This window comes from Pelodiscus sinensis, unplaced genomic scaffold (assembly GCF_049634645.1).
Source record: "Pelodiscus sinensis isolate JC-2024 unplaced genomic scaffold, ASM4963464v1 ctg81, whole genome shotgun sequence".
NCBI lineage: Eukaryota > Metazoa > Chordata > Testudines > Trionychidae > Pelodiscus > Pelodiscus sinensis.
The window spans coordinates 357215-477453 of NW_027465987.1; the positions used below are offsets into that span (position 1 = coordinate 357215).

The window sequence follows — 120239 nt, forward strand, 5'->3', positions numbered from 1 at the left end:
ATTCAAACTAACGGAGCACTAGTGTAGCGCCTATGAAAGTTAGTTCGAACTAACGGACGTTAGTTCGAACTAACTTTGTAGTGTAGACATACCCAGAACTATTCCTGTAGTGAGGATGTCCACCTCCCACGCCAGCCAGCTGCAGTATCTAATGCTGTCTGTAACTGTGTGGAAATAGCTTATAATCAGATGTGAGTTACCTAATATGTCTTTATTGCTAACTTTTATATAATACCAGCGCTCTGTGCTTACTGAGTAACAGATACAGAACTCTCCCCAAAGACTTGGGCTGTGTCTAGACTGGCAAGTTTTTCCGGAAAATCAGCCGCTTTTCCAGGAAAAACTTGCCAGCTGTCTACACTGGCCGCTTGAATTTCCGGAAAAGCACTGATGATCTCATGTAAGATCATCAGTGATTTTCCGGAAATACTGTGCTGCTCCCGTTCGGGCAAAAGTCTTTTCCCGAAAGACTTTTGCGCAAAAGGGCCAGTGTAGACAGCAGAGATTTGTTTTCCACAAAAAAGCCCCGATCGCGAAAATGGCTATCGGGGCTTTTTTTGCGGAAAAGCGCGTCTAGATTGGCCACGGATGCTTTTCCGCAAAAAGTGCTTTTCCAGAAAAGCGTCCTGCGAATCTAGACACGCTTTTCCGAAAATGCTTTTAACAGAAAACTTTTCCGTTAAAAGCATTTTCAGAAAATCATGCCAATCTAGACGTAGCCTTGCAGTCCAGAGGCTGAATGGGAACAGTTTAGGCTTCTCAGAACTGTTTGTATGAAAGGTGCAGTGCTACATTACGCTGCTGATAGATGTGACATTCCTGTAACTGGATGTGACACAGCTGCACACTGGAACCACAAGTCAAGAAAAGTCTGTGTTACTGATACAGGCTGAACCTCTCTAGAATGGCACCATCTAGTCCAGCAAGATCCATGGCCTGGTATGATTTCAATTAGCCAGATAGCCACTTATCATGGGTGTGGCCAAATTTCCCATGGCCCCATAACGTTTGTAAAAAGCCACCAGTCCTGGCTCTCGGTGTTCTGTTATTTAACTCTAATTTACTCCACACATCTTCTAAAACCCCAAAAAGCAGTGGAAGTGTTAGTAACGCTGCTGGACAATACAGACCTCCCATGGTTCGGCAAATCCTCTAGTTCGGCACAGTCAGGTCCTGAGGGTGCCGGACTAGAAAGTTTCAACCTGAATAATGCCAAAAGGTGGGCACGACCCTTTGCAACAGGTAGGTACATCCACAGAGGAGGTTTCTATGCTGAGGAGTTTATGATCTTAGGCAACTGCAGCTCCTATTCATGTAAGTCCAAAAATAGAGACAACGGAAATGATAAAAGATATCATTGAAAGGGGCATCTGATAATGCTGCTGAGAAAAGTTTGTGAGGGGAGGGTTTATTGCTTTTTTACTGATAGATGATGAAATTTTTAAAAATATCTACATTTCCTGCTTGCTTTACATATTAAATCTTATTTCCGTGTCTTTGCTGGAAGACTCCAGCTCTAAAATGAAGAGACTGGGGAGTAAATGTCTTATGCATGTGGGCATATCCCGCAAGACTATAAGAGAAGTAACAAAATATTTTAAACAATTTCAATGAAGAAATCAAGTCTCATCCCCTTGTATTATTCAGGCATCAGTTCCTTGTGAAGTCATAGTCCCTAATGATGCCAGAATCTTCTAGGTCCGGATAATCTGGGTAGACAAGATCTTAATTTCTAATGTAAAAAAAACAATCAGAGATCATAATTAAGGTAACTAAATACGTGGAAGGTCTTCTTTATGCATCAGAGGAACAATATAATGTCCAGGCTACCTTAAAGCAATGATTTGAAAGCAAAGGGATCAATATAAATAGGTACAGGAACACAAAGAGGAGGAGGATAAAAAGTGAGTGACTGGGCATACCATAAAGTGAGACATAAAAGGGAAAGGAGTTGAGAAGCAGGGAAGCATCAGCATGCTATACAGCACTGAACAGAAGAACTGGGAGGAAACCTGTGTAAAGATTGAGAAAAAAGGAAATGACAGAGTGGTGGGCAAGGAAGATTACTTTCACTGCAGCATTCTAACAAAAAAACCTGGAGAGGAACAAGGAGAGAAGCAGAGCTCCTAGGAGAGGAGGTTACAGCTGTCAGAGATAGGTCCCAAATTCCCTATCGGGGTTTTAGCAGTAGGAACAAGAGAGACATGTTCCCTTAGACAGAAGCTGCTGGCATTGTATTTAGCAAGAACTTGGCTGTGGGCATTGGTGCAAAGGAAAAGGGCATTAGAGGTGGCTCAGACTACAAACCCCGATGAGACAGGGTGTAGAGTTATTGACAAAAAAAGGGCAGGAGGCTTTTGGAAGAAAAACCAGAAGATCATCTATGGCCATGCTGAGTATGATTTGATAAAACTGTGTGTGAGCTACCAAAAGAGCCATCGGAGGGTCTGTCTGCACTGCAACACTATGTCAGGACACCGGAGTATCCCAAAATAGCTATCCTGCATCTTCACAGCTAGCCTGTTATTTCGGGCTCACTATTCTGAGGTCCCTGTAAATCTCATTCTATGAGCAGCAAGGGACATTCTGGAATAGCGCTTTATTTTAAATTTGATGAAATAAGCTATTTCGAAATAGCATCAAAATAAGATACGCAATTTGTGTAGCTCAAATTGCGTATCTTATTTCAAGTTACGCTGCAGTGTAGATGCACCCTGAAGGACTGGCAGAATTCATAAGATCAGAAGGGAGAGGATGAGTATGAAGAAGGATATTTTTGAATCATCCGTGTAGAAGTGTTAGCTAAACCACAGACGTTAGGGAGAGATTGCCTAGGGAGGAACTTTAGAGACAGAGAAGAGAACTATAGTGACCAAAGGGAGCCAAGAGGAATGTCAGGCTATGTCTACACAGCAGTGTTATTTAAGAATAACTGCTGTTATTCCGAAATAACAAAAAGTGCATCCACACTAAAAGCCTTTATTTCAAAATAATGTTGAGCTGGAGGACTTCTTACTCTGACTCATGGCAAGCCTCTTTTCATGAGGAGTAAGAGAAGTTGAGGGAAGCGTATTCCTGCTTTGACTTCCCACTGCGTAGACAGCACCAAAAGTGGAATTAAGCTATTTTGACTTAAGCCACGCAATTGAAGTAGCTGAAGTTGTGCAGCTTAATTCAACTGTAGCCCTGCTGTGCAGACATGCCCTCAGAGAAGAGAGGAATAAAGAGATTCACAAGAGACATCAAAGGTGTAGTCAGTGAGGTACTGTTGGAGGAACTGACAACAAGCCAGGAGTAGTCAGGCAGGGTTCATGTATCAACCTATCATGGGATCCCGCATTACAAGAGCTAGAAGGGGGGGGAACGCCGTAAAGCCAGCATGACGCTGGTAAATTCAAGCTGGCTGCATCCCCATGATTGGCCAGGATCTCAACTTTATCTCGACTCCTACCAACTCGTTCTCAGATTTTAAGCCTTTAAATGTAAATCTAAGCACATCAACCATCCGCCACCCAAAGAAACCAATCACGGAATTTGGCAGGCATCCACTTCTATTAGACCGGGCTCTGGAGAGGGTCATGTTTGTAGCAAATAAAACAGTGTCCGTTTATAAACTCAATTTGATAAACACAATAGCAAAGACTGGATACTTGGACTGGGTAGTTACCCCCTCCCTTTGCACAAGATAGCAAGGCAGTCAGCCCAGTCTAAATGTTGGAAAGATAAACAGAAGAGAAGCCTGCATAAATTGTCACTGTTACCACAAAAGGAAAACTACACAGTAGAATGTAGCAGTGTGAACTACACTGGCTGAGTATGGGACACTGCTGGAAAATGAGACAAGTGTTACCAATTATAAAGATTTCTCTCTACTACAGAGGCTAAAACTCAGCCTAAGTCCTGACCACTTCTGTTATTTCATGAATAAATCAGCATAAGTCCCTGAGCTCCACTTCCCTTCCCCACTGGCACAGGAGATGCAAGTTGTATCCCATGATGGTGGGGATTTCTGTACCAGAAGGGAAAAGTCAGCCCCAAAGAGGACACTGCTGCCTTCTCCCAGGATGTCTCTGACAGACGAGAGCAGCTTTAAACTTTAGAGCCTTATGAAAACCACCAGTTAGGGCTGCCCTGGAGATCCACTGAATCGTGCTCCATCAGGAGCCAGGGCCGTGCAGCAACTGGGCTGTACCAACTAATGCATCAGGACAATCTGTGCCACCTGTAAACACCACCTCACCCCTCCCCATTTGGGCTTTCAGGCACCAGGAATCCAGAGCCTAGGTACCAATGATGGCCACAGGGAGTGACTGGAACCCTCTCTCCTTACATGTAGACGAAAGAATCGGCACTGGGGCCTTGGTACTAGACACGAGGGGAAAGAACAAATGTATCCTAATTATATTATTTAATGACACACCCCTGCTCTTGCCCCAGTTGGAACAGTCACTGGGCAGCCCACCAATGGGGCAGGGCAAAGGGTGAGTCATAAGAACCCCCGGGGTTCTTGGCTGCTTCCACTGGCCCCAGCCCCACCCCTTCCACCCTTCCTTCACTCTGTGTGTGTGTGCACGCGCGTGCGAGAGAGAGAGAACTGGGAGGCAATAATCATAGGCACGGAAAGGGAACTGGCGGTGTAGGGGTGGGTGTTGCAGCCCCCCCGCACTCCTGGCCCAGTGCTTGAGGTCCCAGCTGCCAGCCCTGCATGCCTGGGGCTTTTCTCCGGGCCTCACTTCTGGGGGAAGATGAGATGGGGCAAGGGGCCTGGATCAGAACTGAAAACGGTCATAATGCATCAAACCAAAGGTCCTTCCAGTCCAGTGTCCTGTCAGCCGACAGTGGCCAAGGCCAGGGGCCCCAGAGGGAATGAACAGAACAAGGAATCAAGTGATCCCTCCGTGGCCCATTCCCAGCATCTGGTAAACAGAGACTAGAGCCACCATCCCTGCCTAAAACCCATAGACAGGGCTATCCTGAGCCCCGCCCCAGCCAGCCCCTTTCATATCAGTGAGCTACTCCAGCCTATTGCCACCTTTGCTGATGCCTCAGAGCCATCTGCCCCAGTGTTTCTCAACCTGTGGCCCACAGGCTGCATGCATCCCAGCTCTGAGGTGTGCTAAAGGCCATGGGTCTGGGTCCCAACTCAGCACACAGAAGGGTCTGGGCTGCTGACTGCTGCCTGGCCGCACAGGACAGGCTCAGGCTCCAGGGTCACAGTGGAGTCTGGAGTCAAGGGCTCTGCCACCTGGCCCCACTCTGTGGAGAGGTCTCCGGATGGCGGGCATTGAGCCTAAGGGTTTGTTAGGGGAGGCTGGAGGGAGGCCACGCTGGTTCTCAACCTGCAGCCCCAGTAATACTGTGCAGGCTGCATATGCAGGCCACAATGGCAAGTAAGTTGAGGTCCACTGGTCTACCTTAAAAAGCCGCCTACTGTGATGAATGCATCAAACATGCTCCACAAACATAGAGGTCCTCAGTAGGCCTCATGCTGACACCTAGTGGCCAGGTAGAACAATGCCAAAAAGGAAATACTTTCAAGTAGGAATAAGGGATCTTCCGGAAAAGGGCTTATTTTCCGCAAGATCCCGTCTAGACTGGCGCTTTTCTCCGGCAAAACCCCGAGCCGGAAAAAAGCGGCAGCCATGTTCATGCAAATTCCGCGGGGGATATTTAAATCCCCCGCGGAATTTGCTATTGCGAAGTGTCTCATTAGCATCCCTTTTACGGAAAAGGGTGCCAGTGTAGACACACCCCTGGAGTTTTCTGAAGTACAAAGCAGGTTAGGCATCTATCTGCCTCTTCAGGCACCCAAATTCCTCGGTACATCTGGGTCTAGATCTAAAAATCAAAACTCCAAGATATCCATTCGGAGGTAGTAGCAGAGCTGGAGAAGTCTTGCTCAAATGGCAAGTAGTGATGGGAAAGCAGGCAAAAGCACTTATGAAGAGAGATGTGAGGGAGGAGAAAAACCATTAGCTTCTGTTCCCACTGACATGAGGTAGACATGAGATAATTGGCCAAATGGTGTAATAGATAATTAAAGCTCCCTACTTTCCTCCAAGAAGAACTGGAAGCTTTCGGCTCTGCAGGGCGTTGCTGGAGAAGTTGCAGATTAAGTCAGGACCTAAGGCAGTGACAAAGGCTTCAGGTAGGTAGAAATGATGCAGATATGCAATATCAACACTTTGATTTCAACATAACTATATACATTATTAATTCCCTTCTGCATCACTGAGAACTGACTGTCCATTTACAAACAACAACAGGAAATCTAAAATGGGTTTCCCTGTGAATTGTGAAGACTTCTCTTAAGAGAAGAGACTCAAATTAAGGCAGAGTAAAGCCTCAGGAAACAATCCTGCATTGGCTGACCTGATTCCAGATGTGCATTTACAAAAGGGTCTGATGAACACTACTTCACCCAAATTTGAAAGAACTAGGCACATTCTACAGTGTCCCCCCACCATTGATTTCTTGCGGACTGGAATTTATTATACTTTTTGCTGCATTGCAGCTTTTAAAAACAAACAACAAAATGTATTCAGCCATGTGATTTTAGGCAACACCTGTTCCACTATAGCACTGTTTCTCAAAGTGGTCCACAAAACCGCACTGAGAAACCTGTGAACTGGCCACACTGGCCAAGACCACAGAGCGTTGCTGCTCCCATTGGCTCTGTTTCACCATGTGCTGACAAGGGGAGCACCGCGGCTGGTCCTGGCTCCAGACTCAGCAGGTGGGGCAGCTGGTCATGTGTGTTTCTGGGCAAAGGGGGGGCAGTGTGGCAGGACATGATGAAAGCACAGGATTGGGGTTGGAGGCACAGCTGGGAGGAAAGTGCAGGGGTTGGGATGAAGGAGGCATTGTGCAGAAGTTAGGGGCAAAGGAGGCACAACGCAGGGTTAGTGGTAAAGGTTGCACAGGATGGGGGAGTAGGGCTTGGGGAGCCTATGGATGCAGAAACCGTGGGAGCAAGGCTGGGTGGGAGTGAGACTAGGTGCCAAGCTGGGTGTTTTTCAGGATGGATGGGTGCAGGGTTATGCACCTTGTTAATTAACCCTTGTTTTAGCATTTTTTCTTACATCACAATATATATATTATAAACTTAAAAACAACCAATGGTCTGGCAGCACTTTATAGACTAACCAGACACACAGATGGGATCCTGAGCTTCTGTGGGCACAGCCCCCTTCTTCCGATGACTGGAGATCCCGATCCCGTCTACATGTTTGGTTAGGCTATGAAGTGCTGCCAGACCATTGGTCGGTTTTTAAGTTTATCCTGTACAGACTAACTCGGCTCCCCCCCTGAAGCTTCCGAATACATATTGTGCAATATACAGCGATACATATCCGAACAACAATCGGTACATAAAACAAAACTCCCTCCCCTCACTGACGGAAACTCTTAGAGGGATCACTGATCATGTCCCCTCTCAGATTTCTCTTTTCTGATTAAAAAACCCAATTCTTTTAATCTTCCCGCATAGATCATGGTTTCTAGACCTTTAATAATTTTTCTGGCTTTTCTCTGGAGCTGAAGTGCTAGAGTTGAGTGTTTGTACTTGGTTTTGGGTGGCCAGGATAGGTTGGGTGTTCTGCTGTTGTACGGCCCGCCACGCTGCACGGCAGACACTGTTACAACCAACCTCCCATTAAATGCATTACAGCTGGTCCCCGACTTACGAACGCACGATCCGTGCTTACAAACAGCACAGCCACATTTAAATGAATGGGGTTCGACTTACGAACACATCAAGTTAGGACCAAGTTTCTGGCACGTAACTCGTTCATAAGTCGGGGACTGGCTGTAGATGACCTACGCTGATATACACAGAGGGGCTACGTCTAGACTGGCAGGATTTTCCACAAATGCTTTTAACAGAACAGTTTTCCGTTAAAAGCATTAGCGGAAAAGCGCGTCTAGATTGGCAGGACGCTTTCACACAAAAGCCCTTTTTGCGGAAAAGCGTCCGTGCCAATCTAGACGCGCTTTTGCGCAAAAAAAGCCCCGATCGCCATTTTCGCGATCAGGGTTTTGCGCAAAACAAATCTGAGCTGTCTATACTGGCCTCTTGCGCAAAAGGACTTTTGCCCAAACGGGAGCAGCATAATATTTCCACAAGAAGCACTGATTTCAGACAGTAGGAAGTCAGTGTTCTTACAGAAATTCAAGCGGCCAGTGTAGACAGCTGGCAAGTTTTCCCGCAAAAGCAGCTGCTTTTGCAGAAAAACTTGCCAGTCTAGACACAGCCAGGGAGTGCGTCTCTGTTTATTCTCATGGACCTCTCAGCAGCTTTTGATACCATTGACCATGTATCCTTCTGGAGGGCCTGGTGGAGTTGGGTATCAGAGGCATCATTTTGCAGTGGTTCTGGTCTTACCTGTCGGGATACTTTCAGAAGGTGGAACTAGGGGGCTGCTGCTCAACCCCATGATAATTGTGCTACAGGGACCCACAAGGTCCCATCTTGTCCCCTGTGCTATTTAACATTACACAAAACTGCCGGGAGAGGTCATAAGGAGATTTGGAGGACAGTGCCATCAACATGCAGATGACACCCAACTATTTCTCTGTCACATGGGATCTGCATGTGGCAGCGACTGATATGAACCGGTGTCTGGAGGCGCTGATGGACCGGATGAGGTCGAATCAGCTAAAGCTGAATCCAGATAAGACCAAGGTCCTGTGGATCAGGAAGCCATCTGACGGGGAATGTGGTGTGTTACCTGTTCTGGACAGGGTTACACTCCCCCTGAAGGAACAAGTGCACAGCTTGGGAATCATCCTGGACACTTCTCTAGCATTTGAGAACCGGATTTCCTCAGTGACCAGAACTGCTTTTGTAAAGCATGCACCCTTCCCAAATAAGAAAGACCTAGCCACAGTGACATATGCTCGTCACATCCCATCCAAACTACTGCAATACGCTCTACAGGGGACTGCCTTTGAAGAGTTTTTGGAAGCTTCAGCTGGTCCAGAATGCGGCTGCTCAAGTTTTTACTAAGACTCGCTATACAGAGCGCATTGTGCCAGTATTCTGGCAACTGAGCTGGCTTCCGGTAGGTTTCCAAGCACAATTCAAGGTCCTGCTTATGGACTTATAAAGCTCTCAAAGGTTTGGGACCAAGGTACTTGAAGGACCGTCTCCTCTCATACAAGCCTGCCCGGGGAGGCTCTGCTCCGTGTTCCTCCACATATGGCAGTAAGGCTGATATCTATGTGGAGCAGGGCCTTCTCAGGTTTTACTCCCAGGCTATGGGAACTCCCTCCACCCCGGGCCATTCACCTGGCACCTACTCTGGCATTGTTTTGGGATCAGACTAAAGCCACCCTTTTTACCCGTGCTTCTAATGGTGCTTGAGTTTGTGTGTGCGCGCCCCACCTCTTGGTGTGTCTTAGTAAGTTTTATGCCCCCTCTTGGGGTGACAGTCAGACAGACAGACAGCCCGTATAGATAGACAGATATTGACAGGGTTTGGTCAGAGGGATACAAGAGTGCTAGAAGGAATGTATGAGAGCCTTAGACTAAGCAGGTCTCTGTTCCCTGGGAAACTGGCAGCAGTTGGCCTAGAACCAGCAGGAACTTTTGAGAAGCAGTCTAGACAATCAGGCCAATTAGAACACCAGGAGCTAATTAGGAGCCTTCCAGAGCAAAGGGAGTTAGGCTAATTAGACTACCAGGGGCCAATCAAGAAGGGCTCCTCTTCTGTTAGTTAGGTGGCACACAAGGAGGAAGTAAGGAAGGAGCCAAAGTGCTGAGAGTGAGAGGAGTTTGGGTGAGAGCTGCAAGGCAGGAAGAGAGTGCTGGAGGAGCAGACACCAGAGGAAAAGTACTGAGAGGGATCACTTGGGGGGAACGGCCAGGGAAGTAGTTGCCAAACAGGGAGTAAAACAAACCCCATCTGTTGCCGCTGTCTTAGGGACCCTGGGCCGGAATCCGGATCCCCACAACCCTCCCCACACCACTACAGAGTCTGTCCCTGGATAGGGAGACCAGGACTATAGAGGGGTTTCACCCCCATACTATGGACTAGCCTGTGAACCCTGCCTCTAGTAAATAGAAAAAGGCCGTGTGGTGGGACACAGTGAGTCTCGAAGGCTGACCACTGCCCGCCAGAAGTAGGGTAAAAATATTTTTAAATCAATAAAATAAACGTGCGCAGAGCAGAGTGGAAGAATGGCTTCTCCAGTCTTGTTTCCAACACTCCTGTTCATGCATCCCAGAATGAGGTTTGCTTTTTTGGCAATTGTGTCACACTATTCATCATCTGTAACTTGTGCTCCACTATGACTTTTCTGCAGGACTCCTTTCTAGGCAGTCACTTCCCATTCTCTGTGTGTGAAACCGATTGTTGCTTCCTACGTGCAGCACTCTGCATTTGTGCTTATTGAATTTCATCCTATTTCCCTCAGACCATTTCTCCAGTTTGTCCAGATAGTTCTGAATTAGAATCCTATCCTCAAAGGACTTGCAACCCCTCTCAGCTTGGTATCGCACTCCTTGTAAACGCACTCGCTGTCAGGTGTCGTCAGCCTTTTAGAAGCGGCGTGCCGAGATCTGACTTATTCACTCCTATGTATGGGTCTGCATGCCATTGATACTTTTTAGTCAAGAACAGTCCGACTTACATTTTAGCAGCTTCACTAAAATAAAGAAAGATGCTAATCTCACCATTTCGTGTGACCCTCGGTCTTGCTTTCCCTTGCTGGGTTCTCCGATCTCGGGCCCGTAATTTGATACTTTAAGCAGCACACAAACCTCTGTCTCCAGCGCCACTCCACCATGGATGATGGCTGAAGGAACAGCAGCCTGATCCCCTGCCGCAGCAGCAGCCACCACCACAGCAGTTCCCTTGCAAGCCCTTACCACACTGCAGCTCCCGGTCCAGCCTTCCCAGCTGTGCTGGGCGGTGGTCCTGGAGGCACCCACTGTTGTGGCCACACAGATCCCGGGCCAGCCCTGGAGGCGCCTCTGCATCTCAGCCCCAGCGGTGCCTCCTCCCACCACAACTGGGTGCAGAGTAAGGCTCCAGCAGCAGCGTGGGCATGGGAGGGGCTGAGCTCCTGCCACATGCCGCTCAAAATCAGCTCACATGCCACCTCCGGCACACATGCCATAGATTGCTGAGCCCTGCTCTATGCCATTATCTCAATCACTGATGAAGATAATGAACAGAACCAGTCCCAAAACAGACCCCTGTGGAATCCTATCCCTTCCAGCATGACCGTGAGCCATAGACAGCTACTCTCCGGGAATGGTTCTCCAACCAGTTATGCACCCACCTTAGCATAGCCCTGCCTAGGTTGCATTTCCCTATTTTATTTATAAGATGTTCATGTAAGACATTATCAAATGCTTTACTAGAGTCTAGGTATACCACATCCACACTGACCATTACTGATCACCTTAGTATCTTCCAGATGTCTGCAAAGAGACGCCTTAATGATTTGTTCCGTCATCTTTTCTGGTACAGAAGTTAAGCTGACTGGTCTGTAATTCCCTGGGTTGTTCTTATTTCCCTTTTTATAGATGGGCAATATATTGGCCTTTTCCAGTCTTCTGAAATCTCTCCCATCTTCCACATCTTTTCAAAAATAATAGCTAGTGGATCAGGTATCTTCTCAATCCACTTCCTGAGTGCTCTAGGATGCATTTCATCAGGCCCTGGTGACTTGAAGACATCTAACTTGTCTAGAAAAGAACAAGTTTAAAAAAAATACTTATTTTTAAAGTTCTGAACCTACCTCTTTCTCTAGCATTCAGTGTGCTAAATGTCCAATCACCACCAATATTCTTGGTGAAACCCAAAACAAAGAAATCATTAATGTCTCTTTGAAAAACTGCTAACTGTCTTCTACTGTCTTTCCTCTTAGACTTCCCTCCCATGGGAGCTACCTACTAAGTCCCTGAACTTGCTAAAATCTGCCTTCTTGAAATCCATTGTCTTTATTTTGATTTTCTCCCTCCTACCATTCCTTAGGATCATGACTGCTATCGTATCACGGTCACTGTCACCCCAGCTGCCTTCCACTTTCCAATTCTCAACCAGTTTTTCCCTATTTGTTAAAATCAAATCTACAATAGCCTCCCTCCACTAGGTTTCTCCACCTTCTAAAATAAAAAACTGTTTGCAATATATTCCAAGAACTTGTTGGATGATTTGTGCCTTGAAACGTTATTTTCCCAGCTGATGTCTGGATAGCTGAAACCCCCCATCACCAAGAAATCCTGTGCTTTGGGTGATGCTTTTATAAACAACTAAGGGCTTCATCCATCTCTCCTTCTGGGATGAGCAGTCTAATACATCCCCTAACATGACATTACCCTTTTTTTAAACCCCTTTTAGCTTTACCCAGAGACTGTCACAAGTCTGACTCCTACGTCCATCTCAACCTCAGTCCAAATGTATACATTCTAACACACAGGCAACAACTACTTCCTTTTCTCCCTGAGCAAACTCTACCCTTCTAAACCAATAATCCAATCACATGTATTGACTAATTATTGACTTCCATTATTGACTAATTGTGTACTCAAAAACTGAATCGACTTCACAATTAGTCGATAAAAGGAAGACTCAGTCCTGTCTCATCCAGGTCCAAGAGCTGTCCCTGCTGAAGTGCTGCAGTATAAATGTATTAAGAGCCAGCCCAGCTCTTACTACATTTAAAATGCAGAACCGCAGCAGACTTGCTCCATCCCGGCTCACGCCAGGTCCAGGACCTACCCCCACTGTGGCTCTGCATTTACTTTAGAATAGAGGTGGGTGTAATAGCCTCTAAAAACGTTACCTTCCAGAACATGTGAAGTAGAGAACGGGCACTACAGGCTTAAAGAGTAGTCCCATTAACCTATAGATAAAATGAAATTAAGGTCCCATTGCAGGACAGGTTGTCTTAAATGAGGATGTAGCCTGTACAAGCCCCTCAGGAAATGACTTACTCTCTGAGCTGCGAATGTCGAGAGCCCAGGTGAAAGGCTGAGATTGCTGCCAAGTGGACCTTTCATTGACGCTACCGCTAGGCCCTGTTGTTTCAAGTGAAGAAGGGAGTCACCGGAACAGATGCTTGCAGAGGCTGTATATCTTCTGGCAGAGACCAGATGGAAAATCTCTTTCTTGGTGAGACATGTCGCCCACTTGGTGGTGCCTAAAACCTCTGCAGAGCAAGCAAGTTCCAAACAATTCAAACATGGAGCATCCAGGCCATGAAGTGAAGAGACAGTAGGTTGGGATGCTGAAATTGCCCATGGTCCTGGATGAGCAAGTCTGGGATCATAGGCAGATGCATGTCCACTGACAGGTTCGGTAACTTCTCCTGATGGATCTTAAGCAGGACTGTGTGGCTGAGTGGAAATGGAGGAAACACATACAGCAGGCCAGCATTTCAAAGAATGAGGAAAGGGTCTGTTAGAGAGCCCAGGCCAAGATTGAGGAAGGAACAAAAGATTTAGAACATAAGCGACGAGGAGTCCTGTGGCACCTTATAGACTAACTGAAGTGTAGGAGCATAAGCTTTCGTGGGCAAAGACCCCCTTCGTCAGATGCATGTAGTGGAAATTTCCAGAGGCAGGAATAAATATGCAGGCCACCATCAGGCTGGAGATGACGAGGTGGATCCAATGAGGGAGGATGAGGCCCACTTCTAGCAGCTGATCTGGAGGTTTTTTTGCTGCAGGATGGCTACTTTTAGATCTGCAACTGTGTGTCCAGGAAGATTGAAGTGTTTCTCCTACAGGTTTTTGTATGTTGCCATTCCTAATATCAGATTTGTGTCCATTGATTCTTTTACGTAGGGACTGTCCTGTTTGGCCGATGTATATAGCAGTGGGGCATTGTTGGCACATGATGGCATATATTACATTGGTGGATGTGCAGGAGAATGTACCAGTGACAGTATGGCTGATCTGGTTAGGTCCTGTGATGGTGTTGCTGGTGTATATATGTGGGCAGAGTTGGCACCGAGGTTTGTTGCAAGGATTGGTTCCTGAGTTCGAGTTATTATGGTGCGGTGTGTAGTTGCTGGTGAGAATATGCTTCAGGTTGGCGGGTTGTCTGTGGGCAAGGACGGGCCTACCTCCCAAGGCCTGTGAAAGCGAGGGATCATTGTCCTGGATGGGTTGAAGATCACTAATGATGCGTTGGAGAGGTTTTAGCTGGGGACTGTAGGTGATGGCCAGTGGTGTTCTGTTGGTTTCTTTCTTGGGCTTGTCCCGTAGCAGGAGGCTTCTGGGTACACGCCTGGCTCTGTCAATCTGTCTCCTCACTTCCTCGTGTGGGTATCGCAGTTTACAGAATGCTTGTTGAAGATATTGTAGGTGTAGGTCTCTGTCTGAGGGGTTGGAGCATATGCAGTTGTACCTCAGTGCTTGGCTGTAAACAATGGATCGTGTGGTGTGTCCGGGATGGAAACTGGAGGCATGCAGGTAAGTATAGCGGTTGATAGGTTTTCAGTATAGGGTGGTATTGATATGACCGTCACTTATTTGTATCGTGGTGTCCAGGAAATGGACCTCCCGTGTAGATTGGTCCATGCTGAGGTTGATGGTGGGGTGGAAGCTGTTGAAATCATGGTGAAATTCTTCCAGAGTCTCCTTCCCATGGGTCCAGATGATGAAGATGTCATCGATGTAGCGTAGGTAGAGAAGGGGTGTAAGTGGACGAGAGCTGAGGAAGCGTTGTTCCAGGTCAGCCATAAAAATGTTGGCGTATTGTGGGGCCATGCGGGTGCCCATAGCAGTGCCACTGGTCTGGAGGTATATGTTGTCACCAAATCTGAAATAGTTGTGTGTGAGGATAAATTCACAGAGTTCAGCCACCAGTTGTGCTGTGGCATCATCAGGAATACTGTTCCTGACAGCTTGTACTCCATCTGCACGTGGGATGTTTGTGTAGAGAGCCTCTACATCCATGGTGGCTAGTTTCAAAGAGGCTATGCATCCATGGTGGCTAGTTTCAAAGAGAAACTGCTGAGCTACAGTTCATCTTTAAGTTTGACACAATCAACTCTGGATTAAACAAAGACTGTGAATGGCTCGCTAACTACAAAAGCAGCTTCTGCTCTCTTGGAATTCACACCTCCAGATCAGCTGCTAGAAGTGGGCCTCATCCTCCTTGATTGGATCCACCTCGTCATCTCCAGCCTGATCGTGGCCTGCATATTTATTCCTGCCTCTGGAAATTTCCACTACATGCATCTGACGAAGTGGGTCTTTGCCCACGAAAGCTTATGCTCCTACACTTCAGTTAGTCTCTAAGGTGCCACAGGACTCCTTGTCGCTTTTGCAGATTCAGACTAACACGGCTACCCCTCTGATACTTAGAACATAAGAACGACCATATTGGGTCAGACCAAAGGCCCATCCGGCCCTGTATCCTGTCTGCCGACAGCGGCCAATACCAGATGCCCCAGAGGGAGCGAACAGAACAGGGAATCCTCAAGTGATCCCTCTTCTGTCATCCATTTCCAACCTCTGACAAACAGAGGCCAGGGACACCAGCCCTGCCCATCCTGGCTAACGGCCATTGATAGACCTAACCTCCATGAATTTATCTAGTTTTTTTGAACCCTGTTAAATTCCAAGTCTTCACAAAATTCTCTGGGGCAAGGAGCTCTACAGGTTGACAATGCGCTGTGTGAAGAAAAGATTCCTTTTGTTTGTTTTAAACCGGATACCTATTAACTTCATTGGGTGACCCCTAGTTCTTATGATATGGGTACAAGTAAATAACATTTCCTTATTCACTTTCTCCACACCTGTCACAATTTTATAGACCTCTATCCTATCTACCCTTAGTCTCCTCTTTTCTGTGCTGAAAAGTCTCAGTCTTTCTAATCTCTCTACCTATGGGACCCATTCCAAACTGCTAATCATTTTTGTTGCCCTTCTCTGAACCTTTTCCAATGCCAAGGTATCTTTTTTGAGGTCAGGCGACCACATCTGCATGCCATATGCAAGATGTGGGCATACCATGGCTTTATATAGAGGCAATAAGATATTTGTTTTATTTTCTCTCTCTTTTTAAATTAATTCCAAATATTCTGTTTGCTTTTTTGACTCCTGGTGCACATTGACTGGATGTTTTCAGAGAACTATCCACAATGACTCCAAGATCTCTCGAGTAGAAGCGGCGAGGAGTCCTGTGGCACCTTATAGACTAACTGAAGTGTTGGAGCATAAGCTTTCGTGGGCAAAGACCCACTTCGTCAGATGCATGACCTCTTGCAAGATGTCTTGAGTAATTATAGCTAAATTAGTCATCAATTTATATGTATAGTTGGGATTTTGCCAATGTGCATTACTTTACATTTATCAACACTGAATTTCATTCACCATTTTGTTGCCTACCAATCACTTAGTTTTGTGAGATCTTTTTGAAGATCTCAACAGTCTGCTTTGGTCTATTATGAGCAGTTTAGTATCATCTGCAAATTTTGCCACCTCACTGTTTACCCCTTTCACCAGATCAAATATTAACATATTAACAGCTGCCTTTTCCTAATAACTGGAGTTTCCTCCTCCAGAGAGGTAACCTCAGTGCGGGAGGATACCACATCATCTGGAAGGAGGTTGCCAACTCTGCTGCAGGTGAATGTTTTCCTTCCCTGAGCCTTTCACCCTGCTTAACAGCACAGGGGGTCTGTGCTGTCTGACTGGAGGTGTGACAGTTCCAGTCTCGAAAAGCCTCATCTACGTACCTCTCTGCCTCCCTTAGCTCCTCCATTTCAGCCACTCAGGCCTCCAAAGCCCGTACGCGATCTCTGAGGGCCAGGAGCTCCTTGCATTGAATGCACACATACACGACCTGTCCATGGGGCAGGCAATCATACATGCTACATTAGGTGCAATAAACAGGATAGCCCCCCCTCAGCTGCTGGGCTTCTGCCTGCACTCTCTCCTACAGATAGATCGATAGGGTTATTTAAATCTGATAGTTTGGGCTTTAGTTTAGTTTAAAAGTTTTAAAGAATGCCAAGTGTAGCTCACCCCCTTCCAATTCCCTCACAAAACCCCCTGGTAACTGCCGGTTAGCAAAGCTCCCTGGTCACTTACTAGCAGGCTTTATATAGCTCTGGCCTTCCTGATAGCTCCACTCCCAGGTTAAGGCTTGACCAGTGAACAGAGGGTTCTAGATTTCAAATCCTTGTTAAGAAGCTCACAGCTAACTACCGGCCTCAGCACATGGGCCTCCAAACACCTCAGCACATGGATCTCCAAACAAACACACACAAGCTCAGCAGACAGTATCTTTCAGGCAACCAGCAAGTAACCCCCAAACACAAACACTACAGACAGGCAAAATACAGGACTATGTAGCACTTTAAAGACTAACAAGATGGTTTATTAGACGATGAGCTTTCGTGGGCCAGACCCACTTCCTCAGGTCGAATAGTGGAAGAAAATTGTCACAACCATATATACCAAAGGATACAATTAAAAAAATGAACACATATGAAAAGGACAAATCAAAGTTCAGAACAGAAGGGGGATGGGGGGGGGGGGGAAGAAGAGGTTTGTAAAATGTGGTGTTGGAGAGTTGTCGCCACATTTTACAAACTTCTCTCCTCTGATCCCACCTCGGAATACCAAAAGAAACTACACTGTCTCCTTAAAAGCCTCCCTACAGCTACTCGGGAACAAATCCACACAGAAACACCTTCTGACCCCCGACCAGGATTGTTCTATCTGCTTCCCAAGATCCATAAACTGGACACCCCGGACGTCCCATCATCTCTGGTATTGGCACGCTCACTACTGGTTTATCCAGCTAAGTAGACTCTTCTCAAACCCTACGCAACCAACACCCCCAGCTATCTCCGAGACACTACTGACTTCCTAAGGAAACTACAAAACATCGATAACCTCCCCAATAACACCATCCTTGCCACCATGGATGTAGAAGCTCTATACACCAACATCCCACATGAAGACGGATTACAAGCAATTAGAAACACTATCCCAGAGGACACCACTGCCAACCTGATAGCAGACCTATGTAACTTTGTTCTCACCCACAATTATTTCCAGTTTGAGAACAACTTATACCTCCAGATCAGCAGCACAGCCATGGGTACACGCATGGCCCCACAGTATGCTAATATCTTTATGGCTGACCTAGAACAACACTTCCTCAACTCCCTTCCCCTTTTACCCCTTCTCTATTTACGCTACATAGATGACATCTTTACGATCTGGACGCATGGCCAAGAGACACTGGAGACATTCCACAGAGATTTCAACAACCTACACCCCACCATCAATCTCAGCCTGGACCATTCTACACAAAAGATCCATTTCCTGGACACCACAGTACAAATCAGCAATGGAAAATTAGACACCACCCTCTACAGCAAACCCACTGACTCATACAGTTACCTACATGCTTCCAGCTCCCATCCAGCACACACCATACGATCCATCATCTATAGCCAAGCCCTTCGATACAACTGCATCTGCTCTAATCCCACTGACAGAGACCAGAAACTTCAGGATCTCTACCAAGCATTTATAAACCTCAACTACCCACCTGGAGAAATAAAAAAGCAAATTGAAAGAGCCAGACGAATACCTAGAAACCATCTACTTCAAGACAGACCCAAGAAAACCAACAATAGAACACCACTTGTCATCACCTACAGCCCCCAACTTAAACCTGTCCAACACATTATCAATGAACTACAGCCTATACTGGAACAGGACACTAAACTCCAAGAGGCTCTGGGAGACAGACCCATAGACAGCCACCTAACCTCAAAATGATTCTTACCAAGAACCACAGGACATACCACACTAATACCAACCCTGGTACCTTCCCTTGCAACAAACCCCGTTGCCAGCTTTGTCCACATATTCACTCTGCTGACACCATTATGGGACCTAACCAAGTGAGTTATAAGATCAAGAATACATATTCCTGCGCATCCAGAAATATAATCTATGCTATCATATTCCGAAAGTGTCCGTCTGCTGTGTACATTGGACAAACGTCTCAGACACTTCGCCAAAGGATCAATGCCCACAAAACAGATATCAGACAAGATCACAAAGAGAAAACAGTTTCTTGCCATTTCAACCAGAAAGGACATTGTCCTAACGACTTGATTACCTGCATCCTGCTTCAAAAGCCTTTTAAGACTGCACTTGAAAGAGAATCCTCTGAACTGTTATTCATGCTTAAATTCGACACTTTACACTTCGGTCTGAATAAAGAATCTAATTACCTTACCCATTACAAAGATAGCTTCCCTAATTATCACCTCTAATATCATTAGCTCACAAACATTTACCTTCCCCCCTTCTGTTCTGAAATTTGATTTGTCCTTTTCATGTGTGTTCATTTTTTTAATTGTATCCTTTGGTATATATGATTGTGACTATTTTCTTCCACTATTTGAACTGAGAAAGTGGGTCTGGCCCACGAAAGCTCATCACCTAATAAACCATTTTGTCAGTCTTTAAAGTGCTACACAGTCCTGTACTTTGTTTCAGCTACACCAGACTAACACGGCTACATTTCTATCACTTCTTTACAAACAGGCATGTACCCCAAGGGTCCCGTGATCGCTCCTCCTCCACCTAGAGAACTACCCTGCTCACAAAGCTCACCTCTGGATAACGAAGTAACCATGTCAGGGTGGAGACCACACATGGCAGCAGGAGCAGCTGAGCCTATCTGCTAACTCATTCCGAGCACCGGGCAGATCTATGAGGCATCCAGTTGTATTTCGGGTGAATGCAGAACTTCCACACTTGAATCACTTCCTGACACAGGGGAGAAGAGTGAGCACCACCCAGTTTATGTAGAACATTGCTGTGGTCTAGTCTGTTCCTACCGAAATTCACCTGCCCTGAAGATGAGTGTGGATTGTCTTGCCTGCTAGTTGCGCTGCTCGTAATTCTCTGATGTTGATATGCAAGGAGACCTCTATCGGGGACCAAAACCCTTGGATCCTAAGTTCATTGAGGTAGGCTGCCCAACCCAGTGCAAAGCATCTTCTACACCCACGCACTCTTCATAGCTCAGTAATGGTTCCTTTCCCTTACACTCCGCTCCCCGTGAAAGCAGCGGTGACAGCTAGATGTTAGCACAGCTGTAAGGTTTACAAAGACAAATGTCGCACATGTTTCTGAGTTTTTATGTTCTGTTAACCCACACAAATCACTCTGGCCTTAATCTTTTGGTTCCATGGGAATGCCTTGCTTAGAGGCAGGAAAGCAACCCAACATACAGAAACGTCAGGCTTCCTCATTGTCAAAGTAGTTCCTCAGAGCCTCCGTGACATTGATGGCCACTCTACACACTCCTTTGAGCAGCCAGACACTCATGCTGTCCAAGTGTGCGCCGAAACGCTGCACCTAAGTGCTCCATCCATGGGCAAAAATGTCACCCTTACTCTCTCAGAAATTATGCAAGCAACAGCACACAGCCACCACCTTGGGGAAACCATCCTCCATAGGGACACCTCCATGCCCCTTTCAATCTGCCAGCTCCTCACTGGTGTTCAGGTGCCCCATGTAAGCCTTCATGAGGTGTAAGAGGTACGCTGCATCACCTAGGGTGACTATGGGCATTTCCACATCCCCTACTGTAATTTTCTGGTCTGGAAGGAAAGTGCCAGCATCCAACTCTGCAGGACACCGTTTCTGAACATGCGTGCATCATGCACCTTTCCAGGCCCCCCCCCCCCCACATGTCTGTGAAACACCCACAAGCACCTAAACACCATGGAGAAGTAACTCTGCTGAGCAAGGTGGGGGGGGACACTATAATGGGGATGTGTCCCCCAACTACTGCCCCACCACAGTTAGGAAAGCCCTTTTCAGCAAACCCAGCCTGTCACTATGTCATCCACATGTCTCAGTCACAGTCCTGCCCATCAAAAGGCAACGTATTGCTCCACACACTTGCAGAAGCGCTGTCCACTCCAAACTGATTGCCAGCTGAACAGTAGCAATCTGCGTGGCCAGCTTCCCCAAAGCAATGGCCACACGCTTCTCTACTGAGAGAGCACTTCTCATTTGGGTGCCCTTTGGATGCAGATCAGGGGCCAGCGCATTACAAAGTTCCTGGAAGGCTGCTTTACGCATCTGAAAGTTCTGTAGCCACTGCTCTTGAGCCTACACCTGTAAGACACTGCGATCCCACCGCTCAGTGCTGGTCTCCCTAGCCCCAAAGCAATAATTCACTGTGCATCTCTGGCCTGCTATAGCCCAAAGATATAACAATTCATCATCGTCTGAATCAATCTTAATCAGAACCAGAATCTAACGAGTCATTGTCATCCGCTAGTAGAGCCATAAGTAGGTATGCTGCAATGCATGTCTTCTGCACACCGCTCACGATAAGGGCCAGAAGTCTGGGATCCAGGCTCTCAACACAGATGTTCGAGTTGGTGAGAAAGTAAGCGGGAGACCTAGGGACGCCGGAGAACAAAGAAGATGGCTGACAAGACATTTTTCACTGTCCCAACATGCCTAGCACTATCTTGTGCTTGCCCACAGAACTTATCAAGTAAAGGTGGGCACAGCACTGTGGGAAGCATACCCACAAGGCTTTACTTTTTCTGTCGAAGAGGAAGCTTCAGATGTGGTCATGGAGTTGTCAACAGCGGGTACCAGAAAAACCAGGTTGGCGAGTTTTCCATCTTGGCAATTTTTGCCTGTCAAAAGCACTTTCATCACCAAAACTTGCAAGTGTAGAAGTAGCCTAATGCATATAGGTCATGAGCTTTTGCGGGCAAAACCTACTTCATCAGATGATGGCGTGGAAATTACAAAATCCAAAGTACATTTAACAGCAAAAGCAGTTACCTGTCAATTGCAGGACCATTGTTAATAACGCTAATTGCGTCCAGCCGCATGTCCCCCATTCATAGCTTTTGATTTGTAAATGCAAATTCCAAAGGCAGGAGAAATTGCTTTTCCAGCGCACTAGCCAGGTAATATAAATTTAATACTATCAGCTTGGCTGAATAAAGATAAGTGAATTCCAGTTCTTTTCACATTGCAGTGCTGAACTCTTTCAGAATGTTTCTCTCTCTGATACTGTAGTTTTTTACTGGGACTCGCAGGTACTTGCACACTCCATGCTGATGCTCATCTGCAACCCTAGGCATTCCTGTTCAGATGGGCTGCCGAGGTGTGTTGCATGGTTCGAGGTCTGCTCGCCATGCTGGCCACACAGGAAATGAGATTCAGATTTTCCCAGGGCTTTTTCTGTTCACCTGGAGAGCAGGAGAGTTAAAAGTTGTGGCCAGACCAGTCATCACAGGGCACTGGGGGACACCTCCTGGAGGCAACTTTCACAGCACTGCATCTGCACTGCCATGAAGTCGCCCATGCAAGGTCGAATTTAGCACTACACTTTGTGAAAAGCAGGAGTACCAAAATAGATTTTCACAGCCCTTAAAGTCTACAGAATGGGCTTGGTGGTGTGAACTCATTGTTCAGAAATTCATCCTAACACGATTTAGTTCCACCTAAACTCCAAGCATAGACAGACATGAGAAATAATTTTTCCACTTTACTCTGCACTAACTAAGCCTCAGAGGTAGTATTGTATCCAGTTCTGGGCACATTTCAGGAAAGATGAGGAAAAAAATCAGAGAAGGTCCAGAGAAGAGCAACATTTTTATTACTCACCTCTCGAGCGTCTCTAGAAAACATGACCTATTGAAAGAATTGGGTTTGGTTAGCCTGGAAAAGAGAAGACAGAGAGGACATAGCAGCTTTCAAGTACATAAAAGGAGAAGAAAGCAAAATTAGGGTTAGAGTTAAGATAAGAAGTAATGGGGTTAAATTGCAGCTAAGTTGGACGTTAGAAACAGCTTGGTAACTGTCAAGGCAGTTCAATTGCCTAGGGAGCATATGGAATCCCTACCAGAGGTTTTAAAGAGCATGACAGACAACTTCCTGTCAGGCCATGAATGTAGGGATGGGGCAGAGGGTTGCAGCGCAGGAGGGGCTCAGAGCAGGTGCGTTGGGATGAGGAAGGGGTTCATTGTGCAGGCTCCTGGCCAACATTACAACAGATCTAAGGCAGGTACCACCCCCTTCCCTTGCCCATGTGCTGCTCCGGGAAGTGGCACTGCCCTCACCTGCATGCACTGCCCCACAGCATCCACTGGCTGCAGTTCCCCATTCTCTGCCCAGGGCCTTCCCTCTGCCCCCCTCCCCTGCCCAGTGGCTTCAGGGAGCAGCCAGGGCCATGGCAGACAGGGAGCCTGCTTAGCCCCACTGCGCTGCCAGACTGGTAATCCTGAAGGCCTAATTAAAAGCCCTGATGAGCCGAATGAGGCCCACAGGCCTTAGCGTGCCCACCCTGGTCCAGATCATTCTTAGTTCTGCAATAAGCATAGAGGACTGAACTAGATGACTTCTCGAGGTCTCTTCCAGTCCTACGAGTGTCACCATGGATGTGAAGATGAGAGAGATGCACATAAATCCAACACTGAGGAAACAACTACTACATTCAGCTGTTCTCACTGAGGAACTGAGAGGAGCTGTTATTCAGCATGGGAAAGGGAGCAGGTTCCAGCTGTTTGTTCAGCCAAGGCTTGTGACGCTGACAGGGACATTTCGAGCGATCACTCCGAGGCAGCCGTGTGGAGTGTCACCAATCCTCAGCAATACAGCAAATCCCCGCTTCTCTGCTGGGTAAGAGAAAAGCCTACTTCTGAGTCTGCAGAAAGCTCCCATGCCCAGGCATGAAGGGGGCTTTCCCCCATGTGGCAGCTGTCCCAGACAGTGCCGCCTTTCACAGAGTATTGCTACAGACCGTCCTGTACGAGACACAACAGGTTTTGCTCAGCCAGTGGCAGTCCTCTGAGCCTGGCCGCCAGATCTTAGCAGCTCTTCAGAGGCCCCTGAAAGTTCCTGTAAGCAGTTTCATCCCAAGGAGGATACAGGGCCAGGCACCAAAAGATGACTGAGCTCTTCTTAAGTGTCCGTGTCTTTATTGGGTGGATCTGCTCTTGGAAGAGTCTTCACACACCCCAGGCTGTCCTGAAGAGCTCAGGAGCCTCCCAGAGGAGGAGGCGCAGTTTACTAAATGTCTATTGCTGGCATGGCAAATAATCCCCACCCATGAATGGTGGATGCACAGGGCAGAGAACAGGTTACAGGTACCTCAGCTGACTTTTCATTCCCTTTGACTTTGCCTCCCCCCCGCTTAGAGATCCCAGGCCCTTCCCCAGTGCTACGGGATCACAATTCCTCCTCTTACTCCATACTGGTGCCTGTCTAATGGCCTCCAGTCCCTAAGAACGAAGAACAAATCAAACAGCTGCTTGCCTAGATTATCTCCTCCTCTTGCCTAGCAGTAGGCTCTGTATATAGGCTCTGTAGGCTCTTGCTGCATTTACCTCGCCTTGCACGCTACCAAGGCTGGGTCCAGAAAACTCACCATGCATCCAACTGCAGCCAGACTCTGAAGGGCTACAGGAGCTTCAACACTGTGGCTGCTAGATCCTAGTGTAACGCAGACGCTCCTGTCCTGCCTCCGACCCCAGTCTCTGCCCTGGCCTGAGGTGGGTTCTCTGCAGGGAGGGGAGTTTATGCTGGAAGGTGGAGCTACACAGGAGTCAACAACATTCCCATTTAAGCCCTGTTAAATGTTGTCTCTTGTTCTCAGCCCAACACAGATCTAGCCCAACATTCCCCAAGTCCAGTAAGCTGAACCAGCTGCTTCTGAGGAAGGCAAAACCATCCCAGCTAAGCACTGATTTCTCACTGTACCTTTATGCCATGCCCACCCCTCTGGTATCAGGGAGCCTCAGCTATCAAGAAGAGAGACCATCAGCCTGGGATTTTAAGAGGCAGATGATGCTTCTCCCAAGCGCAGCGCTATGCCCACAGGGCCAGGGAACCCTTTCCCTGTACCCACACTGGAAGGGAGCAAGTTCCCCTATTCCTTTCCCATGATTCCAAGGGAAGCGAGGGCACCACACCCTACATTCTCAGGCTGGCAGGAGAAACTGTACTCTCCATGGGTCCATGAAGGTAGCAAAACCCTCCCCCTTCCGCAGAACAAAGCCATGACACGAACCCAGTGTCATTTTATTGCTCTTTCTGCCCAGTAAGGCACCCTAGAGCCAAGCCAGAGGTGGCAAGGCATGTTCGCAATATCAAGATGCAACTTCTCATTGTCCCAGGAAACACAGTGCTGCAACTGCCAAAGACGACATGCAAGTCAAACTTGGAATTGGCAAAGTTCTTCCAGGCTGGAAAAGCTCCTCCCTCGAATGCCAACACCATCACTTTCCCTGTGGTCAGGAAACGACCATACGCACCGAGACCCTGCCGCACCACATGGGGGCACAGAAGCATTAAAGTTCACTCTGTGTGAAGTCCTTAATTTTGTCCATGTTGTGATCTACTGCATCAGTGAGAAACTGAACCCAGCCTTCCTCCGATAGGGGGCACACGTGGCTTGCCCTGTAGAAAGGGGGGAGACATTAGAACAACTTTGCAGTGCTGTAAAACTAGGCACCTCCAGACAACAGTGTGCCAATCTCCACAGGTTCAGGTCATGAATTGCTAGACTACCACAGGGTTACAAAGGCAAGGTCTCGGCAGCCTCCCAGTGCCCTTGTCTGGGAGGGAGCTGTGTACACTCCCTGCCCACCCTCACCAAGGACTGGTGGGACAACAGCGACATGCACACCCATCCTTTGCCTCACCAGTCTGCCAGGGAACATTCTTTGTTCTGTGCTGGTCTGCATGTGCGGTGTGGGGAGAGTGTAGGGGAGACAATCTTCTCTGCCCTCACCCACGTCCACGCCTCACTCAGGCTAGGTCTCCGGCAGAGCGGACGCTAACAAAGCGCTCATTAGCATGTCACACTGGCATTTGCATATTGTCTGCCAATGCTTTTTGCGCAAAAACAAGCAGGGTTGACGGGTCCTTTTTGTTCCAAAAAGACCCCTTTTGCATAAGATCCTCATGTTTCTACCCCCAGCCCCCGTCCCTAGCCCAAAACCCCACCCTGCTCACTCCATTCCCCCAATCCCCAGGTGCCATCCCCAACATACACTCATTTTCCCAGGGTTTGGGAAGAGGGAGGGAGTGTGTGCAGGGTGCAGGAAGGAATCTGGGCGCTGGGACAGGGGGTTGAGGTGTCAAAGGGATGATGAGTGCCGGCTCTGGGAAGGGGGTCAGGACCGGGGCCTGAGGAGTAAGAGGGGATATGGGGGGTGCTGTCTCTAGGAGGGGGTCAGGGCTGGGGCAGGTACCTGGGACACAGGAGGGAGCTGAGGGTGCACAGCAGGGGTTCGTGCGCTGGCTCCAAGAGGCAGTCAGGGTTGGGACAGGAGGTGCTGTCTCTAGGAGGGAGTGAGGGCTGGGACACAGGAGGGGGTGCGAGGTGGTGGTTCTGGGATGGAGCTCAAGGCTAGGGGGGTGCTGGCTCTGGAAGGTGGGGCCAGGGCTGGGGCTGAGGAGGGGATATGGGGTGCTGGCTCCAAGAGGGGACAGGGGAGTGGTCTCTCACGTGGTGGCACTTCCATGGATAGGTCCAGGTCAGTGGTGCATCGAGGCTGAAGCAGGCTCCCTGCCTGCCCCAGCCCCACACCACTCCCAGAAGGGGCCGACGCACCTGTTGCCCTGGGTGCACATGGCTGTGTGCGGCCCCTCTCGGGAACCTCCCTGTCAGCTCCCATTGGCCACAGTTCCCTGCTGCCAGCCAATGGCAGTTGTGGGAGGTGATGCTTGCAGGCAGGAGCAGCACACCAAGACTCCTGTTCCCCCACTCCACATACACGCACACAGGGGGAAGAGGGGCCACACTGGCCGCTCCCAAGAACAGGGCTGACAGGTGGGGCCAGAGCAAGTAGGAAGCCCTCTGAGTGCAGAGTGATCGACAGACACTCCTCAGGATCGACCAGTTATCGTTCTTGATCAGCTGGCGATCAACTCGACTAGATGATCACAATGGCCCCTTCTGGCCCTCCACTCAATGGAGCTCCCATATCACCCCTCCCCACAACTGTCAGGCCCTTTGCTGCCAAGAGGGGAACCCCAAAGGTACACGTTTGCTCTCCACAAGCCTCTGGGGAGCCCAGGCTGAGTCACCTCTGGCAGCGCTCCTCCATAGTGTCCAGACAGAGGGCAGCTCTGGGTAGGGAAAATGCCCCCCCTCGAACGAGCTCTTAAAGTCCCACAGGCCATACTCACTTTGTGATTTCTAGGACCTTCTTCAGCACAGAGGCCAGTTTGGCAGCCTAGAGGGAAGCAAAAGGGAAAACATTGGAGCTGATGTGGCAAGTGCAGCCCCAGTGGTGTTGTGGGAAACTGAGGACACAGGCAGGAATCCACTATCTTCGGAGGCACCCTATCGTAACTGGGGAGTGGACGATGGGAGGAGACACCTTGTACCAAGCATGGGAGGTGACCCTGAAAGCTCTGTGCTGCCAGCGTCAGGTCTCTGTGCCCTGGGCTCCAGCAGCCCCCAAACACCTCTGGGTCACACAGCTGTGACAAGATAGCGGTGCCAGCACAGGTCACACACCCTCTCCTTCCTGGTGGGCTTACGACCCTGGGCAAGAAGGAACAGCAGAGACAAGCTTGCTCAGACCCAACAGAACACACGCAGTCTCTGTGCCCAATAACTACCTGTCCCGAGAGATGCTAGCTCCCACTTCTATTTCCTCTGCTGCCAGCAGGAGCCAGGCTGACGCCCCCTGCTTGAGAGCTGGAGAGTGGCACATACTTACGTTGAGTCGCACAGCCAGCTGGGTCACGGGCGGATACATGCTCAGCGCCAGCTCATCAATGCTAAGGAAGAACACAGAGGTTTCTGTATGAGCAAGGCAGCCTAGCAGTCAGCCCAGCCAGTGGACAGGCAAAGGCGATCATGTTAACTGTGCGACTGAGTCAGGATATACGAACGCAGCAGGAAACCAGCAGCAGCTGTATCTAACAGGTATAGTCGCACATCTGTCCCACTCCTCGGTGACTGCAAATCCCCCATCACAGCTACCCTGGGCCTGTCAATGCCCCTCTCCTACAGGCTCTCCCACAGCACCACTCGCACAAGGGCCCTACCCCTATCATGAGTGCGGGGGGAAAACCCCTGCAAATGCAGTTCCACAGGAGCACAGACAGCATGGAGGGGGCAAGGGACAGACTCACCTGGGGCTGATCTCATTGGTAATGTCTGCAAGATCATCTAGCTGAGCCACCTGTTCCGAGGTGTCTGCTTTGCCATGAACCTTCACTGCACCCAAGAGCTTCTTCAGGCAGGCTTTGGAGGCCTTCATGAGCCCCATGCAGGGGCCAAGTAGCTTCCGGTCAGCCTCAGACCAATAAGTATCCCTGTTGCCCCGAGAGCCCAGTTCCTCATCCTCCAGGATGTCACCAAAGGGGTCCTGATCTTCCCCCTGAGCCTTAAACACAGGTTTGGAAATCAAGAGCCCACCACCTATTCCCACAGCGCCCATGAGGCAAACAGTACCTGAAGCCAGCTTACATACTTTGCCATGTTGCCCTAGAATGTCTTCAGGGCAGATGGAGTTGACACGAGATCTTTTCTGCTTAGGAAACTGGCTTAAAAAAATCAATTCCTCAGGCACATCCAAAGCACTGATGAGCAAGTGCCTCGCAGGCACCCCTTCTCCAACCCCACACCAGCAAACTAAGCTGTGCTAAGACAACACAAGGCCCAGGCATCGCACAAGTCACATACTAGATAGTGGAACTAGATTGAGGTTTCAACACTCAACAAGGTCCATGCACTCAACAAGCCCACATGGAGACTGGGAGATGGGTCAGAAACGGGAGGGAGCATGGGCTATAACAGAGGTAAAGGAGGGACAAAATCAAATCAATAACTTAGTTGTCTGTATAGAAATGCAGGAAGTACGGGGTATACACAGAAAGACCTTAAGTGCTAGTAAATAAATACCATTATGACGTAGTTGGGATCAAAGAGACTTGGTGGGATAACATGATTGGAACATTGGCATAGAAGGATAGGAAAGGAGAAAGGGAGGCGGTGTTGCCTTATATATCAACAGTGTATACACTGGGACTGAGATGGAGATGAATGTAGGACACACTCTAGTTGACAGTCTCTGGTTTAGCTTAAAAGGGGTAAAAAAAACCCAAGGGTGATGTCATGATAGGAGTCCACTACAGACCACCTACCCAGGCAAAGAGGTAGATGAGGCTTTTGTTAAACTGTGCACAATTTGGCGGTGATGGGGGACTTCAACTATCCAGACATCTCTTGGGAAACTAACAGCAGGGCACAGATTATCCAACAAGTTCTTGGACTGCATTGGAGAAATTTTTGATTTCAGAAGGTTCAGAAAGCTCCTGGGGGAAGCTGTTCTACATGTGATTTTAACAAATAGGGAAGAACAGATTGAGAATTTGAAAGTGGAAGGGAGCTTAGGTGAAAGTGACCATGAAATCAGAGAATGGTAGAAGGGAGAACAGCAAAATGGAGACAGTAGATTTCAGCAGATTTTAGTAACCTCAGAGAGCTGGTGGGTAAGGTCCCATGGGAAACAAGTCTGAAAGGAAAAACAATTCAAGACAGTTGGCAATTTTTTTAAAGGGACATCATTAAGGGCCCAAGAGCAAGCAAACACAGGAAAGGCAGAAAGTATGGCAAGAGACCGCCTTGGCTTAATCTGAAGATTTTACAACTCCTTTTTATTTTTAGATAAAAAGTGAAAATTAGGTCAAAGTATAAAGAATGAATGTAAGCAAATAATGAAAGTATGTAGGGGGCAAAATTAGAAAGACGAAGACACAAAATGAGTTCAATCAAGCTAGGGACATAAAGGGTAATAAGAAAATAGTCTACAAAAATATTAGAAGAGGAAGACCAAGGTCAGGGTAGGCCCATTGCTCAATCAAGAGGGAATAAATATGGAAATGACAGAGGTGCTTAACAATAAATATGGAAATGACAGAGGTGCTTAACGACTTCCTTGTTTTGGTTTTCACCAAGGTTGGTGATGACTGGATGCCTAATATAGTGAATGCTAGTAGAAACGAGGTAGAAATTATAATAGGAAAAGACGAAGTTAAAAATTAGTTAGAGAAGTTACATGTCTTCTCATCACAAGGGCCTGATGAAATGCATCCTAGAATATTCAAGGAAATGATAGAGGAGGTACCTGAGCCATTAGCCCTCATCTTTGAAAAGTCACGGAACTCAGGAGAGATTCAAGAAGACTGGGAAAGGTATAACACATGATACAGCGCCCACCTCTAATAAAGGAAATAAGAACAACTCTGGCAACTACAGATCAGTCAGCTTAACTTCTGTGCTAGGGAAGAGAATGGAGCAAATAATTAAGGAATTCCTCTACAAACATCATGGATTTGTAAAGAACAAATAATAACAAGCTGAGATGGGTTGCCAACAGTGTTCCCTTGAAGATGCACATCTGCACGGCCACTCACAAAAAATTCTAAGCCTGCCCACCTCCTTCACATAGCTGTGCAACAGCACTCACATTGCTGCTAGATATAGAAGGTAGGTGGCATGGCTGCTCCCACAGCTGGGGCCGCATTGCAGCCACAGTCAGGGCTTGGGGCCACGGACTAGCGGGCAGCTGCTGCCATGGGTTGAGGCAGCGGCTGCATGGCTGGTGGGCAGCTGGGCCAGGGCTGTGTGGCTCAAACACTGGGGTGGAGGTAGGAGGGTAGAAAAGACGACTAAGATAATGTGAGAGCAAAATCAACATTTCTTCAGTCTTGAGTGGGACTGATTCTGCTCTCACGCAACTGTAAATCAGCAATAGTGAGAAAACAGGTATGTGAATAAATGTTTACACTTCTTTTAAAAAAAAGAACAGATGAACACAAAATAACCTTTTGGGAAGCTGTTTTACTACAGCTCTAGTTTTGGAGCTTACTCTGTTTGTAAATTTATATTCTTATGCATTAGAAATGGAATCAGTGTTTTGAACAGCCCTTGAAGACTAAAATGTAGTGTTTTTACAGCTGTTGGTGGTATGCTTAATGTACTTGATATTAGACTTCATTCTTCCATACTTGTACTCAAATTAATCTTTAAAAATAGAAAGAAAGATATTTGCGGTAGTAATCAGCAGCACTGGAATATGGAAAATCTAAACATTCTTCAATATTGCACAAAGCAAAGGTTCATGTAAAATAAACACATCTCTGTGTTACTCATAGCTTTAAAAGGAGTGTTGGGTGAGGGTTAAAGTTGTCTCATTTTGAACCAGAAACGAGAAGCTGCTGGTTGTGCTAATAGTAACAATAAAGAACAGGTCACAGCAATGCTGTGCAACTCTTCCTTTGTATTCTTCCTTGAAACATTCTTCATCTGAAATTATTAGTTGCTTGGAGCTCTCTGTGAAACTACTGACAGTAACAGTTTTACTACTAAATGCAACTAAAACTGTTGTCAGATGCACTCTTCATTTCCCAGTACTGACTGGAACAAACATTATTTACCAGCTTAGCATAAGCTTCCTGTGATTTTGCCATAAATTACATGTGTCATTAATAGTACCCATTTCTGGTTACTCTTCCCAATACAGTGCAGAAGACACATTCCACTTTCCTCTATAGCTATAGTAAGTAAAAGAAATCCTGTATTATGATAGTATAAAACTATGGTATGCCCACATCTTGAATACTGTGTACAGATGTGGTCTCCTCACCTCAAAAAAGATATTTTGGCCTTGGAAAAGGTTCAGAAAAGGGCAACTAAAATGATTAGGGGTTTGGAACGGGTCCCATATGAGAGGTTAAAGCGACTGGGACTTTTCAGTTTAGAAAAGAGGAGACTGAGGGGGGATATGATAGAGGTCTATAAAATCATGAGTGGTGTGGAGAGGGCCGATAAAGAAAAGTTATTTATTAGTTCCCTAAATAGAAGAACTAGAGGACACCAAATGAAATTAATGGGTAGCAGGTTTAAAACGAATAAAAGAAAGTTCTTCTTCACACAGCGTGTAGTCAGCCTGTGGAACTCCTTGCCAGAGGAGGCTGTGAAGGCTAGGACTATAATAGAGTTTACAGAGAAGCTGGATAAATTCAATGAGGTTAGGTCCATAAAAGGCTATTAGCCAGGGGATAAAATGGTGTCTTTGGCCTCTGTCTGTCAGAGGCTGGAGAGGGATGGCAGGAGACTAATCGCTTGATCATGGTGTTTGGTCCACCCTCTCTGGGGTACCTGGTGCTGGCCACTGTCGGTAGACAGGACACTGGGCTAGAAGGACCTTTGGTCTGACCCAGTACGGCCGTTCTTATGTTATAATTGAGACTCTGCATGTTCCTGTGGAAGACCCAATGAATTAACTCGAGATGCACACTGATAATAAATAGTTCTCCTTAGCTGGTGATTTACCTGGCTAGGATACTGTAATAGTGTCTTCAACTATTACACTGAAGACATTTGTCTAAATATCAAGCATGAACTGGCCCAATGATGGCTCAGGTACATGGGATTATTATCTGCAATTTTCAGGCTGCTGCAGCTGAGTTGTCTGTCAGCAGGCCTGGCACGTCTACATTGGCCACTGAATGACAAAGCCTAAGTCCTTCAGAGGTGTTACCCCTCACCTCCCAAGACAAAACTTTTACGGTGGCAAGTACCAATGTGATTAGTATCTGCTCTCCTGATGACACTGTGAATGTCACTCATTTGGGAGTGGCATTATTTTGTCAGCAAGAACTGATAAACAGCAGCTGCACTGCCTGACTTTTAGTGGCATGCATGTGTTGCCACCAATCCCAGGAGCTAGTGCCCTGCCAGGCCGTTTGGGGGGGTGGGGAGGAGCAGTTTCCGGGGGGGACTCAGTGATTCTAACGGGCCTGGGGCTATGAGGGAAGACAAATAACTGGGCTTGTTTAGTTTAGGAGAGAGAAGACTGAGAGGGGACATGATAGTGGTTTTCAAGTATCTAAAAGGGTGTCTCAGGAAGGAGAAAGAAAAATTATTTTCCTTGGTCTCTGAGGATAGGACAAGAAGCAATGGGCTTAAATTGTAGCAAGGGGGGTTGAGGTTGGACATTAGGAAGAACTTCCTACCGGTCAGGGTGGTTAAACACTGGGATAAGTTGCCTAGGGAGGTTGTGGAATCTCCATCACAGGAGATATTTAAGAGCACATTAGACAGACATTTATCAGGGCTGATCTAGACAGTGCTTGGTCCTTCCATGAGGGCAGGGGACTGAATTTGATGACTTTGAGGTCCCTTTCAGTCCTAGTACTCTATGAATCTATGACAATCTGGATAATGTCACAGATTTACTGGCTCTGTGCTATGCCCCCATCTTTTAAACAGTCCCTGGTGGGTACTCCTTCCTCGTGCCAGACCCTCAGGGAGTCCTTCCTGTCCACAAGGATAGGCCACAGAGCCTCAATACTTTATGCTCCCAGCCTCAATACCTTGGAACTTTGGGCTCCAGCACTCTAAAGACCCACTTCATCAGATGCATGTAGAGGAAATTTCCAGAGGCAGGTATAAATAGAATCAGGCTAGAGATAAGGAGGTAAATTTAATCAGGGAGGATGAGGCCCACTTCTAGCAGCTGATCTGGAGGTGTGAACACCAACAGAGGAGAAACTGCTTTTGTAATTGGCTAGCCATTCACAGTCTTTGTTTAATCCTGAGCTGATGGTGTCAAATTTGCACATGAACTGCAGCTCAGAAGTTTCTCTCTGAAGTCTGGTCCTGAAGTTTTTTTGCTGCAGGATGGCTACCTTTAAATCTGCTAGTGTGTGTTCAGGGAGATTGAGGTGTTCTCCTACAGGTTTTTGTATATTACCATTCCGAATATTCAGAAATCTGTGCATTAGACCAGTATTTGCAGGAACTCCTAGCAGCCTTTTCAAAGGAGTTTTTACTCAACTGAAGCACAGCACCAGGAAATCCTTAGATTACACAGACAAGCAGAAGTGAAGACCTTGTCCATACTGGATGTAGACCTCTCTAGGAACCACCTTGTTTTCCTTTCTCTCTCTCTGAGACTCGCAAGTGAGAGCTCCTGTATCCCTCCCAAGCCAACTCTTATCCTAATCTCGTCACCTCTGTCTGCAGAACCACACTCAGGCTGCTGGAAAGGTTGCCCATCAATGGGTGTCAAGTCCGCAGCCTTTGGGGTTCCGATTTTCTTCCAGATCCTCCACTGATATGGGTCTTTAACAAGCCAGCCATACCGTTCTAGACACTTAGGTGACACGTATATCCACTTTGCTCTAAGAGCATTCTAACCCTTTGTCATGCGCTATATAATGATCAACAATCAATTGCAATGACTATCAGTTGTAAAATAGCAACACTCCCATAGTAGGAATCCACGTCTCGGTTTCATTATGTCACTGCAGGAAATTCCCTAGCAATGGGTTCCATCCCCAGCCAAAATAAAGGGACCTCCTCACCTGCTCCATCTCTTCCAGTGCATCCCTGACCACACCCAGATAGATGGTCATGGCTGATAAGACTGCTGCCTGGTTATCTGCACACAGAGGTCAGAGAGAGAAGCACAAAAGGAGACTGTACAGCCCTCACAGATCTTACCCACCACACTCCTCTAGGCTCCCCCGGGCTGCATCAGTCCCCTTCAGAGAACTGCCAGGTCACCACACTGGTAACCCCACCTGGCTCCTCAGCATGGAAGGGTACCATTTCTGCTGCAGAAGCCATGTTCCAAGAGAGTAGCTGCGGCACTCCCTGTCAGGAGGGGTAAGTGCTGTCAAGCCCACATCCCCAACTCCGGTTGAGAGTGCAGGACTCTGCTGCCCTTGTATCTATGTCACTCACCTCGAGGCAGGTGGGAAATCTGTTCACATGCCTCCCATACGCTGCCAGTGGATATTAGCTGCTCCTGAGACAAACTGAAAAAGAAGAGAGAGAGTCCCTCAGGGTGCTGGGAACTGTAAACACTGACAGGGGGATATGTAGATTGCACAAGTTACACAGCAACACAAACATTCTTCCCACCATCTTCACAACACTCCGACCTCTCCCAGGCCTCCCCTTCCTGCCCATGCAGAACTACATTCAGCTCTCGGTGCCCAGTCGGTTACTGGTTGGGGATGAGAGCATGTGTATGGGGCTTTCGGTTTTTTCCCCAGCTTATTTAACCTTGTGGCATTTCATGGGAGCCCTGATGGATCAGTATTACCTCGACAGCTGAGTACTGAGAATCACGTCCGTAAGTTGAATCATTCCTTCCACTACCCTGGCAGTGGCATCTCGCACCATCTTCCGCAGAGTAATACCTAGATGTGATTGAGCAAGGAATGATGTAGCCTGATACTATCACAGTGAAACACAGTCCCCCTCCCCCATTTCAAACACAGACAAAGTCCAACAGGCATCTGCTCTTCCCCTCTCAACTCCCTAACCCCACACATCTGTGCCTTCTGTACAAAGCGTGCCTACCCTGAGCAGATGTGCCTCCGAAATGAATCTTTTGTTCACCTATCCTCACTCTCCTGTAGCACCTTCACACGAGGATCTCAACACACTTGATAAACGTGAATTAAGATTCACTGCTCCCTACCTTAGCCCCGTTTATAGATGGAGAGAGAGAGAGAGACAGACACAAGACTGACTTACTCAAAACCACACTGCAAGTCTGTAAGAGAGCTGAGAATGGGAGTGTCCTTGCCTCTGGCTCTACCTATTGAAACTTGGCCCTAAGGAATGTCAAATTTCCTTTCTGAAGGGAAGAAGAATTGGCACAAACTTGCTCTCACTGCCTCACCTTGGTCCTTGGGAAGCCAGTAATATGCAGTGGCAGCTGCTAAGACAGCATTCTGGATTCCTTCACTCAGTTTCTGACAGTCCTGAAAACAGTGAACAAAAAGGATCAGGAATGAGAGAGGTGCAACTGCAAACCTATTAACATCCCCCAGCTCCAGCTAAAGGCAGATCACTGTCTTATACTCTGTTGCTCTCAGGTGGAGATTCTGCTAGTGGATGCAGGAGAGTCAAAAAGGCTGCTGTCAACAATGGGAGAAGGTGAAGGACCATAGTCCAACACACTTAGAATTGTTTGAAATGTAATAACAGAGTAAGCCCCAGTCTGGAGCTCAGCTGCCTGATGCCACACCATACTCTAGTGCTGCATCCGACAAAATGGTTTTTACCCACAGTTTTATGCCCAAGTAAATCTGTTGAGTCTTGTGGCACCTTAAAAATTCTCGTTGTTTTGCCCATACTCTGGGCATCAGAGAGCCTTCTCCCCACCCCAAGACTCTCTCATTTTGGTGGTATCAGGTTGGCAGGGAGGAACTCATACTACTGCCCTGAACTACGTGGCTCTTTTCCCATAAAAACCTGGGTTGAAACCTTCAACGGCCAATGAACAGCTCTGACAACTCCCTATGCACCCAGGCTGGGAGGTCACATGCCATCCTGAAGAAGAGTGAAAGGGTGGGATTACATCCCACAAACATCAGTGAGAAGAACCATTTGTTTTACTTCTAACCCAAACTTTGCTCCAGTTCAGGGGAACGAGCCACACAAAGGGACCGCTACATGGGAGAAACCTTGAGATCTTCCTTGATGCAGGGCATGTAACCCACCTCTGAAGAAGGCAACGGAGGCCTTGAGAATGCCAGACTCAACTTCGTAGCTTCCTGGGATGTTGCTTTGAACGTCTGGCCTAAGAAACAATTTAATGTAGTCAGGCCATTAGGCAAGGTTTCAGGCAAATCGAGAGATACCAGGACAGACAGTCATGCAGCTCCTTTTCCTCCATCTGTCCCACCTGCTAGATAAAGCCTCCATCTGTTCCCAGTTCACAAACTCAGTTTAAGGAAAGGGAAGCAATTCAGAGGAGCACAAGCTGCTGATCTGAACAGATACAGGCCCAGTGAGCCCAACCCCCTGGCTCCAATGTGACCAGCTGCTTGACAGGGAAGGGCAAGAAACTCTGTAATATTTGTAAACAAAGTTATGAAATTAAAGAATTAAAGTAAAGAAAATTATATATTTGCTAGTAAGAAAACAAGCTACTCAGAAAAAAACCCTACAGACTGAAAATAATAAGCTACAAGACTAGAATGTTTTATATTTATATATATATATATATAGAGAGAGAGAGAGAGAGAGAGAGAGAGTTCAAAAACAGTTAATAGAATAAAAACTGCAATATGATGACAAAAATGCCTTAGAAGAAACAAGCATAAACCTCCCCACTGTTCTGTTGGTAAGCAAGGAGGGAAGGAGGAAACAAGAAAGGAAAATCATGGAGGAAGGAATGCATCAATGTTAAACTGCTTCAGCAAATTAGCTGAAGGCTATGAAGCAGAGGTGGGGAACCTAAGGCTCAGAGGCCGGATCTGCCCCCCAAGGCTTGGGGCTTCTCCCAACATTGGGGAGCCACCTGAAGCTGTCTTCTCCCTCTCAGCAGGGCTGGAGCACCAGCATCAACTTCCCACTGCAGGGGAGAGCCCCAAGCCTCGTGGACAGGAGTCAAGCAAGTCAAGCCCGGATCCAACCCATGGGTTGTGCCTGGTGGGGGGAGGAAGTAGCCCCTGCACTCTCCTTCTGCCCAGACCTCCCATGCGTACTTCGTTCCTGCACCCTACCTCCCATCTAGCCCTCCCACCCTGACTCTTCTCCTGCACCCACTCTCCTACCAGCCCCCACACTTCAAGCCTGCTTCCCAGCAGCCCCCCCGCCCCTCCCCACCCTCCGACCACACACTTGTTTTTTGTGGGTAAGTGGCCCTTGACCCAAAAAAGGGTCCCCACCCCGATAGAGAGAGAGCTATGAATCTGAAGGTTCTTTACCAGATCTGATCCAATAATGCTGAGGAAAACCAGGTTAAGAGGACTATCCTCTAATCTAGCCTGTCTCTGAGTTAATCCATCCTAAATGTATGGATATGTGTTGCTGTATTGGATGTCACAAACTACTTATTATTTAGGCTTTTCTAATATATTTAAAACAATTGTGTAGATACCATTTGGCCTTCAGACTTAATAAAGTAATATTTGGTTAACGTCTGATGATGCCCTGTAATATTAATATTCATAAATACCAACAATTTAAAAAAGTCTCTTCAGTTTTAAATATAATGCCTTTTATGATCAAACATCCCTAATTCACCTTCTCACACCCATCTGTTGCTTGGAATACGTTTATCATGTTTGCCCCTCCCCCCATCATTTATCTCCAAAACTAAACAGTCCTAGTACTTGAATTCTCTTCAAATAGCGCACTCTCTATGGGCCAGTCTTGCCTCCCGTCTCTGAACTCCCTCTGTTGCTCCTATACTCTTTAGCGACAGGGTGCCTAGCACAGACACGGTGCTGCTGCTGCTGAGGGGGCACCACTATGTTCAGTGTCCTATTTGCTATGCCGTCCCATGCATCAGAACGCTCTGCCCAGTGAGACATGGCGTACAAAGCTATGCTTCGCTGTCCAAAACAAGGTGCACGTCTTTTTCCTGGCTAACCGCAGTTCATTTGAAACCTGATTTATTGTTCTTACAAGATGCATAACCTTGCCTATCACTAACTTTGTCTTGTTACCATACTACAGATCACTCAGCGTTACCCATTCACTTACCTTAGTTAGATCCCTATGAAGTCCCTCAAAGACTTCTCTGATTTTGCCTCATCTATAAAATTTGCCACTTCACTGGTCATTTCTATTTTCAGATCATTAACAAAAAGAAAGCACCTACCACTCTCAGTATAAAGACCCACAGGGCACTCTTTGCTCAAGACATGCCATATGGTAAACTGGTCATTTATTGCTCCTCTCCTTGGTCTCTTAGCTAGTGTTCAATCCATGACAGCACTTTCCCTCTCGCTTCATGAATTTTGGCAAAAGGTTTTCAAAGATGTAACTGATTCTCATTATTTTTCTGTATGGAAATTGTTCCATGTTTTTTAATTATAGTTTCAGCCTCTTAACCAAATTCTGAAATAAGGCTCACTGATCTGCAACTCACAGGATCACCATAGCACCTCTTAAAAAGGGATACAATTTTTATTGGTTTTAGTAATAGTTCAGCTACATCCAGGTAAATTTGTTCTCAGCTCTTGGATGTATGATGCTTTGTAATATGTTGCTTTTTAATTTAGCTACTTAGTCCAGCACCTCCTGCTTTGGGTTGATTTAGTTGGGATTGGTCCTGCTTTGGGCACGGGGCTGGACTTGATGACCTCCTGAGGTCTCTTCCAGCTCTATGATCATCCTCTGACAGGTTCATATCCATTAACTGAAAAAGCAATGAAGTGGCTTCCCCAATTACGGGACTGAATTTAGCAAACCCCAAAAGCACTGCCATAAATTCAACTTGTAAATTTCTCCAAGAGTGAACATCTTAAGACCCCCATGATGTTTTTTAATTGTGCAATCCGATACTGAGGGCAGGGCTCGTAAAACCTTTGGAAGCTGTTCTGAGGGAAATCGTTTGCGCTTGCGGACCAAGTGCCAGCACAACATGAGGTCCCCGGTGCGGTCCCTGGCGGACCAGCAGAAGCTCCTGGGCGGTTTCTTTTCCACATTGATCCCTTTAGCGCACCGCTCTTCAGCTGGGCTCCTCCACTGCAGCCCGGGGCCCGTGGGCTGGGAGTCCTGGGCCCGCCCGCCACACCAGGCCCTTACCCAGCGTGTCCCAGAAGCGCTGCTGCTCGAAGGCCTCACTGCTCTCCCGCGACTCCCCATCTGCAAAGACACCAGCGCGGCGCTCAGAAAGGGCCGCCTCCCCGCCCGCCCCCCGGGCCACCGCCGCCTCCCCCGGATCCCCCCCCGCCCGCCCCCCGGGGCACCTCCGCCTCCCCCGGATCCCCTCCGCCCGCCCGCCCCCTGGGGCACCGCCGCCTCCCCCGGATCCCCTCCGCCCGCCCGCCCCCCGGGGCACCGCCGCCTCCCCCGGATCCCCTCCGCCCGCCCGCCCCCCGGGGCACCGCCGCCTCCCCCGGATCCCCTCCGCCCGCCCGCCCCCCGGGGCACCGCCGCCTCCCCCGGATCCCCTCCGCCCGCCCGCCCCCCGGGGCACCGCCGCCTCCCCCGGATCCCCTCCGCCCGCCCCCCCCCGGCACCGCCGCCTCCCCCGGATCCACCCCCGCCCGCCCCCCCCCGGCACCGCCGCCTCCCCCGGATCCCCCCCGCCCGCCCCCCCGGGCACCGCCGCCTCCCCCGGATCCCCCCCCGCCCGCCCCCCCGGCACCGCCGCCTCCCCCGGATCCCCCTCCCGCCCGCCCCCCGGGGCACCGCCGCCTCCCCCGGATCCCCCCCGCCCGCCCCCCGGGGCACCGCCGCCTCCCCCGGATCCCCCCCCGCCCGCCCCCCCGGCACCGCCGCCTCCCCCGGATCCCCCCCCGCCCGCCCCCCCGGCACCGCCGCCTCCCCCGGATCCCCCCCCGCCCGCCCCCCGGGGCACCGCCGCCTCCCCCGGATCCCCCCCCGCCCGCCCCCCGGGGCACCGCCGCCTCCCCCGGATCCCCCCCGCCCGCCCCCCGGGGCACCGCCGCCTCCCCCGGATCCCCCCCGCCCGCCCCCCGGGGCACCGCCGCCTCCCCCGGATCCCCCCCCGCCCGCCCCCCGGGGCACCGCCGCCTCCCCCGGATCCCCCCCGCCCGCCCCCCCGGCACCGCCGCCTCCCCCGGATCCCCCCCCTCCCGCCCCCCGGGGCACCGCCACCTCCCCCGGATCCCCCTCCCGCCCGCCCCCCCGGCACCGCCGCCTCCCCCGGATCCCCCTCCCGCCCGCCCCCCCGGCACCGCCGCCTCCCCCGGATCCCCCCCGCCCGCCCCCCCGGCACCGCCGCCTCCCCCGGATCTCCCCCCGCCCGCCCCCCGGGGCACCGCCGCCTCCCCCGGATCCCCCACCGCCCGCCCCCCCGGCACCGCCGCCTCCCCCGGATCTCCCCCCGCCCGCCCCCCGGGGCACCGCCGCCTCCCCCAGATCCCCCCCCGCCCGCCCCCCCGGCACCGCCGCCTCCCCCGGATCAACGTCCCCCGCCCCCCCGCCCCGCCCCGCGGCCGCACCTCGGAGCCGGGCCAGGGCCGCGCGCAGCACCTCGCCGAGCTGCCTCAGCGGCTCCAGCGCCCGCGCGAGCTCCGCACCCCCCGGCTCCATCCGCTCAGCCCCAAGGTCTCTGCGCTTTCTGCGCACGCACACGGGGCGTGGGGACCGTCAGCAAAACACGGCCGAGCAATGAGCCGGGCGCCGCTCAAAGGGGCTCGAGTCCGGACTCCAGCGTCAGAGCACCAGGACTACTTCCGGCCTCGCCGGAAGTCTACTCAGTGAGACCCCACCCCGAGCTACTTCCGGCCGAGGCCGGACCCCATTCAGTGAGGCACCAGGGTCACTTCTGGTCGCGCCCTGCCCCGTCTTCAGACCCCTCCTGCCCCCAAGCTACTTCCGGCCCCGCCCGGGCCTCTCCTAGTCAGACGCCGGAGCTATTTTGGGGCACCCGGCCTTGGCCACTGTGGCAGACAGGATGCTGGTCTAGGTCCCTGAGACCCCCCCCAGCTACTTCCGGCTGCGCCCTGCCCCCACCGAGTGAGTCACTAGAATAACTTCCGGCACTTGAGGCACCAGGGTTACTGACCCTAACCCATCCCTGAGACCCCCCCCCCCAGCTACTTCCGGCTGCGCCCTGCCCCCACCGAGTGAGTCACTAGAATAACTTCCGGCACTTGAGGCACCAGGGTTACTGACCCTAACCCATCCCTGAGCCCCCCCCCAGCTACTTCCGGCTGCGCCCTGCCCCCACCGAGTGAGTCACTAGAATAACTTCCGGCACTTGAGGCACCAGGGTTACTGACCCTAGCCCATCCCTGAGCCCCCCCCCCCCCAGCTACTTCCGGCCAATTCCCAGCCCTCAGTGAGACTCCACAGCTGCTTCCAGCAGCGCCCGGATCCGATTCAACGGGTCACCTGAGCTACTTGCAGCCGAACCGGACCTCGCTTAGTGGGGCACCAGAACTTCTTCCGGTCACGCGCTCCCCCGTCACTGAAACCCCACAGCTACTTCCGGTCGTGCCCGAGCCCTTCCTTGGGGCACCAGAGCGACTTCCGGCCGCGCCAATAGTGGGCCGGTGGGGAGGAGCGGACCTGTAGCGGGGTGTCCCGGTCTCTCCGGGGGGGGGCGAGGCTGCTCCCAGGAAATATTGCATTTAAATGACTATGAATAAAATTTATTGAGCTATAAAAGATTGAGGGTTAAACACTCAGTGCAATGAGCAATAGCCAGAGCTACTGCAGGGGCTGATGCCACCGACTGGTGCCAGCCAGCCCTGGAACTACATTAGGCCCCGCGCATGCTTCAGGCTAAAGCAGATGAATTTGTTACATCTATTTCATTCAGTTGCTTGATTCGACATATAAAGTGCGAGTAGGAAATAGGACTAGTTCTAGCAACAAACACAGCAAGTGTTAATCACAAGAAATCCAATTTGTCAAACAGAGCCAGTGAGCACCCGCTGGCTACTCCACGTGCTATGCAGCTTGGCAGTGGGGAAGAAAGAGCATTCATGGGGTTAAAAGGTGTACTACTGAGCCAAATGTAGCTCTTCTATATCATCCTGCGGAGTTCCTCAAAGTTGAGCATGTTATTTGCAGTTTCTGACCAGGCCGCATGAGTTGCCCCATCCATTTCAGGAGCTAAACGGTTGCTGTGTTCCAGAGTGTGGTTTGCACCTCCAATAACTTCCTTACACTCTGGGCACTTGCTCTTCTCCATTGCCCCACCACAATCACCAATCACGTAAATGTGGCCATTGGGGCACTTGAACCAGTGACCTCGTGGATAACCCAAGGCACTAACAATCTGCACTCGCTCCTCCTCCGAGATTCCCAACCCAGACTCTGGAAGAGCTGTCTTTAGTTCTTCCATTTTCCTCTTCACCACCTTTTCATCCTCTTGGGTGAACTTCTTTGTTCCCTCTAGGATCTGCCGCAGAGCACCAATTTCTCTCGAGATAGAAGTATTCATCTTTGCAGTTGCTGTTTTGCATCTGGCCAGGAGACTCACAAGATACGTAAGCCTCTGAATCTCACTCTGAAGGTCAACGAGCTCCTGGCCCGTGAAGCTTAGTCGGGGCTTGTCCAACCACTCCTGAATTTCAGCCAGTCGCATCCTCAGTCTTTCCTTCTCATTCACATCAACCTTGTTCAGGGAGCTTGTCAGCTCCCCCAAGCGCCCATAGAAGCCAATCAGGTTCTCAAGGAGTCCAATACTCTTTGTGGAGAGATCAGGGTGTATCAACTTCTCTTCCAACAGAAGGTATTTAGTGGGCAGATTCCTTCGCAGAACAGCCTTCCCTTCCAGCACATCCTGTAGTCTGTGCCTGCTAGTTTCAATTTCACTTACAGGGCCTTGGATTCTCTCCTTCACTCTCTCTATTTCCTCCAGCCGCCTTTTTACTATGGTGCCATACCTCAGGTTCTTCCTAATGGCTGTCTGACAGCTGGGGCAGACCTTCAGCTTGATGACAGTTTCATCTTCATCATCCATGTAATGGTCAAGGCCTTGGGCCTCAAAGATGTGGCCACAGTCCTCCAGCTCCACAAAGCGAGCATCTGTCTCATCTTCATAGCCAAAAAAGATCTGGGTGATTTCATCATGGTGACAAACACGGCACTTTTTTGGGCAAGGTTCCCCACACAACCCAATGCATGGATGACCACAGTGCAGTAGCTTGGTGCATGGTTCATCGCAACGGGGCCTGTTGCACGGTTCAGAGCAAAGCTTGGTACACTGATAGTGCTGACAGCGCCACTCACATGGCTCCATACATGGGATGCACATCTTTCCACATTTCTTTTTGCAACGACTGTGGATACAGTGGTTCTGACAGGTTTGCTGGCACGGAGGGCATTCTCTGGTGCAAGGCTGCTGACATTGGTGGGAGCAGATCAGGATGCGCTTACAAGGGCTCTGACAGTGCTCATGAAATCGCCCTTCAAAGCAGGTATAGCAGGAACCCGGGCATGCATGGCCACAAGCCAGTGAGACAGAGCATTTGGTTTTGCATTTCACAGGCATCCCATGTTTCATCTCCTCTGTGATCCAGCACTTCACCTCCTGGTCGTGGCCACATTTCAGTGTGACCTTAACCATTTCGAGACACTGCACACTGCATTCCTGCCCACAGGACATGCTGCATTTGTGCCCACATTTCAGATATTTCTGACAAGGCTCTTGACAGCAAAACTTGTTCACAGGAGTGGAACAAGGGACCATCTGCTGGTGGCCACACTTTGGGATCGTTTTCTGCACTTCCACTATGCATTGTCCACAGTTCTCAAAGCACAACTGGGGGCAACGATGGCCATCTCCGCAGAGCACCTTTTGACAGGGCTTCATGCACTGAAACTCTTTGTGCTCTAAGTCATAGGGGTGACATGCTCGAGTGCAGACATGTCCACAACTCAGCCTGAATTCACAGGGGCGACTACAGCCCCCTTCAGGAACTCTGCAGAAGTCTGCTCCCTTGCACACCAGTGTCCTAGTGTCAGGATGGTTCTGACAGCACAGCATGAGTGAGCGACCAATATGACCCTTCTCCCGCAAGATGTGAATGATCTTGCTCCACAGAGGCACCTTGGCAAGCATTCTCATATTCCCAACACAGTAGAGCCCTTTCTTAGCTCTGGATAATGCTACGCAGATCCGGTTTGAAATCTGCAGGAACCCAGCTCTCTCTTCCTTGTTACTGCGCACAAGTGACAGCAAGATAATGTCATTCTCCTCACCTTGATACTTATCCACCACATGAACCTTTACACCTGCAAAGATCTTGGCAGGCATGAGTTTGCGCAGACAGAAGAGCTGCCCAGTGTAGGTGGTGAGGATGGTGATTTGAGAGGGCAAGTAATCCTGGCACAAGAAGTATTTGCACAACTCCACCACAAACTGGGCCTCATGTGGATTCTGGTGGCTTTTCCCTTCCTGAATCTCCTGTTCCAGGAAGTCATGCTCCACAAAGAAAAGGTTCGATAAGACCCCCTGAAAAGATAAGTGGGGGAAACGTTACCAAAAAAAAAACATTCTAATTTGCCAACTCTGCAAGCCCCTTTCATGCCTTTCATGATCCACTTAGCAGTTCTCTGTAAATTACTTGGATTCATGGTGAGGAACCCTGGTGATTGTACACTTAAGGCAAATATCCGTCAGTCAGACCCTTCATAACATACCTAGTAAGGGAGAGTTTGGGAGCTTGTTGGCCCGTGTTCCACTGATAAATCACTGACTATTCCAGAAATCCAGAAGCATGCAGAGGATTTGATTTCTTATATTTTAATTAGAGACCCATGCCTACCTTTTATTCTTTAGGTTACCCAAAGGAGTTCCCAGGCTACAAATGAGCAATCACAGCTCATTCATTCACACTAGTCAGTTTAAGGGCAGGTGGAAGAAATGGGTGATGACAGAGCCATGCACAGCGTTTATTTACTAGATACCTACTAGCCAGGATGAAAAACACTTGCAGTATCCCACATGCATAAGACCCTTTTTCATTTTTCTCTAACACGTACATGCAGTACTTGTGGGCCACATAATGCGGGGTTCTGTGTATGACTCAGAGTTTGTTGTGTCCAAGTAAGCGTATATTAACTTTGAGAGGTCTGAATTCCCTTGTCTCATCACACTGTTTTGTTTGATCTTACCTTCCTCCCTCTCTGACAGCTTCCATGGTGCTTGGTCTCTCCAACACAGAGTTTCTCCTCTCCTCTCTAGTAAGGGCTAGTAATGTCAGGGTCCCTGCTGATCCCTGGCTCCCGCCTCCAATGCTTTTTCCAGTGCTAAGAAATCTTTTTGAGATGAGGTGATCACATCTGTACTCAGTATTCAAGATGTGGGCAAACCCACATGGATTTATGAAGAGGCAATAAAATATTCTCTATCCCTGTTTTAATGATTCTTAACATTCTGTTTGCTTTCTTGACTATTGCTGCACATTGAGTGGATGTTTCCAGAGAATTATTCACAATGATTCCAAGATCTCTCTCGAGTGACAATAGCTAATTTAGTCCCCATCATTTTGTACGTACAGTTGGGATGTTTCCCTGCGTGCAGTAATTTAAATTTATCAATATTAAAATTCATTTGCCATTTTCTTGCCCAGTCACCTAGTTTTATTAGAGCCTTGTGAAGCTCTTCACAGTCTGCTTTGGTCTTAACTATCTTGAGCAGTTTAGCATCATCTGCAAATTTTGCCACTTCGCTGTTTATTCCTTTCTCCAGATGATTTATAAATAAAATGAACAGGACTGGTCCCGGTACGGACCCCTGCGGGACACCACTAGTTACCCCTCTCCATTCTGAAAATTTACCATTTATTCCTACCCTTTGTTTCCTGTCTTTTAGCCAGTTATCAGTCCATGAGAGGACTTTCCCTCTTATCCCATGACAACTTACTTTACTTAAGAACCCTCGGTGAGTGAACTCATCAAAGGCTTTCTAGAAATCTAAGGACACTATATCCACTGGATCCCCATTGTCCACATGCGTGTTGACCCCTTCAAAGAACTCTAGTGTATTAGTGAGGCATGATTTTCCCTTTATATGTCTGACATGTCTATTCTCTTCTTTAGTTTCAATTCATTTGTCCTGTACTGATGTAATATTTACCAGTCTGTAATTGCCAGGATCACCTCTAGAGCCCTTTTTAAATATTGGTGTCACGTTGGCTATCTTCTAGTCATTTGGTACAGAAGAGTGATAGAAATGTAGCCGTGTTAGTTTTGCTTTTGGTACAGAAGATGATTTAAAGGACAGATTACAAACCAGTTAATGTTTCCATAAATTCATATTTGAGTTCTTTCAGAACTCTTAGGTGAATGCCATCTGGTCCTGGTGACTTGTTACTCTTCAGTTTATCAATTTGTTCCAAAACCTCCTCTAATGACACCTCAGTCTGGGACAATACCTCAGATTTGATTCCTAAAAAAAGTGGCTCAGTTTTGGGAATCTCATTACATCTCCCTAACATCCTCAGCCATGAAGACTGATACAAAGAATTCATTAAGTTTCTCCAGAATGACCTTATCTTCCTAGAGTACTCCTTTAGCATCTCGATCATCCAATTTAATAGGTAGCAGGTTTAAAACAAACAAAAGGATGTTTTTCTTCATGCAGTGCACAGTCAACCTGTGAAACTCTGTGCCAGAGGACGTCGTGACAAGGAGGACTTTAAAAGGATTAAAAAAAGAACTAGATAAATTCATGGAGCTTAGGTCCATCAATACTTCTTAGCCAAAATGGGTAGGAATGGAGTCTCCAGCCTCTGTTTGTCAGAGGCTGGAAATGGATGATTCCTTGATGATTACCTGTTTCTGTTCACTCCCTCTAGGGCATCTGGCATTGGCCACTGTCAGAAGACAGGATATTGGCCTAGGTGGACCTTTGGTCTGATCTAGTATGGCTGTTCTTATGTTCTTAATGGCTCCACTAGTTGTTTGGCAGGATTCCTGCTTCTGATGTACTTTTAAAAAGTTTTGCTTTACTCTGAGTTTTTGGCTAGCTGTTCTTCAAACTCCTTTTTGGCTTTTTTTTATTGTATTTTACACTTTAATCTGACAGAGTTTATGCTCCTTTCTATTTTCCTCACTAGGACTTAACTTTCACTTTTTAAACAACACCTTTTTATCTCTCGCTACTTCTTTTACTTAGTCGTTAAGCCACGGTGGCACTTTTTTGGTTTTCTTACTGTGTTTTTTAATTTGGGGGATACATTTAATGTGAATCTCTATCATAGTGTCTTTGAAAAGTTTCCATGCAGCTTGCAGGGATTTTACTTTTGGCACTGTACCATTTAATTTCTGTTTAACTAAATTTCTCATTTTTTAAATTAAATACCATAGTGTTGGGCTGCTGTGGTGTTTTTATCACCACAGGCATATTACATTTTATTATATTATAGTCACTATTTCCAAGCGGTCCAGCTATATTCATCTCTTGGACCAGATCCTTTGCTCCACTTAGGACTAAATCAAGAATTGCCTCTCCTCCTGTAGGTTCCAGAGCCAACTGCTTCAAGAAGCAGTCATTTAAGGTGTCAAAAAAACTGTGTCTCTGCATCCCATGCTGAGGTGATGGGTACCCAGTGAATATAGGGCAGTGGTCTCCAACCTTTTTACACCCAAGATCACTTTTTAAATGTCAGGACAAGCCAAGATCTACCCCATCCTTTTCCCAAGACCCCACCCCCTTCCTCGAAGCCCCGCCCCCTCTGTTCTCCTCCTTTCTATCACCTGCTATCCCCAGCCCTTATACATTCTCAGGGTACAGCTACACTGCCACTTTTTTTTTTAATCCTTCTGTCAGAAGAGGTTTTTCCAACATTTAGCCAAATGTCAAAAAAAAAAAAAACTTATTTCGGAAGCCCTCCAGGGGTTGCAAAAAGAGAGGTTGATACAGGAGGTGCGGGCTCTGGGGTAGGAATGAGGGATTTCGGCGTGGGAAGGGGTGAGAGGTGTACGCTCTGGAAGGGAATTTGGATGCAGGAAGATGTGGAGAAAGGGATGCTGGCTCAGGGAGGGAGGGAGCTCCAGGCTGGGGAGTGTTAGGGTCAGGTGGAAGATTGGGGTGCTGAGCAAGCCACAGGCTTGTGGATATGAGGGTGCAGGAGTTTGGATTCGGGTGCTTGAGGGGCTCAGGGCAGGGAGGTTGGGAGTTTGATGGGCACAGAGATTTGTGGTGTGTGGATGGTGTAGGAGTGTTGTGGCAGAAGACTGAGGACGCCTTCTCTCTGGGTTAGGCTAAAAGAGGTTAAAAACAAGGGTGATGTTATGCTAGGAGTCTACTACAGGCCACCTACCCAGGTGGAAGAAGTGGATGAGGCTTTTTTTAAACAACTAACAAAATCATCCAAAGCCCAAGATTTGGTGGTGATGGGGGACTTCAACTATCCAGATATATGGTGGGAAAATAACACAGCAAGGCACAGACTATCAAATAAGTTCTTGGACTGCATTGGAGACAACTTTTTATTTCAGAAGGTTGAAAAAGCTACCAGGGGGAAGCTGTTCTATATTTGATCCTAACAAATAGGGAGGAACTGGTTGAGAATTTGAAAGTGGAAGGCAGCTTGGGTGAAAGTGATCATGAAATCATAGAGTTCACAATTCTAAGGAAGGATAGAAGGGAGAACAGCAAAATAGAGTCAATGGATTTCAGGAAAGCGGATTTTGGTAAGCTCAGAGAGCTGATAGGTAAGGTCCCATGGGAATCAAGACTGAGGGGAGTTGGCAGTTTTTCAAAGGGACATTGTTAAGGGCCCAAAAGCAAGCTATTCCGCTGTGTCGGAATGATAGAAAATACGGCAAAAGACCACCTTGGCTTAACTACGAGATCTTGCATGATCTAAAAATAAAAAAGGAGTCCTATAAAAAATGGAAAGGAGGACAAATTACAAAGGATGAATATAGGCAAACAACACAGGAATGCAGGGGCAAGATTAGAAAGGCGAAGGCATAAAATGAGCTCAAACTAGCTATGGGAATAAAGGGAAACAAGAAGACTTTTTATAAATACATTAGAAACAAGAGGAAGACCAAGGACAGGGTAGGTCCACTAGTCAGTGAGGAGGGAGAAACAGTAACAGGAAACTTGGAAATGGCAGAGATGCTTAATGACTTCTTTGTTTTGGTCTTCACTGAGAAGTCTGAAGGAATGCCTAAACATAGTGAATGCTAGTGGGAAGGGGGGAGGTTTAGAAGATAAAATAAAAAAATAAGTTAAAAATCACCTTAAAAAGTTAGATGCCTGCAAGTCACCAGGGCCTGATGAAATGCATCCTAGAATACTCAAGGAGCTGATACAGGAGGTATCTGAGCCTCTAGCTATCATCTTTGGAAAATCATGGGAGACAGGAGAGATTCCAGAAGACTGGAAAAGGGCAAATCTAGTGCCCATTTATAAAAAGGGAAATAAGAACAACCCAGGAAACTCCAGACCAGTTAGTTTAACGTCTGTCCCAGGGAAGATAATGGAGCAAGTAATAAAGGAAATCCTCTGTAAACACTTGGAAGGTGGCAAAGTGATAGGGAAGAGCCAGCATGGATTTGTAAAGAATAAATCATGTCAAACCAATCTGATAGCTTTCTTTGATAGGATAACGAGTCTTGTGGATAAGGGAGAAGCGGTGGATGTGGTATAACTAGACTTTAGTAAGGCGTTTGATACCACCTCGCATGATATTCTTATCAACAAACTAGGCAAATACTACGTAGATGGGGCTACTATAAGATGGGTGCATAACTGTGTAGATAAATCTATGTATTAAATATATTACTTCATATGACTTGACATTGTGCCTCTCCATGTAACCTTGTAACTTTGTATCAGAACCCTATATAGAAAACTTGTAGAAAACTGAATATATAAAGTGGTAAAAATGTCTTTTGCTAGGAGTAGAATAAGATTCCCCCTCACCCCATTCTCTCCCCCCCACTCTGTAATCAATTGCCCTGTTGAATGAATGAGGTGTGAATGAGTAAGACTTGGGAGCCAAGCCCCTCCAGAGAGCTACACCAGTTGAAGAGGGGGTAGAAGCCAGACCCAAGGTGTCAAGTGGGCTGAAGAAAGAAGAGCAGACATATTGACGGCCTTGGGGTTAGAAGCAGGCACCTTCTTTGGAAAACAACCTCTCTGCAGCACAAAGGGACCAACTGACACAGACCCAGAGTTTGAATCTGGGATATATCTGCATATGAGAGGGATGCTATAAAAGTGAGGTGTCTTGCAGAGGACCCCGGGTTTTGTCTTGTCACCATCGGAGCATCGATCCGGATCAGCAGAAGCCTGGCTCCACCCCTCCCCCATCTAACTCACCTGGCCAGTGAAGTTAACGGGAGCAACTCATTGGTAACAACAGCAAGACGGAGTGTGCTTGTGTGTGTGTGTGTGTGTGTGTGAGTGCATGAGTGACTTACATATATATACATACATATATATATACATACACACACACACACACACATATCATATGCATATGATAACTGTTGATTATTTTATGTGTGATCAATAAATGTGGCATGTTGCCTTATCCCCCCTGAAAAAGATCCCGAGTACTTCTTTTAAGTACAACAACTGGCTGGATAACCATACTCAGAGAGTAGTTATTAATGGTTCACAATCCTGCTGGAAAGGTATAACTAGTGGGGTTCTGCAGGGGTCTGTTTTGGGACCGGCTCTGTTCAGTATCTTCATCAACAATTTAGATATTGGCATAGAAAGTACGCTTATTAAGTTTGCAGATGATACCAAGCTGGGAGGGGTTGCAACTGCACTGGAGGATAGGGTCAGAATTCAAAATGATCTGGACAAATTGGAGAAATGGTCTGAGGTAAACAGGATGAAGTTTAATAAAGACAAATGCAAAGTGCTCCACTTAGGAAGGAACAATCAGCTTCACACATACAGAATGGGAAGTGACTGTCTAGGAAGGAGTACGGCAGAAAGGGATCTAGGGGTCATAGTAGACCAGAAGCTGAATATGAGTCAGCAGTGTGATGCTGTTGCAAAAAAAGCAAACATGATTCCGTGATGCATTAACAGGCGTGTTGTGAGCAAGACACGAAAAGTCATTCTTCCGCTCTACGCTGCGCTGGTTAGGCCTCAGTTGGAGTATTGTGTCCAGTTCTGGGCACCGCATTTCAAGAAAGATGTGGAGAAATTGGAGAGGGTCCAGAGAAGAGCCACAAGAATGATTAAAGGTCTAGACTACATGACTTTGGAAGGAAGGCTGAAAGAACTGGGCTTGTTTAGTTTAGAAAAGAGAAGACGGGGGGGGGGGGGGGGGGGATGTGATAGCTGTTTTCAGGTATCTAAAAGGATGTCATAAGGAGGAGGGAGAAAACTTGTTCATCTTAGCCTCTGAGGCTAGAACAAGCAGCAATGGGCTTAAACTGCAGCAAGGGAGGTTTAGGTTGGACATTAGGAAAAAGTTCCTAACTGTCAGGGTGGTCAAACACTGGAATAAATTGCCCAGGGAGGTTGTGGAATCCCCATCTCTGGAGATATTTAAGAGCAGGTTAGATAAATGTCTATCAGGGATGGTCTAGACAGTATTTGGTCCTGCCATGGGGGCAGGGGACTGGACTCGATGGCCTTGAGGTCCCTTCCAGTCCTAGTGTTCTCTGATTCTTGTGGAGGTGCAGGACTTTGGGGATGTGAGAGGCTCAGACAGGGGGTTCCAGTGTATGACAGGCTCTGATTTGGGGTGGGAGGTACAGGAGTGTTATGATGCTGCGGCCCAATGGGGGCTTATTGTCTGGGCTTCGTTTTTAAATACAATATTATGTCAAACACAAAAAGTTTCAGCATTGTCTTTATTTCTGAGGGGTGGGGAACCTGTTTTGGGTCAGGGGTCACTGACCCACAGAAAAATCAGTTGGGACCACACAAGTGAAATGCAAGAAAAAAAAATCCACCAACCCCTCCAAAATCCCCCAAGCCTCACTAATGTGGCCCCAACTGTGCTGATGGAGGCAGGGGATATGGTGCTGGGGGCAGGGTGCTGGGGGCAGGGGCATGGGGCAGAGTGTGTCATTGTTAACAATTTGTGCCCTATTTCCGATTGGAATTTGTTTACCTTCAGCTTCCAGCCATTGGTTTTTGTTCTGCATTGCTCTGCTGGCTGAAAGAGCCCTTGAGTACCTAATAGCCTCTCTTTATGCAAGTCCTTAGCTCTTTGGACAGGAACATTATTTTTGTTCTGTATTTGTAGAGTCTGTAGGACAGTCAGGCTCAGGTCCTTGACAAAGGTTGTAGGCCCTATGGGTACGTCCAAACTACATGGCTCTGTCGACGGAGCCATGTAGTCTAGACACACCCTATGGTATTACTTACATGCATCTTTTTTTATAACTTCTCCTACCTGACCTGACTTTATTTAAATTTCCAAGTTCTATCAGCTGAACATGATCAAGAAGATAGAAATATGTGAATACAAACCCACAGAAGTGACTAGTTTGTATGATATAAATGAAGGGTCATTTACCCCAGTAAGGGGATTGAGAAGGGAACTGGTGTCTTCTGCAAACTCACCTTGATGTTTTCATATGTGAGGACAGAGGGATGATTCTCCAGCTCCTGGTATATGTGGGGAGTGAGGAGCTGGGCGATCTCAGGGCGCATGCGGTGCTGGAACAAACACACACAAATTACAGGAGGGTTAAGGTTAGCAGTAGCCAAAATAAATGGGCAAATTTCTCGCGACTGAATGAACTGAACCTCCATTTGTGCTTCTTCAAGGGGACAATGACCAAATACCTTGCACTCTGTCACCAATTTCTGTTCAATCAGATGGAAATAACCAAATGTATCTTCATGAAGATACGGGACTGTAAATAAGTGTGTTGGTTTCGTGCAGTTCCCAGTGTGCAGGTTGTCCAGATCACAAAACCACCATCAGCATGACTTCACTGTGATGACATAACCCTCCGACCTACCTGTTCACTTCCATTATACGTTTAGGGTTTGGATTAAAATGTCTTACATCATTTGAATAGTCACAGTCACAGTCTGTTGAACACTGTTACAAGGAACGTTTCTTCATTGTATATGAAGTTATGAAATGTTTCTATATGTTTGGTAAGTTTGCTTTTTGCACCAACTTCAGTTACGCAGCACGGGAAGTCCAAGAGCAGGAAAGCTGGAGCAGAAGATGCAGTGCCTCTTTGTTGAACAGACCCAGAAGTTAATCTGCATGGATCTCACAGTTCCCAGTGCTCTTCTCAGGGATTAAGCAAAACATGTTTTTCTCTCAGACTGCAATGGGAGCAGGGATATGAGGCTAAGCTTCCCCCAAACACCAAAAAGGTACCGTAAAATCGCGAGTCTAATGTGCACCTATATATAATGCGCACCTACCTTTTAAATGTCAGAATTCTGGAAAAAGCTGAGCTCTTATCTTGAAATGCGCACCCCCATTATCAGGGCTCACCAAGCAGCAGCGAGCCCCGCTTGCCAGCTGCGTGGTTTCACATGGCTCTGCGCATCTGCAGATCGCTCTGCGCCGGCTCTTCCAGGTTGTAATCTACTCACCACAGGCGAGTAGATTACATTATTTGTCAAGCCCTGCCCATTATAGTCACAATTTTACCCTATATTTAGGAAGGAAGGGGCCATTCCCACCTGCAGGCTCGTCAGGGAAAAGTGCACGCAGCACTGGGTAGCTGGCGGCAGAGTTTGAAACCTGCTCCCCGCACAGCTGCTCGTGCGCCGCGCTAAGCTCGTGCCTGCCGCAGGGCCCTTTGCCCCGCCCCCCCCAGCTGCCCCGCCGGTTCCTCACCTTGTCCGGGAGCCGGGCTGACCTCGCACGTGCCGCAGGGGGCCCCCTGCCCAACTGCCGGCCAGCCACGCAGGCCCCCGCAGCAGGCGCAAGCTCAGCTGGCCAGGGGGCGCCCGCGGCAGGCGCGAGCTCAGCACGGCACGCCGGCAGCTGAGCAGGGGGCCCTGCGGCAGGCGCGAGCTCAGCACGGCACGCCGTCAGCTGAGCAGAGGGCCCCCGCGGCAGGCGCGAGCTCAGCACGGCACGCCGTCAGCTGAGCAGAGGGCCCCGCGGCAGGCGCGAGCTCAGCGCGGCACGCCGGCAGCTGAGCAGAGGGCCCCCGCGGCAGGCGCGAGCTCAGCACGGCACGCCGGCAGCTGAGCAGAGGGCCCCGCGGCAGGCGCGAGCTCAGCACGGCATGCCGGCAGCTGAGCAGAGGGCCCCGCGGCAGGCGCGAGCTCAGCACGGCATGCCGGCAGCTGAGCAGCGGGCCCCGCGGCAGGCGCGAGCTCAGCACGGCACGCCGGCAGCTGAGCAGCGGGCCCCGCGGCAGGCGTGAGCTCAGCACGGCACGCCGGCAGCTGAGCAGAGGGCCCCGCGGCAGGCGCGAGCTCAGTGCGGCACGCTGGCAGCTGAGCAGAGGGCCCTGCGGCAGGCGCGAGCTCAGCACGGCACGCCGGCAGCTGAGCAGAGGGCCCTGCGGCAGGCGCGAGCTCAGCACGGCACGCCGGCAGCTGAGCAGAGGGCCCCGCGGCAGGCGCGAGCTCAGCACGGCACGCCAGCAGCTGAGCAAGGGGCCCTGCGGCAGGCGCGAGCTCAGCACGGCACGCCGGCAGCTGAGCAGAGGGCCCCGCGGCAGGCGCGAGCTCAGCACGGCACGCCGGCAGCTGAGCAGAGGGCCCTGCGGCAGGCGCGAGCTCAGCATGGCACGCCGGCAGCTGAGCAGAGGGCCCCGCGGCAGGCGCGAGCTCAGCACAGCATGCCGGCAGCTGAGCAGAGGGCCCCGCGGCAGGCGCGAGCTCAGCACGGCATGCCGGCAGCTGAGCAGCGGGCCCCGCGGCAGGCGCGAGCTCAGCACGGCACGCCGGCAGCTGAGCAAGGGGCCCTGCGGCAGGCGCAAGCTCAGCACGGCACGCCGGCAGCTGAGCAGAGGGCCCCGCGGCAGGCGCGAGCTCAGCACGGCACGCCGGCAGCTGAGCAGAGGGCCCCGCGGCAGGCGCGAGCTCAGCACGGCACGCCGGCAGCTGAGCAAGGGGCCCTGCGGCAGGCGCAAGCTCAGCACGGCACGCCGGCAGCTGAGCAGAGGGCCCCGCGGCAGGCGCGAGCTCAGCACGGCACGCCGGCAGCTGAGCAGAGGGCCCCGCGGCAGGCGCGAGCTCAGCACGGCACGCCGGCAGCTGAGCAGGGGGCCCTGCGGCAGGCGCGAGCTCAGCACGGCACGCCGGCAGCTGAGCAGAGGGCCCCGCGGCAGGCGCGAGCTCAGCACGGCACGCCGGCAGCTGAGCAGAGGGCCCCGCGGCAGGCGCGAGCTCAGCACGGCACGCCGGCAGCTGAGCAGAGGGCCCCGCGGCAGGCGCGAGCTCAGCACGGCACGCCGGCAGCTGAGCAGAGGGCCCCGCGGCAGGCGTGAGCTCAGCACGGCACGCCGGCAGCTGAGCAGGGGGCCCCGCGGCAGGCGCGAGCTCAGCCAGGCTCCCAGACAAGGTTAGGATCCAGCGGGCAGGGCAGCTGAGCCCGCTCCTGCCGGAGAGGCCCCTGCCCTGCTGCCCGCGCGCCGCACCATGCCTTGTCTGGGAGTCTGGCAGGGATGGGGAGGTAAAAATTTTACAGATTACCTCTCATGTGTAATGCGCACCCCGATTTTAACCCTTAAAAACTCGGGGGGAAAGTGCGCATTACACTCATGATTTTACGGTACAGTCCTACATCAAGGAAAATGAATTCAGCAAGAAGAGATTCCAGAGTGCTCCTAACCTGATAATTCAGGCGGACGAAGGGGAAGCCGACTTTCACCAGCCGCTCAAAGAGAGACATCTCCAGGTTGAAGTTCTTGGCCAGGTCATACACATTGGCACTAGGCCGTAGCTGAAAAATAAAGTGGTAAAAATCCAGCTGTTATGAGTTCTTCTCCCTCCCATCCATCTGCAACGCTTTCCTCTCCCCATGTCTCTGTGTAATTTCAGCCCCATGGCGGGAAGGGCAAAGATGGGGTTTTTGAAGGAACCAAGTATTAGGGCCAGAATCAGCTTCAATAAATCAGACATAGAAGTCAGTCAGGTTAAGCGACTGCCAGGGATGTACAGTTTTGTCCCTGGAACCACACTGGGCTAGGGGAAGCTGGCCAGTGACTGCTATGTAGATATAGCTAGGAGGCGGAAGGACTGGGAGGGATGATCAATCTCAGGGACGCTCTTGGTTGGCATTTTGCCATGCCTGATATTCGTCCCTGTACCAGGGAGGCTACACGCGGACATGGTACCTGCTGGTGGTCTCCAATGAGGATAAGGTGCTGACAGGCTTTGCTCAGTGTGGTGATGGTGTGAGCCTCCAGCACCTCTGCTGCTTCTTCCACTATGACGATTCGAGGCTCCACTTTCTGCAGGATCTGACGGTATTTAGCAGCACCTGGGAGAAAAACAGAGGCACTCTCAACAGAACACAACACCCCATATAGGCAGCAGACCAGTGCCCAGGGACTCTACAACAGACACTTCAAGGGAGGGAGAGAGCCTCGCCAGCTCTCGGTTCCCAGGAAGACACAAGGGGCTCTCCGCCAAGGATTGCAAACTCCAAGAGTCATCCCCAAATGGACTTTGTAATTGGCATCTTGCTTCCTGCCCAGGAGGGCTCCTAAGGGTGCAAGAAGTAGGTGGTATAACCCAAAGACCTCACAATGTTAATTGGCTGAGAGATGCATAAGGGTTACAAGACTCAGCTGGGCCTGGCATCTACATACTAGTCCACCAAGGAGTGTCATGGGAGGTCTCTACTGCCAGCCTGCATTGCACTGGTCGTCCTAATCTTCGATAAATATACTTGCAGATAGCACGTGAGAGAAATGATGGTTTTTAAAGCAGTGACATCCTGTAAGACAGGCAGTAGGAGACACTCATCTCACTGGCCGATCATGGCATACTGGCACTGGCGGGCTAATGAATGGGCACCAGCCAATTTGGGTGGCCCTGGACAAATCTCACCATGCCAGCACAGGACAATTTAGCTGCTGCACCCTCTGCTCTGCTGGCTGTGCTTGGGACCAGGCTTCTTGGATGAGCCAGTGAGCGTAGAGGGGGTGCCAGTTGATGAGTGTGGCTGGAGGGAGCAGCAGCAGCTATCTGCAGTTCCTCTCCAGGAACTTATTGTTTTCTTTGCCACTGATGCCCATCACCAGTGGCAAAGAAAACAACGCAGTGGGTATTGCTGCGTAGCTGGGGGCTGGAGGAAACTCAGCAGGAAATGGTATTTCCTATTTTCCTTTGCCACCTAGCCCCAACTGCCCAGCACCCTCCCACACCTAGGTGGCAAAGGAAAATAGGAAATACCATTTCCTGCTCAGTCTCCTTTGGCCCACTCAGCTTTAGATGGTTAGAGGACTCAACTGTTGTCATGGGCTAATGGTCACGTGTTGCTGTGTGAATGTCAAAGCCTGTCGAGGTGAAGAAAACAAAGGACAAACCCAGCGAGTTATGTAAGTGTGAGAAATTTATCTTGAGGACCTTCAGTTTCAATTACTTTTTTTCTCTCCATTACTTTGATGATGAAGCATTAGTAAAATGAAGTGGTATGTACTCTGGTTAATCAGAACCAGGCCTTATTCTTGAAGATTTGATGGCTATTTTGCTACAATTTTCAAGTATATTAATTCCCATTACCAGGGCTGGCCAAGTGGCGGCGAGCCCAGCTCGCCAGCCGCGGGGAAGTGCACGCTGCGCATGCGCAGACCGTGTTGCGCGGCCGCACCGGGCTAAAATCTACTCGCCATGGGCGAGTAGATTGCCTGATTTGTCGAGCCCTGCCCATTACAACACAATATCAAGTGAGCACTGAACACTTATTTTTATTACAAATATTTGTACTGCAGAAATGTTAAATATTTCAGTTCACCTCCTACAAATAATGTAATGCAATCTTTTCATCGTGAAAGTGCAGCTTACAAATATAGATTTTTTTTCTTACATAACTGCATTCAAAAACAAGTCCACTCAGTCCTACTTCTTGTTCAGCCAATCTCTAAAAGAAATGTATGTTTACACTTACAGGCACTGCCTGCATCTTATTTAATGTAATCTGAAGGTGAGAACATTATTCTCATAACACTTTTGTAACTGGCTGTAACAGACTCCACCCTTCTTATGCATCCCTTGGTGGCCGAGAGGAGTCTTGTAGTCTCTCTGCCCAGCTGTCTGCAGGAGAGTAAGTGTCCAGTATGTGGCCTGGGACCACACTTCATCTTGCACCCTGTTGTGGTTCCTGCGGGTTAGGGGGGACCCAGGCCTGCCCACTTCTCTGGGTCCCAGCCCAGGGACCCTGTAAATAGCAGGCACCTGCTAAGTCTCAAAGAGGCTGGCTGATGTCACCTTCCCTGGGCCACTTCCCCAGGAAGCTGCTCTGTCCAGCCCTTTCTCTTGGGCCTTGTAGTCAAGTCCTTCCTGTCCAAGGTTCTACAAAGTGTTGCCGTTGTCTTACTGGCTAGTCTTCAGCTGTTGGACCTGGTTCTGACCAAGTCTGAAGTCCTGCTCCCACTCGGCGCTGTCCAGAGTTACCCTGAGCGTCCACAGGTACAGCTGCTCTCAGCTCCCATTGGCCGTGGTTCACCATTCACAGCCAATGGGAGCTATGGAACGCAGTGGCGCGGCCTGCACTGTATCCCGCAGCTCCCACTGGCTGGGCACAGCAAACCACAGCCAATGGGAGCTGGAAGAAGCTGTACCCACGCTCACTCAAGTAAATAAAGCACCTGGTGTGCCACCAGGGGCTAGGCCCAGCCAACCACATCCAGCCTGCAGGCTACTTACTGCCCACCCCTCTTCTAGACTCTAAATAGGGGTGGGGCACCTAAGGCCTGGGACTGGATGCAGCCCCCCCAAGCTTGGGATTCCCCCCAGCATTAGGGAGCCCGCACTGGTGCTCCAGCCGCCTGCCATCCTCCCTTGGAGCTGGAGCCCACAAAACCTACTAGCCTGAGCCCCAGTAGGCTCTGGTGTGCAAGGGGAATGTGGGGAGTGTCCTTCTCCTCCTCTGTCAGGGCTCATGGCAGTGAGGGCTTGTTTTTCTGGTTTTTGCTTCTCACTTGTGTCCTGCCCCCAACAGATTTCTGTGGCTCAGCGGTCCCCACCCCGAAAAAGGTTCCACATCCCTGCTCTAAAGTTGTATATTGTTTTATTTTAGAATGTAGTTTTTTTTTTTAACATAATTCTACATTTGTAAGTTCAACTTTCAAAAGATTGCACTGCAGGATTTATATTTGGTGAACAGAAAAATACTATTTGTTTATTATGCAAATATTTGTAATAAAAAATAAATATAAAAGTGGGCACTATACACTTCATATTGTGTGGTATTGAAATGTAAATATCTGAAAATGCAGAAGACATTAAAAATATTTAAATAGTCTTCTATTATTTTTTAATCATGCAATTAACTTTTTAAAATTGTGCGATTAATTGCAATCGCTTGAAAGCTTCAAATCATTTCTTTCAATTAAGTCACTTTCTGGGATTGACACTGTTGTCTTTCAGACACCTTTGCTCCCCCAACAGAAGAGCTGGACTGTAACAGGATCAATGGGTAGGAAAAAAAACATGTAATGGTCAGGTTTAAAAAAAAAAAAAAAACTGTGGAAGATGAAAGAACCTCTTGTCGGTCAGTGAATAACTGATTCTCCTAACGTCCGCGTTGTCCAGATCAGCATTGTGTAACAGTATGGATAATGATTCCACTCAGCTTCATTTTCTATATGGAAAAACTGAGCAGTTAATTTAGGCATAAGGAACTGGGATATGATATGCTTTATTAATGCAGTGGATAAACACTGAATGGCATCTTGGTATTAATGGATTTTTCTACATTTGTGTTTTGAATGTGGGGCGGGGCGGGGGGGGGGGGGGGGGAGAGATGTTCTTTGTGACCAGAGTTCTGATAAACTTCTGTATATGGGGAATTACAACAGTGATCTGTTTGCATAAGTCAAATGCTAAGAAAGAGAACTCAGGGACTTCAAGAGAGGAAATTAACAGGAAGAGGTGAACAGGATAGGGGTGAGGACAGAGGAGTGCAGAGCAAGGAGCAGGCATCGCTTATGTAGGAAGACAAGTAGACAGCAGGCTTGGATTTGAGAAAGGATTGCTTCAGCCATCCTGCTTGAAACACACTGAGGACACCAGGTTAAACAGAAGGCATGTTGTTAAATAAAGCTCTGGAATGCATTATGGTTTTATTTCTTTGTAACCATTTGTTTGCAATATTTCTGCTTGCTAGCATTACACCTCTTAGCTTTGTTCAATCAACTTTGTGTTGTTTTTTGCTATAAAGCAAAGTGCTGTCCATTAAACAGAGGTGTGATCCAGTGTGTAAGCAGCAAGTTGAAGTGTTCTGTTCCTTTGGGAGCAAAGAATCTGGGTCCTCTGAGTATCCCCTAGATCAGGAGCAGGGCCCTCAAGGGAGACACAAGGGTTGGACTAACCTGCACAGGCATAGTGGAACCTGTGTAGGCTAAGAGGAGAGTGCTTATGTTGGCTGTGGCTGATGCAGTCAGGCTGCCCCAGGAGGCTCAGACAAGGTTCCCTCATGTGAAGGGCAGGTGGTAGCGAGGGGCCTCACTACCCCTGCGGAAGCACCACAAATGGGCATTAAGTGCGGTCTAGGATCTTTGCTTCTACCACGTTCCTAACCATCTCCTTCGGCATGAACTACCCAAACTGCTCATGGAGGAAAAAGTCACATAACTGGAAGATTAGTATAGGAGAGAGCAGCTTGTTCAGGCAGACAAACAAGGGAGGCATTGTGGTCCTGTGTATCAAAGATGTATACTGTTGCACAGAGGGGGAGAGGGAAGTGGGAAGGAATCCTGCTGAAAACCTCAGGGAAAGGATAAAAAGTAACAAACAAGGGTGATGTCAGTATAGGTGTCTACTACAGATAATCTAATTAGGAAGACATGTTAGAGGGGGTTTTTTAATGGTTTTTAAAACAACAAAATCATCTAAAACAAACCACTTGCTGGGGGGACTTCAACTTCCCCACCTGCTTTTGGGAAAATAATAGAGCAGAGCATAGATCATCTAACATTCATGGAGTGCACTGGCTACAACTTTTTATTGAAGCTGGAGAAAGCAACTAGGAGAGAAGCCTTTCTGGATTTGGTTCTCACAAACAAGGACATAGGTAGAAGGCAACTTGGGGGAAAAGAGGTCATTAATCCCTGGGACAATTTAGCAACCAGCACGGAGGGTTTTCCATCACTGACTTTTTTCAGTCAAGACTGGGTGTGCTATACAGGAAGTCAGACTACATGGTCACAGTGATCATTTTTGGCCTGGGAATTGATGAATCCTTCTTGAATTGTGATCACTGGAACTGATCACAGTATTCCAATAGCAGAGGCACCAGTGCCAAATGCAGAACTAACACACTACTAATTCCCCCTTGATATTTTCTTGTTTATACATCCATGCAGTGCATCAGCCCTTTGGGCCACAATTGCACTGGAAAGCTCATGTTTAGCTGGTTGTCTATCATGACTTTCCAGTCTTTTCCAGATAGTCCCCTCCAGTCCTGCACACAGAGCCTGAGTTACTTGTTCAGATACATAAGTCCTGACACTTAAAATATGGCTTCCTTGCACCCAACTTAACCAAGGATCCAGATCACACTGAGTGATCTGTAGTCTACATTATTTACCATTGCCACAATTTCTGGAGCATCTGCCAACTTGATCAGTGAGGATATATTTGCCCCAGACCAGTGATAAAAATGTTAAATAAAGTAGGACCAAGAAATGATCCCTTGACCCCATTAAAAACACATATACTCAATGATTCCTCATTTACCATTCCTTTTTGAGTGAATAGATAGCAGTTTTAAAACAAACAAAAGGAAGTTTTTCTTCACGCAGCACACAGTCAACCTGTGGAACTCCTTGCCAGAGGATGTTGTGAAGACCAGGATGTTAACCGGGTTTTAAAAAGAGCTAGATAAATCCATGAAAGTTAGGTCCATCAATACTTACTAGCCAGAAGGGATAGGAATAGTGTCCCTACCCTCTCTTTGCCAGAGGCTGGAAATGGGTGACAGGAAAGACTCACATGATGATTCCCTCTTCTATTCATTCCCTCTGGGACACCTGTCATTGGCAACTGTCAGAAGATAGGATACCGGGCTAGATGGACCTTTGGTCTAACCTAGTATGGCCATTCTTATGGAGACCATTCAGCCAATTTTTAATCTATTTATTGCATTTTACACTAATTTTCTATCAGCCTGGTTTTCTAATCAAAATACACAGAACCATGTCAGACGCCTTATGGAAGTGTAAGTATACTGGACAAGCACTGGAGCATTACAAATTCATCTACTCAATGGTTATTCCTCATTTACATTTAGCCTCCTCAGAACACATATGTGAAAGACAGATCCTAACTTGATCTTTTCAGGTCTTTGTATTTACCTCTTTATAATATTGGTTAAACAATAACTTCTTTGTAACCTATTGCCACTTCCTCAGCATTCCAAGATTTAGTGAAAATTAACCTTACTGGTCCATTCAGCCATCTCTAAAAATGTTTGGATGTAAGCTATCCAGATGTGCTGATTTAAATGTCTAACTTTAGTAGCTACTGCTTAACAGCCTTCTGATGTACTGCTGGGATAGGAAGTATTTCATCATCATATGGCTACATGTGTTTTTCCCTTGAACACTAGGGTTGCCAAACAGTTTCACGAAAAATACCAAACATGGTGGGGAAAAAAATTGGTTATGCCCCCTCCCCCCCCAAAAAAAACCCATCACACATACACGGGGACCAAAATTAAGGGGAAAAAAACAAAAACAACCCCGCCCGCGCGCGCGCACACGCACACACACACACACACAAAGGGCACGGTGCCTCTAAATCCCCACGCTCCCCACCAGACGTGGCAGGGGAAGAATGTCCCAAGTGGCCTTCCATCCGAGAAAAACAGAAAATACCGGACATTTTACATGGGTTTTTTTGTTTTGTTTGTTTTTTGTTTTTTTTACCAGATAGAAGCCGCAAATGCCAGACTGACACCTGGCAATCCTATTGAACATACAATACTTATTCAACTTGTAGCCAAGAATAAAAGCTCTTAAGGATATAGAAGTGTAATGTAAGTGACACAGGGCCCATAGGCCTTAGGCCTGGAAGATGATATTAAGGATATAGAAGTGAAATGTAAGTATTCATTAATGTTGTGATACATGCCCATTGGCCTCAGGCCTGGAAGATGATCAGCTTAGTCACTCAAGGCCTTAGATCTGAAACAGATTGCCATCCTGTACCAGTAAAGCATAAAATTACTTTGAGAGATGTGTTAAGTGCTGATGTTCCAGAAACTATGTAGCAATAGATAGCAAAATATGCTGCAAGTGCTAGTTAATGGCTGATAGTAACATTTGGAGGCATTCTGCAATAACCTCAAATCCCTCAGGTAACTGATTGACAGACATTAATGAAAAAAGAAAAGCTAAGAGCCAATGAGAAGTGGAGCACCCCTAAAATAGTGAGGATAAGTATGGATAAGCAAAAAGAGGCTGGAACCTTTATCTGTATGTATGAGCTTAGTAGATGCACTAAAGATTTTTTGAAGTGCTCCCTTGCTGCAACTCTTGGATGGAAATGCCTCAGGAGACACTAGGCTGACGACCACAGATGGACCTATACACAGTACTACTATAAAAGAAGAGGAATCCACCACACCATGTGTCACAGAGAAGACATGAGAAGTTTCTAGGGGGAGGCAGACCCCCAGCCCCACCCGCAGCCCTGCCCCCACCATGGGGAGGGGAAAAGAGCGCACGTACATGCCCCAGCACCCCCAGAGCAGCAGGGAGGGAAGAGGCTGCACAGCACGAACCTCCCTGCCCCCAGGAGCAGCCTGCCCAAGCCTCCCCAGCCCTGGGAGCAGCGGAGAGGGAGAAGGCCCTGTTGTAACAATATGGTTTTTCTAGAACCATGCTGGAAGGCCTGAAGCCATACTGGCAGCCAAAGCCTTCTGCAGCCAGACTGAGGAGCAGCAGCCATTAGCTGTAAGGCCTGGAGTCACACACTCACATTCCATCTCAATTGCACTAAAATAGCGTCACCCCAGGCTGTGAGAAGGGGACTTTGTCCTGATAGCCGCCGCCACGATAAAGAGACAGATCTCAAGACGGGTAAAGAAAACTTAAGTCACACCATTCTGTCTGGCAAGAAACTGCTTATCCATACTTGAGGCTGTGGAATCCTCATTCTATGATCACTGTCATCACACTTCCCTATTGTTTGACTGTGTGATCTATCTGGTTTGTAACTGTTTCTGTCTGCTGTATAATTAATTTTGCTATGTGTAACTCAAGTACATAGGAACGGCCGTACTGGGTCAGACCAAAGGTCCATCTAGCCCAGTATCCTGTCTGCCGACAGTGGCCAACACCAGATGCCCCAGAGAGGGTGGACCGAAGACAATGATCAAGCAATTTGTCTCCTGCCATCCCTCTCCAGCCTCGGACAAACAGAGGCCAAGGAAACCATTTTATCCCCTGGCTAATAGCCTTTTATGGACCTAACCTCCATGAAATTATCTAGCTTCTCTTTAAATTCTATTACAGTCCTAGCCTTCACAGCCTCCTCTGGCAAGGAGTTCCACAGGTTGACTACACGCTGTGTGAAGAAGAACTTTCTTTTATTAGTTTTAAACCTGCTACCCATTAATTTCATTTGGTGTCCTCTAGTTCTTCTTTTTAGGGAACTAATGAATAACTTTTCTTTATCGGCCCTCTCCACACCACTCATGATTTTAAAGACCTCTATCATATCCCCCCTCAGTCTCCTCTTTTCTAAACTGAAAAGTCCCAGTCGCTTTAACCTCTCCTCAGATGGGACCCGTTCCAAACCCCTAATCATTTTAGTTGCCCTTTTCTGAACCCTTTCCAAAGCCAAAATATCATTTTTGAGGTGAGACCACCACATCTGTACACAGTATTCAAGATGTGGGCATACCATAGTTTTATACAGAGGCAGTAAGATATTCTGGGTCTTATTTTTTAATCCCTTTCCTAATAATTCCTAGCATCCTATTTGCCTTTTTGACCACCGCTGCACACTGCGTGAAAGTTCTCAGAGAACTGTCCACAATAACTCCAAGATCTTTCTCCTGATTTGTCATAGCCAAATTAGCCCCCATCATACTGTACATATAGTTGGGGTTATTTTTCCCGATGTGCATTACTTTACACTTATCCACATTAAATTTCATTTGCCATTTTGCTGCCCAATCACTCAGTTTGGTGAGATCTTCTTGGAGTCCCTCACAGTCTGCTTCTGTCTTGACTATCCTAAACAGTTTTGTATCATCTGCAAACTTTACCACCTCACTGCTTACCCCTTTCTCCAGATCATTTATGAATAAGTTGAAAAGGATTGGTCCTAGGGCTGACCCTTTGGGGACACCACTAGTTACCCCTCTCCAATCTGAAAATTTACCATTTATTCCTACCCTTTGTTTCCTGTCTTTTAACCAGTTCTCAATCCAAGAAAGGACCTTCCCTCTTATCTCATGGCTATGTAATTTACACAAGAGCCTTTGGTGAGGGACCTTGTCATAGGCTTTCTGAAAATCCAAGTATACTATATCTACTGGATCCCCCTTCAAAGAACTCTAATAGATTAGTAAGACAGGATTTCCCTTTACAGAAACCATGTTGACTTTTGTCCAACAAATTATGTTCTTCTACATGCTTCACAATTTTATTCTTTACTATTGTTTCGACTAATTTGCCCGGTACTGAAGTTAGACTTACCGGTCTGTAATTGCCAGGATCGCCTCTAGAGCCCTTTTTAAATATTGCTGTCACGTTGGCTACCTTCCAGTCATTAGGTACGGAAGCCGATTTAAAGGATAGGTTACAAGTAAGGTGATGGGGAATGATTGGTTAGGTAGTTTTGTTATAATTGGTTAGTAAAATCATGCTAAAATAACTGGTTATGGTATAGCTAAGTAGGACTCAGGTTTCATTATATAAACTGGGGTCCAAGGAGGAGACCAAGAAGAAGACTGAAAGTAACAGAAGCAGAAGGAAAGAAGCAAAAAGCTGGAAGAAGACCAAAGGGAGGCAAGGAATTCCAAGAAGAAGGTGGAAGACCTGGAAGAAGAACTCGCCTCCTAGACACAGCCTAAATATACCTCTCATGGAACCAGAAGGGACCTTTAAGAGATCATCAAATCCAGTCCCCTGCCCTCACAGCAGGACCAAGCACCATTCCTGACAGATTTGCCCCAGATCCCTAAACGGCCTCCTCAAGGATTGAACTCACAACCCTGGGTTTAGCAGGCCAATGCCCAAACCACTGAGCTATCCCTCCCACCGAAGATAAAAGCTGCCAGGATTCTCCTGCATGACCATGACGTGCAGCAGTTAAGCTCCAGAGAGACTGATATTGCCTGGCCAAGAGGGGAAATCTGCCTGTACCAGGATTGGTGAGCATATCACTGTGTGCTTAACATGTATTCTGCTTGTTTGGGAATTGTCAATAAATAGAGGATAAGGATATTACTGTGTAAGACTCTTTCAGTGGCTAAAAATCCTGCAAAACCGACAGGAAATTGTAGCCAGAGCTCTAAGAATTGGGTACGGGTGGGTGTTTAAATTAACAGGGTTGCACCTTGAGTCCTAGGAACGGTCCACACTGTAGGGACACACACCTTTACCCAGTTCCTAGGGCTCAAGGAGCAACCCTGTTAATCCCTGCAGGATCTTGAGCCACTGAAAGAATAAAAATCTCTTCCCTGTTGTGCCTAACTCTGGTAGCCATCAATTTCTCGATAGGTCTATGATTTTCTATCGATATTCTCTGATTCCATGTCTTAGCTTTATCGGCTTTCTAGAGTTCCTAACTTCTGATTTATTAATAGATATTTTCCTTTCTTCTATTTGAATTTATTTATGTACAAATGTATAGCTGCCTTCATTTCCCCTCTATGCCTGATGGAACTTTTCATCACTATGGCAGTCTGTCTTATGGGGCCTTTTCTGCATCCAGTAAAATGTTCTTAAACAATTACCAATTATCATTCACTTTTCAGTTTAATTTCTTCCCAACTGATTAGGCTCATTCATCTCTGTGAAAATGGGCTATTTTAAAGTTTAGACTTTATTCTGTTTCCACACAATAAATATGATCAAGTTATGATCACTTGGTGTAACAGAAGGAATTTTTCATAATATACTGGATGAACACAGTACTGGGTGTCTTAGTTTCCCCTATGTGCTGCATGGTTACTAGGCGGGGGGGGGGGGGGGAGGAAATGGGGGGAAGAGTTAACCCCCGTTACTGCACAGGGTGAGTATTTGAGATGGGCATTCCATTCTAGGTGCTGGTGTGTTTTCGCACCGGTGACCGGAGATTTTTCTAGCAGCACACTGCTGCGTGTGCACCATGGCGCCTCCTTGTACTGTTGGTGTCCGTTAGGCGCGTGCAGCTCCCTCTGTTCCTTCTCTATGCTGGCTACAGCCCCAGAAGAGGCTCCAAAGTAGGAGAAGGAGGGAGAATAGTAGGTCACACATGGGGACACACATTTCAAATAACCCTCGTTACTGCACAGGGAGATTAACTCTCTTTTCTTCAAGTGATGTTCCCGTGGATGCTTCACTCCGGGTGACTACAAAGCAGTAGTCGTGTCAGGGAGAGGGTTAAGAGCCCTTGCTAGTGCAGTTGAGGATAGCGCTGCTTGTCCACCCGCCATGCATGAAGCTATCGCAGAGGAGAGAGCATCGTGTTTTGCGAAAGTGTGGTTGGATGACCAAGTGGCTGCCTTGCAAATGTCTTCTAAAGGCATATTTTTGAGGAAGGCTGTTGTAGAGGCAACCGCTCTGGTAGACTGAGTAGTGATGGTATCTGGTGGCTGCTCGTTGCGAATGATGTAGCAAGCATGGATGCAAGATTAGATCCATGTGGATATTCTTTGTGAGGAGACAGCTTGACCTCTGGACTGTTCAGTGAATAAGAAAAGTCTGGTTGATTTTCTTTATGGTCTTACCTGACCTAGGTAGAAAGAGTGTGCTCTTTGAATGTCCAGGGTGTATAATGCCACTTGAGATGGATTGGCGTGCAGTTTGGGAAAGAATACAGGTAAGTACATGGGTTCGTTAATGTGGAAAGGACACAGGACCTTCAGTAAGAATTTGGGGTTCAGTTGAAGGGTTACCCTGTCCTTGATAAATACCGCATACGGCAGTTCTGCCATGAGTGCTGCTAGCTCCCCGACTCTCCTGCTGGAAGTGATGGCTACCTGAAAGGCTACTTTCATGGAGAGGTATAGCCAAGAGCAAGTTGCTATAGGCTCAAAGGGTGGTTTAGTTAAGCTCTGAGGACATGGTTCAGGTCCCAGATGGGAAATGGAGGCCATAACGATGGAAAAGAATTCGAGACCTGTAAGGAAGTGTTTAGCACGCAGGTGTGAAAAGAATGAAGTGCCATCATTGGTTCTATGGAAAGTTGCTATTGCTGCTGCATGAACCTTAATAGTACTGAAAGAGAAGCCCATTTCTTTTAGTTCCAATAGGTAGTCTAACATGGTGGGGATGGGCGTGGTGTTGGGTGGCATGGGATGGTTCTGTTAGATCCACTCAGAGAACCTCGCCCACTCGTACAGGTAAGTTTTCCTCATGGATTCTTTTCTACTGTTGATTAATATCTATTTTACTCTGAGCAGGTATTTTTAGCATTCTGGAACTATGAAGGAGCCATGCCCGGAGAACGTTGCCGTGATGTTGAGTGAGAAGACAGTTCACAATCAGAGGGGGAGGACTCCCTCTCAGAAGGGAAAGACAGATCCTCATTACACAACTCCCCTTCACCACCCGATGAAGCCATCATTCCTACCACCATTGGATGATTCCAAACAATTCCAAGAACTCTTCAAGGGGGTAGCACTAGCACAGGAACATGACATGCAAGAGGTACAAGTAAACAGTACAGACTTTTGCATGCACTGCCTCCTCTGACGTTTTCAAGGATCGCACTTCCCATGGATGAGAACGTCATGGACCCTGCCGATAATATCCGGCAGACTCCAGCGTCGATTACGCCCACCAGCAAGAGGGCTGACAGTATATACTTCATCACACCTAATGGCATGAACTTCATTTTTTCACACCCACCACCTAACTCCCAAGTGGCTGACTCAGCCAGACACAAAGCCAAAACACCAAACATGAGATCTACTCCCCAAGACAAAGAGCACAAGAGCTTGCAGAAAGGTATACTCATTGGCGACCGTCCTATTGAAGGTGGCTAACTATATTGCCATCCTCACAGACTACGATTATACAAACGACTCCACGCTGCAAGAGCTCCTCCAGTTCCTGCCAGAGCACAAAAGGCCAATATTCCTGAGTATTATGCAGGAGGGCACAGTAGCTCATGCACTGCATTACAATCCGCTATGGATGTGGCCGCCACCACAGCGCGCACCACTGTAACCGCCATTGTCATGCGTAGGGCTTTGTGGCTCCAGGCAGCTGGTGTACCCAGGGAGCTACATCACAAAATTGAAGACCTCCTGTTCAATAAAACTAACCTTTTTGCCGCAAAAACAGATGAAGTCTTACACTCCATGGAGGATTCTAGTACAACTCTGAGAACTCTTGGCATGTGCACAGCACCTAATAAGAGGTGCCGATGCAACTGATCTGAGACCTAGGGAGCAGTGCCGACAACAACCTCAATACAATTTTAGACAGAACACAGACTGCAATGGTGCAAACCTCAGCGCCGACGGCAACCCACAACATTCCAGCCTTCATCATCTAACCAACAAATTTGAAGGGTTGGTCAGGAGCTGGAGAGTCCCCTGCTATGGGCACATCATCAACTGGACAACTGCAGTTCAATCACCGCCTCCGGCCCTTTTTACACCAGTGCCATAGGAGCCAATGTTTTCTGCCTGGACTCTGAACGAGCTCTTCTGCGGCACCATGTATTCAGGCAGTGCCGTGCCAGAGGTGCCAGGCTTATCGCCTACACTCACGCTAGCTGAGCTCGGTGCCAGCGGTAGCAATTTCGCCAGGGAAACCCAGGTTTTCGCTTTCGATTTGTCAGATGAGGTAGAGGGACAACCTCTGTCCATACTTCTTGACTTGACTGATTCCTTGCCTCTGCGGAGGGGAGGGTGGGTCGTCGTCACACGGTGACTGAGGCAATTTTTCATATAAGTAGATCTTCAGTCTACTGGCTCAGTCGCACCATGCTCTGCCCATGAGACTCGAGCAGCGTGCACACTTCTGCATCAAGTGGGCCTCCCCAAAACACCTTATGCAGGAGGCATGCTCGTCTGAGACTGGCATAGCCTCCCAGCAAGAATCACAAGGTTTGAAGCCTGGAGAGCCAGGCATGGGGAAAAACAACGTGACGAACACCGAAGAACCTTTTTTTTGGGGGGGGGGGGGGGGGTGCGTTAAGTAGGAGTTGAAGGAGAAAACTAAGGAGAATTAACACATTTTGTTGGTTTTTTAGATGAGGAAAGGGTGAATCAACAAAGCTCCATCTGCCACTGAGGACAGTAGAGAAGGAACTGAGGGAACAGCACTGCGCACACCTAATGGACACCAACGGCACGAGAAGGCACCATGGCGCATGTGCAGTGCAGCCGGGCACTGCTAGAAAAATCTCCAGTCCCTGGCATGACGACGCACTAGAGCACCCACAGGGACAGCACTCAAAGAACTACTGTTGTTTACTCTTTGTAGAGCTCCAGACATGACTGGTGCTTGGCTCCCTTGCCCTGGAAATTCATAGAAGAAAATGAGACCTCTGCAGAAAACCAGAAATGTTTACCAGCTGGAGAACAAAGAGCTAAGATAGCCAGGCGAGGAAGTTTTTACCTGGGGAAAAAAACTAAACTAAGGTGGGTCAGGGGGATTGTTAAGGGTGGGCTGCTAGAAGCAGGAGTCTCTTCTGAACTGAGGCTAAGAGTGTGGGGTTCTGGACAGACCCAGATGGATTCTGCTGTAATTCTTCTATTCTCTGTGCTAATCTAAGGACTTTCTACCCTGTGTACCAGACATCTAGTAAATTCTTCTGTTGCTTAGAGTCACTCCAAATTAAGTTGGGGGTACATCGCTCCCTGTGGGTGTGCAAGTCTTCTGCAGGTGTCCAATTCAGATGAACTCACAGAGGGGATCTCACAGCATGAAACAGGTGTGCTGAAGGTTTTGAGGTTCAATCCCAGGAGATGACGACCCAAGAGGCCAGCCCATTGAGCATGACACCTGATGGGGGTTAGCACAGTGACGGGGTTCTCTCAAAGACTGTTCGAGAGCACCGGACCAGTGGATCAATGACATCTGTACCTACACTACTGCTAATTTTTAGTTCTGTGATTCAATTCGCCTTTATCTGTCAAGATACAGAATTCCCTCATGTTGGGTGCAGCACTTTAAACGATCAGAAATTATCTATAAAGTATTTAGTAATTCCAAGGATAGTTTAGTACTGACAGCATGCAATCTCCATCATCTGTCACTTACCCGTCTGAAGTCCCCCATAAATTAGAAGAATATTTTTCCTGCCCTTAAGTCCTCACACAGCTAAACATCCTGTTCCCTACTGTGACTTTGTGGTCTTTAGCAGACACCAGATAACACCCTCTCTTATGCTAGATCGATTAGGACACTGAACAATAAGCATTCAAGATCATTTTTCCAAGATGTCAGTGACTCAGATTGTGTCATTTTCGACTGACTACTCCCACTCAGTCCCTCAAGTTATTGCCATTGATTTTAACATTTCAGTCATTCAAGTCATCCCACCAAATACCAACCAGGTTAAAATTTTGCTAAGAAATGTGCAATTCTAATTCCTTATTTATTGTTAGTCAGGTACCTAGCATTGCTGTAGGGACCATTTATAATTTCCTCTATTCATGTCTGTTGGTTTCTTGATTAATTTTGTACTAATCGTGATTGTGCTGAATGAGTGCTCATCTGGGCCCTCTTTCCACCTTCTTTTTGTACAGTTTAACACATGACTTACTACTCTAGCCAGCCTGTGCTTAAGATAGCTTCCATTTGAGTAGAAGCAGAGCCAATCTAAATCCAAACTGAACAGTGCCCCCTCCTCCCCCCAAGAAGGTGGACCAATATTTCACAAACCAAAGACTAACTACCTTCCACCACTAACCTGCCTAGCAGTTCACGCCCAGCATCTTCTCTCTTTCCTCACTTATGAAAGAGGAAGCATCTCCGAGATCATTTGACATTCTTCTCCTTCAGAACCCAAGTTCCCTGAAGCCATTCATAATCTACGATCTTCTACAATGCAGTGTCATTAGCAGATCCATCCCTGCTATCTTCCGAAGCCTATCTACTCTGAAGTGATGTCTCATGTCGTTGTTCCTAGGAAGCAGCATACCATCCTGTTGTCATCCACCCTTGCAAAAATGTGCTATCCATTTTCCTTAGGATACAGTTCCCAACAAGGCTTGTCTAGTTCTTCCTTGGACGACTGAACACCTTCGTGGGCATGCTATTTTTCTTGCCTGTTGAGCAGCCATCCACAGGTGGTATCCATACATTTTTCTATTGTACTTCACCTGCTGGATCTTCAGAGATTTTCAACAGTTTCCACAGAATACCTGGTGTAATCTGAAAACCTCTTGCTGTGTGGAATTTGGCCTGGTCATCATCTTCCTGATGGACACAGCTCACCTTTCTGCATGCAGCATGCTGTCTCATCCTCTTGCATCCAATGGTTATGAATTGCCAAGCCTCCACTGACTCCCTGGTGGCCAGTTCCTTTCTTCCTTGAATCTGGAGCAGTGATGAAACCCTCCCTGATGCTGCATAATGGCTGCACTTGCCCTTCCAATCCAAGAATCTAGTCTTCCAGCACAGCCACCAGCTTCCATGTCCTACACAGTAAGTCCCTTCTGACTTCAGGCAGGAAAAAAACATGGCCTATCCAGGGCAGGTCACAGCTGCTCCACTGCAGGCCATCACATAATTGAGAGTTGGACTGTACATAGAAGAAAAGCCTCTTGCACTCCCGTCAAACTCCCTCTGAAACTCAGCTGCCCGTTTGAGGCTCACAAATTTGCCAAACAACTGACTTTTTATCCTGCTTAGCTCCACCTTCTACTAGCAGAGACTTCACATGAGGGGCTGATCAAAGGGCGAAAAATTCAAAGGTACAGGGCCCTTACCAAGACATCATCAGACAGATTTGTCGGAGCTGCTAAGTCAGAGGCCCATGGACCAGCTCCTCAGCCTATACAGTGAGCAAGTCACCACCACTCACCAAGACCCTCTACCCTCAAGCAGAGAATTCACTGCTTCAACCTCAAACTCCCATTAGCTTCCCCAGTTTGTGGCTTTTCGCACCCTCCCCCCCCGATCACTCCTGGAGATGGGAGCCCACTGAGAGCCGTGTCCCTCAACTGACTTGGGATGCTGTGATGGTTATTCCCCAAATGCCACTCACCTGTAGTAGTCATCCCTACAACCAGGGCCTCCTTGAGAATGCAGAGATCTTCCTGCTGCCTCAGTTCTGCCAATCTCTCTGCTGCGCCCTGGTACTGCTGCTCATGCTGCAGGATCTTGCGTCGAATCTCTCCCTGGTACATCTGTAGCCAGCGCCTGGAAAGGGGCACGATCCACAAATGAGGAGTGAAAGTCCAGTGCTTAGGACACTAGTCTGTGACTCAGACTGCACATGTGACCTTGGGCAAACCATTTAGTGCCTTAGTTCCCCCATCTGTCAAATGGGGACAACAGCCTACACTCTGCCACAGAGCGCAAGAGGAGAAATCCATCAGAGCTGGTGCGGAGCTCAACTATTGCCATGGGAATAGGATACTTTCCACAGCTAGGAAAGCATGCGAGCTGCAGGCAGTCTCCAGGCACTGCCTCACACCACAGTCCAGAACACTGTTACCTGTAGAGCCTCCAGCGGGAGCTGAGGTCCAGCTGCCACAGGTTCTGAATAGCCCCTGCCTCCTCATCTGTCATCGCATTCAGTTTACGGAGCTCAGCTTTCATCTTCTGCTTCATTTTCCTCCTCTGAGCTGGTTGCATCTGCAGGAAGACGTCCCGTCAAACAGTCATACTCACCTCTGCCCCTCTCAGATTAATAGCATCACTCCCTCCCTGTCCTGATAGAGCAAGAGAGCAAAGAAACAAGCTGCCCAATCCCAGGCCATGTGTGTTTACCTCCCACTCCATGGCTTCCTGCTGTGGCTGGGCTGCCCCTTGGCCCTGCTTTTCCAGCTTAATGGCCAGCAGCATATTCGCCAGTTCCATCACAGCACCCGTCTCATCTTCCTTCCTCTGCTGAGGCCTGGCTGCCTCCTCCTCCTCAATCACCCGGTCTGCCTGAATCAGGTCCGCCTCCTCGGGGATCTCCACCAGCTGTTCCTCCTCCTCCTCACCTTCCTGCTCCTCCTCTCCCTCCTGCTGGCCACCTACAAGAGAGCCACCCAGCCACACATGAATTCATGTAGGAGGGCAATGCAGCGACAGGGAAGACAGACACTGCAAAAGGCTGGGAATACAGCGGTAGGGAGGGGCATGAGGGGATTTTAATTATCCATGGTACTTTTCAAACTATTCTCTCCCATCCCTTCCCCACCAATATTGGGCACTTCTCAGAGCGTGTTAGACAGTCCCTCCCCATCACCAAGTGCCTCCTGGCTCATCCCGTCACTCCCTGACCACAGGGCTCATGCATGGATATACACTTGTGTTCACACCTGACAGGGGCGTGAGCCTCTTACCTGCATTCTCAGCCACTGGGTTCTCTGCACCACTCTGGGTGAAGACAGTAACGCCAAGGCCCAACCACTCCAGAATCATCGAGTTCCTTGAGCCCTTGTAGCAAAACCACTCATCATCCTAGTGCAATGAGAAAATCAATCAGCAAGGCCTGTGCAGCAGTGTGAAGCCAAACCATCCCACACTCTTCAATATGCACACACGGAGGCAGCTTAGGTAAGGCCAGACCCTCATCGGTCAGCAAGACCAGCCTGCTGCCTCAGTGCAGCAGAAGGGGAAAATCTGTGGCAGCTTTAGATACCTTCAGAAATCAAGATTTTTACCAATTTCATATAGGACAATTTCCTTTCATTATTGGTGTTTTATATTGAGAATGACGGAAATAGCCTGAAATCTAGGTCATTTCAAAGTATGAGTTTAAAGCAGTCTCTGGTCCTACACCAGCGCTCCCCCCCACCCCTCACACACACACCCCTCTCTACCCTAGGACCGGTTCCAATCTTGATGGGTTAGCAGCCACATACTGCTTCAGTAACTCCTCTCTTCCTTGTGGCTAGGTGAGATCCACAGAGGAAACACTCCACGGGGAAAAGCTGACACTCCAAACAGAGCGCTGCCAATTTCACAGAGGAAAACCCAAGAAAAAGACGTTTCCCTTTTAAATCCTGATCCTGCCCAGAGTTCTGCCACTGGGACTCTGCACAAGCCTGCCCACTCCCAGATTAGCTAATGCAATGCTCTAGTCACAGGCACAGGCAAAGCATTTTCAGACCAATAAAGCTGAAAGGGTCACTTCAAATTTGGTTTATTTTACTATGCCCCATTCCAGCCTGTTTGCCTCAGACCTCTACGCTGCCAAGGAGAAACCACATCGTAGTATCAGGAGGGCAGAGGAAGGATTTGGCAGCAGCTGGGGGACAGCTGAGGATTTTGGTGCCTAAGACAACAGGAAGGGCACTGAGGTTTTGAGAAGTGGGGGAGCTCCCTAACCCCTGAGAACATGCTGAGTCCTCTTCCCCACTGGTGCTTGGTGTCAACCAGGAATCCCACTGCATCCACTGGAGGTCAGCAGACACATTCAACTCTTACACTTACAGAGTCAGCAGAGAAAGTGAATTCTGGCAGTTTCACAGTTTGAAGCCTACTGAGATGAAAGGCATAGTTCAGACGTCAGAGCTATTGTTTTAGGCTGCCTGCGTCAATTATATTCAAGGGAAATTGGGGAGACTTGTCTGCATCCTAAGGGTAAGTATAAAGAGTACCATTTTTCAACAGACAATTCTGCAGCCATGAAACACTCAGGACACTGATAAGTGAGGTTCACATTTTTAGTAAATTCGCAGGCAATTAACCACAGAAGCCTCAGCCCTGCCAATTGGGGCTGAAGTCACAGAGGTCAACTTAAAAAAAAAATAAATCTGTGACCAACTTGTAGCCTTACTAGTGAAACTAGTACTTCACTGCAAGCAGGGAGGCCTGCTGGAAATGGCTGGGACTTTCCTAGCAGCTAGCACTGAATCCCTGTATCTAAGGATTACGCACAGAAGAGGTAGAGCCAGGCACTTGGGGTAGTGGCCTGGAATGCCAGGATTGCTCTTACCAGGCCATTCATCAGGCTGTTCCAGTGATGGCTGGCGATGTGTCTTGCCAAGTGGCGTTCGTGCAGCACTCCATAGGTTGTGCACTCTAAGTGCCGGGCTCCTTCACGCAGCTCCTGCTCTGACTGTTTCATCTCGGTGGTTATCTGTGCAAAAGGAAAACAGAGCAAGGCTTTCAGGAGTTATGCTCTAGAAATCCAAGCTCTGAGAAAAAAGCATCAAGCAACAGCATACGGAAAAGTCAGGGCTGAAGAGCAAATGAGAATGGGAGACTCAACAGATGGGCTTCAGCATGAGACGGAGATTAAAGGGGGATATGGAGAGGAGTGGGCCTGGACGGGTAACAACTGTACTTCCCCACACTGATTAACTACCGTATCTGCAGCCTTTGCCCCAGAAATTTTCCAACAAAGCCATATACGTACATTCATGTAGGCCCTGCGGAGGTGCGTGGGTAGGCCGCGGCGGAACTCACACTTCTTACGCAGCTCTCGCAAAGTAAACTGCTTCAGGACCTCACTACTGCTTCTCCCTCCGACTCGCACAATCCCACTCTTCTGAGAGGCGTAGATTCCTGAGCATGAAAGAAGTACTAGCATGAAAGAGCCACACTGATCTCTCTGGGGTGGGGAGCGCAGGGCCGCATGCCTCCATCCACTTCAGAGCGCCCCGCCTGTAGCGGGGAATTCCAAAGGCCAGACCAATCTGGAGCAGAACCGTCTTCCTGCACAGCAGCAGGGAGTAGAGTGAATACAAACACCAGACTCAAAGAAAGCCAGTTCCAGCCCAAAGTAGAACAGGCTGAATCGTAATCTCCACCCCATACCACACAGACCCTCTCACCTTCCAGGAACTGATCCAGTGCATGGTTGGTGTAACAGACTACAAGGATGGGAAACTTCTGGACAGCACTTTGCCACACCTGTTGGTTGGTCAGGAAAGCCTGAACAATCTTCAAACCCACATAGGTCTTCCCTGCAAGACAAGCCCCGAATCATCAATCAGAAAACCATGTGCTGTCTTGGAATCAGGCTTCACCAGACCAGGGTACAAGGTCTAATCTGAATGCTCCATTCAGAGCTCTTGCACAGACTGCCTGTGTTGCCATGCACAGGTCAATTCATCTCTCTCAGTCTGTTACCCACCAGTAAAACGGCAATGTGGGCCACTACATAGAGTACTGGACTGGGAAGCAGGTAAGCTGGGCTCTATTTCCAGCTCCCCTGCCTTCAGTAGGGCCACAGACTGCCTTTGTGTGTATATGCACAATACAACCCTGATCTGAGATTGGGTCTCTAGGTGTCAGAGAAATAAAACGTCTACAAGGTTCAGACACTAGAACAAGAGGTCTCTCAATCACTCAGACAAGATTCTGCTCTCCTTCGCACCTGCCATACTGGAATACTCTATTTTCAAAAGCCATTTCTCTACCCCAACTATAATGGAAGGGTCTGCAGTCATCACTGCAACAATGCAAATCATGACAGGACTAGGAACTGACTGCTTAAATGTGTGCTGCGAGTCTAAGGACGCGTATGAGATGCAGAGCAGGACCATGCAGCTCCACACAGACACCTTGGTATCAGCTCAGCCACACACATGGTACAATGGGAGCTAAAAGCCTTTTCCCCCAAAGACTCAGGCACAGATTTAACAGAGCACCATTGTGCGCACATGCACACGCACACACACATGCATGCCTGGTCACATTTAGCTTTGGGCCAAATCTTGATATTTGATGATTTAGCAAATTAGAAAAAGGGAATGAGGTCACTATCCCACATAACCTAAACTGCAGTGGAGTTATGCAGGCACCAGTAATTGAGCTCCAAGCATGCAAAACTCATTGAGACCAATGCTTGGTCACCACTGCAGCTGACAGGGACTCCACATTGGTTATGCGGAGCAAAAGGACTCTCACCTCTGTGCCTGCCCAAACCCAGCCAAGTCCAGGAGTCAGAGATGAAGGGCCAGCCTCTCCCCTCCGAACAAGCCAAGCACCTGTCCTTCCATGAAAAGGCTCCCTATTCATTGCACAAACCTGTGTTTACTTGCTCATTCTCTGCCTACAAAGGCCAGGAGCAGCAGCTGAGCCCAGCCTGTGCAGAAAGCTGGCCGACAGACATGTGTCTACTGTTAGCGCTTACTCGACTGGGCTGGGTAAAGGGATGTTTAAGAGAACGTATTAACTGGTGCCCAGCAGTGCAGGTCTAAGCAGCAATGTGTCTCACCAGTCCCAGGAGGCCCCTGGATAATGGCCAGCTCCTTGGTGAGTGCCAGCTGCAGGGCTTGCATCTGGGACTCGTCTAACTTCAAGGCTTCCATTGAAGGCCACTGGTTGGGGTCTAGAACATTCACCCTCCGTCTTCTCAAGCTGTCGGAGCTCACCAGGACCCCTTCCTTTTCAGCTGGAGAAGGCTCCTCTATTAGAGGAGCAAGGTTATAGGTGCTGCCCATTGCCAGGTATGCTGGCTCCTTCACCAACACATCACAATCCACAATGTATTTCTGAAATGGGATGTCTTCTTCCTGGATCTCCTGCAGCCCTTCCAGCACGTGTCGGTAGGCTTCAAAGTACGCAGTTGTCTCCACCATGAGAAAAGAGTCAGAGGGCTGGACCTCGGCCAGCAGTGCCTGGCTGTGCTCATTAAAGCACAGCTGCACGATGCCCTGGGAGAGGTCTGCACTGTCACGATTGGACACAGTGGCAAAAAGGAACGTTTCAAAGTTGTCTTTAGACATGCAGACCAAAGACCCATAAAGCAGGCGCTTGGAATTCTGCCATCGCACAAACTTCAGGGGTTTTGTGTCAAACTGGACTTTGTAGACAATGCCTAATGAGGAGCAGAGAGGGCTGATGATCCGGGTGTCAAAGTAGATTCTGATGTCATCAAACTTCCTTTTCCTCAAACCTTTATCTTCAAAGCTCTGCAGAAGCTCCAGGATGCCTTCTCTTAAAGGCCTGACAAAATCCTCTCTGAGGAGCCGGAAATGAGTGTCCAAGTAAACGCTGGTGCTATCATATCTCCCAGAGACAATATTGGGACGAAGAAAGGGCTTTTCATCGCGATGCACCTCATTGTATGTGGGGTAGATGGCCATTGTGCGGTAGGTTTCTTCCTGGCCATCAACCTGAGGTTGCACTAGGGTGTAGTTGTCAGCCCTTAGGGTGCCCTCACGCCTCTTCTCCTGCAGATGCTGAATAAGGGTCTGGACTTTTTCCAGGTTCTTCTCAATTTGTTCTGTAATGTCCACTCCAGAAGCTCTCAAGGCATTGATAGATGCTGGCAGGATAGACATCAGCATGGAGATTTTCTGCACAGAGCTGGCTGGGAAAATGCTCACCAGGTCCTGAAGGAGTGAGATGATGTTGTTTATATGCTCAGGGAACTGATGTCGTACAGCTGGAATGGCTTCAGTCATCATGTCTGCCACATATTGGGGCAGGCAGATCTTGAGGAAATTTGACTCCTTTACCACACCCAGGAGCTGCTGGACACTCTGGCGGTCCATTCGAGAACTGCAAGCCTTCCTAAGAACCTGGCAGATGAGCTGGAGGAAGCTGGGTTTCATGGATGTTTGACACAGAAGCTCCTTGAGCCCTGAACTGGACGTGAGCGTGATGACCACTTCAGAGGGGTCTTTCTGAAGGAGACTTTCCAGGAATTTGTAGCCAATTCTCCTAACCTGTTGAGACTGTCCATTGGGCTCCTGGCACTGAGCACCTCCTGGGACAGGATTCTGATGGAAATGAAGATTCTCACAAGGGTGGACTCTTCTGCCCCTGCCACCATCTTGGTTCTCATTTCTTCTTCTTCTGGCCTCATTTTCCTGCTCATTCCACTGCCCTCTGGGTCCATCATTGGCTTGTCCACCCTGGTTTCTCCTTCCTCGATTGGGATACCGTCCTGCACCACGGTATCTTCCTTCTCTCCCCCCAGGGGGAAAAAAGTGATCATTAGCCCTGGGGTTTCCTCCAGGTTGGGCTCCTCCTCTTCGAGGGGAGCCTGGTGCATTATTTGCTTGGTTTCTGCCTCTTTGCGGCAAGCCAGCATCTCGATGCTCTACAAGAAAACAAGAAGAAAACAAGATATTTAGAGAGAACGCCTCCTTAGAGAACCTGCGCCCTGACACAATGTTCCCTAGGATAATACCACTCCCCATGGCACCACACTTGCCAGCATCAGCATGTTCCATACATTTTGCATCATGTTGTAGAACACACCAGGACCCTCAGTATGTTTTCTGCTGGGGTCAGTGATGGATTCCATAGTTTTCCAGGACCTCAGTGATGTCTGCAGTAGCAGGGCTGGAGTAGCTGTCAGCACCAGAGTTGCCGGAGCAGCAGCACCAAGGTTGAAGCCACAGAGCGATGGGGGGATTGAGTCAACCCTGGTCAGTGGAGCAGCTACTGCAGCCCTCAGGGCCACCAGAGCAGCAGCAGTGGCCATCCCTGAGGCAGGAGCCCTCTTTGCCACAGCACCCCATCTTCTGTTAGTCTTGTCCCCACCCCACTGTACTTTTAGTAGAAATTATACTGAGGTCACTAGCTTCTCAGCAGGCCCAGAGGAAAGTGCCCAGCCTAGAGTTTAGCACTGCAATTAAACTATGAATCTATCAGCCAGAAAATCGGATTTCACATGGGAGTCCAGCGTTTCTCAAACTGGGGGTCCTGACCCAGGGAGTTGCAGGGGGGATAGAAAGGTTGTCGGAGGTGGGTCACAATATTGCCACCCTTTCTGCACTGCCTTCAGAGCTGGGCAGCCAGAGATTGGCAGCTGTTGGCCAGGTGCCCAGCTGTAAGCAAAGGTGGAAATACCATACCATTCTATGCTTATGTCTGCACTGGGCACCAGCACCCACCACTTTCCAGCTGCCCAGCTCAGAAGGCAGCGCCGCCACCAACAGCAGCACTGTAACCCCTTCCCTCCAACTCCTTTTGGCTCAGGATCCTTACAATTACAACCATGTGACATTTCAGATTTAAAAAGCTGAAATCTTGAAAGTTGTGATTTTTAAAATCATATGACTGAGAAACTGACCAAAATGAACCATGAATTTGGCTCGGGTCCTTGTGAGAAATGTATTATAAGATCTTAAAGAGATTAAAAAACTAAGAGATGGGGGAAAGCCGATTGGTGCAGAGATGCACGTAAATCGGAAGGAGACTTCTCTTAGAGGAGAATCCATTGATAGAGATTCTCTAAGCTGTAGTCAGAAAGAGAGGAGGGGAGAGGACAAACCATGGGCCAGAGCAGACACACAACCGCATACAAAGGAATCCAATGCATCAGGGAAGGGCAGACAAATAAGCAGTGGCAAATTTTTAAAGTGCTTGTACACAAATGCTAGGAGTCTGACTAATAAGATGGGTGAACTAGAGTACCTTGTATTAAAGGAGGAGATAGACATAATAGGCATCACTGAAACCTGGTGGAATGAGGAAAATCTGTGGGACACAATCATACCGGGATATAAAATATATCGAAAGGATAGAGCAGGCCGGGTGGGTGGCGGAGTGGCACTGTATGTAAAAGATAATGTAGAATCAAATGAAATAAAAATATTAAATGAATCAACATGTTCCATAGAATCGCTATGGATAGTACAGTAAACTTCTGATAATCTGGCACCTTTAGGACCCAGGAGGTGCTGGGTTATCAGATATGCCGAACTATCAGAAGGGGGGGCTATGAGGGATCTAGGGTGGTGTGGGGGGGATGCTACCCCAGTCCCTTCATAGCCCCCCCTTCCGATAGTCCGGCTCTGCCCCAGGCATCCCCCATTCAGCCGCTGGTCAGTTTCAGCAGCAGCTGAATCTGGATGCCTGCAGCATAGCAGCTGGGGTGCTGCCACGTTGGTCCGGTAGCGCCACCCCTTGGCGCTGCGAGATCAACCCAGCAGCACCTCAGTTGCTCTTGGGGACGCCTGGGGCAGAGCAGCTGGGGTGCTGCCGGGTTGCTCCCACAGCGCCAAGGGGCAGTGCTACCAGACCAACCTGGCAGCACCCCAGCTGCTATGCCCCAGGCGTCCTCAAGTCAACCGCTGCTGAAACTGACCAGCAGCTGACTCTGGTCAGTTTCAGCAGCGGCTGAATCGGGGAAGACGGGGGCAGAGCAGCTCCAATGGTCCGGCTGCCCGGAGCACTTCCGGGCTCCTGATGATGCCGGACCATCAGATGCCGGACCAATGGAGTCTTACTGTAATTACATGCTCCAAGAATAAGAAATTAGCAGTAGGGATATATTACCGAGCACCTGACCAGGACAGTGATACTGACATTGAAATGCTGAAGGAGATTAGAGAGGCTACCAAAATAAAGAACTCTACAATAATGGGGGATTTTAATTATCCCCATATTGACTGGATACATGTCAACTCAGGAAGAGAAGCAGAGATAAAATTTCTCAATGGCTTAAATGACTGCTTCTTGGAGCAGCTGGTGAAAGAACCCACAAGGGGAGAGGCAATTCTCGATTTAGTCCTGAGTGGAGTGCAGGATCAGATCCAGGAAATAACCGTTACAGGACCGCTTGGGAATAGTGACCATAACATAACAACATTTAACATTCCTGTGGTGGGAAGAACACCTCAGCAGTCCAGCACCCTGGCATTTAAAAAAGAGGAACTACACAAAAATGAGGAGGTTAGTTAAACAGAAATTAAAAGGCACAGTGACTAGAGCCTGCAAGCTGCTTGGAAACTTTTTAAAGACACCATAATAGAGGCCCAACTTAAACGTTTACCCCAAATTAAAAAACATAGCAGAGATCTAAAAAGAGAGTCACCGTGGCTTAACCGCCATGTAAAAGAAGCAGTGAGGGACAAAAAGTCATCTTTTAAGAAGTGGAAGTCCAATCCTAGTGAGATAAATAGAAAGGAACATAAACACTGTCAAATCAAGTGTAAAAATGTAATGAGAAAAGCAAAAAAAGATTTTGAGGAACAGCAAGCCAAAAACTCAAAAAGAAATAAAATGTTTTTTTAAGTCCATTAGAAGCAGGAAGCCTGCTAAAAAACCTGTGGGTCCCCTAGATGCTTGAGATATAAAAGGAACAATCAAGGACGATAAAGCCATTGCGGATACACTAAATGATTTCTTTGCTTCAGTCTTCACTGCTGAGGACGTTAGGGAGATTCCCAAATCTGCACCGTCCTTTGTGGGTGATGAATCTGAGGAACTGTCCCAGATTGAAGTGTCATTAGAGGAGGTTTTGGAATAAATAGAAAAACTTAATGTTAACAAATCTCCGGGGCGGATGGCATTCATCCAAGAGTTCTAAAAGAACTCAAATGGGAAATTGCTGAGCTATTACCTGTGGTTTGTAACCTATCCTTTAAATCGGCTTCCGTACCTAAGGACCGGAAGGTAGCCAACGTGACACCAATATTTAAAAAGGGCTCTAGAGGCGATCCTGGCAATTACAGACCGGTAAGTCTAACTTCAGTACCGGGCAAATTAGTCGAAACAATAGAAAAGAATAAAATTGTGAAGCATGTAGAAGAACATAATTTGTTGGACAAAAGTCAACATGGCTTCTGTAAAGGGATATCCTGTCTTACTAATCTATTAGAGTTCTTTGAAGGGGTTAACAAACATGCGGACAAGGGGGATCCAGTAGATACAGTATACTTGATTTTCAGAAAGCCTTTGACAAGGTCCCTCACCAAAGGCTCTTGTGTAAATTACATGGCCATGGGATAAGAGGGAAGGTCCTTTCGTGGACTGAGAACTGGTTAAAAGACAGGAAACAAAGGGTAGGAATAAATGGTAAATTTTCAGAATGGAGAGGGGTAACTAGTGGTGTCCCCCAAGGGTCAGTCCTGAGACCAATCCTTTTCAACTTATTCATAAATGATCTGGAGAAAGGGGTAAGCAGTGAGGTAGTAAAGTTTGCAGATGATACAAAACTGTTTAGGATAGTCAAGACAGAAGCAGACTGTGAGGGACTCCAAGAAGATCTCACCAAACTGAGTGATTGGGCAACAAAATGGCAAATGAAATTTAACGTGGATAAGTGTAAAGTAATGCACATCGGGAAAAATAACCCCAATTATACGTACAGTATGATGGGGGCTAATTTGGCTACAACAAATCAGGAAAGATCTTGGAGTTATCATGGACAGTTCTCTGAAAACTTCCACACAATGTGCAGCGGCGGTCAAAAAGGCAAATAGGATGCTACGCAATATTAAGAGAGGGATAGAAAATAAGATCCAGAATATCTTACTGCCCCTGTATAAAACTATGGTATGCCCACATCTTGAATACTGTGTACAGATGTGGTCTCCTCACCTCAAAAAAGATATTTTGGCCTTGGAAAGGGTTCAGAAAAGGGCAACTAAAATGATTAGGGGTTTGGAACGGGTCCCATATGAAGAGAGGCTAAAGCGACTGGGACTTTTCAGTTTAGAAAAGAGGAGACTGAGGGGGGATATGATAGAGGTATATAAAATCATGAGTGGTGTGGAGAGGGCCGATAAAGAAAAGTTATTTATTAGTTCCCTAAATAGAAGAACTAGAGGACACCAAATTAAATTAATGGGGAGCAGGTTTAAAACTAATAAAAGGAAGTTCTTCTTCACACAGCACATAGTCAACCTGTGAAACTCCTTGCCAGAGGAGGCTGTGAAGGCTAGGACTATAATAGAATTTAAAGAGAAGCTAGATAATTTCCTGGAGGTTAGGTCCATAAAAGGCTATTAGCCAGGGGATAAAATGGTGTCCTTGGCCTCTGTCTGTCAGAGGCTGGAGAGGGATGGCAGGAGACAAATCGCTTGATCATTGTCTTCGGTCCACCCTCTCTGGGGTACCTGGTGCTGGCCACTGTCGGTAGACAGGATACTGGGCTAGATGGACCTTTGGTCTGACCCAGTACGGCCGTTCTTATGTTCTAAAACAGAATGGTAATGTGTCCAGCACTGAGAGTGGGTGAAGAGAAGTGGGTTTCCATTTATTATTAGTTTAAGTGTTTCCCTCCAGCCCCATTCATGTCCTGCTGTGGAGTATGAAGCATGCAACTCACCTCTCCAATTAACATTGTGCTGCCTTGGGTAGGGTTCCTGCCCAGGTCTCCTGCCATCCATTCCTGAGAGTCACTCAAGTCCTCTTTTTCCTCCTCCTTTGTGCTGCTGCAAGTAGGGAGACAAAGCCATGCAGTTCAGGAGAGATACGCCCACACAACAAGGTTCTTTAAAAGAGGACCAGGACAGCCCAGCCCAGCTCCCACAAAACCAGAAGCAATTTGGGCACTTCTGTGGGGGCCAATGTCAACTCCGCAAGGTAAGTTACCATACTGAGTGCTAATTACACTCATTACCAATTCAAGGAAGGTCTGCACTAGTCACGGTTAGGGCATCTGCTATATCATCATGGCTCATACTTTGTACACTAGAGACACTTCACCATCTGCATCTCTTCCCCTAAAGATTAACCTGCCACTGTGCCAACTCCAGTTTTCTTTCACCATGCACTGGGACACCCCAGTGTGATGTCTTCATGCTCCCTGTCCTCCCATGAGGACACCTCGGAGCCAAGTCCTCCCTGCCTCATTCTGCTCTCTCAAAGCAACCTCTCTATGCCAGAGGTCCCTGCACTAAGAGATGGAGAGACAAGAATTCCAATCCAGACAGTCCAGCACGTTAAAATCCCAGAGACATGGCTTCAAGAAACTGCCTCTCTTTGTCTTAACTGCCCCCCCAGTCCCATTCCCAGGTTATCCAAGTATCCCAGGAATCACACACTCGGTTTTCAAGGCTTGGTCTGGAAGAAGAAACGCCAGGCCCTTCTCCTGTGCTTCTGGCTGGTTGGTTTCTATTTCACCGAAAACCAACTCCCTAGTTTGTCACGTCTCTCTATTCACTTTCAGTTTCTGTTTCCCCTCTAACCCAGCCCCAACAAACAACAAAAGGTCTGGTAGCACTTCATAGACTAAGGAAAACAGCAGATTGTATGGGGAGCTTTCCCGGGTACAGCCCACTTCTTCAGCCCAACCAGGAGGCCCAAGAGCTTCTGTTACTCAGGGGCATTTCCAGAGCACCCCGCGCCCCACGCACACCCACAGCACCAATTAATGCTCAAAAGTCTGCAGCAAAGTCATTTCCCAAATTCCTAAAGTGACAACTCAGGGCCAGTTTGACCCCCCTACACCCTCTGGCCTGATCTCCAGCCTGCCTGCCTGCCCCCCTTTTCTCCAGTCTCTGCCTGCCCCCCCAGCCACCTCCCCACTTGCCCCAGCTCCGGCCACCCCCACTTGCTCCCTTTTCCTCCAGTCCCCACCTACCCCCTCCACCTGCCCCTCCACCTGAACCCCTTTCCTCCAGTCCCCGCCTGCCCCCCCAGCCACTCCCGACTGAACCCCTTTCCTCCAGTCCCCGCCTGTCCCCCCAGCCATCCCCACCTGAACCCCTTTCCTCCAGTCCCTGCCTGTCCCCCCAGCCACCCCCGCCTGAACCCCTTTCCTCCAATCGCCGCCTGCCCTCCCGCCCCCGCCTGAACCCCTTTCCTCCAGTTCCCGCCTGTCCCCCCAGCCACCCCCGCCTGAACCCCTTTCCTCCAGTCCCCGCCTGTCCCCCCAGCCATCCCCGCCTGAACCCCTTTCCTCCAGTCCCCCCGTCCCCCCAGCCACCCCCGCCTGAACCCCTTTCCTCCAGTCCCCGCCTGCCCTCCCGCCCCCGCCTGAACCCCTTTCCTCCAGTCCCTGCCTGCCCCCCCGCCTGAACCCCTTTCCTCCAGTCCCTACCTGCCCCCCAGCCACTCCCGCCTGCACCCCTTTCCTCTAGTCCCCGCCTGAACCCCTTTCCTCCAGTCCCCGCCTGAACCCCTTTCCTCCAGTCCCTACCTGCCCCCCCAGCCATCCCCGCCTGAACCCCTTTCCTCCAGTCCCCGCCTGCCCTCCCGCCACCCCCGCCTGAACCCCTTTCCTCCAGTCCCCGCCTGTCCCCCCGCCACCCCCGCCTGAACCCCTTTCCTCCAGTCCCCGCCTGCCCTCCTGCCACCCCTGCCTGAACCCCTTTCCTCCAGCCCCCGCCTCCCCCCCCACCCCCGCCTGAACCCCTTTCCTCCACTCCCCGCCTGTCCCCCCGCCACCCCCGCCTGAACCCCTTTCCTCCAGTCCCCGCCTGTCCCCCCGCCACCCCCGCCTGAACCCCTTTCCTCCAGTCCCCGCCTGCCCTCCCGCCACCCCTGCCTGAACCCCTTTCCTCCAGCCCCCGCCTGCCCCCCCCACCCCCGCCTGAACCCCTTTCCTCCAGTCCCCGCCTGTCCCCCCAGCCACACCCGCCTGAACCCCTTTCCTCTAGTCCCCCCTGCCCCCCCAGCCATCCCCGCCTGAACCCCTTTCCTCCAGTCCCCGCCTGTCCCCCCAGCCACCGCCGCCTGAACCCCTTTCCTCCAGTCCCCCCTGCCCCCCCAGCCATCCCCGCCTGAACCCCTTTCCTCCAGTCCCCCCTGCCCCCCAGCCATCCCCGCCTGAACCCCTTTCCTCCAGTCCTCCCTGCCCCCCAGCCGTCCCCGCCTGAACCCCTTTCCTCCAGTCCCCGCCTGCCCCCCCGCCTGAACCCCTTTCCTCCAGTCCCCCCTGCCCCCCCAGCCATCCCCGCCTGAACCCCTTTCCTCCAGCCCCCGCCTGCCCCCCCGCCTGAACCCCTTTCCTCCAGTCCACCCTGCCCCCCCAGCCATCCCCGCCTGAACCCCTTTCCTCCAGCCCCCCCTGCCCTCCCGCCTGAACCCCTTTCCTCCAGTCCCCCCTACCCCCCCAGCCATCCCCGCCTGAACCCCTTTCCTCCAGTCCCCCCCTTTCCCCCCGCCACCCCCGCCTGAACCCCTTTCGGCCAGCCCCCTCTGCCCCCCAGCCACCCCCGCCTGAACCCTTCCTCCAGCCCCCCCTGCTCTCCCGCCCCCGCCTGAACCCCTTTCCTCCAGTCGCCGCCTGTCCCCCCGCCACCCCTGCCTGAACCCCTTTCCTCCAGTCCCCGCCTGTCCCCCCGCCACCCCCGCCTGAACCCCTTTCCTCCAGTCCCCGCCTGCCCTCCCGCAACCCCTGCCTGAACCCCTTTCCTCCAGCCCCCGCCTGCTCCCCCCACCCCCGCCTGAACCCCTTCCCTCCAGTCCCTGCCTGTCCCCCCAGCCACCCCCGCCTGAACCCCTTTCCTCCAGTCCCCGCCTGCCCCCCTGCCTGAATCCCTTTCCTCCAGTCCTCGCCTGTCCCCCCAGCCGCCCCCGCCTGAACCCCTTTCCTCCAGTCCCCGCCTGCCCCCCCGCCTGAACCCCTTTCCTCCAGTCACCTCTGCCCCCCCAGCCACCCCCGCCTGAACCCCTTTCCTCCAATCCCTACCTGCCCCCCCGCCCCTCCCGCCTGAACCCCTTTCCTCCAGTCCCCCCTGCCCCCCGCCTGAACCCCTTTCCTCCAGTCCCCGCCTGCCCCCCGCCTGAACCCCTTTCCTCCAGCCCCCCCTGCCCCCCCACCCCTCCCGCCTGAACCCCTTTCCTCCAGGCCCCCCTGCCCCCCCCACCTGAACCCCTTTCCTCCAGGGCCCCCTGCCCCTCCCGCCTGAACCCCTTTCCTCCAGCCCCCCCTGCCCCCCCCGCCTGAACCCCTTTCCTCCAGGGCCCCCTGCCCCCCCCACCTGAACCCCTTTCCTCCAGGGCCCTCCAGCCCCCCCCACCTGAACCCCTTTCCTCCAGCCCCCCTGCCCCCCCACCTGAACCCCTTTCCTCCAGTCCCCCCCTGCTCCCCCCACCTGAACCCCTTTCCTCCAGCCCCTCCTGCCCCCCCCACCTGAACCCCTTTCCTCCAGCCCCCCCTGCCCTCCCCACCTGAACCCCTTTCCTCCAGCCCCTCCTGCCCTCCCCGCCTGAACCCCTTTCCTCCAGGGCCCCCTGCCCCTCCCGCCTGAACCCCTTTTCTCCAGCCCCCCCTGCCCTCCCCACCTGAACCCCTTTCCTCCAGGCCCCCCTGCCCCCCCCCCGAACCCCTTTCCTCCAGCCCCCCCTGCCCCCCCCACCTGAACCCCTTTCCTCCAGCCCCTCCTGCCCCCCACCTGAACCCCTTTCCTCCAGGGCCCCCTGCCCCCCCACCTGAACCCCTTTCCTCCAGCCCCTCTGCCCCCCCCACCTGAACCCCTTTCCTCCAGCCCCTCTGCCCCCCCCACCTGAACCCCTTTCCTCCAGGGCCCCCTGCCCCTCCCGCCTGAACCCCTTTCCTCCAGCCCCTCTGCCCCCCCACCTGAACCCCTTTCCTCCAGCCCCCCTGCCCCCCCACCTGAACCCCTTTCCTCCAGCCCCTCTGCCCCCCCCACCTGAACCCCTTTCCTCCAGCCCCTCCTGCCCCCCCACCTGAACCCCTTTCCTCCAGCCCCTCTGCCCCCCCACCTGAACCCCTTTCCTCCAGCCCCTCCTGCCCCCCCCACCTGAACCCCTTTCCTCCAGGGCCCCCTGCCCCTCCCGCCTGAACCCCTTTCCTCCAGGGCCCCCTGCCCCTCCCGCCTGAACCCCTTTCCTCCAGCCCCTCTGCCCCCCCCACCTGAACCCCTTTCCTCCAGCCCCTCCTGCCCCCCCCCCTGAACCCCTTTCCTCCAGGGCCCCCTGCCCCTCCCGCCTGAACCCCTTTCCTCCAGCCCCTCTGCCCCCCCCACCTGAACCCCTTTCCTCCAGCCCCTCTGCCCCCCCCACCTGAACCCCTTTCCTCCAGCCCCTCCTGCCCCCCCACCTGAACCCCTTTCCTCCAGCCCCTCTGCCCCCCCCACCTGAACCCCTTTCCTCCAGGGCCCCCTGCCCCCCCCACCTGAACCCCTTTCCTCCAGGGCCCCCTGCCCCCCCCTGAACCCCTTTCCTCCAGCCCCTCTGCCCCCCCCACCTGAACCCCTTTCCTCCAGCCCCCCTGCCCCCCCACCTGAACCCCTTTCCTCCAGGGCCCCCTGCCCCCCCCCCTGAACCCCTTTCCTCCAGGGCCCCCTGCCCCCCCCGCCTGAACCCCTTTCCTCCAGGCCCCCCTGCCCCCCCCGCCTGAACCCCTTTCCTCCAGGGCCCCCTGCCCCTTCCGCCTGAACCCCTTTCCTCCAGCCCCCCCTGCCCCTCCCGCCTGAACCCCTTTCCTCCAGGCCCCCCTGCCCCCCCCGCCTGAACCCCTTTCCTCCAGCCCCCCCTGCCCCTCCCCACCTGAACCCCTTTCCTCCAGCCCCCCGCCCCCCCGCCTGAACCCCTTTCCTCCAGCCCCTCCTGCCCCCCCCGCCTGAACCCCTTTCCTCCAGCCCCTCTGCCCCCCCCACCTGAACCCCTTTCCTCCAGCCCCCCCCACCTGAACCCCTTTCCTCCAGCCCCTCCTGCCCCCCCGCCTGAACCCCTTTCCTCCAGCCCCCCCTGCCCCCCCCGCCTGAACCCCTTTCCTCCAGCCCCCCCTGCCCCTCCCCGCCTGAACCCCTTTCCTCCAGCCCCCCGCCCCCCCGCCAGAACCCCTTTCCTCCAGGCCCCCTGCCCCCCCGCCTGAACCCCTTTCCTCCAGGGCCCCCTGCCCCCCCCACCTGAACCCCTTTCCTCCAGCCCCCCCACCTGAACCCCTTTCCTCCAGGCCCCCCTGCCCCCCCGCCTGAACCCCTTTCCTCCAGCCCCTCCTGCCCCCCCGCCTGAACCCCTTTCCTCCAGCCCCCCCTGCCCCTCCCCACCTGAACCCCTTTCCTCCAGCCCCCCGCCCCCCCGCCTGAACCCCTTTCCTCCAGGCCCCCCTGCCCCCCCGCCTGAACCCCTTTCCTCCAGGGCCCCCTGCCCCCCCCACCTGAACCCCTTTCCTCCAGGGCCCCCTGCCCCCCCCACCTGAACCCCTTTCCTCCAGCCCCCCCGCCTGAACCCCTTTCCTCCAGGCCCCCCTGCCCCCCCGCCTGAACCCCTTTCCTCCAGCCCCTCCTGCCCCCCCCACCTGAACCCCTTTCCTCCAGCCCCCCCAGCCCCCTCACCTGAACCCCTTTCCTCCAGCCCCTCCAGCCCCCCACCTGAACCCCTTTCCTCCAGCCCCTCCAGCCCCCCCACCTGAACCCCTTTCCTCCAGCCCCTCCTGCCCCCCCACCTGAACCCCTTTCCTCCAGCCCCTCCAGCCCCCCCACCTGAACCCCTTTCCTCCAGCCCCTCCTGCCCCCCCACCTGAACCCCTTTCCTCCAGCCCCCCCCGAGCGGTGCCCGGGGCCGCGTCTCACCCGCCGGCGCTGCCGGGCCCGGGAAGCGGCTCCGCCCGGCGCTTTCGGTTTCCGTTCCGGGGCGGGGGGGGGGGGGGGGGGGCGGCTGGTCCGGTGCGCATGCGCCGCGTGCCCGGCGGGGGCGGGGCCCGTGGTGGGCGGCCGGTGCTGTGCGCATGCGCCCTGTGGCGCGCGGCGGAGGAGGCGGCGCGCGCCATGCTGTCGGCGCTGGGGCTCGTGCCCACCCTGGGCGAGGGGGACGCGGCGCCCGAGGAGCCCGAGTCCGGGGACTCGGCGGACGAAGAGGTGCGGGGGGGCCGGTCCCCCTCCCCCCAGGCCCCGCCCCCCGGCCCCGCCTCACGCGCTTCTCGTCCGCAGGGGCCGCCGGCTCGGGGCCAGCAGCGCCGCGGGGGGGACTTCAGCGCCGGCTTCGTGTTCGCCGAGCGGGGCGCGGAGAGCGGGGCCTGGGCCGAGGCGCTGCGCCAGCTGCGGGGCAAGGTACGGGGGGGGGTATTGGGATGGGGGGGCGGGATGAGCGGGGGGGGTATTGGGATGGGGGGGCGGGATGAGCGGGGGGGGTATTGGGATGGGGGGGCGGGATGAGCGGGGGGGTATTGGGATGGGGGGACGGGATGAGCGGGGGGGGTATTGGGATGGGGGGACGGGATGAGCGGGGGGGGTATTGGGATGGGGGGACGGGATGAGCGGGGGGGGGTATTGGGATGGGGGGACGGGATGAGCGGGGGGGGGTATTGGGATGGGGGGACGGGATGAGCGGGGGGGTATTGGGATGGGGGGACGGGATGAGCGGAGGGGTATTGGGATGGGGGGGCGGGATGAGCGGGGGGGGTATTGGGATGGGGGGGCGGGATGAGCGGGGGGGTATTGGGATGGGGGGACGGGATGAGCGGGGGGGTATTGGGATGGGGGGGCGGGATGAGCGGGGGGGCGGGGGGGTATTGGGATGGGGGGACGGGATGAGCGGGGGGGGGTATTGGGATGGGGGGACGGGATGAGCGGGGGGGGTATTGGGATGGGGGGACGGGATGAGCGGGGGGGGTATTGGGATGGGGGGACGGGATGAGCGGGGGGGTATTGGGATGGGGGGACGGGATGAGCGGGGAGGTATTGGGATGGGGGGGACGGGATGAGCGGGGGGCGGGGAGGTATTGGGATGGGGGGGACGGGATGAGCGGGGGGGGCGGGGAAGTATTAGGATGGAGGGGGGATGGGATGAGCGGGGGGGGGCGGGGAGGTATCCGGATGAAGTGGGGGGTGTCAGGCCCAGAGCAAGGCCCGGGCCATTCCCCAGCAGCACATGGGAATCCCCACCAGGCCTGGGGCATTTCTCCCCAGCGCTTCTGTCCCATGTTGCCCCCTCACCTCACCGGCCAGGGCTGGCACGTGCAGGCAGCAGATAGCTCCTCACTGGGCCAGTCTGTGGGCTCCTCCAGTGCAGCTGCCCGTCAAGCCTGGCCAGGGGCTGAGTGCTGTGCACCTGCCAATCCAGCCTGGTCACTTACCACACTTGGGCTGCGGTCAAGTGAACTCAGCCGAATGGAAAGCATCAGTATATGCCCCAAACACCCAGCTCCCACACCCAGTTGTTTGTATTGCCCCAGAGCTTAGGATGGAAGGTGAAGGACTTTCTCAGAATTTCCGACCCACGTGTAAATGGTGATGATGGTCGTGTTTTCCTGTTACCTTGGTTGTTTGCTACCATTGCTGTGTATCAGAGCCTCTACTGTGTAGCACTCACATTCCCCTTAACTGCCTGTCTTGTCCTGCCTAGAGAGCAGCAACAACACTGGACGAGAAGATTGAAAAAGTGAGGAAAAAAAGAAGAACTCAGGTTAGTGGGATGTTCACTGATTGGTAGACAAAAGTTTTTAGTTCCTGCCACCTGCAGCCCTTAAAAGAACCTCCTCCATTGTGCGGGGAGAAGGGAACTCTGCCCTGTTTGTCATCCCCTTTCCACAAGGAAACCTTTGGAAAAACCTATTTAGAGCAGGGTTGGGCAACTACAAATGGAGGGTAGGCCGCATGAGTGGTCCTCCTTCACCTCAGTGGACCACAGCATCCATGTGGCCCCCTGTCTGCCCCCTTCCTCCACGCGCTTCTCACACACCAGAGCCCCCAAATCAATGTGGTGTTACAGCTCTGGGAGGAAAGGGGAGAAATGGGGCTGGAGCATGAGTTAGCTGATTCGCAGGCTCTGAAAGGTATGGGAGTGAGGAGGAGGAAGCAGGAAGTGCGGTGCCCTGGTGCACGAGAAGTATGGGGGAGGGGGCAGCCAGGAGATCTGAGTGCCGCAGGTAGAGCCCCCAGTTGGTCAAATATGACCCGTGGGCTGCAGGCTGCCTATCACTGATTTAGAGGGTGACTGGGGTCTTCCTGAAGTGCTTCCCAGGCCATCGATCTCATGTCTTCTGTTAGGAAAGGGAAGCTAAACATGCTAAAGTGAAAGAAGAAGACACAGAGACGGAAGTGGATGAAGCCAAAGAGAAGGAAAGTGAGGAAAGCAGTGGAGAGGAGGAGGAGGAGGATGTGGAGTCCCAATATTCCTCAACAGATGAGAGTATCCTCACCAAAGCAGGTAATTGCAAGATGTGGAGGAGGGGCTGGGAATAAGACCTTAGTAGGGGATCACTGAGAGCGGAGAAGAGAATCTCATGAGAGAGCAGACACCAGAAATTGTGTGGTGGGAAGGTTGAAAGGGGATTGGGCAGGAATCGCCATTACGTCTCTTTCCTACTGGTCAACCCTACCTGTTGTTCCTCCAGACTTTGCTCTTGTCTAATTGAAATTTCAGTTGCCAGTTTTTCCATCAGAGATGTGTCCTTTGATGGAGACTAATTTGGTTACAATTACTCAAGAATGAGATCTTGGAGTCATTGTCGATAGTTCTCTGAAAACATCCACTCAGTGTTCAGCAGCAGTCAAAAAAGCAAATAGAATGTTAGGAGTCATTAAAAAAGGGATCGAGAATAAGACAGAAAATATCTTATTGCCACTATGTAAAACCACAGTACACTCACATCTTGAATACCACGTACAGATGTGGTCGCCTCTTCTCTAAAAAAGATCTATTGGCATTGGAAAAGGTTCAGAAAAGGGCAACAAAAATGATGAGGGGTTTGGAATGGGTCCCATATGAAGTTAGATTAAAAAGACTGGGACTTTTAAGCTTAGAGAAGAGGAGACTAAGGGGGGATAGGCTAGAGGTCTATAAATCATGACTGGCATGGAAAAAGTGAATAAGGAAAAGTGATTTACTTATTCCCACAATATAAGAACTAGGGGTCACCAAATGAAATTAATACAGGTTTAAAACAAACCAAAGGAAGTTTTTCTTCACTCAGCGCACATTCAACTTCTGGAACTCCTTGCCAAAGGATGTGGTGAAGGTTAGGACTTTAACAGGGTTCAAAAAAGAGCTAGATAAATTGATAGATGTTAGGTCCATCAATGGCTATTAGCCAGGATGGGTAGGAATGGTGTCCGTAGCCTCTGTCTGGATGTGGGTAACGGGAGGGATCACATGAGGATTACCTGTTGTGTTCCCTCCCTCTGGGGCATCTGGTATTGGCCACTGTCACAGACAGGACACTGGGCTGGATGGACCGTTGGTCTGACCCCGCATGGCTGTTCTTATGTTCTTTCCATGAGTAAAGGGACTGGCTTGGCAACTGATTCCACAGTTTGCTTAGGAATCAGTTTCACAAACCTTTCCATCAAGGACTGATGTGGGGAGGGGAGAAGATACAGGGTAAGACCCTGGCAGGCATGTTGGGGTGCAGGAAATGTGCCTTGATTGGGGCTTTGCTGAAGCTCCTCTTAACTGATACCAAATTCTTAGTATATCTCTCTTTCCCTTCAGATACCCTCAAGGTGAAAGAGAGAAAGAGACAAAAGAAAGGAGGAGAGATGGTGAGTGTTCACAGGAGAAGAGGGCAGAATAATACTGAGCATTTTTCCATCAAGCGCATTCCATCTCAAAGAACCCAGCCCACTTCACAAATGATAGTGTGTAGGCTGGAGCCCAGAAGTGCAGTGTGTGCTGGAAACTGTTTCAGCTCTTCCTTTTGGTTTTATTTCCTTCAGGAAACAGAGAGATTTTTTGAAGATGCTTCTCAGTATGATGATGATTTGTCATTCCAGGACATGAACCTCTCTCGCCCACTATTAAAGGTATCGAACTATTCCAGTCACTGCAGAAAAGACTGCAAGGAAAGAGGCAGGAGATCACAGCCTCTCCTGCCAGCTTTAGGGGAAGCTCCCAGTTACTCCAGTTGCCGTCTCACGTAGCAGCAGAATGTGTAGCGAATAGGCATAAGCAGGGCTCGACAGATAATACAATCTACTCGCCTGTGGCGAGTAGATTGCAACCCGGAAGAGCCGGGTTCGGGCGATCTGCGTGCGGACAGCGCGGCTGGTGAGCAGGGCTCACTGCAGTTTGGCGAGCCCTGGGCATAAGCACTAGCCCTGGGAGAGTCAGTATTTTTCTAGTGCAAAATAAGAGATTTTCACTGCACAGATCACATCTTGATGGAGATTTTCCCTTTCTTCTATCTGATGCTTAACTGTTCTGTTTCCTTGGTAGGCAATCACAGCGCTGGGCTTCAAGCAGCCTACCCCAATCCAGAAGGCCTGTATCCCTGTGGGTCTGCTGGGGAAGGATATTTGTGCTTGTGCTGCCACTGGAACAGGTAAGAGCTTGGTTGAGGGCTGAAATGTTCCAGGGAAGCATCATATTTTGGGGATGAGATAATTCTAGATGCCCTTTGTTCTTAAGGTAAAACAGCTGCATTCACCCTACCTGTTCTGGAGCGCTTGATCTACAAACCTCGCCAGGCTCCAGTGACTCGGGTGTTGGTTCTGGTGCCAACACGTGAGTTAGGCATTCAGGTGCATTCTGTCACCAAACAGCTGGCCCAGTTCAGCAGTGTCACAGCCTGCCTTGCTGTGGGTGAGTATGAGCCATGGGGCTTAGAGTTCAGGTCGCATGGTCCACACCATCACTTCCCAAACTATTCAAGGTAACCCCTTACTGGAAGGGATGGGAGTATTGAGAACCTGGAGTCCCATGATTCGAGCCAGTCAGGCTATAGAGCAGCTGTGCATCTGTTCCCAATGTGTATACACAGAAATGCTTTATCCTGGAATAATGTCCTATGCTTCTCCCATGGCCTCTGGGAACAGAGCAGCTGTGCTATCAAGGGGGTCACTTTCGGGTCTGGTATCTGAGCTACTCACTGGGGGGGCAGTGAAGTGAAGATCCCTTTCAGAGGATGCAGGCTGGGGGGAGGGGGCTCTCATCCTGCTCCATGATCTCATGGTCCTTGCTGATTTTTTTCTGCTATCACAGGGGGCTTGGATGTGAAGACTCAGGAGGCAGCTCTGCGCTCTGGGCCAGACGTTCTCATTGCCACCCCTGGGCGCCTGATAGATCATCTCCACAACTGCCCCTCCTTCCACCTGAGCAGCATTGAGGTGTTGATCTTGGATGAGGCAGACAGGTAAGCTGAGTGGGTGAGTAGGCAGAGGAGAATGAGGCATTGGATTCTAGCTTGCTCATAGCTGTGAGAGGAGAGTGTGCTTGTTCTCTTAGAACAGCAGCTAGGCAGGATTGATGGGTAGAGCAGTGTCTGCTACAGTTTCTCTCCTTTCTAGGATGCTGGACGAGTACTTTGAGGAACAGATGAAGGAGATAATTCGGCTGTGCTCCCACCACCGTCAGACCATGCTGTTTTCTGCCACTATGACAGATGAGGTAAGGACGGGCCTAATCAGCTTGTTAGGAGGCATGATCGGTTCAGACGGGAGGGTGGATTGGGGGTTTGGGCACTCTTCCCTTTTTCAGTGGGTGGAGTGAAGCTTTTGTTTCATCATTTGGATAGGTGAAAGATTTGGCTGCTGTTTCCCTGAAGAATCCCGTCCGGATTTTTGTGAATAGCAACACAGATGTAGCCCCTTTCCTGCGGCAGGAATTCATCCGGATCCGTCCCAACAGAGAAGGGGACAGAGAGGCGATCGTATCTGGTGGGTAGTGGGAGTGAGAGGAGCAGTTGGGAAGTGAACCCTAGCAACTGGCATGGGAAAGCTGGAAGCAGTGTTTTATTGCAGGGCAGCTTTGTAGGAACACCTGGAGCTGCCTCGGTTACTCGCTGATGGGACTTTCTTTTAGCTCTGCTGACACGGACCTTCACGGACCATGTGATGCTTTTCACCCAGACCAAGAAGCAGGCTCATCGCATGCACATCCTGCTGGGGTTGATGGGTCTGCAGGTGGGGGAGCTGCATGGGAACCTCTCTCAGACACAGCGTCTAGAGGCCCTCAGGTACTGGCATAGTGGATAGCCCCGAGCCAGGAGGAGAATGGCTTTGCTGGGAATTGGAGAGGGAGCCCACTGCTTGCATAACAGGCTTGTATTCTCTGTGCTCAGGCGCTTTAAAGATGAGCAGATTGATGTCCTGGTAGCTACAGATGTTGCAGCCCGAGGACTCGACATTGAGGGTGTGAAAACGGTGAGTGTGTGAGGCTCTGAACCTTCGAGCTGGGTTTTGGCCTTGCTTCCCTACTAACCCTGCCTCTCTCTTCAAGGTGATCAACTTCACCATGCCAAACACCATCAAGCACTATGTGCACCGGGTGGGGCGCACAGCGCGGGCTGGTCGGGTTGGCCGCTCAATCTCCCTGGTGGGCGAGGAGGAGCGCAAGATGCTGAAGGAGATTGTGAAGACAGCCAAGATGCCAGTGAAGGCCAGAATCCTCCCCCAGGGTAAGTAGAGGGTTGTAGACGAGTCCTGTGGGGGATGGAGGTAGGAGGTGCTGAACCCCAGAGAATTTTCACAGGGACCCTGTCTGTCTCTCTGGCCCTCGCTCGGTGCCTTTGCAGATGTCATCCTGAAATTCCGAGAGAAGATTGAGAAGCTGGAGAAAGATGTGTATGCGGTGCTGTGCCTAGAGCGTGAAGAGCGAGAAATGCAGCAATCAGAGGCTCAGGTGAAGGGAACGAGAGCTTGCTCCTACAACCGGCACTGGGCAGGGCACTGAAATGTGGGGAACTCACTCCCTTGCCCGTGGGCTAGCTACTCTGGAGGATGGACAGGGCAAAGCTCCTAGCCCAGGGTAGGGCATTGGTGGTGGGAATGTGTCCCCAGTCAACTAGTGAAGGTGAGCAGGGCTTCCTGAGGCTCTTTGCACTCTGACCTCTGTGTTCCAGGGGCTTCTATGCACAAATGCTGACAGTGACCTAGTGCAGGGCTGAGATGGGCCCAGGCTGGGTAGTGGCCCCAGGCTGGGTAGTGGCCACTGAGTCAGTGAGCTCCCTGTCTGCTTGGGCCCATCCCACAGATCAGCATGGCAAAGAAGCGACTGGAGGCAGGAGAACAGAAGGTGGAAGAGGGGCCTGAGCGGAGCTGGTTCCAGAGCCGAGAGGAGAGGAAAAAAGAGAAATGTGAGTCCCTGGAAGAAGGTGGTGTTGGGTTGAGGAGCAATGGGCCTATTCAAATGATGCATTTCTGAATTGGTCTGAAATTGTCCTCTCGAACCCTCTGTATTCCTTCATGCCCTGTCTCTCTCTCTCTCTCTCTCTTCTGCCCCCCCCCCCCCCAGTGGCTAAAGCCCTTCAGGAATTTGACTTGGCCTTGAGAGGAAAGAAGAAGAGGAAGAAATTTATGCAGGATACTCAGAAAAAAGGCCAAATGACAGTGAGTGAGGGGGTCTGGGTGGCTGGTGTGTTCCCCTGTACAGGGGCATATGAACTGCAAACTTAGATTTCTGTCTTTCCCAGCCAGAGGAGAGATCACAGTTTGAAATCCTGAAGTCACAGATGTATGCAGAGCGTGTGGCAAAGAGGAACCGCCGGGCCAAGCGAGCTCGAGCCGTGCCAGAGGACGAGCCTCCTTCAGCAGCAGGTAGGAGGAGAGCGCCTGTTCTCCATGAAAGCAGCTTGGCAAATGCTTTAACTCATTTTCCAGTGGCAACGTGGCTGCTCCTGGATAGCTCTCACAAGCAGCACCACCAAGCTAAGATATGCTCAGTGCAGGAGGGTTTGCTGCTAGCATGCATTGTAATGCGGGTTACACTGGTGTTACGCTACAACAGCTCTGATAGAAAATGAGCAGGGAGTTTGGAATAGAGGAGACTGCAGGCAGTGAGGGGAGAAGCCATTGCCAAGCAGTAAAATTTGTTGCCAGTGCCCAAACCCATCTCTGGCAGGGCTGAGGCTAGTCTTTTTGTTCTGCATTTGAACAGCACCTAAGATGATGGGGCACTGGTCTGTGACTTGAGTTCCCAGGTATTATTAAAGTAATGCAAATAATGTTGTGGACCTTGTGACCATAGCAAGAACCCTGCTTCTGTATGTTAAGCCTTGCTAATCATTGGCTCTGTTTCTTGCTCTCCCAGGCCCCAAATGGAAGAAGCGGTCATCTGTCTTTGACGAGGAGCTCACTAACACAAGCAGGAAGGCCCTAAAACAGTATCGTGCTGGGTAACTTGGCTCAACGTCACCGGTTTTGCATAAGCTGTGGGGGAGGCGTTCTACCCCTGCACATCCGTGGAAATCTTTGCCAGTGATACCCTTTGCAGACAGTAGATTAGGGCTCAGACTTCATCATGCTGCTTTGAAGGGCAGCAGTGTGGGAGTTACACCGGAGTCATTCTTGTGGGGAGAGCAGCGGGTGTGCGCCTCTGTCACTGATCAGAGGTACTGCTGCCAATGGGCCACTTCAGGTGTTGGGGGCAGGATGAGATGAGGTGAGTGAGTGGGAAAGCACTTCTCTTGGATTGGCAGTGCAATGAGTGAGCCAAGGAATACTTTTCTGAGTTCAGAATATGCACCCAGTCAGCACCAGAGAAGTGCTTCATCAGGGCAGGTAAAACCAATCTCCATGGACAACAAACACATGAACCAAGCGGTGAAGTATATAGCATCCCGTTTCAGGGTGCATGGCTGTCTCACTGAACTCTTTCCCATGCAGCCCGTCCTTTGAAGAGCGGAAGCGTTTGGGCATAGCCCAGCACAGGAAAGGAGGGAACTTCAAATCCAGGTCCAGGTAAATGGCCTTGTTACTGTAGTAGTCAGACATCACTGTTCTGGTGTCCTGACTGGTCTTTTGCTCTGTCCAACGATGATAACCATTCAGCTGCACGTGTCTGTGCTCCTCTGTGTGCTGTGTTAACTTTGTGCAAGTAGTCAGCACAGCAGACTCCAAAAGAGCCCCCAAAGACCACACAGATAAGGATCGAAGGCACCAGGCTAGATGTATTGTCAAAGTACAGTAATAGTTGCCAGTCGATTCTACCAAACCACTATGCCCATGGTGTCCAACCAGTTCCAAAGCAGTAACCACTATAGTGGCTACTGCTATAGCGAACTAGCCCCACTCAACCAGCCACGTGTGGCTAGCATGTTGGACACCACGGCATGCAAATGTACTTCCTGACAATGGACCATCCCGTCAGAGGGCTGTCCCACTGCCCCTAGGCCAGCCAAAGACAGCCCATTCTAAGATACAACTTTAGATACAGGTACAAATTGCACATTATTCCTGACATGTCTGGTTGCCACCCTCTTGATGTGGGGGTGTGAGAGTTGAGAGGTGCAAGCTGGCACGTGTGGGGAGCAGACTTAAAAGCTGGCTATGGGGAACAACTATACACAACAATTTTTCAGCAGTTATACATTTACTTGAATGAACACACTTTAACATCCCTAGTTCATGGCAAGTTCCATGCACAGGAGCCTGCCTCTTACTCACAGCTTAGCATTAGAAAAGTCTTGACCATTGTTAGCACAGGCCTGGTGTGAGACCTGAGGCTTAGCTTTGTGGGCTTTTTGTTTTAGGTTATCTTACTGCGGTTATCTTTACCATTTTTCTCTTGGCCTGGTCTGTCCCATTTTTCTCCTCCAAGGACGATGGCAGACAAGTACCCACAGTGCTAAGTTGGATACAAAAGTCAGTTGTCAGCTTCAAGTCTGGAACACACATGGAAAGCTGTATTTTATTGGCGCACTTGTGGACTGTTTCTGAAGAGGCCAGCATTGCCTTTGCTTGGGGACTTATTTACACCTTTCCTGTCCTTTTTATCATTGGTGCAGGCATTTGGGGTGGATGCAACTTCCAATATTATCTTTTTACAGGTATAAGAGGAAGTGACAGCAGCTGTTTGCCAGAGGGATTCCCTGGAAAGTGTAACTGTAAGAGGCTCTCTGCATCTTCCAGAAGAACTTTCATTTTTATATTTGCTAGAATAATGTAGCCTGTTAAGTGACATGAATTTCTAATGTGTTTAATTCTTGGACTCTGTACATGCACCAGCACCTACTGAATTAGCGCCTAAAGGAAAAGCCGTGTTTTCTGCAGTTGTATTGCAGGATTTGACTTCTTCATACTTTTGGATTGACTCTTCCATCTGTACTTTCCATTATAGACTTACCCAGCTTTTAATAAAAGGACAGGTGGTATTAGTAAGCTTGTAGGCCCATTTTTAGTTGTCAACAGTGAGATGTAGACAGGGCCCTTGTATTGGCATAATTGTATTTCGCTGACTTCATAATTCAGGGCCAGCTCTTGGAATATCTTACAGCAGACACAAAATGTTCCTCTGAAGTTTAAAAACTAAGCCATGTATAACCCAACCAGCAGTAGCTGCCTAAGGCTGAAGAAATTGTGACGAAAAGCTCTAAATAGTAAATACTAGATAGAATTCGTTGTTCTGGGAGAGTTGGTGAAATGGCTGTTAACGTAAGAGAAGCTATCCGTTTGATCAGACCAGTGGTCCACCCAGCCTAGTATCTTGTCTTCTGACAGTGGCCCATCCCAGGAGCTTCAGAGGGAATGATCAGAACAGGAAGATTGAGGGATCCATCCCCACTTAGCCAATCCCGGTTTTTGGCATTTAGAGGCTGAGGTACTGTAGCATGGCATTGCATTTCTGACCATGTTGGCTGAATAGCCATTCGTATACTTACTCCTTGGGAACTTACCTCATTATTTTTGAACCCAGTTATACTTTTGGTCTTTGCAACACTTCCTGGAAACTACACAACACACAGCTAACCTGTGGAAGTCAAGTGTTTCCTTTTGTTTAAACCTGCTACTTCTAAATTTCATTGGGTGAACTCTGGTTCTTGTGTTATATGGAGGAGAAAATAATACTTCCTTATTCACTGGCTCTACGCCAGTAGTCCCCAACCTTTTGGGGCTGCTGGGCACCCAGGGGTGGGGCTGCACACACGGCGCTGCGCATGCGCAGCGCGACCAGGGTGGGGGCTGCCTGTGCGCCTGGGGCCGGCACCACACGTGCCGTGTGCCCAGGGTAGGGGCCGCCCATGCGCTGCACACCTGGGGCCAACACGGCACACGTGCTGTGCAGCCGGGCTGGCCCAGATCATTTGGCAGGTGCACATAAATGCCCTGGCGGGCACCATGTGGGGGACCACTGCTCTACTCCATTAATGTTTGTAGAGCTTGATCACATTCTCTCGCCCTCTTGTGGCCCATATCCAAGCTGAACAGTTCCTGCCTGTACGGATCACAGCTGGAGGATTCTCTGCATCTTGGGGTCTTCAAAGTATTTGAAGGCTTCAATATCTGAGATATAGGTGAGAGGATTATTCTGGGAGGGGTGGGTGAGATTCTGTGGCCTGCACTGTGCAAGGGGTCGGACTAGATGATCATAATGGTCCCTTCTGACCTTAAAGTCTATGAGTCTCTCTCTCTCTCTTGTGGAAGCTGTTCCACGTGCTTAATCATTTTAGTTGCCTCTTTCTATACCTTTTCCATTTCTAATATCTTGTTTGAGATGGGACAGCCAGAACAGCACACAGTTTAAGGAGTGTGTGTACAGCGGATTTATACAAATCCTACTGACTAGTCGATTAGTTAAATTAAGATTAATTATCCCTAGTTTTGCCCATGAAAACTCACAAAATACACTCATAAAATGTGCTAGTCTGTGAGGTGCTACAGGACTACTCATTTCTTCTCATCACTATTGGGGATTAAATCAGAATGAACATGGCTAATTAGCAGCATCACACTCCCACCTATGTCCTCTCTCCCGCCCCCCCCATCTTTTTCTCTTCAGCATCTGAGGAAGTGAGTTTTAATTCCCAGAAGCTAGTGCTGCAGTCAGTGTTCTCTACCGGTTTCTATTCTTGGGTGGTGTAATGGTCTCAGGCTGAGGGCGGCCTCGCTGTCTCCCCACACTTAGTCCCAGAGCCCCTTCGCAGAGTCAGGGCAGTGCAAACAAACACTTTGTAGCCCCGGGCCCTGGTTCAGGGCAGGGCTGGGATCAGGTGGGGCAAACAAATAGTAAGCAAGCCAAAGAGGTCAAGGGTGCAGGCCTGGCTGCAGGCTGAGCCAGGGGTCAGAGCCTCTTGCTGGAAGAGAGCTGACAGGCACAGGTGGTTTCTTCCTTCAGGAGGGACTCAGGGCCACCTGCTCCGCTATGTCCCAGCCCAGGGCCCTAACCAGCCACCTCTGGGTCAGCAGGGATCTCCACTGTAACACGCTGAGTTGGTCAGTGGGCTAGCTGGGATCCAGAACACAACATGCAGCCCAGCTGACCTCCATGTCCTCAGCTGAAACTGGGTCAGCTCCCCCTGGGGTCCTATGTGGCTCCAGGTCTGGTCAGCATGCTCTGCGGTGGTCAAAGGAGCTAGTGGGGTATCCATAGGTTCCTCCTGGGCTGGCTCAAGCAGAGGTCATGGGGGCCCAGCCCATTCTTCTGGGGCCTCAGGATAGGCCTCAGCAGGGGTCTGTGCAGCCTCCCGTGGTCCCAGGAGCCTGGAGTAGTCCTTAGGGCACAGCAGTGGTCCCGATGGCCCAGCCCAGTCATCTTGCTGAAGGCTGCGGAGCGAGGTTCTCGCTCTGGAGCTGTGGCCAAGCCTCCTCTCTGCTTGGCTCCAGCTGAGCTAGGAGCTCCCTCTCCTATACTTCTGGTCCTGCCCTTCTGCTTACTGTTGGCAGGGCTGGGGTACTCTGGCACCACCCACCAAGGGGTTTTTAGGGGCACTTTCTCTTCTGGGTCCCCAGGAGGCCATGCTGCCTCACTACAGATGGGTTGAAATTTATGTGCAACACCAATATTGAGGTTGTGTGTGTGGACAAGGAATAGTTAACACGGAACAATGCTTATGATATTTAATATTAAATCAAAGAAAAAAATTAACACTAGCCTTGGGGTACATGTACAGCTCAAGCTAGTAATGCACCGAAATGCATATTATCCACGCAGCTCAGCTTTAATATACTAAACAAATCTATGTGTAAACTAGAAATATTTGCAAGGAGACCATGACTAGTACAATATTTACTGGCACTGGAAAGGAGAGTAAAAGGCATTCACTATGGCTTACACAATTTATCTGGGGAATGTTTAGGATCCACGCTGTTTTAAAAAAAAATCTGGTTTGAAACTTTCACCTTATGTGTATCACTGACTCAGAGGAGTAACTGTAAAATTCTTAAAACAACAAATGATCCTGCAGCACTTTAGAAACTAACAGAACTCATGAGTAGAAGCCCCAGAATAAATTAACCCCTGGCTTCAGGGGTTGTAGACAGATGCATGTTTCAAAGAACTTGCAAATAAGGCTTCCTCCTGCAAAACAGCTAGCATCACACCTAGTACTTGCTACTTCAGAAGCATAACCGCCAGAACTCTACCACACAGCAAAGATCTGGCCTTAATGCAATATCATATACCATGTATTAATTAGCAACACAGGATTTAAAACAATCATTAAGATCAGCATTTTAGATATCTGCAACACTCCAACAATTGTTAAAGAATCTTTCTTGCCTTAAGCCATTAATACCTATATATAAACTTTGTTTGAAATGTAATTGTGCAAATGTCCTCCTGGCTCACATCCCATGCAGCCTGCTCCCTCCCCTCTTCCAACCCAGACAGGCAGAGGACTGCAGTAAGTCAGACCCACCAAACAAACTGCCCCCTGCCTCTTCCTCACTGCACAGATATCAGCATCCCCCCCCCATCCCATGCAGTCAGCCCTTTATCTCCCTCTTCCCAAGAGGCTTGAGTGTGCTGAGTTCCTGCCTCTCTGTCCTCATGCAGATGGAACTCTCCAAATTCTCCTCCCCCAGCCATTAAGTCTCTCCTTATCTTCTTTCTTTACTATGATCTGCTAGATTTCTAGCATGGAGCAGCTCCATTTAGCTGCTTGCTTAGCAAGATGATGCTCCTCCCCATGCCAATCAGCTGAGCTCTCCCTGCCTGCACAGAAGTTTTGAACTTCTGAGCAGAGCTCAGGAACCAGGTGTGCAGCTTACAGGGAACTTAGGCTGGAATACCCTAATGAATTTGTTACTCTGTGAAGTGTCACCATACTGGTAGTTTTTTCTTTATTACAGTTTGTCAGTTTGCCTGGTAGTTCTGAAACCATCTCCTCTTGTCCTCAAGCTGGGAGTCTTCAGATTTGTCACCTAAAAAGAATGGCTCCAATATTGGACTCTTCCTCACATTCTCAGCAGTGAAGATTGATGCCAAGACTTCATTTAGCTGTTCTGCAATGATCTTATTTTCCTAGCATGTCCATCATCTAGTGGCCATACCTGTTTAGCGGGCTTGCTGCTGCTGATGTACTTTCTTTTTGCTATTAGTTTTTGTGTCTTTGGTTAATTGCTCTGCAAATTCCTTCTTGGCCTGTCTAATTATATTTCCCACACATGACATGCCAGAGTTCCTCCTACTGGTTTTCTCAATAGGTTTTAACTTTCCATGTTTAAAGGGTGCCTTTTTGCCACTGCCTTTTTTAAGAGTTGGGGTAGCCAGAGTGGAACTTTTTTGGTCCTCTTACTTTTGTGTCAATCGGGGATATACTTCTAATTATAGCCTCTCATGAGGTGTTTAAAACTTTCCATGCAGCTTGCAGATATTTCACTTTTGTGATTACCTTTTTGTTTTTACTAGCCTCATTTTTGTGAAAGTTAAATGCTACTGTGGGGGCTTTATTTCCTCCCTCCCCCTTGTAAGGGTGCTAAATTTAATTATGTTTTGGTAGCTATTACCAACTGGGTTCAGCTATATTCATCTCTTTAGAGCAGATCCTATGCTCAATTTAGGACTAAATAAAAAATTGTCTCTCCCTTTGTGAGCCTCAAGACTAGATATTCCAGGAAACATCCATTTACATTGTCTAGAATCTTTAAGCCCTGGATCCAGTCTTGAGGTAACATGTACCCCCGGTCATTATGGGGGTTGTTGAAATCCTGCATTATTATCGAGTTTTCCATTTTTATAACCTCTCTGATCTCCTTGAGCATTTCACAATCACCATCAAGTGGGTGGTACAGGTTGAACCTCTCTGGTCCGCCAATATCCAAGGTCTTACAGGACCACAGATGTTCCTGAATCAGAGAACTCTGGCAGGAAGCAGCTGCCGCGGAGCCTGGCGATCTGCTGACAGACCCTGGGAGAGCCTTGAGTCCATCAGCAGGGGGGCTGACCTCCCCATGTCTGGCAAACTCCCTCCTTTGGGACTGGTCAGGTCGTGAGGGTCACAGACATGGGAGGTCCAACCTGTACTAAATTGTCAAGCATTTAATTTCTATCTCTGGAAAGTCTATAGTACTGTTTGATTTTCAGTACATTTAACTCACTCTTTCACTTATAGTGCCGCTCTCCCACCAGTGCATCCTTCTGACACTATGAATATTTTTACCGTGCAATTATTACCTCAGTATCCTCACTGAAAACCACACACTTAAGCTTCTTTGTAATTATACTTCTTGCATCTATGGACTAGCACATAATTTGTCACTTTTAGCTGTCATTGTGATGTAGTTCAAAGGGACTCTTATTTGACTGTTTCCTTTTCTGTTCCTACCTCTAGCTTGTCAACTTCCAGTCTCAGCTCTATTACAACAGAGAATTCCCATTAACAGATCCTCTCCTACCCAATGTTTCTGTCAAACCACATACTCTCATCTTTCCCCCAGCCCTTACTTTAAAATTTATCTATGGTCTTTAATTTAATTGCCAGCAATCTGGTCTATTTTGGTTTGACGTGGAGCCCCTCTTCCAGTAGTAGTGTTTCTCACTCTTTTTGCATCAGGCATGCTATGGAATGTTTTGAAGTGATGTGGAAACACTGATGTCTGATTGGCTCCTTGCCTCACCTCCCCCATCTCCTCCACAGTTGGAGCATCCAGTCAGAGCTTAAATTCCATGAGCGTAGGGGGTCTGGACTTGATGCCTCTTGAGGTTCCTTCCAATTCCATGATTCTGTAAACCTCTCTTCCCTACACCATTATTTCATCCATGGAGTGACACTTTGCACGTCTGTTTGTATGTGGCATATCAGAAAATGCTATAATGGAGGTCCTGGACTTAATCTTACTTAGCTCCTTAAATCTGGCTTCCTTGTCACTGATACCTAAATGTGTTACAACCAGTGGCTGTCCCCTAACACTGCAAATGGTTCACCTCCCTCAGCACAAACCTAGCTATGTATATTTCCAGTGATGAAGTTTCCCATTAACATTTTCCAGCTCCGTCTAAGAAGTGGTATTCCTTTCCCTAGAGAGGTATTTCAGTGTGAGGAGACAGCCATGACAGCTAGAAGGAGGGTTCTAACTACGTGATCATTTCCTTCCACTCTGCTGGTCTCCTTCTCCAAGACTTTCATCATTCATGGCACAAAGGCTATCAGGCGTGGGGTGAGGGACTATCTTGTGTCCAGGAAAGTCTCAACTCTTCCCCTTAGCTCCTCCATTTCAGTCACTTTGGGGGCCAGAGCCTGTAATGTCTGTGGGCTATGAATATCTTAACCCAAGATGCCCACCTATGTCACCTGCCCAAAGGTGACTGGTGGTTATTGGTGTAAATTTAAAGACTGTTCAGGTATATGTAGCTTTCACATTACCTTGCAAAACTGGTAGCTAGCTCCACTGCTTGCTTAGGAATTGGCTTTTTAAACCCTTGTTCTCCGTGAGCAGTCCTGCCCACTGGTTAATGATTAATGTGTGCTAAAGGGAGCTGGGATCCAAGGCAAGATTGAGAGCTCCTCAATGAGGCTACTAGGCTAAGCACATGGATCCTCAAACAAACCACAACATGTGCTTCCATCAGGCAGCAAGCATATCGACTCATTTCAAGGATCATGTCATTCCTTCAGCTGGAAAACTCTCCTGCAAAACTCCAGTTAGCTGACCCTGCTGCTGCTCCTGGACACCACCATTCTAAGTGTGACCACAGCAAATCCCTCCTGTCAGACTGCATCTAGGAGGGTCCCAAATTGCCTTAAGACAACCTTGGGCATTTTTCTGTCCAGCCCACACTGCAGTTTGCTTATTCAGATTCCACATCTCGTATGCCTTCCCCACAAGCACCCTTCAATAAATGATAGTCCTAAACCCAAAGTAGTTCCGCAAAGCTATAACCATCTACCTCAAACATGGTGAAAATTGACCGTCCCATCCCCAGCCCAAAAAAAGCCTTTAATTCCTTAGCAGGTGTACAGGCTAGGCAGTAGCCCAGTATGCATTGAGCAGAAGCCAGTACAAAGCCTTCACTCACGCAAGGAGGGAATGCATGCTGTTCTTTTCCAACTTCCCCATAGAGCCTTGGAGCCTCAAGACACCTGTGGGTGGAATAAAAATCCCCAGTGGAGGTTTTTCTATCTTTATTAAAAAGGGCAAATTGTACAGCCAGTAAATAGAAAAAAATATACATAATAAATCCTGGGCAGCTCAGGAGGGCAAAACGGAGCCCATTCACCTAACACCTGTTTCCACACAAGCCACAGTAACAGCACAGAACATCTTAGGGTCGTGGTGGGCGCATACCAGGGGGAGGGGGACCTGGAAGTGAAAGAACAAAGGCCATCAGTTGCAAAGCCAAGGAAGAAGAACAAAGCAGCTGAAGCAAAGGCACATGCCGGAAATGCTACTCTGCAACAGTACAGCTCACTGCTTCAAAATGCCGAGTGGCCTTCTCAGCACACCCATGCTATTTATAGGGCAGTTACTCACAGCTGTCCTGAGGAACAGTTCTGCTCCACAAGACACTAACTAAAGTGTACACACGGATTCCCACACTGCTGCTTACAGTAGGGTGATACTGGTCTTCTCTCATGCCAAGAAGGCACACTCACCTCTCATCCCTGGGGGAGGGGGTCTCATCCCTGGGGGGGGCATTCCCATGGGTGCACCTCGGCCAGGTGGCATTCCCATTGGTGGACCCATGGGTGGTCTCATGCCCGGAGGTGGTCCCATCATTCCTGCATGGAAAGGAAGAGAACAAGTCTCAGAACTGCTTGTAGATATGCTTCACCTCAGGTAGGGATAAGCCTTCTACCACAGACTAGCCTTAGTAGAAGCACAACACTTTGAGGATCACACTCCCAATCCAGAGAGGAATAAACAAAAGTCTCCAGCAGGTTCATTGTTTATTCTTTGGTACAGTTCCATGCTGAATGCAGCCACAACTCACACCTAACGCTACTGGCTGAATTTCAGAATAATCCTGCTTCATACCAATTCTTCATTGGGTTCAGATACAGTCAAGATTCATCACCAATCCAGCCACATCCTATGGGCTCTCTCTCATCCCAAACCATGAGAAAAGCTGTTCCTTACCGGGAGGAGGTGCTCCTCTGCCCATCGGAGGGGGAGGTCCACCACGGCCCGGTGTGTATTGTGTAGGAGCTCCTGCTATACTAGCTGTGGCGGCAGCAGCGGCAGCAGCGACTGTTCCACGGCCCTGAGGGGTCATCACCTATAAACAAAAAACTCACAACCTTTATTTCAGAAGGTTGAAAAAGCTACTGGGGGCGGGGGAGCTGTTCTAGATTTGATTTTAACAAATAGGGAGGAACTGGTTGAGAATTTCAAAGTGAAAGGCAGCTTGGGTGTAAGTGATCATGAAATCAGAGTTCACAATTCTAAGGAAGGGTAGAAGGGAGAACAGTAAATTTAATACAATGGATTTCAGAAAGACAGATTTTGGTAAGCTCAGAGAGCTGGTAGATAAGGTCCAACAGGAGGCAAGACTGAGGAGAAAAACAACTGAAGAGAATTGAAAGTTTTTCAAAGGGACATTATTAAAGGCCCAAAAGCAAACTATTCCGCTGCGTAGGAAAGAGAAAATATGGAAAAACACCGCCTTGGCTTAACCGGAAGATCTTGTATGATCGAAAAATAAAAAAGGAGTTATATAAAAAATGGAAGCTAGGACAAATTACAAATGATGAATACAGGCAAACAATACAGGAATGCAGAGGCAAGATTAGAAAGGCAAAGGCACAAAATGAGCTCAAACTAGCTACAAGCATAAAGGGAAACAAGACATTCTATGAATATATTAGAAGCAAGAGGAAGACCAAGGACAGGGTAGGCCCATTGCTCAGTGAGAAGAGAGAAACAGTAACAGGAAACTTGGAAATGGCAGAGATGCTTAATGACTGTTTCGGTGTTCACCGAGAAGTCTGATGAAGGAATGCCTAACATAGTGAATGCTAGTAAGAAGGGGGTAGGTTTTGAAGATAAAATAAAAAAACAAACAAGTTAAAAATCACTTAGAAATGTTAGATGTCTGCAAGTCACCAGGGCCTGATGAAATGCATCCTAGAATACTCAAGGAGCTGATAGAGGCAGTATCTGAGCCTTTAGCTATCATTTTTGGAAAATCATGGAAGACAGGAGAGATTCCAGAAGACTGGAAAAGGGCAAATCTAGTGCCCATCTATAAAAAGGGGAATAAGAACAACCCAGGAAACTATAGACCAGTTAGTTTAACTTCTGTGCCAGGAAAGATAATGGAGCAAGTAATTAAGGAAATCTGCGAACACCTGGAAGATAATAAGATGATAGGGAACAGCCAGCATGGATTTGTAAATAACAAATCATGTCAAACCAATCTGATAGATTTCTTTGATAGGATAACAAGTCTTGTGGATAAGGGAGAAGCAGTGGATATGGTATACCTAGACTTTAGCAAGGCATTTGATACTATCTCGCATGATATTCTTATCAATAAACTAGGCAACTACAACTTAGATGGGGCTACTATAAGATGGGTGCATAACTGGCTGGATAACCGTTCTCAGAGAGTAGTTATTAACAGTTCACAATCCTGCTGGAAAGGTATAACTAGTGGGGTTCCGCAGGGGTTTGTTTTGGGACCGGTTCTGTTCAATATCTCCATCAACGATTTAGATATCGGCAGAGAGAGAACGCTTATTAAGTTTGCAAATGATATCAAGCTGGGAGGGGTTGCAAGTGCTTTGGAGAATAGGGTCATCGTTCCAAATGATCTGGACAAATTGGAGAAATGGTCTCACGTAAACAGGATGAAGTTTAATAAGGACAAATGCAAAGTGCTCCACTTAGGAAGGAACAATCAGTTTCACACATTCAGAATGGGAAGCGACTGTCTAGGAAGCAGTACGGCAGAAAGGGATCTAGGGGTTATAGTGGACCACAAGCTGAATATGAGTCAGCAGTGTGATACTGTTGCAAAAAAAAAAAAAAAGCAAACATGATTCTAGGATGCATTAATAGGTGTGTTGTGAGCAAGACATGAGTAGTCATTCTTCCGCTCTACTCTGCACTGATTAGGCCTCAGTGGGAGTATTGTGTCCAGTTCTGGGCACCACATTTCAAGAAAGATGGGAGAAATTGGAGAAGGTCCAGAGAAAGGGCAAGAAAAATCATTAAAGGTCTAGAGAACATGACCTATGAAGGAAGACTGAAAGAACTGGGCTTGTTTAGTTTGGAAAAGAGAAGATTGAGTTTTCAGGTATCTAAAAAGGTGTCACAAGGAAGAGGTAGAAAAATTGCTCTTCCTTGCCTCTGAGGATAGAAGCAGCAGCAATGGGCTTAAACTGCAGCAAGGGAGGTTTAGATTGGACATTAGGAAAAAGTTCCTGTCAGAGTGATTAAACACTGGAATAAACTGCCCAGGGAGGTTGTGGCATCTCCATCTCTGGAGATATTTAAGAGTAGGTTAGATAAATGTCTATCAGGGATGGTCTAGACAGTACTGGGTTCTACCATGAGGGCAGGGGACTGGACTCGATGACCTCTCGAGATCCCTTCCAGTCCTAGTATTCTATGATTCTATGAAATGCTGCACAAAGCGTTGCTTCTATAGTAACTGGGACAATAAGAAAGATTTAACTTTCCATCTCATGCCTTAGGATTTTTACCCTTTTTCTGTTTCACATATGAGCACTTGTTACCAGGCAGAACTGCACACCCCTGATATGCTACTGTGGGGTGGAATTCAATGTACAGATCTACTAACGGGGTTTTATGCAGGAAAATGCACTTTCCTATCAGTGAATGATCCATAGATGTGTGAAGGAGTATATGATGCAATATGCTAGTTCCAGAGCCTTAACTGAACAGGTCCGTTTTTTTATCCCTGTTGCCTAGCACAATCACTTGACCACACTGAGCTAAGAGACAGAAACTTCTCCAGGCTACCGTAATCAAGAGTCAAGTTCTTTCTTGTGCTATAATATTGCATTTCACCTGTTGCGATGGTCCTCCCACTCCTCTGACAGGACCAGCTAATCCTGCTGGTGCCTGTGGCATGGGGGCACCAGCTGGTACTCCTCTCCCGGCTGCCCTCCCAACTCCAGGTCCTCCTGCAGCTCCAGCTAGAGGCACCCGGGCAATGCCAGTCTGAAACAGAAGGAAATACAAGCAATCAGTGATTTCAGTACAGCAAGATGCTTCAGACCCAGGGCTGTTACCCCCACCCCAGTATTCCATTCCTAATGGGTGCATGGTGCTGCAAAGTTAAGACTCTGCACAGTGAAATTCCCTGAATCCTGGCACTGGTTAATGCCAGGAAAGAGTGGAGCTAATGACTAGCCAATTAAGCCCTTTTGGAAATGGAGACTGGATTAGTCTGTCGTTCTGCACACACTGCCCTCACATCTTTAGGAGGTGGTCCCTCAACTGTCATAGACACCAGGTTCTCTCCTCGCAGCAACACCAGACCCAACACTCGTTTCTCTTCCCGCTCCGGCTGCTTTGAATTCTTGGGTCTGAGAAAGAGAGAGAGAGATTAAGTGTCAAGTCTGTGACAGATGCCTTATCCAACTACCTCAAAGCTGATGCTTTTCTCTCTCCCTTATGCAAGAGCACAGCAAAGCTCCGCAGGGAGGGTACAGAGTCCATAAAATTATCTCCCTGGCTCATTTTTCCTGCTTGAATCAGACGCGGGGAACAAAACGTGAACATGCGCCTCCCAAAATCCATAGAGATTACTAGAATTCTGCCACCACAACAACCAAGCCAAATTATCCATGTTTTTCAAATTAACACTTTACATTGCAGTCCCTGCATCCTGACTCCTCTACTGGAATTGCAGGAATCAGAGGTACAGTACAATCTTCATCTCAAACACTACAACCACCTGGTCATCCAGTTTGTAGAACAGAAACATCAAGTCATGAAGCAGGAAGGTGACTCAGACAGCAGAGATGAAGAGCTCTATTGGAATAGCCAGTCAGTCCCACTTTCCAGAGCCAGGCCAAGACTGTACCCTAGCATATGCTCCGCTAGTACTAATCCACATTGGCAGGGCTTGACAAGCGGCAGCGAGCCCCGCTTGCCAGCCACACGGTTTGGCACGCTGCACATGCGCAAACCATGTTGCACATCGCTGGTCGCGCTGCGGTGCCGTGCTGGGCTAAAATCTACTCGCCATGGGCGAGTAGATTGCCGTAATTGTCGAGCCCTGCACATTAGTACAGTGGTTGTTTCACTAGTAGCTAATCTATAAGGATATGCATCGTATACAATTGTTAGAGGCTTCTACTTTTAGGCTGTGGATCATAACCAAGCCATTATATGCAGCACACCATGACAGCTAAAATAAATTCCTTCCCCCTTCTGTGGAAAAGCCACCAGAAAGAAACAGGGTCACTACAATAACATCATATATTTTAAGCGTGGGGCTCCCACCTGACCAATATATAGCTCAATGTATGCTTTTCCATGTATTCTACTTGCTATTTTTCCTTGGAGCAGTCAGGAGAAGCTAATTAATATCCCCATTACCTACCCTAATAGTACATCTTCCATATTGCAGGTTATACTTTTCAGATTATTTACAAATTATTGCTTAATCCTTGACAGACAGAGGTTCTTAGCTCATTCAGCCTTTCATTAGAACTCAATTCCACTTGCTCTCATTTTGTTCTGTTACTCATCCAAGAACAGAAGAACGGCCAAACTGGGTCAGACATCTTACATGCCAATAGTGACCAGTGCTAGGTCCTCCAGAAAGAACAGATAATCAAGAGATCATTCCCAGTGTCTGGCAAACAGGGGTTAAGGATACCACCCCTACCAATCCTGCCTAATAGCCACTGATGAACATGAACATATCTAGTTTTTTAGCACTATTACTTTCTTGACCTTCACAATATCATCTGACACAGCAGTCCACAGATTGTGTTATGTGAAGAAATACTTTTGTTTTAAACCTGCTGCCTATTAATTTCATTTGGAGACCCCTAAATTTTGTGTTATGAGAACACTTCACCTTAAGTGAAAAGGCACAAAATAGTCACTCGTGACTAAATCTCTCCCCTTCCCACATCCTGACAAACCCACTCACTTGATCTTGCGGAACTCATCACAATCACACAGGATGAGGTTCATGTGCTTGTCAAAGGCCTTAAAAGTGCCAATGAAGACACGTCCATCCTGTAGGATGCACCGCATGCGATAGTCGATGTGCTGCAGCATCTTGCTGCTCTTCCCCACAGTCTGCAAGAGAAGTCATTGTTACATCTGGGTCCCAGCCTGTCCTTCCTTCCTCCTTCCCACGTTACACCCTGGCCTCAGTTTTTCTTCCTCACCACCTCCTGCCCCCAGCTTCTTCCCTTCTCTGCGTGACACACGGTGCCAGGCTCTCCTTTCCCTGCTCCCAACACCAAGTTACACCAGGCCTCGGTTTTTCCTTCGGGGGCCACGTTATGCCCAGGTCCCAGCCTTCCCTTACTCTCACCCCATTACTCCCAGCTGTGGGCCTCTCCTTTCCTTCTGCGCACGCGCACCGCCGCGTTACAGCCGAGCTCCAGCTTCCCCTTCTGCGTTCCGCCCCCGCCCCGTTGCACTCAGGTCCCAGCCTCCCCCACCCCCCGCCGCGTTACACCCAGCTCCCGGCCTCCCTCCCCCCCCGTTACACCCGGATCCCCCGCCCCCGCCCCGTTACACCCGGGTTCCGGCCTCCCTCCCCCCGTTACAACCGGATCCTCCGCCCCCACCCCGTTACACCCGGCTCCCGGCCTCCCTCCCCCCCCCGTTACAACCGGATCCTCCGCCCCCCCCCCCGTTACACCCGGCTCCCGGCCTCCCTCCCCCCCCCGTTACACCTGGATCCCCCGCCCCCGCCCCGTTACACCCGGGTTCCTGCCTCCCCCCCCCCCCGTTACAACCGGATCCTCCGCCCCCACCCCGTTACACCCGGCTCCCGGCCTCCCTCCCCCCCCGTTACAACCGGATCCCCCGCCCCGTTACACCCGGCTCCCGGCCTCCCTCCCCCCGTTACAACCGGATCCCCCGCCCCCACCCGTTACACCGGGGTTCCGGCCTCCCCCCCCCCCCGTTACACCGGGGTTCCGGCCTCCCCCCCCCCCGTTACACCCGGGTTCCGGCCTCCCTCCCCCCCGTTACACCCGGGTTCCGGCCTCCCCCCCCCCGTTACACCCGGATCCCCCTCCCCCCCCCCGTTACACCGGGGTTCCGGCCTCCCCCCCCCCCGTTACACCCGGGTTCCGGCCTCCCTCCCCCCCGTTACACCCGGGTTCCGGCCTCCCCCCCCCCGTTACACCCGGCTCCCCCGCCAGGTCACACTCGGTCCCGGGCTACGCCCGGCGCTCACCATGGTTGCAGCTGCTCCGACAACTCTCCACCGCCTTCCCGCCGCAACCTCGCCGACCGCCTGCTCACGCCGGAAACGCCGCCTGACCCGGAACTGTCCGTCGGGATCACTGGACCCCGCCACACTTCCGGGTCATTCCTGCCGTCCGCCCGCCAACCGGAAGCGCCTCCTGCGCTACCGCCCCGCTTGAACCCGCCACAAAAGGTTCCGCTTCGCGGAGGCGGCGTTGCGAGGCGCGGGACCTCGACGGGCTTTTCCTGCTCCGTCCAGAGCCCCGCCTCCCCCCCCCCGATCCAGAGCCCCGCCTCCCCTCCCACCCCCCCATCCAGAGCCCCGCCTCCCTTCCCCTCCCCCCCCCGATCCAGAGCCCCGCCTCCCCTCCCACCCCCCCATCCAGAGCCCCGCCTTCTCCTGCTCCCCCCATCCAGTGTCCCACCTTCCCTCCCACCTCCCCATCCAGAGCCCCGCCTCCCCTCCCACCCCCATCCAGAGCCCCGCCTTCTCCTGCTCCCCCCATCCAGTGTCCCACCTTCCCTCCCACCTCCCCATCCAGAGCCCCGCCTCCCCTCCCACCCCCCATCCAGAGCCCCGCCTCCCTTCCCCCCATCCAGAGCCCCGCCTCCCCTCCCACCTCCCCATCCAGAGCCCCGCCTCACCCTGCTCCCCCCATCCAGTGTCCCACCGTCCCTCCCACCTCCCCATCCAGAGCCCCGCCTCACCCTGCTCCCCCCATCCAGTGTCCCACCGTCCCTCCCACCTCCCCATCCAGAGCCCCGCCTCATCCTGCTCCCCCCATCTAGTGTCCCACCTTCTCTCCCACCCCCCCATCCAGAGCCCCGCCTCCCCTCCCACCCCCCCATCCAGAGCCCCGCCTTCTCCTGCTCCCCCCATCCAGTGCCCTGCCTTCTCCTGGTCAGGGTGGTGTGTGGGGTAACTGGGTACCCGCTCCCATCCGGTAAGGGGTAAAGCACGGCTGGTCGGGGGGTGTTTGGGGTAACCGGGTATCCGCTCCCGTCCCGTAAGGGGTAAAGCACGGCTGGTCGGGGGGTGTTTGGGGTAACCGGGTACCCGCTCCCGTCCAGTAAGGGGTAAAGGGCGGCCGGTTGGGGGATGTTTGGGGTAACTGGGTACCCGCTCCCGTCCCGAAAGGGGTAAAGGGCGGGCGGGCGGGGGGTGTTTGGGGTAACCGGGTACCCGCTCCCATCCCGTAAGGGGTAAAGCGCGGCCGGTCGGGGGGTTTGGGGGTACCCGGGTACCCGCTTCTGTCCCGTAGGGGTAAAGGGCGGCCGGTCGGGTGGTTTGGGGGCACCCGGGTACACGCTCCCGTCCCGTAAGGGGTAAAGGGTGGCCGGTCGGGGGGTTTAGGGGTACCCGGGTACCCGCTCCCGTCCTGAAGGGGTAAAGGGCGGTCGGGAGGCTTGGGGGTACCCGGGTACCGCTCCCGTCCTGTAGGGGTAAAGTGCGGCCGGTCGGGGGGCTTGGGGGTACCCGGGTACCCGCTCCCGTCCCGTAAGGGGTAAAGGGTGGCCGGTCGGAGGGTTTAGGGGTACCTGAGTACCCGCTCCCGTCCTGTAGGGTAAAGGGCGGTCGGGGGGCTTGGGGGTACCCGGGTACTGCTCCCGTCCCGTAGGGGTAAAGGGCGGGCGGTCGGGGGGCTTGGGGGTACCCGGGTACCGCTCCCTTCCCGTAGGGGTAAAGGGCGGTCGGGAGGCTTGGGGGTACCCGGGTACCCGCTCCCGTCCTGAAGGGGTAAAGGGCGGTCGGGGGGTTGGGGGTACCCGGGTACCGCTCCTGTCCCGTAGGGGTAAAGGGCGGTCGGGGGGCTTGGCGGTACCCGGGTACCGCTCCCTTCCCGTAGGGGTAAAGGGCGGTCGGGGGGCTTGGGGGTACCCGGGTACCGCTCCCGTCCCGTAAGGGGTAAAGCGCGTCCGTTCGGGGGGGTTGGGGGTACCCGGGTACCGCTCCCGTCCCGTAAGGGGTAAAGGGTGGCCGGTCGGGGGGTTTAGGGGTACCCGGGTACCCGCTCCCGTCCTGAAGGGGTGAAGGGCGGTCGGGTGGGTTTGGGGAGTACCCGGGTACCGCTCCCGTCCCGTAGGGGTAAAGCGCGGCTGGTCGGGGGGCTTGGGGGTACCCGGGTACCCGCTCCCGTCCCGTAAGGGGTAAAGGGCGGTCGGGGGGCTTGGGGGTACCCGGGTACCCGCTCCCGTCCCGTAGGGGTAAAGGGTGGTCGGTCGGGGGGCTTGGGGGTACCTGAGTACCCGCTCCCGTCCTGTAGGGTAAAGGGTGGTCGGGGGGCTTGGGGTTACCCGGGTACCGCTCCCGTCCCGTAGGGGTAAAGGGCGGGCGGTCAGGGGGCTTGGGGGTACCCGGGTACCTCTCCCTTCCCGTAGGGGTAAAGGGCGGTCGGGAGGCTTGGGGGTACCCGGGTACCCGCTCCCGTCCTGAAGGGGTAAAGGGCGGTCGGGGGGCTTGGGGGTACCCGGGTACCGCTCCCGTCCCGTAGGGGTAAAGGGCGGTCGGGGGGTTGGGGGTACCCGGGTACCGCTCCCTTCCCGTAGGGGTAAAGGGCGGTCGGGGGGCTTGGGGGTACCCGGGTACCGCTCCCGTCCCGTAAGGGGTAAAGCGCGTCCGTTCGGGGGGTTTGGGAGTACCCGGGTACCGCTCCCGTCCCGTAGGGGTAAAGGGCGGGCGGGGGGCTTGGGGGTACCCGGGTACCGCTCCCTTCCCGTAGGGGTAAAGGGCGGTCGGGGGGCTTGGGGGTACCCGGGTACCGCTCCCGTCCCGTAAGGGGTAAAGCGCGTCCGTTCGGGGGGTTTGGGGGTACCCGGGTACCGCTCCCGTCCCATAAGGGGTAAAGGGTGGCTGGTCGGGGGGTTTAGGGGTACCCGGGTACCCGCTCCCGTCCTGAAGGGGTAAAGGGCAGTCGGGGGGTTTGGGGGTACCCGGGTACCGCTCCCGTCCCATAGGGGTAAAGCGCGGCCGGTTGGGGGGCTTGGGGGTACCCGGGTACCCGCTCCTGTCCCGTAAGGGGTAAAGGGTGGCCGGTCGGGGGGTTTAGGGGTACCCGGGTACCCGCTCCCGTCCCGTAAGGGGTAAAGGGCGGTCGGGGGGCTTGGGGGTACCCGGGTACCCGCTCCCGTCCCGTAGGGGTAAAGGGCGGTCGGTCGGGGGGCTTGGGGGTACCTGAGTACCCGCTCCCGTCCTGTAGGGTAAAGGGCGGTCGGGGGGCTTGGGGGTACCCGGGTACCGTTCCCGTCCCGTAGGGGTAAAGGGCGGTCGGGGGGCTTGGGGGTACCCGGGTACCGCTCCCGTCCCGTAAGGGGTAAAGCGCGTCCGTTCGGGGGGCTTGGGGGTACCCGGGTACCGCTCCCGTCGCATAGGGGTAAAGCGCGGCCGGTTGGGGGGCTTGGG

At 50.3% G+C, this 120239-nt stretch overlaps 4 protein-coding genes across 8 annotated transcripts; 1 reads left to right on the forward strand and 3 right to left on the reverse strand.

Annotated features, from left to right (window-relative positions):
• Positions 1-25042: 25042 nt before the first annotated feature.
• On the reverse strand, positions 25043-41431 carry CCNDBP1 (cyclin D1 binding protein 1). Of its 2 annotated transcripts, none has more exons than XM_075917723.1 (11): positions 40955-41431; positions 39570-39629; positions 36530-36609; positions 35707-35788; positions 35122-35218; positions 34758-34831; positions 34376-34452; positions 28133-28380; positions 27715-27775; positions 27176-27222; positions 25043-25438 (listed from the first exon to the last, which is right to left on the reverse strand). In XM_075917723.1, exons 1-11 carry the CDS (start codon positions 41043-41045, stop codon positions 25330-25332), a joined length of 1026 nt encoding a protein of 341 aa, XP_075773838.1. In that variant the 5' UTR covers positions 41046-41431; the 3' UTR covers positions 25043-25329. The 2 variants fall into 2 exon arrangements, with proteins under 2 accessions (XP_075773838.1, XP_075773837.1); XM_075917722.1 differs by having other exon boundaries at positions 28133-28386; positions 40955-41426.
• A 662-nt stretch (positions 41432-42093) lies between these two features.
• ZNFX1 (zinc finger NFX1-type containing 1) lies at positions 42094-92028 on the reverse strand. 2 transcript variants are annotated; one of them, XM_075917720.1, is made up of 14 exons: positions 91964-92028; positions 85804-85909; positions 79009-80841; positions 77621-77752; positions 77203-77351; positions 76780-76923; positions 75182-75299; positions 74619-74869; positions 74344-74483; positions 73891-74045; positions 56673-56818; positions 56168-56278; positions 52969-53064; positions 42094-44922 (listed from the first exon to the last, which is right to left on the reverse strand). In XM_075917720.1, the coding sequence occupies exons 2-14, from the start codon at positions 85862-85864 to the stop codon at positions 42487-42489; spliced, it is 5772 nt and encodes a 1923-aa protein (XP_075773835.1). In that variant the 5' UTR covers positions 85865-85909; positions 91964-92028; the 3' UTR covers positions 42094-42486. The 2 variants fall into 2 exon arrangements, with proteins under 2 accessions (XP_075773835.1, XP_075773836.1); XM_075917721.1 differs by lacking the exon at positions 91964-92028 and adding an exon at positions 86522-86918.
• A 68-nt stretch (positions 92029-92096) lies between these two features.
• DDX27 (DEAD-box helicase 27) lies at positions 92097-102420 on the forward strand. 3 transcript variants are annotated; one of them, XM_075917730.1, is made up of 21 exons: positions 92097-92248; positions 92321-92440; positions 93735-93794; positions 94379-94538; positions 95823-95872; positions 96047-96133; positions 96546-96651; positions 96738-96911; positions 97311-97461; positions 97616-97715; positions 97843-97984; positions 98130-98283; positions 98389-98470; positions 98547-98724; positions 98842-98948; positions 99300-99402; positions 99561-99655; positions 99739-99862; positions 100356-100440; positions 100931-101005; positions 102094-102420. In XM_075917730.1, exons 1-21 carry the CDS (start codon positions 92159-92161, stop codon positions 102107-102109), a joined length of 2259 nt encoding a protein of 752 aa, XP_075773845.1. In that variant the 5' UTR covers positions 92097-92158; the 3' UTR covers positions 102110-102420. The 3 variants fall into 3 exon arrangements, with proteins under 3 accessions (XP_075773845.1, XP_075773844.1, XP_075773846.1); XM_075917729.1 differs by having other exon boundaries at positions 92144-92440; XM_075917731.1 differs by lacking the exon at positions 92321-92440 and having other exon boundaries at positions 92144-92248.
• Positions 102421-109588: 7168 nt separating this feature from the next.
• SNRPB (small nuclear ribonucleoprotein polypeptides B and B1) lies at positions 109589-117000 on the reverse strand. Its single transcript, XM_075917732.1, has 7 exons — positions 116829-117000; positions 115560-115711; positions 113868-113979; positions 113459-113611; positions 110561-110699; positions 110077-110202; positions 109589-109783 (listed from the first exon to the last, which is right to left on the reverse strand). The coding sequence occupies exons 1-7, from the start codon at positions 116829-116831 to the stop codon at positions 109746-109748; spliced, it is 723 nt and encodes a 240-aa protein (XP_075773847.1). The 5' UTR covers positions 116832-117000; the 3' UTR covers positions 109589-109745.
• Between the last annotated feature and the right edge of the window lie 3239 nt (positions 117001-120239).

What these genes read in the sequence shown, in the direction of transcription:
- SNRPB (XM_075917732.1), bottom strand. An exon ending in CAGAGGAGCACCTCCTCCCG is followed by an intron (nt 110,203 to 110,560) that starts GTAAGGAACAGC and finishes CTTTCCATGCAG; the next exon opens with GAATGATGGGACCACCTCCG. An exon ending in CCCTCCCCCAGGGATGAGAG is followed by an intron (nt 109,784 to 110,076) that starts GTGAGTGTGCCT and finishes TTTCACTTCCAG; the next exon opens with GTCCCCCTCCCCCTGGTATG.
- DDX27 (XM_075917729.1), top strand. Translation starts at nt 92,159, where the DNA reads ATGCTGTCGGCGCTGGGGCTCGTGCCCACCCTGGGCGAGGGGGACGCG. An exon ending in GAGTATCCTCACCAAAGCAG is followed by an intron (nt 94,539 to 95,822) that starts GTAATTGCAAGA and finishes CTTTCCCTTCAG; the next exon opens with ATACCCTCAAGGTGAAAGAG. An exon ending in TTGTGCTGCCACTGGAACAG is followed by an intron (nt 96,652 to 96,737) that starts GTAAGAGCTTGG and finishes TTTGTTCTTAAG; the next exon opens with GTAAAACAGCTGCATTCACC.
- ZNFX1 (XM_075917720.1), bottom strand. Translation starts at nt 85,864, where the DNA reads ATGGATGGCAGGAGACCTGGGCAGGAACCCTACCCAAGGCAGCACAAT. An exon ending in TCATTGGAGACCACCAGCAG is followed by an intron (nt 56,279 to 56,672) that starts GTACCATGTCCG and finishes TTTATTTTTCAG; the next exon opens with CTACGGCCTAGTGCCAATGT. An exon ending in TCACATATGAAAACATCAAG is followed by an intron (nt 44,923 to 52,968) that starts GTGAGTTTGCAG and finishes TTATCTTTTCAG; the next exon opens with GGGGTCTTATCGAACCTTTT.
- CCNDBP1 (XM_075917722.1), bottom strand. Translation starts at nt 41,045, where the DNA reads ATGGAGCCGGGGGGTGCGGAGCTCGCGCGGGCGCTGGAGCCGCTGAGG. An exon ending in CTCAGTACTCAGCTGTCGAG is followed by an intron (nt 34,832 to 35,121) that starts GTAATACTGATC and finishes CTTCTTTTTCAG; the next exon opens with TTTGTCTCAGGAGCAGCTAA. An exon ending in CACTGGAAGAGATGGAGCAG is followed by an intron (nt 28,387 to 34,375) that starts GTGAGGAGGTCC and finishes CCTGTGTTTAAG; the next exon opens with GCTCAGGGGGAAGATCAGGA.